Source organism: Equus caballus, chromosome 30 (assembly GCF_041296265.1).
Source record: "Equus caballus isolate H_3958 breed thoroughbred chromosome 30, TB-T2T, whole genome shotgun sequence".
NCBI lineage: Eukaryota > Metazoa > Chordata > Mammalia > Perissodactyla > Equidae > Equus > Equus caballus.
Window position 1 is genome coordinate 6123939 of NC_091713.1, and position 144179 is coordinate 6268117.

Sequence of the window (144179 nt, forward strand, 5' to 3'; positions counted from 1 at the left end):
ACAAGGTAGATTCTCCAGGATACATTACATGTTAGGCTACATAACAAGTCTAAATAAATTTAAAAAGATAGAAATAATATCAAGCATATTTTTCAACCACAGTAGTATAAAACCAGAAATCATCAACAAGAGGAAAATTAGAAAATTCACAAATATGTGAGGATTAAATGAAGTGCTACTGAACAGCTATTTGGTAAATGAAGAAATCAAAGGAGAAATAAAAAATATCTAGAGACAAGTGAAAACAAAACTACAGCATACCAAAATCTATTGGATGCAGTGATAGTGGTACTACAAGGAATGTTTATAGCAATGCAGGTCCATCTCAAGAAACAAGAAAAGTCTCAAATAAAAAATCTAACAGGACATACAAAGGAACTAGAAAAAGAAAGATAAATGGAGGCTAAAATCAGATGGAAGATAATAATAAAAATCAGAGTGGAAGTACAATGAATTAGAGACTGAAAAGACAATAGAAAGGATCTATGAAACTAAGAAAAATTTGAAAAGAAACAAAATTGACAAATCTTTAGCTAGATTCATTAAGAAAAACGAAAGCTCAATTAAAATAAATAATAAAACCTGAAACAAAATAGCAGAAATTAGAAGAGATAGCACAGAAATACAAAGGATTATAAGAGAATACCATGAAAACATGTATACCAACAACTTGGATAACCTAGAAAAAATGTGTAGATTCTTAGAATAATACCACGTCCCAAAACTGAATAAAGAAGAAATAGAGAATCTGAGTAGTCCAATCACTAGTAAAAAGACTTAAAGAGCAATCTCAAACCTCCCAAAAAATAAAAAGTCAAGGACAAAATGACTTCCCTAGTGAATTCTATAAAGTATTCAAAGATGATTTGAACCTATTTTCTCAAATTCTTCAAATTATTGAAGAGAAAGAGATACTTCCTAACTCATTTTATATGGCCAACATTATGCTTATACAAAAACCAGGCAGGACAGCACAATAAAAGAAAATTATAGGCCAATATAATTGATAAACATAAATACAAATATCCTCAACAAAATAGCAAACTGAATGCAACAGTACAGTAAAAGGATTATACACGATGATCAATATGTGGGATTTATTACAGGAAGGCACGAATGGTTCAGCATATGCAAAGCAATCAACGTGATACACCACATTAACAAAATAAAGGAAAAAACTCACATGGTCACCTCAATAGATGAAGAGAAAGCATTTTGCAAGATTCAGCATCCATTTATGATAAAAAATCTGAATACAATGGGTATAGAAGAAAAGTATCTCAACATAATAAAGGCCATATATGTCAAACCTACAGCTAAAATCATATTCAATGTTGAAAGACTGAAAGCTACTCTTTAAGAACAGGAACAACACAAGGATGCCCACTCTCACTACTCCTATTCAGCATAGTATTGGAAGAACTAGTCAGAGTAATTAGGCAAGAAAAAGAAAACAAAGATCCAAATTGGAAAAAAAGAAGTAAAACTGTCACTATTTGCAGATGACATGATTTTATGCAGAGAAAACCCTAAAGAATCCATCAAAAACTATTAGAAATACTTTTTTAATTTATTATTTATTATTAGAAACATTTTAATATTTTATGTATTACATATTATTAGAAATAATAACTGAATAAATTTACAGGGTATAAAAAATCCATGTACAAATATTGGTTTTATTTCTGAACACCAACAACAAAATGAAAAGAGAAATCAAAAGTGCAACCCTATTTACAAACTTAACAGAGAATAAAATACATAAGAATAAATGTAACCAAGGTGTTAAGATGTGTACACTGAAACTATAAGACACTGTTGAAATAAATCAAAGAAGACAAAAAGAAATGGAAAAATTTTCTCCATGTTCTGCAGATCTACAGATTCAGCAATCTATAGATTCAACAAAATCCCTTCTAAATCCCAAAGACATTTTTCAGAGAAATAATACATAGAAAAATCTATATGGAACAACAAAGAACCCCCAATGAGCAAAGCAATCATGAGACAAAAGAAGAAACCTGAAGGCATCACACTTCTTGGTTTCAAAGAATACAACCAAGCTATAGTAATCAAAACAACATGGTATTAGGACAAAAACATACATATAAACCAATGGAACATATTTGACAGCATAGTAATAAACCTACACACTTACGAACAGCTATTTTTTAACAAAAAAAGCCAAGAATATACAATGGAGAAAAGAATATCCCTTCAATAAATGATGGAAAAACTGGACAGCCACATGCAAAAGAATGAAAGTAAAACACTATCTTATAGCAAACACAAAAATTTACTCAAGATGGATTAAAAACTTTGATGCAAGACATGAAGCCATAAAATTCTTAGAAGAGGACATAAGCAATATACTCTTTGGCATTGATCTTAGCAATATCTTTTTGGAAATATCTCCTCAGGCAAAGGAATCAAATAACCAAAAATCACAAATGGGACTACATCAAATGGAAAAGCTTCTGCACAGCAAACGAAACCATCAACAAAATCAAAAGGCAACCTACAGATTGGGAGAAGATATTTACAAATCATATACCTGATAAAAGATTAATATTCAAAATATATAAAGAGCTCATACAACAACAAAAACTAAACAATCCAATTAAAAAAGGGACAGAGAATCTGAACAGACATTTTTACAAAAATATATACAAATGACCAACAGTCTTATGAAAAGAGGTTCAGCATCAGTAATTATTAGAAAAACGCAAATCAAATGCACAATGTGATATGACCTCATGCCCATCAGAATGGCTAATAACAAAAAGACAAAAAATAAGTGTTCGAGAGGATGTAGAGAAAAGGGAACGCTTGTACACTGCTGATGGGAATGTAAAGTGGTGCAGCCACTTTGGAATACAGTATAGCTATTCCTCAAAAAATTAAACATAGAGCTGCCATATGGTCCAGCTTTTCTACTGCTGGGTATTTATCCAAAAACTTGAAAACACTAATTCAAAATGATACAGACAGCCCTATGTTCATTGCAGCAATATTTACAATAGCCTAGACTTGGAAACAACATAGGTGCCCATGAATGAATAAAGAAGATGTGATGTATGCACAAATACAATGGAATACTACTCAACCATGAAAAAAGATGGAGTACTGCCATTGCCATTAAGTGAAATAAATCAGAGAGAGAAAGCCAGATACCATATGATTTCACTCATATGTGAAAGATAAAGAAAAAATAATGACAAAACATAGAGATATAAAGAAGAGATTGGTGGTTACCAGAGGGCAAAAGGGTAGGGGAAAGGCAAAAGGGGTGAAGCAGCACATTTGTTGGTCATAGATGGCAACTAGACTTTTGGTGGTGAAAACAATGTGGTCTCTACAGAAGACAAAATATAATGATTTACACTTCAAATTAAAAAGAAATACTTCCAAGATAGTCTATTGATCATCACTGATGCACGTGTCTAGATGGTTCTTATACTGTTCTAAAAAGCTTGGGACAGTGAACAATGCTGTGCTTTCTAGTCAGGCAGGAAAGAATAGGGAGGACATAGAGATGGAATTTCTCTCACTCAGACTTTCTGAAATGTTTACCTGTTTCTTGGATCACAATGATTATTTCATTTTTATTGTTAACTTTTACAAATCTTTATAAGGTACTTTTAACATGAACAAAAATTTATATGCCTCTTTCACCATGCTACAACAAATCCAAAAGAAACAAAAAAAGTTTTCTTAGCAAAATGTGGCCACTATTTCTTCTTATCTATTCGTTCACTTAACAATTATTGAATGACTTTCCTGTTCCTGATATGTTTTAGGTGCTGGGATTAAACTTCTGATCAAAATTTACAAGGTCCCCAAAGTTGTGAAGTTTACTTGTTAATGTGTGTGCTGGTGACAACGAATAACAAAGAATAAGGCTAGCATTTAGTGATAAATGTTGTAAATAAAATAAAATATAGTAATCTTACGGAAAGTAACCATGGAGTTGGGAAAGCACAAGATAGGATCATCTGGAAAGGCCTCTGATAAAATAACATTTCACTTGCACCTTAATGATTTAAAGAAAAACCTGCACAAATCACTCCAGGAGAAGGGATGCCAAGTTCAAAGTTCCTGAAATGACAGTGAGCTTGGCATGCTTAGAGATCATAAATACACCTGCGATTGTTACTAAAGTGAAGTTCTAGGGAGGAAATAATTGCAGCTGCCATCAGAGAGGAAAAAAAGTCCAGAGTAAGGGCAGTAATGTAAAGCCATGTTAAAGAGTAGAAACTTTAAGTGCAAGCATAAAAACGTTTGTTAGATAATCTGATTTACAATCTTTTTTTTTTTTGAGGAAGATAAGCCCTGAACTAACATCTGCTGCCAATCCTCCTCTTTTTGCCCAGGAAGGCTGGCCTTGAGCTAACATCATTGCCCATCTTCCTCTACTTTATATGTAGAATGCTTGCCAAAGCATGGAGTGCTAAGTGGTGCCATGTCTGCAATCGGGATCTCAACTGGCCAACCCCAGGCTGCCCAAGCAGAACATGCGAATTTAACTGCTGTGTCACTGGCCTGCCCCCTGATTTACAGTCTTACATGTCCACTTCATCTGCTGTTCAGAGAATGGATATTACGGGACAAATGTGGAAGCAAAAGAGGCTACTGTAGTAAATCAAGCTACAATACGTGATGGTTTGAACTAAAGAATTATCAGTGAAAGACAACATTTGTAAGTCAGGGGCATATTTTAGAGATCAAGCCAAGAGTATTTTCTAATGGAACTTGTCAGATGGGAAAAGATTAAAATTAAGAATAATTCTTAGGTTTGTAATTTGAGCAATTAGGTAGTTACTCAGTGTGGATTTAAACGTAGCACCGTTCATCAAGCTGCGCTGTGGCAGCATCCCACATAAAGTGGAGGAAGATTGGCACAGATTAGCTCAGGGCCAATCTTCCTCAATAAAAAAACTTTGACTAATATTTAGGAATCAGGCAGAGGAAAAGAGACCAGCAAAACATTTTAGAATGAGCAGTGTGTAAATTGTTTTCAAAGATGACGGTTAACAGTTTCTCCCCTACTATATATATATGCTGCTCCTTACATCCAGAAACAAGCCCTTCAATATGGTCTAGCCACGTGACTTGCTTTGGCCAACTGAGTCTGGCAGTTGTCACACTGTACCAATTCTGGACCCAGGTCATTGGAGGCCTTGAAGCTACTATTTTTGTTCTCTTGGCTCTAGGCTTCATGTAAAGAATTTCAGACCACAACGTTGAATGATGACAGATCACAGGGAGAGAGATAGGTCTCACCAAGACCCAGTCATTCCTGCCCCCAGCATTGTGAATGAGGTCATCTAGCCAGAGCCAAACAGCCAGCAAACACAGCCTTGCACGTGGCACTTACAGCCAGAACATGGAGCAGAGATGGGCCCTTCTGGCAAAGCCCTGTCAAAATTTCAGACTCATCAACAGCAACACCAATATTGTAGTTATTCTATAGCACTGGGTTTTGGGGTGGTTTGATTTGAAGTAATAAATAACAACAAGCAAGTGAAATAAAAGGAAAATCAAGAGCTTTTCCTTTTTTCAAACCAAGCTCTAGATGGAGTCATCAACTATTTGGAATGCTGCTAAGAAACATACAGGAGGGTGAAGTCAGCAACATGACAGAGTGAGCTGTTCCCTTCATCATTCCCCCTTTTGAACTACAACTAAATAGATATTCACTGACCAATGGAGGAAGCCCACAAAACACAACAGGATACCTGAGACGCACACAGTTGTACATCTGAGGGTGGATGGACTGGCCCCCAAGGAAGTGGCAGAGATGGGTGAGCACACCCTGCTCTCCCCTGGTAGTCCTGTGCGTGCACACAAACACTTTCCAACCTGGGGCAAGCACCCGACAGTGAGAACACACAACAGGGTGACCATAGGAGGAGCTGGTAGTAACCCTTAGCCTGTGCTTGTGTTCACTCTCCTGGTGGGGAGTGGGAGTCCACTATGCCCCTGTGCCACCAAGGAGCAGCCATAGCTCAGGCTCCAGTGATGAAGCCCCTCTCACCGAGCACAACCATCCAATGGACTGTAAACAGAGACAGCAGCAGATCTATGTGCTGGGGCAAATGCTTCCCAGGCATGCACATGAGGGCTCACAGTGCTGCTGAGCCCCCAAATAAAGACTGTGTCCTGGGCGTCTGGGGGGGAGAGGCAGTGGCAGCTTTGAGCCAACTGGTGATCACTTTCTGGTGGGGAAGGGAGCTCAGAGTGCCCCTGAAGCACCAAAGAGTGGCCCTAGCCCAGTAAGGAAGCCCTGCCTGCCAAGGACAGTCCACACAAGTGTCTGAATTCATCCCAGGTTGGTGTAATCACCTATAATAGGCCCACAGCTTTCAGCAGATGGGGTGGGGCCAGAAACACTGCTCCTGCTTCCCCCAAGCTGTAACAGGGGGAATCTGTGTCCTAAGAATACCACAAATCACCCGACAAAAGAGTAGATTATCAAACACCATGAGAAACGGCTGCAACAATTCAGACCAGAAGGAAAATGACAATTCTCCAGAAACCAACACTGAAGACACAGAAATATACAACCTAAATGACAGAAAATTTAAAATAACAGTCATAAGAAACTCAATGAATGACAAGAAAACAGGGAAAGGTAATTCAAGGAGCTCAGCAATAAAACTAATCTCTTCACCAAACAGATTGAAACTTTAAAAACAAATCAAGCATAAATTCTGGATATGGAAAACACAATTAATGAAATAAAAAATAATCTAGAATCATTAAGAAGCAGAACTGATATTATGGAGTAAATAGTCTTCTAGAGGAGAAAAAATGTAGAAATTCTACAGGTGGAGGAGGAGACAGAACTAAGATTTTTAAATATGAAGACATTCTTCAAGAAATATATAACTCAATTAGGAAAAGCAACATATGGATTATAGGTATTCAAGAGGGAGAAGAGAGGGAAAAAGCTGGAGGTGATTTCAGATTTAGAGATACATGAAGCTAATTGAATGCCCAACTTCATCAGTGCCAGCAGACCTTCTCCAAGTCATATAATAGTAAAAATGGCAAAAGTTAACAATAAAGAAAAAATATTAGGAGCAGTGAAGCAGAAGAAAATAACCTACCAATGAAACCCTATCAGGCTTTCAGGAATTCAGCAGATTTCTCAGGACAAACCCTACAGGCTAAAAGAGAATGGAATTATATATTCAAAATAATGAAAGCCAAAAACTTTCAGCCAAGAATACTCTATCCAGTAAAGTTTGCTTCAGATACAATGGAGAAATAAAAGTTTTCCCAGATAAGCAAGAGCTGATGGAGTTCATTGCCACTAGACCTCCTCTACAAGACATAATTAAAGATGCATTCATACCAGCAACAAAAATGCAAAGGTCCACAAAGCTCTGAGCAAGAGAAAAAGAGACAGACATGATCAGAAACCTGTAGTTGTCTACCAGGTAGGGGAGGGAAAGACTCAGTTACAACTTAAAAGAGAATATCTTTCATACAATCCTCACAATAACCACTAAACAAAAAATCAGAGCAGAGCCACAATTCACAAGAAGATAGAAAACTGATAAATCCATCTCAGAAAACCACCAAAGTGAAATGGCAGTCAGCATTACAAAGGAAAAGAAACAATGGAAACAGAGAACAACCAGAAAACAAGAATTAAAAGAGCAGCATTAAGTCCCCATATAACAATATTCACTTTAAATGTAAATGGATTAAATTCGCCTAACAAAACCCACAGAGTAGCTGGATGGATTAAAAAACAAGACTCAATCATATGTTGCTTCCAGGACATGCACCTCAGCTCCAAAGACAAACATAAACTTAGAGTGAAGGGATGGAAGACAATACTCCAAGCTAATGGCCAACAAAAGAAAGGTGTTGCCATACTTTTATCAGAAAAAGCACATTTCAAGTTAAAAAAGACAGTGAGAGACAAAGAGGGGCAGTATATAATGATAAAGCGACCTTCGACCAAGAAGACATAGCACTTATTAATATGTATGCACCTTAGCCAAGGGCATCAAAGTACATAAAGCAATTAAAAGGGAGAAATTAACAGCAGCACAAACATAGTAGGGTACCTCAACACCCCTCTTACTTCAATGGTAGGTCATCCAGACAAAAACTCAACAAGGAAATAGTAGAATTAAATGAAACCCTTGACAAGATGGACTTAGACAGAGAGCATTCCATCTAAAAACAGCAGAATATACATTCTTCTAAAGTGCCCATGGAACATTCTCCAAGACAGACCATGTGTTGGGTAACAAGACAAGCCTCAATAAATTTAAGAAGATTGAAATCATCCCAACATCTTTTCTCACCACAATGCTATGAAGCTAGAAATCAACAAGAATAAAACTGAGGAAGTTAGAAATATGTGTAGACTGAACAACATGCTATTGAAAAGCCATTGGAACATTGAAGAAATCAAAGGGGAAATTTAAAAATACCTGGAGAGAAATGAAAATGAAAATACAACATGCCAACTCTTATGAGAGGCAGCAAAAGTCGTCATAAGTGGGAAATTCATAGTAATACAAACCTGAATGAACCTGAACAAACAAGAAAAATCTCAAATAAATAATCTTAAAATGCACCTAACAGACCAAGAAAAAGAACAGACAAAGTCCAAAGTCAGCAGAGGGAGGGAAATAATAAAAATCAGAGCAGAAAAAAAAAGTGAAATACAGACTTAAAAAAACAGTAGAAAGGATTAATGAAACTAAGAGCTGATTCTTTGAGAAGATAAACAAAATGGACAAACACTTAGCCAGGCACACCAAGCAAAAAAGAGAGTAGGCTCTAATAAATACAATTAGAAATGAAAGAGGAGAAATTACAATAGCTACTGCAGAAGTAAAAAAGGATTATAAGAGAATACTATGAAAAACTACATGCCCACAAATTCAATAACCCAAAAGTAATGGATGAATTCCTAGACTCATACAACATCCCAAAACTGAATCAAGAAGAAATAGAGAATTTGAATCGACCAATCACAAGTACAGAGATTGAAACAGTCATCAGAATCCTCCCCCAAAACAAAAGCACAGGACCAGAAAGTTCTACCAAACATTAAAAGAAGATTTAGTACCTATCCTTCTCAAAAAATTCTGAAAAATTGAAGATGATAGAACACTTCAAAACACATTCCATGAGGGCAAAATTACCTGGATACCAAAACTAGACAAGGAAAACATGAATAAAGAAGACTACAGGCCAATATCACTGATGAACTTAGATGCAAAAATCCTCAACAAAATATTGGCAAATTGAATACAGCACTACATTCTAAGAATCATACACCATGATCAAGTGGGATTCATTCCAGGGACTCAGGGATCATTCCACATCCATAAATCAATCAATTTGACACACCACCTTAACGAAATGAGGAATAAGAATCACATGATCATCTCAATCGATGCAGAGAAAGCATCTGATGATCTAACATCCATTTATGATAAAACTCTCTATAAAATGAATATTGAAGGAAAGTACCTCAATAAAACAAAGGCCATATACGACAAACCCACAGCCAATCTCATACTTAATAATGAAAAACAGAAAGCCATCCCTTTGAGAACAGGAACAAGACAAGGGTGCCCACTCCCACCACTCCTATTGAACACAATACTGGAAGTATTGACCAGAGCGATTAGGCAAGAAAAAGAAATAAAAGGAATCCAAGTTGGAAAGGAAGAAGTGAAATTTTCATTATTTTCAGATGATATGATTCTATACATAGAAAACCCTAAAGAATCCACCAGAAAACTATTAGAAATAATCAGCAACTACAGCAAAATTGCAGGGTACAAAATCAATTTTAAAAAATCAGTTGCATTCCTATATACCAGCTGAAGTAGCAGAAAGAGAAATCAAGGTTACAATCCCATTTATAATTGCAACCAAAAGAATAAAATATCTAGGAATAAATTTAACCAAAGAAGTGAAAGAGCTGTATACTGAAAACTATTAGACGTTATTGAAAGAAACTAAAGAAGACATAAAGAAATGGAAAGATATTCCGTGCTCATGGATCGAAAGAATAAAAATAGTTAAAATGCCCATATTCCCTAAAGCAATCTACAGATTCAATGCAATCCAAATCAAAATCTCAATGGCATTATTCACAGAAGTAGAACAAAGAAACCAAAAACTTATATGGAACAACAGAAGACCCTGAATAGCCCAAGCAATAATGAGAAGAAAGAACAAAGCTGGAGGCATCACAATCCCTGACTTCAAAACATACTAGAAACCTATAGTAATCATAACAGCATGGGACTGGCGCAAAAACAAGCAGATCAATTGATCAGAATTGAAAGCCCAGACATAAAACCACACATCTATGTACAGCTAATCTCTGACAAAGAGCCAAGAACATACAATGGAGAAAGGAAAGTCTCTTCAATAAATGTTGGGAAAATTGGACAGCTACACGGAGAAGAATGAGAGTACACCATTATCTTGCACCATACACAAAAAATTAACTCTAAATGGATTAAAGATTTGAGTGTAAGACCTGAAACCATAAAAATCTTACAAGAAGATATAGGCAGTGCACTCTTTGACTTTGGTCTTAGCCACACTTTTTCGAATACCATGTCTACTCAGGTTAGGGAAACAAAACAAATAGTTAACAAACGGAACTACATCAGTCTAAAAACCTTCTGCAAAACAAAGGAAACCATGAACAAAATGGAACGACAACTCACCAACTGGGATAAAATATTTGCAAATCATTTATCAGACAAAGGGTTGATCTCCGAGGTACGTAAATAACTCATACAATTTGACAAAAAATAATCCCCGAACAACCCAATGAAAAAATGAGCAGATGATATGAACAGACATTTTTCCAAGGAAGATATACAGATGGCCAACAGATACATTAAAAGATGCTCGATGTCACTAATTATTAGGGGAAAGCTAATCACAACTATGATGAGATATATCCCCTTACACTCAGAATGGCTATAATTACCAAGACAAAACACAACAAATGTTGGAGAGGATGTGGAGAAAAGGAAACCCTCATACACTGCTGGTGGGAATGCAAACTGGTGCAGCCACTGTGCAAAACAGTATGGAGATTCCTCAAAAAACTAAAAATAGAACTACCATATCACCCAGCTATCCCACTACTGGGTATCTACCCAAACAGATTGAAATCAACAATCCAAAGTAACATATTTACCCCTAGGTTCTTTGTAGCACTATTCACGATGACCAAGACATGGATACAATCCAAGTGCCCATTGACTGATGATTGGATAAAGAAGATGTGGTGTATATATATACCATGGAATACTACTCAGACATAAAAAAAGACAAAATCATCCAATTTGCAACAAAATGGATAGACCTGAAGGGTATTATCCTAAGTGAAATAAGCCAGACTGAGAAAGACAAACACCATATGATTTCACTCATATGTGGAATATAAATAAACACATGGACAAAGAAAACAGTTCAGTGGTTACTCGGGGAGGGGGTGGGAGGTGGGCACAGGGGCTGAAGGGGAAAACGTGTGTGGTGACTGACAATAAATAATACACAACTGAAATTTCACAATATAAAATATCATGAACTCAATAAAAAGAGAAAACGAAATGCAGATTACAGCATTTCTACTTGATTGAGTGCAAGTCTAGAAAATGGGCGATACCACATTCAGGGAAGTTACATTTCAACCTCTTAATTGCTGGTACATCTGTGTTTGCCCAGGGGCAGAAAACTGGAATTCCAACTGGGGGAGCTAAATTTGCTGGGCTCACAACTGAGACCACCACTTTTGTTCCTAGAGCACTAAGGGGATTCACACGATCCAAAATCCCATGAGTTTCCTCAAATTGGTTGGGGGAAATTTAGCTGATTTTTACTTAGGTTAGGTCAGACCAGATTTCAAATTCTGTGTACTTTGGGAAGACAAAGGCAGAAACTGGAATCCCTAAAAGAATTGACTATCACCTACACATGTCATAGCTATCTCATTATGTAACCCTGAAGATAATGAAATCCTGAAATCCTCTCCATGGCTGCACCTATGTCTTCAGCCCCATTTCATACCTCATTGCCCCTTTCTGTTCAACCACACTGTACTATTTTCATTAAGTCCCTTTTATTTGCTATGGACTTGTACATATATTATTTACTCTACTTTAAATACTCTTCTGTACCTGGTAGATATCTTCTCAACTTTTAAACCTGAACTCAATCATTACTCCTTCAGAAAAACTTTCTAAGTAAATCTTCATATTTCTCTTAGCACTATATACCTCCCTTTTATTGCAAAGTTTGTATTAATTTGCCTGATAACTTGATTAGCATCTGCCTCTCTCCTTAAAATATTTCCAAGAGGGTAGGTGCTGTTCACCAATGAAAACCTATCACAGTGACGAATGCACACAATAAGTGTCAGTTGAACAAATATGGGCATGCTTACCATGATCCTACAAGGTAAATGCTAATGCATCCCAATTTTGAGATGAAGAACTGAGGTATACAATGAGGAGTTGATTGTCTAAGTTGCAGAGCTGGGACTCATCACCTGCAGAAACTGTGGAATTATATAATTCAGAAGAGAAAGGGGAATTGAATTATTCCATGTAAGGGAATGGATATGAACAATGGCATTCATGACCAGCTTCTTTATGGAAAAATGCACAGATTGGTGTCTTCGAATGTGATTTTCAGAATCATCATAGTGAGATCTACACTATTCAACTAAGAAAATTAAACGCCCTGCGGGAAAGTGTTCTGTAGACAATAGAACCTTTCCCCTTTCTAGTAGTCCTCTCCGTTCTCCAACTTCTGTCAACATGCTCCCTCTCATGACGTAGTCTGAACAGTATAAAGAATTCTAGACAGGAAATGCAGACATTTGGATGTCAAGATAGAAGTTAGAAAGAATGATGATAGGAGTACACCAGCAGAGAATACTGCTTCATAGAAATGAGGAATCCCACAAACAATGAGGTTAACGAATTTGGCTAAGGCCATTTAGGCAAAAGATGGCCACACCAGGAGCAGAAACCTTTGTCTTCCGGCTTCCAAGTTTGTGCTGTTAAGAACATTACTTTACTACATCTCTCTGTCTCTCAACGTCAAAGACCCCTCTCTTAAACCAGTTTTACATTTTCAGGTGTTTATTTTGCCTACTTTGAAAACTAAAATAAATAGATAAGCTATCAATTGTCTAAAGTTGTCAGTTTTAAATTTATTTGCTTAATAAATCAGTTCCTAGATTCCAACATTCTATGTCAAACATAATTTATAGATCGTTTGTGCCTTTATTGAATTCTTGCCTCTTTTTGCTTAATTTACTGTTTGTTGTTGCATGTTTTTATCTGCTGCATGATTTATCACATAATTCTGCTGTGATTTTCCCTCTTTGTGAGTTACTGCCCTTTTAACAGTCAGAGTAAAAGACATGATTCTTCCAGTTGAGTGCATTTCCAAACAAATAAATGTGTTTTATTTCATGATATTTAATTGAAAATAATACAGAGTACTCATTACTAATCCATGCACGCATCATCAGTGCCCAGTATAAGTAGACAAAAAATATAATGAAGGTGGAAGTGTGGCAGAGAAAGAGACTACAAAAATTAGTGAAGAATTCACAAGTACGCCAATAAAAAGACACACACTCACAGACAAAAACTTGCTTTAAAGGAATGACATTCCTCCTATCACATATGTAATGCTCTAAAGGTTGTATTTACTCATTATTTTATATGTAGAAATTTAAATCAAAAGTGTACTGTGCAATCTAATTTTAAATTTCATTAAAAGAAAAAAAGGAAACTCACAGGAGAGGGCATGTAAATGACCATGAGATTTGCCAGTGAAAAGGTGTTGGTGGGGCCAGCCTGCTGGTGTAGTGGTTAAGTCTGCATGCTCTGGTGTAGCCTCAGGTTTGCATGTTCAGATCCTGGGTGAAGAACTGCACACCTTTCATCAAGCCATGCTGTGGGGGCATCCCACATGCAAAAGAGAGGAAGATTGGAACACATGTTAGCTCAGTGAAAATCTTCCTCACCAAAAAGAAAAAGAACAAAGAAAGGAAAAGGTGTTAGTGACTTTGATGATAATTTCAGAGGATCAGTTAAGAATAAAATCCTAGCTGGAGTGTGGTGAAGAAAGAAGGAAGGTAAGAAAGCAGTATTCTATTGCTTATAGAATACTCTGTGGTATAAAAAGAAATGGATAAATGAGGAAATGTCTTATTAAGGGATGTTTTGATTCATGTTTAAAGATGGGATACATGAAAGTGTTTGTAAATTGAAGTAAATATTTCACTGGAGAGTGAGGATCTACTGATGCCAGAGGAAGGGTCTGGTATAAGGATTAAAGTCTTTCCATGGCAAACCTTGCTGTTGGGATGTGTCATACAAGATTTCAGTTTATCTGTGATGCTAGAGACCCTCTGGTCCTCCTTTCACCAACTTATCTTCTATTCCCAATGTCATTAAAGACTACAATCAACGCCCCTTAGAAGTCACTTAGCAAGTTCAACTCTTATGGCCAGGACATCTGGTGCCTTGTTTTTTACCTTTCTTTTACGATACCTGAAATTTCCCAGTTAGATACAAATATCTATGCAAATCTTAGTACATTTGCACCCTCACATTCTCATGATTATCTAAATCAGGTCTATCCCCAATTGTGAAAAATCTCTCCAGCAGCATCTATCTTTGTAAGGCATTTAGAACAACTGTTTATTTCAAGCTGGGAGATTTGCTTTCCCAAAGCACTGAAAAACTGACCCCTGGTTTGAACAGACAAATGTAACAATCCCTGAAAATGAATCCACTAATAGTCCCACTTTAATGAAAATGTTTTGTGCCCCAACAGGACTTATCTCAGTCTGTGGTGGTTATTATTCTCCTTGGGCCTGTGAATGCCTAGATGGCTGTTGCATAAGTGGACAATGCCTCCTGGGTTATCTAGCTGTTCCCATAACTGTTCATAAATAAGACACCTCATTGGTTGTTTCCCATGAATTTACATCAGAGTTAAAAAGGACCTACCAGGAGGCATTCATGCTTCAGGATTTTCTTCCTTTGGCTGAGCCCTACTTCCCTCGTTTGAAGTAAACGTCAATGAGACTATGGTAAGGAACCTCTTCTTAACTCTCAAAAATGTTGGAGATGGCTGTGCTGTGGCCAACACTACCTGCAGCATCTGGGCTAATACTTCTAGGGAAGTTGAAACTCAGTTAGATAGTATCACTGAACAGACTGCTTGGCTCAAAAAATTGACTTCTTCAACAGAGTCTTTGACTTATTTGATTTGGATTGCTTTGGACCCTGGGAACCATGGCTCCAAAGTTCACTCCAAACGTTGGGAATTATCCTATTTATAGTGATCATAGTATTCTCCCTGTTTTCTGTGTTGTCCCAAAGGCTTTAAATGCATACTTGCAGCTGCCATCCACCAAAGAAATGACATGCCCCCAAGACTCCATTCCTGTTTCACTCTGTGATTATGTTGATAACTTATTCTTGGAATTGGAAAGGACTTTGAGATGGAAAAGTGTATTGTCTATCCTCATGACAGAAGCAGCCTTTTTAGATACTATTTTTCAGGAGAATGATTAGAGATGTAAGTCATTTGGTTCCTTGGTGGCTCTTATAGTTTAATATTTCTGTAAGAGCAAAATCTAAAATTTAAAAGAAAATAAATGATGTTTTAAAGATGAAGAATGCTATTCTTTAGAAGCAGTGGCTGTGATAGAGGTTTCCATTTTCCTGCACTTTCAAATATTTTCCCAGTACTCACTCCAATTGAATGTCCAAGTGGATTTGGATATTTGTACTCTAGAAGATTTTTCCATGCAAAGCTTCCACTATATTTACAAAAAGTCCATATCCCTCACCATGACCTGGCTGTGAGGCTGCTCTGATCTACATGTTGTACCCCTCTCCCACTCACAGCTTCCTGCTGCTCTCATTCCTCAGTCATGTGATATCTTTGAGAGTTCTTTCCCTGAAGTTGAAATGGCCAGTCTCTTCATCATGTCAGGGTGGCCTCCCTGATGATTCCATGTGATAAATCTCCCTCACTTCATCAATGCCCACTATGACTATATAACATGTGCTTTAGGTGTTTAAGGCTCACACCAACATTTGATCTCCTCAAGGTCAGAGGGTGTATCTCTTTGTCCACTGCTTTACACATAGTAACAAGAACCATGAGTATCACACAAAAAATGCTCAATGCATACCTTGAATTAATAAAGTGTAAATGAATCTGAGTGAATTTCCATAACATCCTCCCAATTGTATGTGCTTGGTGGGAATCTTGGAGACTATTGTTTTTACTTTGGCATTGTCTCATCAGCATCTGTTGTTGCTGTTGCATAAAAGTGAATTGATTGTTTAATTTTTCCAGGATATAGTAAGAAATATATTTTTTACTAAATGAAGAATCATATTATTGGTGACTTTTAGAGATCAAATCAATGGTAGAAAGACCAAAATACTAAAGCCAAAACCCAAAAACTAATCCCAGAGATCATATTCAGAGCAGGAAAATATACATTTTTAATTTTAATTAAAGAAGGAAAACTGGCTCCAGTAAAGCAAATAAATGAACTGTATCATAGACTGAGGAATCTGGCTCCAAGATCATTCCTCATTTGAAGATAAAGGGAGACTCAAGGCAATGAACCTTGACCTTTGTGTAGAGAAATTATCTGGTTATTTTTTCCTTCAGATGTGTCATGCAACATGTTCACAATTTTCTTTAAATGGTATCACCTCTCAATATGCTCAGTTTAGTCCACAAATAGCACAATACAAATAAATGTCTCTAGTATTTGCATGCCATAGCACCCCATTCTTCTGTGGCAGGCACTACAATATGTTTTCTTTTTTCTACACCATTAAGCAATTAATTCAATTCTCCCCAGACACTGACGAGGTGTCCCACAATTTTAACTAAATTCTGACACTATCAACCTGGGGATAGCATCAGAATGCATAGGTTAAGAACTCAGTCCAAAAAGACTGCCCCCACTTTAGATGCCAAAAATAAGTCCAAGTACTAGTGCTTCTGATCTGTGGGCATAAAATGGAGGTTCCCATGAGCCCCTCCTCACTTGTGACTAATTTGCTAAAGTAACTCAAAAAACTCAGGAAACTGGTTTACTTACTAGATTACAGGTTTACTAAATAGAACATTAAAGGATATGGATGAACAGCCAGATGAAGGGATACAAAGGGTCAAGTCTTGAAAGGTCCTGAACAGAAGAGCTTGGGGCTCTGCATCTGGAAACAGTCTGTTTCACCAACCTAGAAGATCTCTGAACCCAGTCCTTTGGATTTGTATAGAGGCTTCATTGCATAGTCATGATTGATTAAATCACTCGTCATTGGTGATTGAACTCAATCTCGGGCCCCTCTCCTCATCCTGGAGGAAAGGGAGATGAGACTGAAAGTTCCCACCCTCTGATTACATGATTGGATCCCCTGACAACCATCCCCATACTTAGGTTACCTGGGTTCTTTCTAAAAGTCTCTTCATTTACATAACATAAGACGTCTTTATAGCTCTAATCACTCAGGAAATTCCAAGAGTTCTAGGAAACTGTGCCAGAAATAGGACATGATGAAGAATAAATATGTATTTCTTATTATAAATCATAAAACCACAGAAACACGGATCAAAAAGTAAGATTCTTATTCACACAGAACCAGGATAATGTGGAGACTAATCACCTCAGCTCTGATAAAAAAAAATTATCTCCCAAACAGTGATCTTCTCTTCCAGTTCTCTGACCAAAAGCAGAACTGTTCATCTACCAAAACTTCAAAGTGCTCACTCAAAGTAGAGCAAATATTAAAATGGTAGTATTGTAGTAAAGACTGAGTTATAATATAGGTGAATATTTACACTTGCTAAATGCTAGCTAGCATTATCATCCTAATTATTACTATATTCAATGACTTGCAATTTAAAAGTAGACTCAGAAATAGACATAAAAATGTGTCACTAAAATATGTCATCTTAAGCATTGTAGGAGTGGAGGTGTGGGGGAGAGCAATATTGGTTATAGACATGAAAAGATGGGAGGTGAATCGTAAGTTACGTGGTCATAAAATGGCATGACTCAGATTGGCCATCAAAGAAATGTGAAGCACAACTTTCCAAAACTGGGAAATGGCCTGAGCTAAGTTTCAGATGTCTAGGGGATTTGAGGGCTGCAGAGACAGGCTAGAGATCTAAGGGAACCATGACATTGCTTCTGGATTGGGTGGTAGAAACAGGTAAAGGTAGACATAATGTACATTTTAGAAGCACTTGTATATGACTTTAAGTTTGGAAAGTTTTGTGAATTCAATGGGGAAATATGGCTTGTGGAATGAAAATATCATATTTACATTTTAGAAAAAAAACCTTGGATGGGAATATAAAGGAAATATTTTTTTGAAACAGACTCTAGACACAAAAGCACTTAAAAAGGTATTAAAGATGCCAGAGAAAGATACTAGGAGTTTGAACTTGGGTAATAATTCGATAGTTGGGAGGACAGACTCTCTTAAGAGTACTTCATTCTTTTCTATAATCATTAAAACTCTTACATGACCTCCTTCATAGTCTGAAGTAACTTTAAGTGTATTAGTAAAACAGCAGTAGTAAAACTTTTGTTATACACTTCATTATGAAATATTAATGTAGGGGAGCAGAATTTGCTACCTCAAAATGTGTCTCTTCAGCTTGAGTAGTTTTAACAATAAAAGACTGAGGAAGAATCTTTGACCTTCCGCCTAACTGCCTAAAAGAATTTAAGGTAGAAGGTCTATTCCAAGGCAGAGCTATCAACATAGGTAACTATAGTATTATATGAACTAGATGTGGTGGACAGGGAGGAAACTAACAAGGTTCATTTCATCAAACACCTCTCCATTTCCCATCGTCTTTGCAAGGCATGCCAAACATTTGTCTACCAAACATTTGCTTTTCCATCTCCATGTAAATTTCCTTCCTCCCTTCGAAGTCCTAAACCATTACCAAAAACACCATCTTTTGTCTTCAGCTGAAGATGGTATTTAAATGGGGGCTTTGGCCATTCTGGTGAGTTACTGTTTTCCTGGTTTTCTTCCATGTTTACATGTTATTGAACTTGTTTGACTTTCTCCTCTTATTTTATATCAGGCCAATTTAATTCTTAGACCAGCCAAAAGGACCTAGAAAGTTAGAGAAATCTTCCTTCCTCCTATAAATTAGCATAGAATTTCAACCTGTGAAAAGTTGTATTTATATTTTACATGTAGCTAAAACCTGAAGTTTCTCTTTTTACTTCATATGTCACATGCTATAGCTAACTAGTTATTTGTCTCCATGTCTTTAAGTAAATAGTTTATTTAAATACAAATAACCGCTTTCACCTTGTTTAAATATATGCTTCTAAATGTAATTTAGAATAAGTTATTGATTATTCCCATATCCCTATGGAGGTCACTTAATCTCAATACTTTAACTCAAATCAGAAATACACTAAATTAAATAATCCCCCTCAAAACTGTTTTATAAAATGTTGTTAGGAGAAATTGGACTCCAGATAACAATTACATTCAAGATAAAGAAAACAGGTAAGCAAACTTATAAACATCAGACTTGCATGCTTGTTTTCTTACTTCATATTCCAGTATCTATATTTTATACATCACAAATACATTTTATATGCTGCATATATATAATTTTGAAAATATTTTATGGGATGCTTTAAGGCTGTGCTGTCCAACTCAGTTGCCATTGGCCCCATGTGGCAACTGGGCACTTGAAACATGTATAGTCAAAAGTTCAATGTCCTCTAAGTTTAATATACACACAAGAATATGAAGACTGACATTGAAAACAACATAAAAGAGTCCAGACCCATGGCTGGGAGGTTAAGTTCTTGTGCTCTACTTTGCCAGCCCAGGATTTTGCCAGTTTGTATCCTGGGCATGGACCTGGCACTGCTCCTCAGGCCATGCTGAGGTGGTGCCCCACATAGCACAACTAGAAGGACCTGCAACTATAATATACAACTATGTACTGGGAGGGCTTTGGAGAGAAGTAAGAACAAAGAAGAAGGAGAAGAAGAAGAAATGACTGGCAACAGATGTTAGCTCAGGTGCCAATCTTTAAAAAAGAAAACAAAAGATGGCATTAATAATTTTATGTTGATTACATATGGAAATGATAATGTCAATATGAGTTTAATTATCACTATATAAATAGTAATATATATATACAGTATATATGTAACATAATATATTGTAATAATGTCATTAATATCAATGTTAATATCAATTTTGATTATAATGTTTTGCATTAAATCAATAAATTCTTTAAATCAATTTCACTTTTTAAATGTGGCTACTAGAAAATTTTAAATTACACGTGGCTCACCTTGCACTTCTATTAGACAGTGCTGTTCTAGGGTGTTCTGATCAATATGTAAAGGGAAATAAAGGAGAGTGAGGTCAGCCATGATTATTCTTTTATAGAAAAGACTATCCCAAGCATGCTTGTTATGGCCCAAGGACATTCTCATTTTCAGGCTTTAGATAATGGGACCCAGCGTGGGGATGAGGATGGTGTGGGAGACTGCCAAAAGCTTATATTTTGCTGATAAGCAGAGAGTCCTGGGCCAAAGACAGGTATAGACAAAAGTTGTGTAGGAAAATGTCATTATAGTCAGATGTGTTGAACAGATGGTGAAGATCGTTTTTCTTCTTTTTTTTGAGTGCATATGTTAGACAGCAAAAGGGACCCAGCCATAGAAAGCAGTGATACAAAGTAAAGAAAAAGGAAAAAGAGGTTAGTGTTCACAAAAAACATGTCCACATAGACGCATGTGTCCATACAAGCAGAGGCAACCCAGCTGAGACATCACAGAAGAATTGATCAATGACCCTGAATTGGCAGTAAGGAATATGGATGGTGTACATTGGGTGTGCCAAAGAGTTGATAAATATCCAAACCAAGATTGTATGATCATCTTTACACATGTTCTTTTATTCATTCATATGGGATAACAGAGTGGTGGCAAATAGCCACATAAAAATCGTAGATCATAAAATCCAGTAGGAAGCATTCAGAACATGCCATGGTCAGGAAGAAAATGTTTTGCACCCAAAACCCAGGAAGGACATGCCTCTCTGCCAGAGACGTAGTTGAACACCATCTTGAGGATGGCGGTATAGATGTACATCAGGTCCATGAGGGAGAGCTGGCTGAGGAGAAAGTACATCACTGTGCAGATCTTGGGATCCAAGCATATGAGATTATCATTGCTGAGCTACCCATCAAGGTGAGAAAGAAGATGAGGATGAGAAAAAACAAGAGAAGCACTCCAGTTTGATTTGAGGGAAATAACCCCAGTAAAATGAAGTGATTTGAAGTTGGATTCCATTTCCACATGAGAACTCACTACTTTAACTTCCTTGAAAAAAAAAAAAAACAAACAAAGCACAGAACATGAAACATAGCAAGAGCATAAAAAGTAACTCTGATTTTGCTAACATTTGTTTAAAATAAATTGTTTTCCCTTCAATCTTGCAGCTTTTGTTCAATCAACTTCCCTATCTGAAATGAATGCTCCCTTTCCAATTTTCCTAGTAAGCATTTTAGCAAATAATCTTAAAGTATACAGTCTAGTGTCATAACCAGCAAAGGTAAACAAGATAACTAAATCATTCCTCTCTAGATAACTCCTGGCCAAGCACAAGGCTCACAATTGATCAACAAATCACAGAAATCCCTGCATTCCTGATCATCTGTCAATTTAGCACATCATATTGATAACAGTAACTGACAACAGCAACTGGCATAGGTGACTCAGAAAGTTTTTGCATGATTAAATTCTAAGTCCTTTATTACCCAGCCTTCTTCTACATCTTTAATTTCTGGCCTTTCCTGCCCACTGCCACTACTCCAGACAGACAAACTATGATTCTTCACCTCTCATGTACTTTATAACTTCTGTGCCTTTCCTAAAAATGTGCCCATCACCAAAAATCAAAGTATTTGAACTATACAAGTATATATTGCATGCCCTACAAGATCGACCTTAATTATAAAATATTATTTGAATATTCTGTCTCCTATAATGATGTTTGCATTTTCTGAATCCCTACAGAATGCACAGATTTTTATACATAATTTTCTTTTCTTCATTAGGTATATTACACATGACAAAAATCAAAGATTACATGATATACATTTTTGCATTCCATTTTCCACTGCTTCAAGCATTAAGTAGCATGATAATGAAAATGTACAAGAGTATGGCAATTGTTCTCAATCTCCATATATACTCTCTATCTCTATTGATATCTTTACATCTATATTTGCCTTTCTCTCATATACTTGTGAGATGCCATAAATTACATGAGATCTTACTCACATTGCATCATTTATTATAATTCTTCCCAAACCAAAATTCTGTTAATTTAGGCATTAATATCTCCATTTTTCCAGTAATAAAAGTAGTATTCATAGATGTGCAGAATAATATTATCAAATACAGTTAGCGATGCAATCAGATTTTGAGCCTGTGTGATTGCTTCAAATTTCTAGTTATTTCAATACTCTAAGTTTCCTAATTGTTTGGTAAACGCTTTGCTGTGTTTACCATGGCTTATTAAAATCAAGTAGTATAATTGTTACTCTTTTGAAAAAGATCAGGCTTAATTCCATATTTCAGAGTAGGTCAAAGTATATTGAGATTATGTGTTTATTTTTTCTCTCTGCATTTTGGTTTATTTACTACCAGTGGAAGCAGAATCAAGCAATTGCAAAGCTATTCCACTAGAAAAGCAGTTATGAGCAGGAAAAAGCTCTTGATTTATACTTCATGTATGTTTGTACTCACCTCTTTAGATTTAAGTGATTAAGTAGAGCTGCAAAATTAAAATCATATATTAATTATTTAGAAGAAAGGAATCAAGAAGTTTAAAGGTGAATAAATTTTTCTTTCTGGATAATTTTTCTAGCTTTGTATGCCTATAACTTTCCTTTGGGATTTTTTATGTGTGCAACTCAACTTTTTATAGCCCTTTCTCTTTTTGTTACCTCAATTTTGGCAATTTGTTCTTTCCTTCACTAAGTCTCCCAAACATGCCTAAACTGTGATTGTTGCACGTCTTATAATTTCAGTATATATTTGATTACTTCCTTCACTGTGTCTCCATGTGGGATTTCCTGTTTTATGTGTGCTCATCTGTCTGAAGGAGACATCTCATGGCACATTATGTCCAAGACATTGATTTGGGTTACATACTTGTGTTACTGATTTTTCAACTGTAAGGAACAACAATTAATGGTTTACTGCAATTATTCATAATTAGAAGTTAAAATCATTTATTACTTCATATAATATTTAAGCATGAATAAAAGTATGAAAAAGAAATTTCCATAGAGAAAATCAAACTCACTTTTAAAGCTGTTTAGTTGACAAATGCTAACAATGAAAAGTGCAAAGTCAAGGACATAACAGGTGCATAATTTGGTTGTGCATGGATGATAGATGGGATTGTACACAGTTTCTACTTTTTATAACTTTTCAGAAATAAAGCTGATGACCTAAACAGGTAAAGATAAAACATACAATCACCATCATTATAATTGCATCATTCTCTCAAATGATATTCACTTAGTTTCTATTGTATGTCAGTGAAGCTAGGTACTGAAAAGCTTTGGTGATTAAAACACACAAGAATCTACAATTATGTAGTTAAAGTTTAATGAGTGTACAAAGAATAGACAAGCAAACTCTAACTTCCAATCTGATGTTATATATAGTGATTGGTCCCCTAAATGAAAATAAAGTGGGGTAAAGCAAGAGACAGATAAGAGAACTCAAAAGAAGCCATTATGTGGAGGCAATATTCAAGCAGGTCTGGTTTAAGAATTTTCAACTTTGAGTAAATAGCAGGTAAAAAGTAAAATCTGCTTTCTCAGGGCAATAACCAGAAGACCAGGGATTTTGAAGGACAGGACATTAGGACATTTGTGTAGGAAATACCAGATCATGATAAGGACTTGGATTTATTTTGGGTGAGATGGGAAACCAGTTAAACAGGCATAGTTTTAGGTACCTTTCTAGAACTCACAGGAGACACTCTGGGTGAGCATAGAGTTGCAAGGAGGAGTATCTGTGGAGACCAGTTAGGAAAGAATCGAGACAGCCCTGGAAAAGAGACTACAGCAATGTTGCTAGGCAGGGGCATCAGAGTTATTCATGGAGGTGTAAACTCTGTACACATTTAGTGTAGTTGTTTCTTCCTGAGAATTAAGTTCAACAATAAATGCACATCCCTTGGCATAGACAATTAAGTTCAATTATAAATGCACATCCCTTGGCACAGACCATGGCTGTGAGTTCAGGATGCCTAGCAATCATTATGCTAAACTATTTTGACCTTTACCTGGGTGCTGATACAGGAACGTCACGAAATGGTTGCCTATCTGATCATCTGTTCATGTCCGGCTCTCTCATCTGACTTTTGACCTTGTCCCTTTATGATGAGGATTGTTCTGATTTCAAAACAGAAAGTTCTAGTGCCTGAGTGAATCAAGAGGGTTGGTCACCATTTGGGGCTAAGGTAGCACCTAATGAACCCTTCGTTATCTGTGCCTTTGCACGGTGACTATTGCATGGTGGTTCTCAACATTTTATCTGGCTCATGAAATGGACCAAAGTTTTGCCTTAGAACTACATTCATATGATAGTTCATAGTGATAAAAGGTGGCCAGTTTGGTGACTAGTTTAGTTTAAAGATCAGTCTTTAGCATATGTGACCAGGAAATAGGAGAGAAGTGACTCTTGGGGTACTTTCCTCAGCCCTTTGTTTAACCTAGATTTAAATTCAGGGAAGAAAGCAGCCAACTAGTCCCCCCAGTAGTTGTGTTTCCAATAGCAAATGCTGAACAAACATAGCTGGATCAAGCCTATGTATTCCATGTTTAGAAGAGAGAGAAGTTTGCATTTTGATGCTCTGCTGCATAAATTACACCAAAGAGTATCATAAAATTCTTTGATGATAGTTATAACTATTTTGTTTCCTAAACTGAAAACTGGCATCTTGTCAGGCAATGGAAACCAACAGTTAGTTTCAGGGTCCTGTAAATCTGGAAATTAAAGCTTTCAGTACATGAAACAAAGGAGCTAGATCTCAGGATCTATTTCCATTGATGCCCAACAGATTTCTTTTTTGTGTATGGGACCTTATTTAATACCCCAAAATTGCATGAAGCACCACCCTCTGGTTACTTTATGATTTGGAAAATATTGTTCCTGCAGCTACAAGTTGAGTTTATGATTAATGTCTCCCTCGATCATCTTAAGAAGCTTATTACTGACATTTATAGAGGTAAAAGGAAAATTGATAAACTTACAGGAGCTACTAAATGTAAATATGCCAATCTCAGAGTCTTAAATTTATTTTTCAAAAGTTACATGTTGAGTATACTTTTAAGAAGGCTTATAGACAATAAGCCCAAGATCAACCATCAAATTGTTTGTCTGAGCCTCGGCTAACTCATTCCCGACAACTTTGAAGAACAGCTGCAAAGATGGAATTAAGTGAGCTCTGTATGTTCAGCACACAGTAGGTCCCCAAGAAGTGTCAATATTCATTGTACATTCCATAACTGAACTATTGAGAGGCCTCGTGTGCAGAGAAATTTTGTCTTAATTAAGATCACACATATCATTCCATGGCTGCACATCACTGAATTCTAACTCGCTCATGTTACCTCTTTTTACATTTTAAGTTCACTATTGGCTTTCCCAGTTTGTTATGAAACTGCCTATTCTCTGTGCAACAGAAAATATTTCTCTAAGATAGGAAAACTCTATCTCCAAAATATCTTTCTAGGTTAAAGCTAGCTCAAATCAACTTAATTTAATAATATTACTATGAGTCAACTTGTCTCAAGTTCTTCCTAAGTTTGTATTTTGGGTTAGGAAGTAAATTTTTAATGACATCATTTTCTGCTAGCAGTCCATTGAATTATTTAAAATGTTTAAGTACCAAACTTTGCTGACATAGTCTCTTAGGCTATGCTACAAGATAATGTCTTGCATCGATAGGCTCTGCATCAAATCAAAACTCTCTTTCTGACATGAGAACATTTTCTTTACTTGCTAAAATTCATGAAGAGAAAATTCCTGAGGATACTGTAATATCCATTCCTCACTGTTCCTACTGCTCATCATTCTCTTTAACATAAAACCTACAGCCACATTTATGGTCCTGTTGTTCAGGACTTGTTGGAATTAGAAACCAACTTCACTCCCTAGTGAAATATTTCTCCATTTGCATGTGTATTGCTTAGTTAAAACATTTCCTTTCCTATTACTTTGTTCCAGGATAAGCAAACTGAGACATTTTATACCAAATTCCCTCAAGTTTTACTGTTGGAAGACAAAAGTATGACTTGCTGTATTCCATATACAGAACATTACATCATCAAGTCTTAGATATTGCTCTTTACCCTTAATCGATCCTCAATGTCCATGGGGGTCAAAATCTTGGGCAATTCACTCTGTTTTGCTTATTTGCCTATCCACTCAGTTCTGCACTTAAATATAACAAAGCAATCAACCCAATTAATACTGTTGCATTCTGCTGATGCTGAGAATTAAATCAAAAGAGGATGCACTTGATTATTCCAGAATATGATTTTAGAGCTATAAGTGATATCAGATCATGGTTATTGAAGTTTAGTCAGTTAGAGAACTATTGTTAATCCTCTTTAATAGAGGTGCAGAAAGTACTAAATAATAGCAGGACTAGTATCAGGGTGTTTCCTGCCTACTGTCTAGAGGGTTTTCAGGGAGAATTATTGGTGACTATGACTAAATTAAATTTTACTCTGCCAAAAAATTTCCCTCTATTTGTAGAGGGGTAAAAAAATTGATCCATAAAAAATGTAATGCAGTCAGCTCTTCTACTGAAGTAGCAGGTTGACTCTTAGTGCAATAAAATTTGCATTTAGACTCAGAGAGAAGAGTCTAGCTCCCCAGTGCTTTAGAAGTCAACTGGGGAAAATTACTTAGGAGTATAGCTCGTTGACAAGTCTTTGAATTCGTTCTAAGGGATATTCAAAGAATCAAATGGAATGAGATGTGCCAAATCTTTACATAGTGCCTGCCACAGAGCAAGGACTCCACAGATTTTAGGATTTCTTATTATCCCATTCAATCCACAGATTTGTAATCCAGATAAATGTACATTAAAGTAATTTTGAACTCTTGTGTTTGTTAAAAATGGGGCCACTTATCACAGTAAAATATTAAAAAGTATTATTTAACAAATGTTTCATATATATATTAAATTATATATATATATATATATATATCTGTGCTTCATATATCATATATGCAATACGAATATGATCAAATACAAAACTACACAAATTGATTCCACTACTTCTCATTTGGGGAGGGGATAAGTGATAAACACCTGCCAGTATTTCTATTGTTGTTGTTAGTTTTTAATTCACAACATCTGTATCTCCGACTCCAGCAGGGTGGTACCCCTTCTGCATTTACCTGGGAAAACTCCAACCTGCTTAAACCTCACACTCAGCCTACTATCAAGCATGCAAGATCCACTCACAGCAGTGAAAAATAGCTGAGGAAATCCAGAACCATGCTGACAGATGTCACTCCAAATTTATCAACACAGATATCAAGTTGGTCCCTCTCCAATGTCACAATATCTCCCTAGTCTCTGTGGACTTTCTCCAAACAAGTAATCAACAGCTCCTTCTCTCTACCAAACTCCAACAGACCTGTAAATTTCTTAGTCTCAGCTAGGAAAAATAAGTAAATATCTTAAGAAATCATGATCAATCAGAACTCAAATTCTCCCTCCACAAATGTATTAGTTTACTGCACCATGGACCCTTGTACACAGTCGTGTTTTCTGTAATGATGCATGATGACCCCGCTCTTGCACAAGTCCACCTCTATATTTATGTCTGAGGCTCATCCTCTCTCACCATCTCTTCTTTCCATTTAGTAGAGATTTCCAATACTGGATTATCTTCATCAGCATGTAAATATACCTTCTTTAGAGAAAAAAATATGGCTGCAATGGATTTGATCTTGCTCTTCAAACAAGTATAAAAATTGGATGCTCTGACCTGACATTGGGCATCTCTTTCTCTTTGTAGAAATGGAAGATGCTCATTTTTAAGGTGGAGTGGTGGTAGTATTACAGATAAGGGTTAGCAGAGCTGTGATCAATGAGAGAATTCAGAGTGAAATGGACTACTCTGTGATGGTATCTCTATGAAGCCCAGGGGTTTAGAAGGAGTTGAGAGATTCTTCATATTTCTTTAAGGAATAATCAATTTTTGGTTTGCCTGGGGTGAAGAAGTCTTTCTGAGAAGATTTTGTGAGTACAGGGAATCTTGGTGACAACAGATGTTATTTAAGGGAGTATAGTGGATGGTTGTAGAAGTCTAGGAGGGAAGGGTGAAGAAACTAAATGAAGCAGGGTACAGATTACTATGAGATCATTATTGTAAATATTGGATAGATGGCTACTCCAGGATTTGGGAAACACAACATTAAAAATGGTAACTGTTTGGGATAGGGACAGATGGTGCATATATCCATGTGCACTAAGTGCTCCCCTCAGGAGAGCATCACTTCCTGAAAGTCCCTAATAATGTGGAGGAAATGTTTCCTTTATCCAGGATATGCCAGCCCCTTTCTCCAGCCAACTTGGTGGTTACATCAGGGGCGCCTTTACACAGTGACTATGGTGGCTTGAGTGGAGTCAATATATGGGCTTAGTGAAATGAAGTTGGCCTCACCAAAGCTGATTTGGTTAATGCCCAATCTCCCAACAAAGTAAGCCAAAGATAAGCCACTGGTATGACAACATTCACTGAGGGAAGGAGCTAGCCACCTGGGGTGAAGCTGATTATATTGAACTCTTCCATCCTATAAGGGTCAGCAATTTTTTCTTCATCATATAGGCACATATTTTAGCTCCTGTATTTGGTAGCCAATGTATTTGCCTTTCTGGATAATAGCTCCCTCCAAGAACCTATACAATTCCATCTCTCATGGATATATATATATAGTACCTTACCCATGGAATCTTATAGTATATGATTTCTGGCCAGTAGGAAAGTTTCTGTGGAAAAGAAAGTGATCAACTGACTCATTCCCATAGAAGCTACTGATTTTTATCACATGCACCATCACCCAGAAATATCTGTCCTGAAACAAGAATAGAAATTTATGGTGAAAGCTCAGTCATATTTGTTTTATATATATGAGATATGGAATTGCCTAGAGTTTTTCTTTATTTGTTTTTAATTTTTTTTTTCATTGAAGAAGATAGAATTTAGTAATAAGGTTTCTGAGGTTTCTCAGAATCTCCAAGTTTTGTAGTCAACATTCCGTCATAATTGCATCTTAAGGCAATTGTGAGGACCTTGACGATACACCCACTTGATCCCAGGGAGGACCCCCTCAAAAATATCCATCTCAAACAAAGCATTGGAGAATAATAACCTGGGAAAAATCACAGAGGATGGAGTTCAGGTCCACAATGTACAATGGACAGGAAGACCCACAAGAGAAGAGATTCGGGGATATTTCATGGGCTAAGGAAGAAAGCCAACACACTAGCACCAGGGTGAAAATAAAAGTTTAAACTATCCCACCCAGTATGAATTGATAATATGAACAAGTGGCCACTTTGTATTTCTCATTCTACCCATTTCTTAGTGTGAATTTATACTGAAATTCTCTTGTTATATCTTTTTATATTTGAATATATATTTATATCATTTTATATTTGAATGTTGGGAGTTTAAATCTTTTCTTTCTTACTTTAGGAATTTTCCAACCTCAGGAGCTAAAACTAAAAGTCTTGAAGAGGACTGCACCTCATCCAGGCATCTGGATATTGAGATGAAGATAATAACTGGATTGGACTTGGTGTTTATTGTTATTGTGGGGAGGGGGTAGGTGTTTTCTTTGAATGGGAAGAAGGTTAGATAGAGGTGTTAGACAGGCAAAGCTGTGCTTCATCCCAAATGAGTTTGATCTCATCACTTTTTTCAAAGATTCTATTTAAACATTCATTTTATCATGAAAAGCTCTTTTAAAGCTTTACTTGTGTTTATGGAACAGAGTATGTCAGAGACCCTTAGTTTCCTAGCCAGTTTCTGTGCTATTTTTTGATACTAACAGTAATTCTGGGCTTTGCGGATGTCAATGCAACCAGGAAAAAACACTGCTTTCCAAGTCTCCTCAAAAATGTAAGTTCTCCATATTGTTGTCATGGGACGACTTTGTCCTTTTTATGGCTGAGTTGTATTCCATTGTATTATATATACCATATCTTCTTTATCCAATGATCAGTTGCTAGACACTTAGGTTGGTTCCATGACTTGGGTATTGTGAATAATGCTGCAATGAAAATAGGGATGCATGGGACATTTGGGATTGCTGATTTCAGGTTCTTAGGATAGATACCCAGTATTGGGATGGCTGTGTCATAAGGTATTTCTATTTTAAACTTTTTGAGAAATCTCCATACTGTTTTCCATAGTGGCTGCACCAGTTTGCATTCCAACCAACAGTGTATGAGGGTTCCTTTTTCTTCACAGCCTCTCCAACATTTGTCGCGCTTGGTTTTGGATATTTTTGTCATTCTAACAGGTGTAAGGTGATATCTTATTTAGTTTTGATTTGCATTTCCCTGAAGATTAGTGATGATGAGCATCTTTTCATGTGTCTATTGGCCATCCCTATATCTTCTTTGGAGAAATGTCTGTTCATGTCCCCTGCCCATTTTGTGATTGGGTTATTTGATTTTTTGTTGTTGAGCTGAGTTCTTTATGTATAATGGAGATTAACCCTTTGTCGGATAAATAACTTGTAAATAGTTTTTTTTTCCCAATTAGTGGGCTGTTTTTTTTGTTTCAATCCTGATTTCCCTTGCCTTGAAGAAGCTCTTTAGTCTGAGGAAGTCCCATTTGTTTATTCTTTCTATTGTTTCCCTCATCTGAGGAGTTATGGTGTCCGAAAAGATTCTTTTGAAGCTGATGTCAAAGAGTGTACTGCCTATATTCTCTTCTAGAAGACTTATTGTTTCAGGCCTAATCTTTAGGTCTTTGATCCATTTTGAGTTTATTTTAGTAAATGGTGAAAAATAATGGTCGATTTTCATTCTTTTACATGTGGCTGTCCAGTTTTCCCAGCACCATTTGTGGAAGAGACTTTCTTTTCTCCATTGTAAGCCCTCAGCTACTTCGTCAAAGATTAGCTGTCCATACATGTGTGGTTTTATTTCTGGGCTTTCAATTCTGTTACATTGATCTGTGCACCAGTTTTTGTACCAGTACCATGCTGTTTTGATTACTGCAGCTTTGTGGAATGGTTTAAAGTCTGGGATTGTGATGCCTCCAGCTGTGTTCTTCTTTCTCAGGATTGCTTTAGTAATTCGGGGTCTTTTGTTGCCCCATTTGAATTTTAGGATTCTTTGTTCAATTTCTGTAAAGGATGTCCTTGGGATTCTGATTGGGATAGTGTTGAATCTGTAGATTGCTTTAGGTAGTATGGACATTTTAAGTATGCTTATTCTTCCAATCCATGTGCATGGAATATCTTTCCATCTCTTTATGTCATCATCGTTTTCTTTCAAGAAAGTCTTGTAGTTTTCATTGTATCGATCTTTCACTTCCTTGGTTAAATTTATCCCAAGGTATTTTATTCTTTTTGTTGAGATCATGAATGGGATTGATTTCTTGAGACCTTTTTCTGTTAGTTCATTGTTAGCATATAGAAATGCTATTGATTTATGTATGTTGATTTTATACCATGCAACTTTGCTGTACCTGTTTATTGATTCGAATAGTTTTCCTATGTAGTCTTTGGGGTTTTCTATATATAAGATCATGTCATCTGCAAACAGCGAGAGTTTTACTTCTTCATTGCCTGTTTGGATTCCTTTTAATTCTTTTTCCTGCTGAACTGTTCTGGCCAACACCTCCAGTACTATGTTGTATAAGAGTGGTGAAAGTGGGCACCCTTGTCTTGTTCCTGTTCTGAGAGGGCTGCATTTCAGTTTTTCTCCATTGAGTATGATGTTGGCTGTGGGTTTGTCATATATGGCATTTATTATATTGAGGTACTTTCCTTCTATACCTATTTTTTGAGGGTTTTTATCATAAATGGATGTTGGATCTTGTTGAATGCTTTCTCTGCATCTATTGAGATGATCATTTGGTTTTTGTTTCTCATTTTGTTAACGTAGTGAATCACATTGTTTGACTTGTGGATGTTGAACCATCCCTGTGTCCCTGGTATAAATCCCACTTGATCATGGTGTATAATCTTTTTGATGTATTGCTGTATTCGCTTTGCCAAAATTTTGTTGAGGATTTTTGCATCTATGTTCATCAGTGATATTGGCCTGTAGTTTTCCTTCTTTGTGTTGTCCTTGTCAGGTTTGGGGATGAGGCTGATGTTGTCTTCATAGAATGCATTAGGGAGTGCTCCATCTTCCTCTATTTTCTGGAATAGTTTGAGAAGGATAGGTATTAAATTTTCTATGAACGTTTGGTAGAATTCTCCAGAGAAGCTCTCTGGTCCTGGAATCTTATCTATGGGGAGGTTTTTGATTACTGTTTCTATTTCTTTACTTGTGATTGGTCTCTTCAGATTGTCTATTTCTTCCTGATTCAGTTAGTGTAGGTTGTTTGATTCCAGGAATTTCTCCATTTCTTCTAGGTTGTTCAATTTGTTGGCATATAGTTTTTCATAGTATTCTCTTATGACCCTTTGTATTTCTTTGGTATCTGCTGTGATTTCTCCTCTCACATTTCTAATTTTATTTATTTGAGACTTCTCTCATTTTATCTTAGTGGATCTGGCTAAGGGTTTATCGATTTTGTTAATTTTTTTGAAGAACCAACTCTTTGTTTTATTGATCCTTTCTACTGTCTTTTTTGTTTCAATACCATTTATTTCAGCTCTAATTTTTATAATTCCACTCCATCTACTGACTTTTGGCTTTGTTTGTTCTTCTTTTTCTAATTCTGTTAATTATGCTTTGAGGTTGTTTATGCAAGATTTTTCTTGGTTATTGAGGTGAGCGTGTATTGCAATGAATTTCCCTCTTAAGACTGCCTTTGCTGCATCCCAGATAAGTTGGTATGATGTCTTTTCATTTTCATTTGTCACCAGATAATATTCGATTTCTTCTTTAATTTCCTAATAATCCATTGTTTGTTCAGTAGCATGTTGTTTAGTCTCCACATTTTTCCCCTTTCCCAGCTTTATTCTTATAGTTGATTTCTAGTTTCATAGCATTATTATCTGAAAAGAGGCTCAATATTATTTCAACCCTCTTGAACTTATTGATGCTTGCTTTGTTTCCCAAGATATGGTCTATCCTTGAGAATGTTCCATGCACACTTGAGAAGAACGTGTAACCTGTTGTTTTTGGATGAAGTGTTCTATATTTATCTATTAAGTCAATTTGGTCTAATTTTTCATTTAATTCTATAATTTCCTTGTTGATTTTCTGTCTGGATGATCTATCTATTGATGTTAATGGGGTGTTGAGGTCCGCTACTGTTATTGTATTGTTGTTGATGTCTCCCTTTAGTTTTTTTAATAGTTTCTTTACAAATTTTGGTGCTCCTGTGTTGGGTGTGTATACATTTATAAGGGTTATGTCATCTTTGTGGACTGTCACTTTTATCATTATATACTGCCCCTCTTTGTCTTTCTTTATCAGTTTTGCTTCGAAGTCTACTTTTGTCTGATATAAGTATGGCAACACCTGCTTTCTTTTGTTCATTATTAGCTTGGAGTATTGTCTTCCATCCCTTCAGTCTGTGTTTGTCTTTGGGGCTGAGGTGTGTTTCCTGGAGGCAGCATATTGTTGGATCTTGTTCTTTGATCCATCCTGCCAGTCTGTGTCTTTTCATTGGAGAGTTCAATCCATTTACATTTACAGTGATTATTGACATGTGGGGGCTTACTGCTGCCATTTTATCACTTGTTTTCTGGTTCTTTTGCATTTCCTTTGTTTCTCGTCCCATGATGTTTGGATCACTAATTCAAGTAGGTAAATTTCTGTATTGGATTTCTTCTTATTTGTAATTTCTGTCTTTATTCTTGTTATTTCTTTAGTGGTTAGCAGGTGGTTTGTTTAACACATCTAGTAGATGAGATAGTCCATTTTCTGATAGCCTCTTATTTTCTTAAATTAAAACGTTCCATCCCTTTTCTCCTCCCCTGCTAGGTTGTTATTGTCAGATATTTTTTCCTTTTCTTTTTTGTGTTGTGAGTTTGTGGTTAAAATGACTACGTTATATTTATTCTTGATGTTTGCGTTCCATTTATCTTTAATGATTTATTTAACTTTTGCTTACCTGTTCTGATGGAGAGCAGCTACTTTCTGTTATTGTCCTTCTGCTTATCTCTTTTGCTCTGGATTTTCTAACCCCTTTCCCATTTTTGATTTTTCAGGTATGAGGTTCTTCCTGAGCATTTCTTGAAGAGGAGGTTTTGTGGCAATGAACTCCCTTAACTTTTGGTTATCTTGGCAAGTTTTAATTTCTCTATCATATATGAAGGATATTTTTGCTGGGTAGAGTATTAGTGGCTGCAGGTTTTTGTCCTTCAGAGTTTGGAATATTTCATTCCATTCTCTTCTAGCCTCTAAGGTATCTCCTGGGAAATCTGATGATAGTCTTATGAGAGTTCCTCTGTAAGTTATTTTCTTCTGCCTGACTGCCCTTAATATTTTCTCTTTGTCATTGACTTTTGCTAGCTTCACTACTATATGCCTTGGGGTTGGTCTTCTTGCATTAATAGTTTGGAGATCTATTGGTTTCTGTCACATGAAGTCCCATCTCTCTTCCAAAGTTTGGAAAGTTCTCAGCCATTATTCATTTGAACAGGGCTTCTGTCCCCTTCTCCTTCTCTTCTCCCTCTGGGATACCTATACCCCTTATGGTGCATCTCCTAATTGAGTCAGATAATTCTTGGAGAGTTTCTTCATTTCTTTTTAGTCTTAGTTCTCTCTCCTCCTGTGTCTGCAGTATTTCTTTATTCCTATCCTCCAAATTACTAATTCTGTCCTCTATATTATTGACCCTACTGTTCAGAGAGTCCAGACTTTTCTTAATTTCCTCCATTGTGTTCTTCATCTCCAGTATTTCTAATGTGTTCTTCTTTATAGTATCAAGCTCTTTTGTGACATAGCTCCTGAACTCATTGAGTTGTCTATCTGAATTCTCTTTTAACTCATTGAGTTTTTTAATAATGGCTGTTTTGAAATCATCGTCATTTAGCTTATACATTTCATTGTCATTGGGATTGTTTTCTGGGTACTTATCATTTTCTTTCTGCTCTGGAGATTTAATATATTTTTTCATGCTGCTTGATAATGTGGATTTGTGCCTCCACATAGAGATAGAATTTAGTCGCTGTTTCCACTTGGTGTGGGGGGAGAGCAGCTGTTTAGACTGCACCAACCAGGAACACTGTCAGCTGTTACTGACTGGACCTGGGCCCCTCCTCATAGTCACAGTGGTCCTGTGGTGTCCCTCATCAGTTGTGGGGCAATCACAAGGGAGCCCCAGGCTGCTGGTGCCTAATGTTGCAGCCCACATAGACGTGCTCCCTCCTTGGGGTCTGCAGCAGTGTTATGGGCTTTCCCAGTTGCTGGGAGCAGGATCACCTATAATCACAGTGCTGTCACTGTCAGAGCCCACAAGATCACATTTGCCCACTATAGGTCCCAGCAGAGCTATAGGTATCTTCTGCAGTCTGTGGTTAGCTCACCTAGCTGTGCTACTTTTGCCCCAGGGCATTCCAGCCTTGTGATTGCTGGTTGTGACCTCTCCAATAGTGCTGTGCAGAGTCTTTCACTGAGGCTGCTGTGGGAACCTGGAGTTCCCCAATGGACCATGTAGCCATTCCACTGGAGCTCCACCCAGCCCCCCACCACTCCCATGGAATCTCGGGGATCCCCTTGCCTGGTCTGGGACACAGCCATAGTCTGTGGGCCTGGCGACAGCTGGCAGGCTGACACCTTGCAGGGAATTCTGCTCTTTGGGAGTTTCCTGGCATTCTGAATGCTGGGAAGGGCCTCTCTGCTAATGGCAAGCAGAGGCTTTCCCTGCCAGATGTGTGCAACCCTGAAGTTTCCCTGTGCACTGCGGAGCTGGGTGATGGAGCTACACCCAGTCCCCAGGCATGTCTATGGGAAGTCTTGGTGCCTCTTGCAATGTCCCATGCACAGCTGGAGACCATAGGTCCTGCAGTGACTGGCGCATTGCTGCCCTGCGGGGGAATCCGCTCCCTGGGAGTCTCCCTGTGTTGTGAATGCTGGGTGGGGCCTCTCTGCTAATGGCAAGCAAAGGTTTTCCCTGGCAGCGGGTGCTGGACCCTGGACTTTCCCCCTGGGCTTAGGTGTAATCATGGGGGCTTAGGTAGGGCCGTTGTCACCTGTTTCCACCGTCGCTCTGCCGGTGAGTACACACTCCCACCCTTGGGGTGTGGCGATGCTATTGGGGACTCTGCTGGAAGACAGCCTCTTGCAGGTATTAGACTGTCCAGTGGTTGGGGGTCATAGAGGTTTCACCTATTTCCACCTCCTCCTGGGGGAAAGTCCATCCACCTTCCGATGTATAGCAGCAAGGGTTTCTCAGGCATCTTGAGATGCTATGTGTATTTCCTTTGTTAACCAGTGAATGTCCAATTAGTTGTAGATTTGAAGAGGGAGAGAGAAAGCAGACCACTCACTCCACCATCTTGGGCCTGCCTCCCTGATAAATCAATTTTTTAACAAATATTTCTGATTAAATTTTAGTTTCCAATGAAATGTCTAGCAAAATTATAGTCTATTTCCACTTTATCATTTCCAAATGAATTATTTTAATAGTTTTAAAACAAGAAGCCATAAAACTTACCATCTTCAATTAGAAAATACAACTCCCAATGCAAAATGCAGGCATAACACCCAAAGATACCAGAAGCGACATTCTCTCAACCATCAATTTGTGGAAACCTGTTGAAAATGAGTATTTGTGCTCTTACTCCTTAAACACAATGTTTGGATAGAAATTTCCACTAAATGCCAGCGGGACAGTGAGCTCCAGCAGAGAAGAGACTTGGCCTCAGACAACACAGGTATGAATCTAGGGCCCACAAGTTAGCAAGGGGAAGATTTCAGAATAAGTACTTACAAATCTCATTGTGCCTCAGTTCCTACATCTGCAGAATGAGAATCATACCCATAAGAGTACTTATTCATATGGTTGGTATAATGTTGTAAATGTCTTAAAGTTTCTAATGACCTTAGAAGTTATATAGTAAATGTGAAATGTTAGCATAATTCCAAGGGATCCTCATTATTTGCAGAATTTTACTCAGTTACTTGATTTCCCTTTACCTTTGGGTAAATTCAAATTGGAGAGATGCTCAGAGATGTATTTATTTATTCTTTTCATTTAGTTTTGGAAGCATCTTTTTACATACTAAAGCTTCCTTTTTTACTACATTACAATAAGACACTTCAGGAAGGCTATACCAATATTCCTATGATAAAACTTATCAAAAGTCTACATAAATCTATAGTACTTTTGGACAAAGTTTTGCCATTAGTTATTTTTGTGAGTTTTATTAATTTATTTAACCTTCAAAATCTCAGTTCAGATTTTCTTATCTTGACAAAGAACTAATTGTTTACTTCAAATATATGTATGAATATCCTGGATTCTACATATTCAAATGTTTTACAGACTAATATTACAGTTTTTTTCCTGAAATTTCAATGGTAACATACTGAAACAATACTCACTCTTTACCCAGATTCACACAGATGCCCACAGAACCAAAGCATGATATCAGTATCATTCAAATCAGAATGTACGTATATACATGAGAAGTGCATAATGGATGTTGATATTGTTGATAATGAAGATAATAAAATAATGGAAACTAGAGTGGTTTAAATATCTATCAAATGACATACATATATTCACATATTGTGAAAATGCAAAGTAATTCTGCCCTTTCTTTACAATATAAGAGAAAAATTTTCAAAAAGCCAATGACTATGAATAATAAATGATATGAGTCCTCACATTCAGAAATTCCAATATATCTTATCACAAGAAGGTAAGGTAAAAATAATGTAAGCCAAGGCATATTTAATTGAAGCTGTGCTACATGAATACAAAGCTACACTCTTCAAACGACCAGAGACTAAAGACAGACATAATTTACATTAAAAAAGAGAATAAATTTCAAAAAACTTTAGATAAAATGAGTCATTAAAAATATTGAAAGGTTCCATAAACTCTCCTTAATAAAAGAAACAAGAAAATAATATCTGGTATCATCACTTCTATTCACATTTGCATTTCAGTTTAAATCTAACCCAAAAGCAAAAAAAGGAGAAAAATTGTACAAAGACTAGAAGTCAGTATACATTATTATTGAAGAACATAATAGTATAAATTGAAATCCTAAGCGAAATGAAAATAAATTTATGTAAAATAAGAACACATAAATCTCTTAGATAAATTTTCTAAGTCACTGACTGAACAAAAGTTTCAGAAAATTTACTTCAAAATGATAAAAAACAAGAACAAAGCACTATACTCTGGTTGAATTCATCATAAATTTTAGGAGACATTAGGGGAGAGAATCTCATAGTCACAGAGAATAGATTCAATTTTTAGAAGAAAGAAGCTCAAACCACAAAAGAAACTATTGAGAAATGCATTTTTATTAATAATTTTACCTTGTCAAAAAGCATTGCAAAGATTATGACAGGAAAGCCGTATTTACATTCCCACCACCAATGCACAAGACTTGGCTCCCTTTTCTCCACATCTTTGCCAGCATTTGTTATCTTTTATATTTTGATGCTAGCCATTCTAACCAATGTGAAGTGGTATCTCACTGTGATTTTGATTTTTATTTCAACGATGATTAGTAAACGTTGAGCACCTTTTCATATACCCATTGGCCATTTTTATCTCTTCGTTGGAACTCTGTCTATCCAAGTCCTTGATCAATGTTTTAATTGGTTTTTTTTTTTCTGCTATTGAATTGTCTGAGTTCCTTATATATTTGTATATCAATTCCTATCAGATATACGCAAACATTTTCACCCAACCTATAACCTATAGGTTGCTTATCCATTGTCTTGATTTCTTTCTTTGCTGTGAAGAAATTCTTTAGTTTGATGAAGTCATACTTGTCTATTTTGCTTTTATTGCCTAATCTTTTGGTGTGATATCCAAAAAGGCAAGTCAAGACCAATATCAAGGAGTCTTTCTCCTTATGTTTGCTTCTAGAAATCTACAGTTAAGGTCTAATATTTAAATCTTTACTCCATTTTTAGTTGATCCTTTGTATGGTGTAAGTTAAGAGTTAAATTTCATTCTTTTGCATCTGGATATCCAGTCTTCCCAACACCATATATTGAAGAAACTATCCTTTCCCCATTGTGTGTTCTTGGTGCCCTGTGGAAATTTAAGTTGACCATTTATGCTTGGATTTATTCCTGGCATCTCTACTTTGTTTTAATAGTCTATGTATCTGTTTTTATTCCAGCACCATCCTGCTTTTATTAGTATAACATTGTAATACAGTTTAAAACAGAAAATGTGACGCCTCCAACACTGTTCTTATTTCTCAATATTATTTTGGCTATTCAGGATCTTTTGTGCTTCCATATGAAGTTGAGAATTGGTATAGCCATTACAGAAAATAGTATGAAGCTTCCTCAAAAAATGAAAAATAGGATTACCAGATGGTCCTGCAATCTCTTTCTTCTGGGTACATAACCAAAGGAGAAAAATCAGCATCTCAAAGAGATAGCTGTATTGCAATGTCTATTGCAGCATTATTCCCAATAGCCAAGGTATGGAAACAAACTAAAGCCTGTTGACAAATGAAGAGATAAAGAAATTTTGAGACATATATATATATATATATATTCATCATTTAAATAGAAGGAGATCCTTCCATTTGCAACAACTGGAATAAACTTGGAGGACATTATGCTAAGTAAAGTTAACCAGACACAGAAAAGCAAAACTTAAATAATTCATGTAGATATGAAATTTTAAAAAGTTAAATACATAGAATAGTGGTTACTAGTGGTGGGAAGTTGGGGGAAATGGAGGAATGTTCGTCAAAGGGTGCAAAATTGCTGTTATGTAGGATGAATAAATCTAGATAGCTAATGCAAAGTATGATGATTATAGTCAATAATACTGTATTCAATACTGGAAACTTGCTAAAAGAGTATATTTCAGATGCTCTCAGCTCACAAAAAGTGGTAACTATAAAAAAATTTTAACTATGTGAGATGATATCTTAACTAGATAGAGTATCATAGTCACTTCACTATGTATATGTATATGTATACAAAAGCATAATTTACATCTGAAAAGTATATAATTTTTATTAAAAATTAAAAAACAAACTTAAAACAACAAATAACAGTCATAACCTAGGAGAAAATATGCAACATTTGTAATTAATAAATGATCAGCATATAAGGAATACTTACGAATAAATAGTCTCAAATCTCGGAAGAAAAATGGGTAAATGGCAAGGATAAATAGTTTAACATAAAAGAAAACATGAATTGCAATTGAGTGAGTGAAATGATATTTAACCTCATTAGAAATCCAGCAAACGAAAGTTATATGTAAAATATGATTTCCTCCATGGTCAAGAGATTAGTAAAACTGGAAGTTTGTAAATTTCAAGCTTTGGATAGGATATAAAACAATACATAATTTCATACACCTCACATAACTTGTTTACTTTTAGATGGATAAATGCTAAAATTAGAGATTCTCAATCCTGCAGATGAATCTGTGAGCACAGCTACTCACAGTGCTTTTTGTTGTCAGTTTGGAGCGTCTTATATGTGTGGTGTGTTTAGCAGCAAAGAACACTGACCATTAATGTTTCCCTCCCACTTTTATTCATTGAAGCAGCCATGGGTCCCTCAACCATTTTTGAGGACCCTCAAAGAAGTGTGCCCACACCAAAATGCAAGTTATTTCATGGGTCACTGGTCCCTTAATTACTTAATTGTTTCCCTGTCTGCGTTTTGACATCTGCTTATTTGCTGCTGGGTCCTCTTGTTTTGGACAGCTCATGTAGGTTGCCTATAGTCTGTCAACAGGTCTTAGAAGAGTATTTTTCATGTGCTTCATCTTTCCTTTCGTCTCATTCAGGCTGATTTCAGCCTTTAACACCAAGTCCTCACCATGCTTTCCCAGTTGGGTTCAGATAACGAACAGGTCAAAATGTCTTCATGTATTGCCCCCTCTGGAGTCCAGCAACTTTAACCAGGAAACCACATTCTTTGAACTTACTAATTCAATTTCCAGTGCTTTTCAGATGGTGCTTGTGGTCTATGCAGTGGTATCTCATGTTCCAAATACTTTTTCTGACACCTGAGGTGAAAGAGGGTCAGATGGTACCAGGGTCCCATATGAGGAATATGGGAAAGTGAGTTGTATGCTTTCAAGGTGTATATAATAGTTACTTACTCTCCTACCAGATTTGCTTTAAATATGATCCAATTTGAGACGTAATCATATGAATCTACTGCAAAAGTTTGATTTTCACAAAGTCAAATGCATAACGCTCACAAAAATATGAAGTAAATGAATGTCTATTCAAAGTTTGTTTAACTTATCCATGAGGGTCCAAAGAAGGTGTAAGAACTGGTGCAAAGAGCATTTGAGTTTAACAGGGATTTTTGTAGACTTCTGAGAAGGCCACACTGAGATAAACACTATTTTTTATTTTTGCTTTCTGCTTTTTGTTTTATAACATAAAAATAATTGGTCTTTGTTTGAGGTTCCTGGCACAGAACTCCTTAAAACCCTGGAATTTCCAGAGTGGAAGTGGGATAGGGCTGCTTTTGGTTCTGATGAGGAGACTCCTGGTGGGCCCCTAGATAGCTTTAGGATGGGACCTGGTTGCCAGAACACCAAGGCATGATTGGAAGTTTGGAACCTTTAGTTCCATCCCCTAACCTCTAGGGAAGAGAGAAAGACTGGAAATTTAGTTAATCACCAACAGCTATCAGCATGCCTATGTAACCAAAACCTCCATAAAACTCCTCAAAGACAGGGTTCAGAGAGCTTCTGAGCTCACAAACACATACCAGGAGGACAGTTCAACTCAACTCCACAGGGAGAGAAGCTCCTGCACTCAAGACGCTTCTGAAACTCACCCATGTACCACTTTATTTGATTGTCCATTTTTATCCTTTATAATAAGCTATAATCATTATAATAACATTGTTCTTCTTTTTGTAAGTCACTCTAGAAAATTATAGAACCCGAGGAAGGAGTCATGGGAACTCTTTGTAGCCAAGTTGCACAGAAGGGGTCCCTGAAAACCTGATACTTATGACTAGCAACTAAAGGAGGCAGTCTTGTGTGAGGGAGCCCTTAAGTCTGTGGAGTCTGCACAGACTCCAGGTAGTATCAGAATTTATTAAATTGTAGGATATCCAGCTGATGTCAGAATGTTGGAAAAGTGGTATTGGAAAAGGCACCATGCATTTGGTGTCAGGAGAAGAAATCTCCTCATTGCTTGAGCTTTTGTTTTTACCTAAGTAAAACTTGTTGATTTCTTACTTCATTACTGGACATAAATTATTTGCATCTGTATTGGACGCATTACAGATACATTGCATACATTGCATATACATTAATCTGCAATGTCACAGATTCTAGGCCCTGATTATTAGTAAATAGTAAGTCACACACAGTTGTTTTCACTCCGAGAACTAAATAATCTTTGAGCAGTCCTGTTAAGCAATGACCACGTATAACATTGACAGGACAGACTGCTCTGCCTTTGCTTATTTTCTTTTTTAGATAATATTTCATAACACTTGGGCCAGAATCAACATAAGCCCTGCTTTCAAGATACATTTTTTCCCATTGGAAACAATCGATGATGGTAACAATGAATATTGATACATGATTTACAAAGGGCCAGATGCTCTTCCAAGTAATTTACAAATATTTTATCTAATCCTTCTCATAATCCTACAGACTAAGCAATGTTACTATGCATATTTTACAGAAGAGGAACATGAAACTCACTCATAGTGCTAATCCAAGATCATGAAATGCATAAGGAATAGAAAAAGGATTTTAAAAAACACAAAATTGGAAATCAATGAGTTTAGAGGCTATCAAAGCACAGAAGACTAAGGATAGAGTCAAAACTCAACTTTAAGTGGCTTATTCAAGGTCATAGTTCTCAATGTGTAACTGACCCTCCCTTTGAGTGATTCAAATGTTCCCTAAAGTTTAAGAACCACAAATCTGAGGTGATTTAAATATAAATTCCTCTACTCTGCTATCTCAGGACACTTAAATATAGGTATGTTGCTTAAAAATGTTAACATTGTCTGCATTCTAGTAGAATGCAGAAGTTCATAGATCAAAGTGCTCTTTTAAAGACAAAATATATGCAAAATGCTGAGCATATTTGCTGGCATGTAGAAATGCTTAATAAATAAAATCTATTATTATCATCATCAAACAGAAAAAGGAATAATCTATATTTCAGGCAATTAAGGCACATGTGTTCAATACAAGGAGTGGAACTCCTGTGTTTTCCTTTGAAAAGTCCTTGCATTTGCTGTTATCCTTATAGTTCCACATCTCTTCACCTTCCCATTCAAGGTTATTTTCCCTTTAGCAAAACCTGGGTGTTTAATTAGTTCATTGCATCACTTACTCTTTAGAAACCGTTAAATCGGTATTCCCCTGACAAAAGTGACTTAACTTTGAAGGTGTCATTGCCCCAGGGGAGGTATTGTGTAGGTGTATGAAACTTTAATTGGTCATGTAGGACTTCCAAATAAGTATGGCATGAGGCCAGGAGGAGAAAGCAGTACCCTCAACACTGATGTAAGCAAACATTCGTAGTCAAGCTATTAAAAAGGTCCAGTACCATATCTATGTCTCATGGATTATGACTGTCTAATATAGAGGTAAGTCTAATTTGAGAATTATTTTTCCATTATATTATGAATTAATTTCAAATTATTCTTATTTATTAAGTGTTTGGTATTCTACATATGAATTTTGAGTTGCAGAGTAACCTTTGTAAAATTTCATCCACAAATGATACAAAATAAAAGTATCCCTCTTGTCTACATTTATTCTGAAGATATAAATTGTGGACTGGTCCACCCAGAACCAGCAGGATAATAAATGTTCTTGAATAAGCACTCAATTTATTCAAGTTACTGAGTTCATATTAGTGGAGTTTTTCAATGAACAGTGTGGCTGTTTCAAGAAATTAACCATCTTTTATCAATATCTTCTGGACCTAGAGGCACTTTCTTTGTTGAGGGCACAGTGGCAGAAGGAATAGAAAAGGAGATTGTCGAAGGAAAATCCAAGAGTTCATAACAATGATCTCTACTAGATCTTATAAGTCAGTGCAAATATGGAGAAGGAGAGTAATCAATGTCTCTAGCAGCTTCAGAAAGGGAGTGATGTGGGCATTAATAGACAGAATTCCTCAGATATTTTCTAAACAAAGGGCCTAGACTAAATCAGAAAAAATCTCAGGGCAAGATATTTTGTTACTTTAAAAATAATGAAGAAGGGGCTGGCCTGGTGGTGCAGGGGCTGCTTCTCAGCGGCCCATGGTTCACTGGTTTGTATCCCGGGTGTGGATGTGGCACGGCTTGGCAAAAAGCCATGCTGTGGTAGGCGTCCCACATATAAAGTAGAGGAAGATGGGCACGGATGTTAGTTCTGGGCAAGTCTTCCTCAGCAAAAAAAGAGGAGGATGGGCAGTAGTTAGCTCAGGGCAAATCTTCCTCCAAAAAAAAAAAGTGAAGAAAAGTTTCCTTTTCTTTCTCTGAAGGATGTGTACATGTATATCCGGAAAACTATCCATAACCTATTCCTGGAGTGGGAATAGCTGTCTCACCTCAGGAAAATATATATGTATATTTTAAAAAAATGTTTCATTCAATTTCAGTCCCATTATTTAATAGCCTAACATTAATTTGGTCCACAATTGGACTAAAGAAGAAATTCGTATAAGCATCTGTCCATATTCTCATAATTTGCTGAGTTAATGGACTTTTAATTAAAAGTGAAATGTTTCACTTAGCAAGTAAATGCATTTATATATCCATAATGCCAATACATTCTTTATTAAAAATGCCTTGTTTGATATTTAGTGAAAAAGATGAAGCAGCATAAGTTCTATATACACAAAATTAAGTAATACATTTAAATTGATCTTTCCATTAAATTACCTACTATATGTTGAAAAGCCTAATTTACTAAAATATCATACATCACAATTTTTTCACAACAGAGCAGGATATTATAGAGGTGCTTTTTTACTACATTTTCATTTTGAAGAGTCATGGTTCCAATTTCTTTGTTATTTATTCAGACACACATTCATGTGTGTGTATGTGTGTGAGTGTGCATGTGTGTATATCTCATCTATTTCACCTTCACATTTCCAGATCATTCAGTCAAATGATCAAACTGGCATTTTGTGCTATGACTTTCTAGCTATTGCTTACGTGGGGAAAAAAATAGCAACCAATGACATAGACTGACAAATTAAATTGAAATTAACAATTTTGTTTCAATGTGCAAAATTAAGGGAAATTATTTCAAAATTCATTCCTCCACAAAATATCCAATTTATCTGTTAAGAAGTTTTGTAACTTAAAACATATAAACAAAACAAGGTTAAGTAACTGTCTCCTCATGACATGTATAGAAAATGAAAGAAATAATTCTTAACCCAGGACTTCTGTATCCCAAGTCCGGAGATCTTTATCCATATACCCTAACATCAACAAGATTAGTCTGAGGGCAGTTAAAAGTTATAATGGAGGTAGAGACAGCTGCAGGCAAGGAACCAGGGTCTGTGGCAATAAGAGGAGAAAGATATTTTAAGCAGTATATGAAACAAGGGGCTGCATATACTAGATAGACAGTAGTGAAAATCACCAAGGCTCAGCAAGACCTCGATTAGGTAGGCTGTTTATTTGTCTAGTATCAGTGGTTAAACAAGTCATCTCAAAGATGCTGCTGTTACTGTTTGTTGTTATGTCCATTCAAATGTGAATGCTCAGATGGTGAAGGTAGCAATTTAATGAGCCATTAGCACTGACTTTCCACAGGTCCCTTAAAGAGACCGCCTGTGTGTGAGATGGCTGTGCAAGAGCTGGGCTCTGTCTGCTATCTGATTTTTATAGAATTAAAGTATTCACAAAATCAAACCCTTCAGGTTATAAAGCATCATCGCTATCTCTGTCTCTGCAGTATTCAATTACCAGACAACAGACTCAGAGATTATTATGTCTCTAAAGCATTGCATGAAATATTTTTGGGCTGTCCATATCATAAATAAAGAAGTCTGCAAATCCATCCATAAAAAAGTGGCAAATTTGTGCATTTTTCTGCTAATAAAAGAGAATTGGCTTCTTGTGTGTATGTGCTCTTCTGCTCTTTACGAATTTACAAGTTTTGCTCTTAGTATGCAGTTTTAAAAATGGCAAACACTGAAAAAATCTTACTTATGTTCAGTGTATAACAGCTCTCAACCTAGAAACGCTTCCTAATAAAGCCATGCCCATTTTTGTGGGCTCAGTCATTTTGCTTGTGTCTCCTAAGAAAATAGATCTGTTTTGTTAAATATTAAACAGCTATCCTCAGAAGATAAGCCAAATATCTAATTTAGGTATTTTTAAAAATTTTTTCTTTTAAGATATATTTATACTTTACCTGTGACTAATCATTATGTTCCATGGTAATAAGATTGTTTTAAAATTGTTTCCTTTTCTTTTTAATCACCTTACTCATCATCATAGCTATTGCTATTCCCTCCAAGCATTTATTGACATCAAAGATCCTCTCATGCTTTCCTTCCATACTCATCTTATCCTTGCAAGTCTCCATGGCAGTATATCGTGCGGTGAATTGATATGTATGGCATGACTCCAAGTCCTAATAAGCTGGGGAAAGAAATCTGCATTTTATTCCAAGTGTGGTAGGAATACACCGAAGATTTCAGAAAAGAGAGTGAACTACAATACCTACATTTTAAAAATCAGGCAAATAAAAATAGTTATTTAATGAGAGGTAGTAAGAATATTTTCATTTTATTGGGGACATTATCCTCCTTCAGTGGGGAAATTTTGTTTTACTGATACTCATCTGTTCCCTTCTGTGGTCCTTGCAGCCCATAGTGAAACAACTTTATTTTCTTGTTTATTAAAAATGTAACTAATTTGAGTGTGTTAAAATTTCCAAAATTTGCAAAAAAATCATCTACGACTCAAACAAATATAAATGACAAACTTTTAAATGTGTTTATTTTCTCAACTTAAATTTTGTTTCAGTACACATAATGAAAGCACAATAATAATTATTAAACAATATAAAATTGGCCAAAGTAACTATTTATAATTTTATAGCCCTTGACAATCTTTTTACTTCCGATCCATTTTGGTCTATTATCTCAATCAACCAATATGTCATTATGTGAAATATATAGACTAACCTTATTTAAAATATTAAAAGTTGAGTTAAAGAAAAGTGGGATGATAGGTCAAGAAGAGCCATATTAACTGAAGGGTAGGTCTTTGAATCAGAACCCTGGATTCCATATCCAGCACATGACCAGAAGTTATGAAGTTAGACTAACATTGTTAGATGATGAAAGTCTCTTCCTTCTCTATTTTTCCATTGAAAGAATCAAACCAGAAGAAATCATGGAGAACAGAAACGCAACATCAGACTTCATTCTTCTAGGACTCTTTAAACACACAAGACCCCACCTCTTTCTCTTCATGGTGGTGCTGACAATGGCCATTGCTTCTTTTATGGGCAATTCCCTCATGCTTCTCCTGATTTACTGGGACCTGCAGCTCCACACACCCATGTACTTCCTACTGAGCCAAATCTCCCTCATGGATGTTGATGCAGGGTCAGTGAGCCGAGGAGTTGAAGGAAAGATTTCTTGGACTCTCAAGATCTGGCAGTAGTGCTCTTTTTATTTAGAGAATAGTGTGGAATAGCATGGGGACAGGACCCATGGGCAGTCAGAGCTTCTGCTGCTGCATGGGGAGAGGACCCATGGGCAGTCAGAGCTGCTGCCTGGGGACAGGACCCATGGGCAGTCAGAGCTGATGCATGGTGACAGGGCCCATGGGCAGGAGGAGCTGCTGATGCTGCCATGAGTTGAGGGTTAGGGATAAATTTATAAGGCATGAGTATGTGACTTATTTTTACTGGAAAAAGAAAAGATGATGTAAAAAGTCATTAAATGATTTCAGTGCAGATAGGGTATGGTTATTGTGTGGTCATATATCTTTTAGATACGAATCTGGCCATAGAGATAGGCATGTAGGTGAGGATGAACCAGGCTTCTCTCCCTGGGGCAGCCCTAATTCATACCATAAAAAAATCCACCCGGTCCTATAGTTTGGCATGTAGGCCAGGTCACCTTGGGCTTCTCTAGCTGGGACAGCCTTAATCCACATCAGATGTGATGCTGGTTGCCACCATTGTGCCCAAAATGGCTGCTGACTACTTGACTGACAAGAAGTCCATCTCCCTTGCTGGCTGTGGTTTGCAGATCTTTGTTTCAATCATACTGGATGGTGGTGAGAGTTTCCTTTTAGCAACAATGTCTTATGACCTCCATGTGGCTGTTTGCCATCCACTGCAATACCCTGTCTTCATTAGCCAGGAATTATGAGTGAGAATGATTTTGGGGTCTTGGCTCCTGGGGGCAGCTGATGGGCTCATGCAGGCTGCTGCTACCCTGAGCTTCCCATTTTGCAGTGCACGTGACAGCGATCATTTCTTCGGTGAGGCCCCCATGCTGGTGTGTTTGGCTTGTGCTGACACATCTGTCTTTGAGTATATCATGTACATCTGATGTGTGTTAATGCGCCTGGTCCCCTTATCTCTCATCCTGACCTCCTATAGTCTCATCCTCGTAGCTGTTCTCTAGATGTGTTCTAGAGAAGCCCACAAGAAGGCTTTTGCCATATGCTCCTCACATTTGGCTGTGGTGGGACTCTTCTATGGAGCTGCCATTTTCACCTACATGAGACCCAAATCCTACAGGTCAGCTAACCACGGTAAGGTCGTGTCAGCATTCTACACTATCTTCACCCCTGTGCTTAACCCCTTCATCTACAGTCTGAGGAACAGTGAGGTCAAGGGAGCCTTGAAAAGGTGCTGGGAAAGGTGCAAATTTAAAATGTCAGCAAACTTAGTCTCACTATTGAAGATTATACAATGCTAAATGAGTTTAATTTCCTGAAGTCATTAACATTTAAACATATTGTAATTCTCTCTCCTTCAGTAATGCATGAAGGGAAAGTTAAATTCATTGATCAGTATAATAGGAAGTTGTCAATAATTACCTGAGACTACCATACTGAGAGATACTAATTCTTGAGCAGTTACTATTTGCTATGCTCCACACTGAGCCATTTTTGTACGTTATTTTGTATCCTATTGACAACTGTATGATATATATATCATATATCATATATATGATATATATATATGAAACTTAAGTTGTTTCCTGGTGTTTGCTATTTTGAATAATCCTGCAATGGACGTGCAGATATCTCTTTGAGATTCTGATTTCATTTTATTCGGACATATACCCATAAGTTGAGTTCTTAGATCATATGGTAGTTCTATTTTTAATTATTTGAGAAATCACCATAGAGTTTTCCATAGCGGCTTTACTAATCTACATTACCAAAAACAGTGCACAAGGCTCTCTTTTCTTCACACCCTCAGCAACACTTGTAATCTCTTGTCTTTTTGATGATTGTCATTCTAACAGATGTGAGGTGGTACAACCATTGTGGTTTTGATACGAATTTCCATGGTGATTAGTAACACTAAACATCTTCTCATGCATTTTTTTTGTCCTTTGTATGTCTTTTTTGGAAAATATCTATCCAGGTCCTTGTCCATTTTTTCAATCAGGTTATTTGTATTTTTGCTATTAAATTATAGGAGTTTCATATGCATTTTGGATATTAACCTCTCATCAGATATTTAGAAATTTTTTTTAGTATATTGCCTTTTCATTTTGTTGATTATTTTATTGTGAAGAAGGTTTTTAGTTTGATGTCATCCTACTTGTTGATTTTTGCTCTTTTTGCTTGTGCTTTTTGTTTCCTGTCCAAAAATATCAGTGTCAAAACCAATGTCAATGCCTTCTAAGACCCTGTTTTCTGAGGATTTTGTGGTTTCAGGTGTTACATTAAAGTCTTTCATCCATTTCCAGCTAATTTTTGTGAGTGGTGTAGGATAGATGTCAAATTTTTTTTAATTTTGTGTGAATATCCAGGATTTCAAATGCTGTTTATTGAAGAGAAAATCCTTTTCTCATTAGGCATTCTTGGCTCGCTTGTCAAATATTAGTAAACCATACATGCCTGGGTCTATATCTGGGCTCTCAACTCTGTTCCATTGTTGTATACATTTATTTTTATGACAGAACCATCTAGTTTTGATTAGCATAGCTTTGTAATACAGTTTGAAATCAGAAAGTGATTTCTGATGCTTCCAGTTGTTATTTTTTCTCGACTGCTTTGAATATTCAGCAACTTTTGTGATCCCATACAAATTTGGGGATATTTTTTCTATTTCTGTGAAAAATGCTATTGGAATTTTTATAGAGTCTGCATTGAATATATAGATGTCTTTGGATGGTACTGATGTTTTAACAATGTTAACTCACTGAACAATGAATATGGGATGTCTTTCTTTTTTTTGCGTCTTCTTTCAAAATTGTTCATATACTTTATAGTATATAGACTTTCCCCCTCCTTACTTAAATTTATTCATAAATATATTCTTGATGGTATTATAAATAGGATTGGTTTTTTATATCTTTTTCATATATTTTAGTGTTAATGTCTAGAAATAAAATTGATTTTCTTGTGTTGATTGATTTTGCATCCAATAGCTTTACTAATTTAATTTACTGTAAGAATTTTTTGGTTGAGTCTTTAGGATTTTCCCAAAGAAAATTATGCTATCTCCAAACAGAAAAAAAGTTTACTTTAACTTTCTGATTTCGTTGTATTTCTTTCTTTTTCTTAACTAATTGATCTCACTAAGACTTCCAGTACTATGTTGAATTGGAGAGATGAAGATGTGCATCTTTTAGTGGTTCAAGATTTTAGATGAAAAGATCTCAAACTTTCACTATTGGATATGATGTTAATCATGGACTTTATATGTATGACCTTTATTATATTTAGGTGTATTATTTCTTTACACTATTAGTTGAGAACTTTTATTATAAAAGAAGGTTAGTACTTTTCAAATAATTTTTCTGTATCTACTGAGAGGAGAATAAAATTTTTACCTTTTATTTTACAAATGCAGTGTATGACATTTATTGATTTGCATACGTTGAACCATTTGTGTATCCCAGAGACAAGTGCCACATGATAGTAATGTACAATCCTTTAAGGGTGCTACTAAATTCAGCTTGCTGGTATTTTGCTGAGAACTTTTGCATCTATATTTATCAAAGTTATTGGATTGTATCTTTAAATATTTTAGTGTCTTTATCTGGCTTTGGTGTCAGAGTAGTGCATGCTTAGTAAAATAAATTTGGGAGTGTTCTGTCCTTGAAATTTTTGGAAAATTTTAAGAAGGATTGGTGTTAATTCTTCTTTAATTGTTAGGTAGAACTCACCAGATATACAATCGGATTGGCCTTTTCTTTTTTGTGATGTTTGATCACAGCTTCTAGCTCCTTACTCATTATCGGTCTGTTTAGATCTATGTCTTTATCATTCTGTCTTGTAGGTGTACATTTCTAGGAATTTATCCGTTTCTTCTATGTTATCCAATTTGTTGGCATATAATTGTTTATATTAGTTTCTTACGATCTTTGTGTTTCACTGGCATCATTTGTAATGTTCTCTCTTCTAATTATTTTTATTTAGGTCCTATAGGTTTTTTTCTGGTGTTGTTAATTCAGCTAAAGTTTTGTCACTTCTAATAATTTTAAAAAACTCCTACTTTTATTCATATTTTCAATTGTTTCCCTATTTTCTATTTCATAAATTTCTGCTCTAGTTTTTGATATTTCCTTCCTTTGGCTAACTTTGGGCTAAGATTGTTCTTCTTTTTCTAGTTCCTCGAGTTGTAATGTTATGTTGTTTGTTTGATATCTTTTCTTATGTTTTTGTTTATAGCTTTAAACTTGCCTCTTGGTATTGCTTTTGCTGCAATCCATAAATTTTGTTAAGCTGTGTTTGCATTTTTTCCAAGATATTTTTTATGATTTTCATTCCTTCTTTGATTTTTTAGATGTCTAAGAATGAGTTGTTTACTTTCCATATATTTGTAAATTTCTTACTTTCCCGCTTTTATTGATTTGTAACTTCATACTATTGTGGTTGGAAAAGATGCTTAATATAATTTCTGTCTTCTTGATTTTGATGAGATATGTTTTTTGGTCTATTGTTTGATTTATTCTGGAGAATGTTTTGAGTGTACTTGTGAAAAATGTATGTTCTGCTGCAATTGGATGAAATGTTCTGTATAAGCCTTTTAGATCAATTGTCTGAAGTGTTGTTCAAATCTTTTATTTCCTTATTGATTTTCTATCAGGATGGTCTATCCATTGATGAGGGTGGGATATTAAAATCTTGTAATATTATTATATTGCTGATTATTTCTCCATTTTGTTTTGTTTGTTTTGTTAGTGTTTGCTTTGTATGTTTATATATTTATGTATTTAAATTCTCAAATTGGAGGAATAAATATTTATAATTGTTATATCTTCTTGATGAATTCACCTCCTTATTGTTGTATAATGACCTTATTTATCTTTTTGGTAATCTTTAGCTTAACATCTAATTGGTCTGAAATATGTATAGCTACACTTCTTCTACTTTGCTTACCATTCACTTGGAATACCTATTTGCATCCATACCCTTTCAATCTTTGTGCACCCTTAAAGCTAAAGTGAGTCTCTTGTACACAGCATATCATTTAATTTTGTTTTATTTATACATTCAGGCATTTTATTTATCTATTTATTTTTGAGGAAGATTAGACCTGAGCTAACCTCTGCCAACAATCCTCCTCTTTTTGCTGAGGAAGATTCGCCATGAGCTAACATCTGTGTCCATCTTCCTCTACTTTGTATATGGGATGCCTGACATAGCATGGTTTGACAAGTGGTACGTAGGTCTGCCCCTGGGATCTGAACCAGCAAACCCCAGGCTGCTGAAGTGGAGTGCATGAACTTAACAGCTATGGCACCAAGTGGGCCCTGAATTCTTTTTTTTTTAATTGGAGAATTTAATTTATTTATGATTAAAGTAACTATTGATAGGTAAGGACTTACTATTGCCATTTTGTTAGTTGTTTTCTGACTATTTTGGATTTCTTTTGTTTCTCTCTTGCTGTCTTCCTTCAAGATTTGATAAAATTTTGTAGTATAATTCTTTGATTACTTAACCTTAATCTTTTGTGCTTCTACTAAAGATTTTTGCTTGTGTTTGCTATAAGCTTACATAAAATATCTAATAACATCCTATTTTAAGCTAATAACAACTCAACACTGATAGTATATAGCAACATCATATTTTTTCTTATCCCGCTTTCAAATTTCAGATTATTAATGTCATAATTATATTTTTTAATATTGTGCATTAACTAAGAATTTATTGCAGTTTTAGTTATTTTGAGTACATTTGCTTTTTAACTGTTAAATCAGAGTTGAAAAGGATTTATAAACCACCATTACAATATTACAGAATGTGAATTTGACTATATAATTAACTTTACTGGTGAGTTTTACACATTCATTTGGTTTTCTGTTGATTAGAGGCTTTTAATTTTATTTTGAAGAACTCTCTTGATCATTTCTTCTAAGGCAGGTCAGTTGATGACGAACTCCCTCAGCTTTAGTTCTTTTGGAAGTGTCTTTACATGTCCTTCATTTCTGAAGGATAGCTTTGACAGGTATTATCCTTTGTTGACATTTTTTCTTTCAACATTTTGAGTATATCATCACAGTTTTTCCTGAGCTACAAGATTTCTGCTAAGAAAATTCTGATAGTGTTATGGAGGATCCATAAGACTCCATTGACTTTGAAGTCATTCTTTGTTGCTGCTTTCAAAATACTCTGCCTTTGAGTGTTGATAATTTAATTATAAAATATCTTGGTATAGCCCATATTTGATTAAACGTATTTGATGACCTGTAATCTTCATGAACCTGAATGTCCGTTTCTCTCCCCAAGTTTGGAAATTTTACATTCATTATTGCTTTCAATAGATTTCATATCCCTTTCTCTCTCCCTCTTCTCCTTCTGAAATTCCCATAATGTGTATATTGTTTTGCTGGAAAAGTTCATATAAGTTCTATAGGCTTTCTTTTCTCTGTTTCATTCCTTTTTCTCTCTTTGCTTCCATGATTGTGCAATTTTAAATGACTTCTTCTGAGTTCACTATTTTCTTTTTCCTTCTTGTTCAAGTATGTTATTGAAGCTCTTTATTGAATTTTCCAGCTCAGTCATTGTATTCTTCAGCTTTAGAATTTATTTTTTGATGGTTTACATTTCTTTGTTGAAGTTCTCATTTTATTAATGCATTGTTTTTCTAATTTTGTTTAGTTGTCTATCTGTGAGCTCTTGTATATCACTGAACTCCATTAAAGGATTAATCTGATTCTTCATCAGACAATTCATAGATCTCAGTTTCTTTAGGATCACTTATTGAAGATATAATGGTTTCCTTTGTGAGTGTCATGTTTACCAGATTCTTTCTGATACTTCTATTCTTGAATTGGTACCTACATATTTGAGTAAGTGTTCTCTTCCATACTTTACAGATTTAGTTTGGCAGAAGATTTTATCATTAAGCTCATTTTGGAGTCATAGATAGTGTTTCTGGTAGCATGTTCAGGTTTGTGGTATGTGCTGCTGAGGACCCTCATTTGGCAAAGCCTCTGCCTGTACTCTGAGATCAGGGGAGGGACTGCTGGCTAGGCTCCATGTTCAAGCAGGGCTACTGACTGTGCTTCCTGTTGAGATAGGTCTGTAGACTGTGCTCCAAAGTCAGATGGGGCCACAAGCTAGACTCTCAATCACCTCTGGTCAGTTGGAGTAGTAGCCTGTGTTTTAAAGCAAGGTGCTACTTCTGGTTGGACTCTGTGATTAGGCATGACTGCAAGCTGGGGACCCAACACAAGCAGAACTGACTGAGATCCTGGCCACTACCTGCAGAAATGTAGTCTGTTAATATCTGTATGCTTGTTGCGGTAAGCCATCTACTCTCTATCAAATTGCTTGTGGTCCAACCCTGCTGATTCTCCGGTGATCTCCATGAAGGAAGACACAAGTGGGCTTTCTAAAAAGTGTTCCAGAACTCTGTAAAAGCTGGATGTCCACTTGTGGCTCTCGCCTTCCCAGTGGAGAAACTGTAGGCCTAGGGTAACTCTCAGGTGCTGTGCTGGCCTGGGAGGAGGAGAAAATTAGTACAAGTGAAAGTCCTCTTCCGACCAATTTCGTGTGGTCATTCTCTGTCTCTATGGTTCAAGGATTTTCTTTAACCTCACCCCCAGGGTCTGGGACATTCACAAAGATATTTTTCTGTGGATAGTTGGCAGATGGTCTTTTGGTGATGGGGAATGAATTCAGGAACCACTTATTCAACAATTTTGTTGATGGCCTCCGGGAGAAATTTTAGAATCTGCTTGTATTTTCACATTCAAAATTGCTGAGATTTTTAAATTAAGATTACAGTAGATCTTTACATAAGTTTAGGGAAAAATAACAGCTTAACAGTTTCTGAATTTTTTGCTTCTCTTATTACAATTTTGTGTTGAAATATTTTTGTTTGAATCACATACAGTTGCAAAAATAGTACAAAGATTTCCTGTGTATCCTTCACTCAGCTTTTCCCAATGATTAGACAGTGCATTATCAAAACCAGGAAAGGGGTCAGCCTCATGACTAAGTGGCTAAGTTCACACGCTCTGCTTCAGGAGTCCAGCGTTTCACCAGTTTGGGTCCTGGGCACAGATTTAGCACTTCTCATCAAACCATGCTGAGGTGTTGTCACACATAGCAGATATAGAAGGACCTACAACTAGAATATACAACTGTGTATGGGAGGGCATTGGGGAAATGAACAAAAGGAGAAAAAAATGAAAGATTGGCAAGAGATGTTAGCTAAGTGATAATCTTTAAAACAAAACAGTAAAATGATTTTGGTAGAATACTATTGACACAGGTGCAGACCTCATTCAAATATGGTCAGTTTTTATATACATGTGTGTGAGTGTAAGTATAGACTTTTATGAAATTTTCCTACATGTAGATTTATGTAAACATCATTACAATTTTGATACATAACGTTTCATTTTCACCAAGAAATACTGGAATTTTGAAAAGGAATAAATTGAATCTGTAAATTGGCTTGGGTAGTATGATCATTTTAATAATAATAATTCTGACAATTTTTCTTAATTTCTTTTTAGATACTTCATTATTAGTGTGTAGAAACACAAAAGGTTTTATGCATATTTATTTTGTATCATGCAACTTTATTGAATTAATTTATTAGTTTTTTATGAAGTCAGGGTATATACATATATATATATACATACATATATATATAACATATATATATGTTACATCATCTACTAATTGTGACAGTTTTATGTTACATCATCTACTAATTGTGACAGTTTTGCTTCTTTTGTATTTTGGATAATTTTATTTCTTTTTTATTGCCTAATTGCTCTGGCTTGGACTTCCACCACTACATTGAATAAAGGTGGTGAAAGTAGGCATCCTTGCCTTGTTCTTCATCTTTCAGGAAAAGCCTTTTGTTTCCCATGGGTGAGTATGATGTTAACTGTGAGCTTGTCACATAAGGCTTTTATTATGCTAAGATAAGTTTCCTCTATACTCACTTTGTTTAGAGTTTTTATCACAATTGGATGTTGAATTTTCTCAAATGCTTTTTCTTCATCTATTGAGAAAACCATATTATTTGTATCCCTTATTTTGTCAATATGGTATATCACATTGACTGATTGGCAGGTGTTGAAACATGTTTCAATTTTTTTGAATAAATCCCGCTTGATTTTTGTGTATTATCCTTTTAAGCTATTGTTGAATTTGGTTTCCTAGCATTTTGTTGAGGATTTTTGCAACTATGTGTATCAGAGATAATGGCCTGTATTTGTCTTTTCTTGTGGCATCTTTATGTCATTTTTCTATCAGAATAATGCTGGCTATGTAAAATGAGTTTGCAACAGTTTACGCCTCTTCTATTTTTTGGAGGAGTTTGAAAAGTATCGGTATTCTTCTTTCAATGTTTGCTGGAACTCACCAATGAAGCCATCTTGTTCTGGACATTTCTTTTTTGCAAGGATTTTGATTACTGATTCAATCTCCTTACTAGTAACTGATCTGTTCATATTTTCTATTTCTTCATGATTCAATCTTGGTAGGTTGTATGTTTCTAGGAATTTATCCATTTTTTCCTAGATTGTCCAATTTGTTGACATATAATTGTTCATAGTAATTTCTTATGATCCTTTGTATTTCTGTGGTATCATTTGTCACACCTCTTCTTTCATTCGTGATTTTATTTGTTTGAGTCATCTCTTTTTGGATACATCTAAGTAAAGATTTGTCAATTTTCTTTATGTTTTCATAGAAACATCTTTTAGTTTCATTAGTTCTCACTCTTGTCATTTTAATCTCTGTTTCATTAATTTCTGCAATAAACTTTATTTTCTTCCTTCTACTAACTTTGTGTTTCATTTGTCCTTTTTTTCTAGTTACTTGACGTATAAAATTAGCTTATTAGTTTGAGGCTTTTCTTGTTTCTTAAGGCAGGTGTTTATTCTTGTGAATTTCCCTCTTAGAACTGCTTTTGCTGCATCTCATATGTTTTGGTATGTTATGTTTCCATTTTCATTCGTCTCAAGGTATTTTTTGATTTCTTTTTTGAGTTTTTAATTTGACTCATTTGTTGAGTAGTGTGTTCTTTAATCTATACATTTGTATTTTTTTCAGTTTTCTTTGTGTAATTGATTTCTGATTACATACAATTGTAGTAAAAAAAGATGCTTGATGTGATTGCAATCCTCTTACATTTATTAAAACTTGCTTTGTTGTCTAACATATGATCTACCCTTGAGAATGTTCTGTGTGTGCTTGAGAAAAACGCGTGCTCCATTGCTTTTGGATGAAACATTCCATGTATAGCAAAAATTAATATTCTCATTTCTAACCACAGCACAAGACTTTGAGGAAAATGCAAGTTTCATCATCATTTTATTAACAGAAACTTTAGATATTTGCTATTTAAGATATATATATATCATTTTTTATGTTTTCAAGCATATTGGGGCAAAGACTACTATTTTTCAATTCCATATCCATTCTCCACATTTAATTATCTAAAAGAATCTCTATGTATGTAGAATAGAAATGTACAAAACTTGAAAAAAAATCCTTATTCTTTTTTTCAAGTAAATAAAGATCAGTTTAGTCTCTTGAGCAGTTTTAAAAAGTCACAACATAGCTGGTATTTATCTTTTGTCCCTCCTTACCTTTTCTTTGTTCTTATGCAAAATAAAGGGATGACAACTTTGACTACAGCAGCCATGTTGAATCATAAGAGAAAAAACAATAAAATTGGAGACATAATTCAGTCCTGGCATCTCTGAGCCAGTAAATCTTTGGTAGCAAAAGAGTAATTTTAGAATTGTATTAGATGGAACCAGAGCTAGCCACAAACTGGATAGACCTTGTTTTTCCTTAGCATTGCTCTATAGCTCGTGGTTATCAAATTTTAAGGAAACTGTTATAAAATGTATTTATTGATATATACCTTGCTTTTATTGCTTGCTTTGGTGCTATGACTATACCAAAATTAAGTGGCAAACCATTGAATAATCAGGTCTACTTCTTAGGAGAGACTTCATCAATCTTTCAAAGAGTCACTTTGTAAATTTGAACCTGATCATGAGGAAATCTTTTTTTGCTATTTCTCTGATATTTGATAAACATTTTTATATTTTTCCCTTTCCTCCAAATCTCCCAGAATATTGACACACTTGATAACATTGATAAATGACCAAGGTTAATCATCACAGACAAAATATTTTCTGGTATTGTCCTAAATTATGAGAGTCAACTGTTTGTTCAAGTAAAGATATATATTCAGAGAGGAGATACTACAGTCAAATATTATTTGTCCAATAAAACGGGTACAGTGGCTATTTTATATCAAAGCTGATGATAAAAATATCTGTGTAAATTCCCTAAGTATGACTTGCATATGTGAAATATCAAACAGTTGTAGAAATGTTTTCTGTTGTAAAAATGAAAAGTGTCTTGAGAAAAAGTATGACAAACTCTTAGTACCAACTGTAACTTATTCTTATTCATAGGGTGAGAGGTATACCCAGATGTGAAAGTTGTGTGTGTGTGGTAGGGACTTTACTCAGCTCCTGGTGCAAAAGACTTGAAATAGTAGTCACTTAAGCTTTACAAAGTTTTGTTTATCTCTCAGTTAAGAGAAATTCAGTGAACATCCCTGTGACACAATGTTTGATGCACATTATCAATTTCGTAGTCAATTTCTCCTTCTCTGCTTTTCTAACTCTAGCATATACCTTTCATCCTACACTTGTTTTAGGTCACCAAATGGCCACTACAACTTCTGCCATTTCTTTCCACATTCCAGATCAGTGCAGACCAGAATAGGGGCAGACAAAAGTACCCTACTCAATGTTTCCCCTTCTAAGGAGTTATGCTTCAAGCCACCATCATTTTTCCATAGCAGCACCTCTTGCATGACATTTTCTCAGAACTGGGAGACAGGATAGATAAGTTTTTATACACAATCCAAACAATTTATAGACGGAGGTGGATAAAGTACACCTTCAAATTAATTTTACTGAAACTACCATTTATAAGGTCACTGATATCATAAATATTAAGTAAATGATCAGTCTGAATCTGTCCCTTACAACTGCTTTCATTGAGATTTGACACTCTTTGGTTCCTTTTTTCTTGAAACAATTTATTTTTCCTTAGTGTTGCTTACTGTCGGTGTCGCAATCCAATGTACACATCAGGATAGATGCGGAGAGGGCTGATGGCCACTCTGAGTTTATTATAACCAGCGTTTCAATATATACATAGCTTACATCTGTTAAACATACACAGGTGTTCTGGATGAAGCAATTAGCGAATGCCAAGAATTCTTAGTGATTTCTCAAGGAGCCCTCCCTTGGCCTCTGTTTTGATATTATCATGTTGCTGTGCTCCTATATTTTTATCTCAGAGCAGGCAAGGCCTCTTAGGCAACGGTCCCTCTTGCTCCCGATATCGATATCGTTTCTCCATCTGTGCCCCCAGGGGGTCTTACCCGTCATTGGCTAACTGGCCTTCTCACCTCCGCGTCACAGTTTGTTGGCAAGCTTTTTCCAGTGATTATTAACCCTTCCTGTGTCAGGGGAGGCTACCCTTACCTCACTCTCTCCTACATCATTGAATCTCCCTTTGCAATCTTCTTAATGAATAGTCTTCATATACTTGTTGCAACATACTAGGTCAGTCCACAACTCTCTTCTTTATCAACACTCACTTTGTGATCTCCTCTAGCCCCATGAGTTCAGCTACCATCTATAACTGATGACTTTCAGGTTATATGACCTTGATTCTCCCCATCTTCATTCTCATACTTAACTACTTTCTTAGTAATTTCAATTGAATGTCTCTTATTATTCTCAATCTGATCATTTTTCTCCTTTTGATTTTTCTCCAACAGTATATTATGAGAATATTTATACAGAAGTGCTGAGGAAATAGTAGGATAATCACCAAAACACCCTCCTTGTAAGCTTTAAGTTTAATATTTACCAAATTTTATTTATCTTTTCTACACATTGAAACATTTAACATTATTTTGTAATAATCACATTTTATTTCTAAAGATCTCAAAACCTATCTTCTAAGACCATGTACAATAATCTATTTAATCACAATAATATTATGGAATCTATGGAAATTAATAAAATAACTACATTAATATCTAATCACCAGGAAATATTCAAATTTCTCTTACATTTTCTAAAAGTGTGTTTTGCGGCTATCATTTTTTGCAACAAAATCCAATCAAGGTTTGTGTATTGCATTTGGATGCTATGACATTTTAGTTTCTATTAATTTACAGACTATTTCATCGCCACTTTATTCAAACTGAACTCTAGATTCAACAACAGAAACTGTCACAAGGATTCTTTACCTGACCAAACCTTTTTCAGGCGCTTGAACCTTCTCCTAGGCTTATCTGTGTAATTTCCTGTGAAATCAGTTTTAGCCAGAACCCTACTAAGTCAGTTTAATCAGATCTCTGACCTTAAGTATCTGGTCAGATTCCTCATCCTTCACCCTCCCCCGGTGATGTTGACTACCTTGGGCTGACTTCATTGACATAGAACGGGCCATATGATTTTAGAACTATATTTTACTTTTAAGGAGTACTAATATAATTCATTATATTAATGTGTAAATTCCTGATTATAAATTTTATTAACCCTGAATTAAATTATTTAGGTTTTGTGGTGATCTTTGCATTAGGCATTAGCTTCGTGGTGCTCCCTTTCCTTTATCATTGTTATAAGACCTATTTGAAAGTTCCCTTTCTCCCACTGCAATTATAAAGCAATGCAGGACTAAAAGAGCAACATCCATTTGAATAATAACAAGAGCTATAAAACAACACCAAGAAGTCACTGTCAAAAATTGAGCACAGAGTCAGCCCTCATATTTAAAACAATTTCAGAATACACAATCTTAATAGATAATACTGTAATATAATATTGCACTTGGAGTAAAAAACTATTTGCATGTCAAGAAATAAAACACTGGGGCCCAGCCCCATGGCTGAGTGATTAACGTTCTGTGTGCTCCACTTCAGTGGCCTGGAGTTTGCAGGTTCAGATCCCAACTGCAGACCTTCTCCACTCATCAGCCATACTGTGGAGCCATCCAAAATACAAAGTAGATGAAGATTGGCACAGATGTCAACTCAGGGCTAATCTTCCTGAAGCAAAAAAAAAAAAAAAAAGGAGGATTGGCAACAGATGTTAGCTCAGGGCAAATCTTTCTCACAAAAATAAAGAAATTCAACATTGTTTTCAAATAGGTCCTAATAAAAGGAAAATAAATAATTTTATTCGTATAATGTAGAACAGATGCGATTTACCTATGGAAAACTCCACCTATAAAAAATAAATAACTCAAGAGTTTGAACCCATAATAGTAAAATAAAAACAATTCTTAAATATATTTGTTATAGGGTTTTAATACTTGTTCACTGAGAAAAATGGATTGTTTAATCAGAACTTAATGTTTATGTTTTATTTAATTTGATAAATATTGTATGTTCATCCCTTCAAATTGTTCCTGAGTCACCTCTTTGGTAATTTTCCAGAAAGTGTTCTATTTTTTATGCCAGATATTTAAATACAAGTAAATATTTAACTGGTTGCTATATAACTGTCTCTTCAATATTCTGCAGACCAAATCGGGTAAAACAAGATCAGTAACATTTCTTAACTCTTCTTATCAATGCATATTTCTCTCTGAGTACACGTATATCAAATTTAAATATGTGAAAGGGCAATGGAAGTATGATTGGTAACAGAAAGATATTTTTTAAGCCTACAATCCTGCCATATATTTACTATATAACTTGCATGTTCTAAATAGAGGTTTTTCTTGAGTTATAATAGATGAATAAAGCAAGTAAGCTCTTGTATTATTTTCATATAAAAAATTTACACAGTAGATCTCATCAAGATGGCAGTGTGAACAGACGTTGAACTCATCTCCTCCCATGAACACAACCAGGTTACAACTACTTTTGGAAAAATTACCCCAGATTGAAAACTGAAAACTGGATAAAAAGAATGCCCATAACAGGGGACAGTCCTGACAAAGGCAGAAGTGGCAGAAATTCCTTCTGGAGAGGGAAAAAGCCACTTTTGCAAGCAGTGGAGCTTCTCAGCTGGCCAGGCGAGGGCCACCCTAAGTTACACAGCCCTCCCTGGAGGAGTGAGGACCAGAGTGGGGGCTGATACTGCTAAAAGCATCCTTCAGACTCAGCCCAACAGAGACGGGGGTCTTACTGTCTGGCTTTGTTGGCCATTAGCTGTAGCAAGGATACCTTCAGAAAAGCTATCAGCTGAAAGACAAAAAGACTCAGGTCTTAAAGGGCCCGCACACAAACACTCATTGCAGCAACCTAAAATCACCAGCGAGAAGGCTGACAGTGCTTTGGTGAAATGAGACTTACCTGGTGGGCTCTGGGGGAAACTTGGTGAGAGGAGGGACCTCTCCAGAGACTGAGACATTGGTGGGGACCATTGTTCTGAGCTGGTCCAGGCATGCTGACATGGACCCCAGTGGGCGCCATTGAGGTTCATCCCTTGTCCTGGTAGCCCAGGGGTCTGCCATACCCACTAGAGCACAAGTTTAATCCAGTGCAGCCAAAGCAGGCAACCTGCCCTAGGGACCAGCCCCACCTAATGAGTGAGTTGTGCATGGGCCCTTTAAGACCTGAGTCTTTTCATCTACTTTTCAGCCTGCATTGACTGGGTGCCTTGATCCTTTACAGGCAGGAAAGGGTGTCTGCCACTCTGGGGCAGAGCCTGTGTGAGGACCAGGTGAACTGTGCGGGGCACAGGTGGAGAGGTGGGGGCCTCTGCAGTGCAGCATCAGGGTTTGCTCCCGGGGCTTGAGAAGTGTGCATGGACCAGGACTGTGTGGATGGTGTATGTGGTCCTGAGGGGTTGAGGTTTATCAGCAGCAGAAGACCTGTGCTTCACAAATAACCATAAAAAGGATCAGACCCACCTTCCAAAGCCTGACAAAATTGAGTTCCCCCATGCCAAGGGCTAGCCCCACTCAGCTGCACTCCTAAGAGAACTGACAACAGCATTGTTGGCCTGAGGTCTATCACAACTGTAAGCCCCTGAGCCTAGCAACCAGATACACTGGGTACCAACCCAATTAAGAGGAAAACTGCAATAAGAATGTGCTGATAGACTTTGTAGCCAACAGTTCTGAGGCTCCCTAAAGCAGATTTACAAACAGCTTGCCAGGGAAGGAAAAATTCAACTCCCTGGGTACCTGCAGTGGGAGCAACCCTGCCACAGCAGAAAGACACAACTAGCCCACTAAAGGGTCACTCCTTGTTCTTATGGACTGGTGAGGAAAGTGAAGCACACTGCTGGGCATCATAAGGCACCTCATAAATAAGGCCACTCATGCAAGATTAGGAGACATAGCTGACTCATGTAATACATAGAAATAAGCACAGATAAAGAGGCATAATCAGGACACAAAGGAATACTTTCCAAGTAAGGGAACAGTACAAAACCCCAGAAAAAAGGACTAAGTGAAACAGAAACAACTAACCTACTAGACAAAGAGTTCAAATAAAATATCAGGAGGATGTTCACAGATATGGGGAGAAGACTGGATGAACACAGTGAGCTCATCAGCAAAGAACTGGAAGATATTTTAAAAAATCAGAAATGAATGCAATACTGGAAATGAGAAATTCACTAGAGGGACTCAATAGCAGAGTAGAGGAAGCAGAAGAATGGATCAGCAAGTTAAGTGAAAGACTAGAAGAAATCACCCAAGCAGAACATAAAAGAGAAAGAATTAGACAGAATGAGAACAATCTAATGGAACTCTGGGACAATATCAAGTGTGCTAACATTCAGATTATAAGTGTTCCAGAAGGAGAAGAGAGAGACAAAGGGGCAGAAAATTTTTCTGTAGAAATAATAGATGAAAATTTTCCTAACCTGAGGAAGGAAAGAGACATCCAAGTTCAGAAAGTACAGAGAGCTCCAAAAAAGATAAGCTCAAAGAGGCCCACACCAAGACATATTATAATTTAAATACCCAAAACTAAAGACAAAGAGAGAATCCTAAAAGAAGCAAGAGAAAGGCCACAAGTGACATATGATAGGAAGCCCATCAGTCTATCAGCAGACTTCTCAGCCAAAACCCTACAGGCAGGAAGAAGAGATTGGCACGATGTATTTAAAGCATTAAAAGGAAAAATCCTATAGCCAAGAATACTCTACCCATCAAGGTTGTCATTCAGAATGGAAGGAGAGATACAGAGCTTCCCAAACAAGCAAAAATTAAAGGAGTTTATCATCAAGAAGACAGTTCTGCAAGAAATGCTGAATGGGCTTTTTATGTGGGAAAGCAAAGACTACAAATAGAGATTTAAAAAATTATCAAAAAAATAAAACAACAGCAACAACAAACCAGGAAACAAAATCACTTTTAAGGTAAAAATATAGTAAAGGTAGCAGAACAACTACCTGTGAAGATAATATGAAGGTTAAAAGACAAATGTACTAAAATCACCTACTTCAATCATAAGAGGGTAATGGATAGACACACACTAAACAAGAGACTATATATGATTCAAAAAACATATAATGTTGTAGGACAGCAGTGAAAAATTAGAGCTTTTAGAAAGAGGTCAAGTTAAAGATTCCATCAAATCAATATAGACTGTTATATGCATAAATATTAAATAGGATCCTCATAGTAATCACAAATCAGAAAAATATAACAAGCAAGCAAAAAAGTAAGACAAAAGAGATCAAACAAATTACTAAAGATAGCCATCAAACCACAAGGGAAGAGAGCAAGGGAAAAGGAAAGAAACAGAGAAGAACTACTAAAACATCCTGAAAAGTGACAAAATGGCAAAAAAAATACATATTTAGCAATAGCTACTTTAAATGTCAATGGACTAAATGCTCCAATCAGATGCAATAGGGTTGCCAATTGGATAAAAATAACAAGACCCATGTACATGCTGCATATAAGAGACACACTTCAGACCTAAAGACACTCACAAACTGAAAGTGAAAGCATGGAAAACGATATTCTGTGCAAATGGCAAAGAAAAGAAAGTAGGAGTAGCAATACATGTATCAGACAAAATAGACTTTAAAACGAAAATTCTAACAAGAGTCAAAGCTGGGCACTACATAATGATAAAGGGAACAATCCAACAAGAAAATATAACACTTGTAAATATCTATGCACCCAACATAGGAGCACCTAAATAGATAAAGCAATTATTAACAAACGTAAAAGGAGAAATTGATAGTAACACAATAATGGTAGGGGTCTTTTACTCTCCACTAACCCCAGTGATCATCCAAACAGAAGATCAATAAGGAAACACTGGCCTTAAAGGACACATTAGACCAGATGGACTTAGCAGGTATACACAGAACATTCCATCCCAAATCGACAGAATACACATTCTTTTCAAATGCCCATGTAACATTCTCCAGGATTGATCACTTATTAGGCCACAAAACAAGTCTCAATAAATTTAAGAAGATCGAAATAATGCCATGCATCTTTTATGACCAAAAAGGTATGACACTGGTAACCAACTACAGAAAGAAAACCAGAAAAGCCACAAAAATGTGGAGATGAAACAAAATGCTACTGAACAATGATTGAGTCAATGAAGAAATCAAAGAAGAAATCAAAAAATTCCTGGAGACAAATTAAAATGAAAACACGACATGCTGAAATCTGTGAGATACAGCAAAAGCAGTTCTAAGAGGGAAGATTATAGAAATTCAGGCCTAGCCCAACAAGCAAGAAAAATCCCAAATAGAGAATCTAAAAGTGCATCTAAAGATACTGGAGAAAGAACAATAAACAAAGTCCAAAATCAGCAGAAGGAAGAAAATAATAAAACTCAGAGCAGAAATATACGAAATAGAGACTAAAAAACCAATGGAAAAAATTAATGAAACCAAGAGCTAGTTCTTTGAAGAGATAAACAAAATTGACAAACCATTAGCTACACTCACCAAGAAAAAATGAAAGAAGGCTCAAATAAATAAAATCAGGAATAAAAGAGGAGAGATTACAATGGATATCTCAGAAATACAAAGGAAAATAAGAGAATACTATGAAAAGCTATACTCCAACAAATTGGATAATCTAGAAGAAATGGATGAATTCTTAGAATTATACAACCTTTCAAAAGTGGACTAAGAAGAAGTAGAAAATTTGAATAGACTGATCACCAGTAAGGAGATCAAAACAGCAATCAAAAACCTCCCCCCAAATAAAAGTCCAGGACCAGATGGCTTTCCTGGTGAATTCTACCAAACATTCAAAGAAGACTTAATACCTATCCTTCTCAAATATTTCCAAGAATTTGAAGAGGAGGGGAGGCATCCTAACTGATTCTTTGAAGCCAACATTATCCTGATACCAAAACCAGACAAGGACAACACAAAAAAAGAAAATTACAGGCCATTATCACTGAGGACCATCAATGTGAAAATCCTCAACAAAATACTAGCAAATTGAATACAACAATAGATTTAAAAGATCATAATTCATGATCAAGTGGGTTTCATTCCAGGAATGCAGGGATGTTTCAACATGCACAAACCTATCAACGTGATACAACACATTAACAAAATGAAGAATAAAAATTACATGATCCTCTCAATAGATGCAGAGAAAGCATTTGACAAGATACAGCATCCATTTACTATAAAAACTCTAAAGAAAATGTCTATAGAAGGAAAATACCTCCACATAATAAAGGCCAGATATGACAAACCCACAGCAAATATCATTGTCAATGGAGAAAAACCGAAAGATATCCCTCTATGAACAGGAACCAGACAAGGATGCCCACTGTCACCACTCCTATTTAACATAGTATTGGAAGTCCTAGCCACAGCAATCAGGCAAGAAAAAGAAATAAAAGTGATCCGCATTGGAAAAGAAGAAGGGAAACTGTCACTCTTTTCAGACGACGTGATTTTATATCTACAAAACCCTAAAGATTCCACTAAGAAACTTTTAGAAACAATAAATGAATTCAGTCAAGTCGTGGGATGAAAAATCAATGTACAAAAATCCGTTGCGTTTCTAAACACTAACAAAGAATCAGCTGAAAGAGAAATTATGCATACAATCCCATTTACAATTACAACAAAAAGAATAAAATACCTAGGAATAAACTTGACCAAAGAGGTGAACGATCTGTACACCAAAAACTATAAACCATTGTTGAAAGAAATCGAAGAAGACACAAAGAAATGGAAAGATATTCCATGCTTTTGGATTGAAAGAATTAACCTCGTTAAAATGTCCATACTTCCTAAAGCAATCTATAGATTCAACCCAATCCCTATCAACGTTCCAACAACACTTTTCACAGAAATAGAACAAAGGATCCTAAACTTTATATGGAACAACCAAAAGGCCCCGAACAGCCAAAGGATTCCTGAGAAAAAAGAACAAAGCTGGAGATATCACACTCCCTGATTTCAAAATATAGTACAAAGCCATAGTAACCAAAACAGCATTTTACTGGCAAAAAAAACAGACACACAGATCAATGGAACAGAATTAAGAGCCAAGTAGTGAACCCTTACATTTATGGACAGCTAACATTCGACAAGGGAGACAAGAGCATACCATGGAAAAAAGACTGTCTCTTCAATAAATGGTGTTGGGAAAACTGGACAGCCACATGCAAAAGAATGAAAGTAGACCATTCTCTTACACCATGCACAAAATTCAACTCAAAATGGGTTAAAGACTTGAATGTAAGACGGCAAACCATGAAACTTCTAGAAGAAATCACAGGCGGTACACTCTTTGACATCAGTCTGAGCAGCATATTTTCAAGTCCCATGTCTGAACAGGCAAGTAAAACAAAAGGAAAAATGAACAAATGGGACTACATCAAACTAAAAAGCTTCTGCACAGCAAAGGAAATTATCAACAAAATGAAACGACAACCTAACAATTTCGAGAAGATATTTGCAAACCATATATCAGATAAGGGCTTAATATCCAAAATCTACAAATAACTCATACAGCTCAACAACAAAAAACACACAACAATCCAATTAAAAAGTGGGCAAAAGATCTGAACAAAGATTTGTCCAAAGAAGGTATACGTATGGCCAAGAAGCATATGAAAAGATGCTCAACATCATTAACAATCAGGGAAATGCAAATCAAAACTACAATGTGGTATCAACTCACTCTGGTCAGAATGGCTATAATTAACAAGACAGGAAACAACAAATGCTGGAGAGGATGTGGAGAGAAGGGAATACTTTTTCACTGCTGTTGGGAGTGGAAACTGGTGCAGCCACTATGGAAAGCAGTATGGAGTATCCTCAGAAAATTAAGAATAGATCCACCATATGATCCAGCTATCCCACTGCTGGGTATTTATTCAAAGAACTTGAAAACACAAAGGCACAAAGATAATTGCACCCCTATGTTCATTGCAGTATTATACACCATAGCCAAGACTTGGAAGCAAACTAGGTGCCCATCAAGAACAAATGGATAAAGAAGATGTAGTATTTATACATGATGGACTACTACTCAGCCATAAGAAATTATGAAATCTGGCCACATGTGACAACATAAATGGACCTTAAGGGTATTATGCTGAGTGAAATAAGTCAGAGGGAGAAAGTCAAATACCATATGATCTCACTCATAAGTAGAAGACAAAAACAAAGGCAAACGAACACATAGCATTGGAGATTGGATTGGTGGTTACCATAGGAGAAGTGGGGAGGGGGGAGGGCAAAAGGGGTGATTAGGCCCACATGTGAAGGGATGGACTATAGTTAGTTTTTGGTGGTGAACATGATGTAATCTGCACAGAATTTGAAATATATCATGATGTACATCTGAAAATAAATAAATTAATTAATTAAAAAATTTATACAGTAAAATTCCTCAAATATTAAGTACACTTTTCACTAATTTTTAAAAATGAATATACTCGGATAACCAACAATCTAATAAAATGTATAATATATGTGCCACTCCAGAAAGGTCTCTTTTGCACCATTACAAATAATTCAGCTACTCTCAAACATAAAATATATTGTTCTTATTTTAATCATCATAAATGAGTTTGCTTGATCTTGAAATATGCCATTGTGTATGTTTGTGTGTGTGTGTGTATATATATATGTGCATTACATATACTTATGAAATACACAAATGCGGTTTGTAGATTTTTATGTTTCTCTCTTTTTTCTAAATATAATTTTTGGAGACATATGCAGGTTGTCGCATGTATTTATGGATTATAGTTTTTGTTACAGAATACTATTCCATTTTATGTCTATTTCACAATTTTTATCTCTTGTTAAAGCATATTTAAGTAGTTTACAGTTTTGACCAATATAAATAAAATATCTACACACATTACTATACGTCTGTTTTGAAAAATGTTCTTATTTTACATTATTAAATTCCTGGCAATGTAAATCCTAGCTAATACAGCAGGTGCCACCACTAAGCAGCTTTCCAGCATGATAGTTGCATATTTCACATCTCTATGAACAATGTGTGAGGTTCCTCTTGTTCCAAATTCTCACTAGTATATGATATTCCAAATATTTAAAATTTTAACCCTTCTAGAAATATATAGCTCTCTATCATTTTTTTACTTTTCACTTCCCTAAAGAATGATGAAGTTCACCATGTTCTTAGGTGATCATTCATATATCTTCTTTCATGCTGATTATCTTTAAGTCTTTTGACAATTTTTTGCTTGTATTTATATTACTGAGTTGTACAATATATTAATACATTCTGTTCCAAGGTATTTCATCAAAAATATGTTTTATAGATATTTCCTCCTGCTCTGTGGCTAGGCTGTTTGTTTCCTCAATGGTGCACCTTGCTCAGAAGGGGGTTTAATTTTGAAAAAATTCAATTTATCATTTTTTATGTTATTATCAGTGTCTATTTATGTGTGTGCTCTGTAAGAAATTAATGTTTCAGTATGCAAAACAATCATTTATATCAGAACATTATGCCTTTACTGTTTATATCGATTGCTAGATCAATTGAGAGAATTGTAAGGTTGAAATATATCACCTTTCAATCAACAAACATGCTATGCATATAAGTATGATTTTTAAAAAATATTTCTAAACAATATTTTGTAGCTTTGAGTAAAAACACCTTGATAGCTTTTCTTATATATTCGTACCTCAGAGATATTACATGATTGATTCCAGACCACTGCAAAATGAGCAAATATCACAATGAGGTAAATCACATGAATTTTGCTGCTCCCCAGTGCATATAAAAGTTATTTTTATATCGCAATGTAGACTAAGTGTGTAATAACATTATGTCTAAAAATCTACAAATATAATTATAAATACTTTATATCTAAAAACTTTTAACCATTATCTAGGCATTCAGCAAGTTTTCATCTCTTTTCTGGCAAATGGTCTTGCTTTGATGTTGATTCCTGCTGACCTATCAAGGCAGTGGTTGCTAAAGTTTGGGTTGGATGTGGCAATTTCTTAAAATAAAACAATAATAAAGTCTGATGCATTGATTGACTCTTCCTTTCATAAGTTATTTCTCTGCAGAATGTTATGTACTTTGATAGCTTTTTACCCACAGTAGGACTTCTTTTGAAATTGGAATTCATCCTCTCAATCCCTGCTGCTGTTTTATCAACTAAGTTTATGTAATATTCTAAATCCTATGTTGTCATTTCAGCAATTTTCACAACACCTCTTCATCAGGAATAGATTTCATCTGCAGAAGCAACTTCCTTTGCTCATCCACAAGAAACAACTCCTCATGTGTTAAAGTTTCATCATGAGATTGCAGCAATTCAGTCACATTTACCCACTCTAATTCTAATTATACTTCTCTTGCTATTTCCACCACATCTGCAGTTATTTCCTCCACTGAAGTCTTGAACCTATCTGAGTCATCTATGAGGGTTAAAATTAACTTCTTCCAAACTCTTGTTAATGTTGATATTTTTACCACCTCCAATGAATCACAAATGTTCTTAATGACATCTAGACTAGTGAATCCTTTCCAGAAGCTTTTCAATTTACTTTCTCCAGATCCATCAGAGGAATCAATATACATGGCATCTTTAACATTAAAAAAAGTACTTCTTAAATAATAACCTTGGAAGTCAAAATTACTCCTTGATCCATGGGCTACATAATGGCTGTTGTATTAGCAGGCATGAAAACAACATTAATCTCATTGCACATCTCCATAAGAGCTCTTGGGTGACCAGGTGCACTGAGAATTAGAGGTAATATTTTGAAATAAATCTTTATTTCTGAGAAGTAGTTCTCAATAGTGGGCTTAAAATGTTCAGTAACCATGTTGTAAACCAATGTGAGGTATCCGCGCTTAGTTGTTCCATTTATAGAGCACAGTAAACGTAGACTTAGCATAATTATTAAGGGACCTTGTATTTTTGGAATGGTAAATGAACATTGGCTTCAACTTACAATCACCAGCTTCATTAATCCCTAACAATAGAGTTAGCCTGAACTTTGAAGCTTTGAAGCCAGGCATTTACTTCTCCTCTCCAGTTGTGAAAGTTCCATATTGCATCTTCCTCCAATATAAGACTGTTTTATCTACATGGAAAATCTACTAGATATAGCCCCCTTCATTAATTCTCGGAGCTGGATCTCTAGATAACTTGCTGCAGCTTCTACATCAGCACTTCCCCCTTACACTGCTTTTATGTTATGGAGATGTCTTTTCACTTAAAGCTCATTAACTAACCTGGGCTAGCTTCCAAATTTTCAGGTGCAGCCCCTCATCTCTCTCAGTCTTCATAGAATTGAGGAGAGTTGCAGCTTTGCACTGGATTCAGCTTGGATTAAGAAAATGGTGTGGCTGCTTTGATCTTCCATCCAGACCACTGAAACTTTCTCCACACAAGTAATAATCTTCTTTCACTTGCCTAGCATCTGTGTGCCTACTGGAGTAGCACCTTCAATTTTTTCAAGAGCTTTTTCTTTGTATTCACAACTTGGTTAACTGGTGCAAGGATCCTAGCTTTAGGCCCATCTCAGCTTTTGAAATGCCTTATTCACTAAACTTAATCATTTCTAGCTTTCGACTTAAAGTGAGAGATGTGTGACTTTTCTGTTAACTTGAACACTCAGAAGGCATTTTAGGGTTATTAATTGTTCTAATTTTAATACTTTTGTGTCTCAGGAAATATGGAGGCCTAAGTGGGAGAGATGAGGAAATGATTGGCAGTGAAGCAGTCAGAACAATCATGACACTTATGAATTAAGTTCACCATCTAATATGGATATGGTTCATGAGACAAGAAAAAAATTTCAATAGTAACACCAAAGATCACTGATCACAGATCACCATGACAAGTATAATAATAATAGAAAAATGTTTGACATATTGTGGAAATTATCAAAATGTGACACAGAGACACAAATTTTGCAAATAACATTGGAAAAATGGTTCCAAGAAACTTACTTGAAGCTAGGTTGCCACAAACCTTTAATTTGTAAAAAAAAAAAAAAATGCAACATCTGAAAAATGCAATAAAGAAAAGTAGAATAAAGCAAAGTATGCCTGTATTTATTTTCACTTTTTAAATATTTTTATATCATCAAAAATTTTATTCAAAATATTTAATTCATTTTATATAGAAATTTAATGTATTTTAATACTGACTCTGTATTAGATCACTTTGCTATATTCATTTATTTATTTCAGTTTTTTAAAGAAAATTAACTTGCACACTTAACAAAAGAACACATGTAAAGAAAGAAATCACAATGGAAATTTTCAAATAAAAATTAATAATAATAAAAAATAATAATAAAAAGCAATAACATGTAACTAGTCAAAATGTGCTATAACAACAATAAGAAATCAAGATTCATAAGATTTAAAGTGGTGAACCTAATCAAATATTTAAGGAAAAAATATACAATGAAATATATCTCAGCCATAAAAAATGACAGAATCATACCATGTGCCACAACATGGATGGACCTTGAGGATATTGTGCTAAACTGAAATGTCAGACAAAGATAAATGCCATATGATTTCACTCATATGTGGAAGATAAACAAATAGTTAAGGAGAACAGATTGGTGGTTACCAGAGAGGAAGGAAGTTGGGGGAGTGCAAAAGGGATAAAGTGGGACATATATATGGTGACAGATAAAAGGGCACATACATATGGAAATGGCTTTGGGTGGTGAATACCAAAAATGCCCAGGATACACTTGAAAATCACCTGTTATAAATTGAAACAAGATAATAGCACCTTGAAAATCACAATCAACAGATATTTACACTCAGATGATACAGACGTTAGATTTATTTGATGTGCACTTTTAAACAGCTATTATAAAGTTAATTCAATGAGCAATTGAAAACACAGCTGAAATAAAATATATAAGGTAGCAACAAATAAATAAAAATTCTCAGTAAAAGAAAACAACTAGAACATAGAAAGTAGAATCAAAAGGAAATTATAGACCTCAAAAATACAACACCAAAATTAAGAAAAAAAGCCTTTTGGAAGCGTTAATTAGTAAAACGGAAAAGGTAAAGGAAAGAATCAGTGAATATGAAGGTAGAATAATAGAGATTCCTCTACCTGAAAAAGAATAAAATAAACTTAAAACACATGAATACAGACCCTAGGACCTATAGAACTATAATTAAATAACTAGTATTCATGTTATCATATCCCTCCCAAAAAGAGTAGAAATACGGAGGCTGAAAATGTAAAAAAGTAATCAAAGAAATAATGGCTGAGAATTTCTCAAATTTGACAAAAAACATAAAACTAAAGATTTAATAACCTGAAAAATCACCAAACAGGAAAACCTCAGAGAAATCCAGATTACAACATATCATTATCAAACTTTGAAAAGTGAAGACAAAGAAAAAAATTAAAATAAGCAAAAAATGACTACATAAAGAGAGAAAAAAATTCTCAGTGAGTTTCTTATCAGAAACCATGAAAACCAAAAGGAAGTGACACAACACTCTTCAAGGGTCAAAATTTAAAAAGCTATACATGTAGAATTTTACATCCAAGGAACGTATTCTTAAGTAGTAAAGGGAGAAACAGACATATTTGAATTAGGGGAAAATGTAGCAACAGCCAACCTACCTAAACAAATAACTATATGAAGTCTTAAAACAGAAAGGAAATGACAACAGGAGGAAGGTTAAAGTATCAAGGAGAAAGAAAAAAGCAAAATACACGACATTTTCCTTCTCCTCAGTTCTGTAAATTATATTTAACAGTTCAAAAGAAATTATAACATTATCTGATGCTGTGCTCTATGTATTAAAGCATGTGATTAAGACAATTATGCATAAACCAGAATGGGTAAAGAGACTAAAACGAAGATAAGGTTCTACATTTTGCTCAAACTTAGAAATGTCAACAGCAGTAGAATATGATAATTTATGTTTATATTATATAATGCCTAAAGAAACCACTAAAACAAATTATAAGGCAAGACACACTGAAAGAACTGATAATCAAAATGGAATTAAAAATAATTTCAATTAACCCATAGGAAACCAGGGAAAAAAACAGGCAAGAAACACCAAACAAAAATGAAAGACATGCCTTACCTTATCCATAACTACATTAAAGATAATAGTTTAAACACACCAATTAAATCACAAAGTCTGGCAGAATGGATTAAAAAAAGGCATTTAACTATATATTTCTACAATAACCTCAATTCAAACATGATGAAATACAGAGATTGAAAGTATAATTATGGAAAATTATATGCAATGAAATATTAATCAAAAGAAACTGAGTGGGTATATCAATAGCAAAGTAGACTTTAGAGCAAAAAAATTTACTAGGGAGATAGAAGAAAGTTACATACTATTAAAAGGGTTAATTCACCAGGAAAACATCCTAGTCTTGCATGTGTGTGCACTAAACAACAGAGCTGCAAAATATGTGAGGCAAAACCTGCTGAAAATGAATGGAGAAATAATTATAGCTGTGACATCAAAAATCATCTCTCAACAATGGATAAGACAACTACACAAAAAATCACCAAAGGTGTAGAAAAACTCAACAAAAGCCTCATTACTGGTAGAATTGTATCCTTCTCCTCCCTGACTCCCCCCAAAAAAGATGTTGAATTCCTAACCTCCAGTTTTTTGAAAGTGAACTTATTGGGAATTAAGATCATTGTGGATGATCAAATTTAGTTAGGGTCATTATGGTGTGTCCTAAAACCAATATGACTGTGTCTTAATAAAAAGGGAAAATTTGAACACAAAGCTACACAGAGGGAAGATCCCATATGGAGATGAAGACAGAAATCAAGGTAAGGCATGTATATGTCAACGAAAGACAAAGATTGCCAGCAAAGCACCAGAAGTTAAGAAAGAAACAGGAAACTGATTCTCTTTCAAAGACTTCAGGAGAAATCAATGCTGCCCAGCATCTTGATCTCAGAATTCCAGCCTCTAGAATTGTGACACAATGCATGTTGAGTAAGCCACCCAGTATGTGGAACTTACCTTTAACAGCCTTAGTAACTAACACAAGTTCTAAAGACATTTTCAAAAAGAAACAATTGACATTTATAGATTACTTCACCCAAAACTGGTAGAATATGCTTTCAAGTGTGCAATGAATGTTAACTATAATATAGTATATCTTGGGCTATTTAAAATAATCCTGAGAATTTTTTTAAAGTAAATTTATGCAGAATGTGTTCTTCAACCACAATGGAATCAAACTAGAAATTAATGTTAAAAATAACATAAAAATGTATAAACACTGGGATAATAAATGCCAACATATTATATATAATTATTGAGTCAAAGATAAAGTCATAATAGGAATGAATAATACAATCAAATTGAATGTAAGTGAAAATACATGTCAAAATGCGTAAGACACAGTTAAAAGAATGCTGAAAAAATTTATAACACTAAAGGTATATATCAGAGAAAAGTGTATCAAATGAACAAACTAGAAAACTATGAAAAGAAAATCAAAATAAATTTAAACAAATCAGAAGGAAATGATAAAAGTCAAAGCAGAAATCAATGAAACTGAAAACAAAATAAAGACAAAAATCAATGAAACAAAAAAGCTGATATTTTGAAAAGATAAATAAAATGAATAAGCCTCTATAAAGATTGCCAAAAAGTAAAACAATACAAATATCAGAAATGAAACAGAGATATCACTGCATACCAATCAGGCATCAAAAGGATGATAAAGGCATACCACAATAAACTGAAAATTTATATTAGACAACTTAGATAAAAGTGAAGCATTCTTCAAAAACTTCAAACTACACAACCTTTCTTATATAAACAATACAAATAGCTCTGTAACAATTAGAAAACTGAAACCATAACTAAGTCCCCTTTTCCCCCAAACACTTCAGGCCTAAAAGATTTAGCTGAAAGTGTCAAGAAAATGTTTAAAGATAATTAACAATTCTACATAAACTCTACCAGCAAAAAAAAAAGGATAATACTGGCCAATTCATTTTGTCTGACCAATATTACCCCAATACATAAAACAGACAGCAAAGAAAAAAAAAGAAATGGGGCGGGTCCGGTGACATGGTGGTTAAATTCACATGTTCTACTTCAGCGGCCCGGGGTTGATGGGTTTGGGTCCTGGGCTTGTTCTCAATATATTAGCAAATAGAATTATATGTCATGACCATCATGTAAAAGTGCTGAAATGCTTCATATTTCTAAGTCAAACAATGTTATTCAGCATTTCAAAGGCTAAAATAAAAAATTACGTGCTCATTTCAATTGAGGCATAAAAAATCCTTTTACAAAATTTAACATAAAAAAAGTTGGAGTTTGTTCTCATAAATCTTATTCAACACAGTTCTGGAGTTTTTGCCAGTACAAAACAGCAAAAATATATACTTCTATATGGGAAAAGATGATATAACACTTTCTATTTGCAAATAGCATAATGGTCTCTATAAAAAAAAAATCCTAAGCTTCTACGAAAACACTGCTAGCAATCAGTGAATTCAGGGAGGTCATGTAGCTCAACATATAAAAATCAATTGTAGATTTATATAGTAGAAATGAACACATGATACCTAAAATAAAAATTTGAGTGCCATTTTTATTTGCTAAAAAATGTATGTAAACTCTAACAAACTTGTATAGGATGTGTATGCTGAAAACTACAAAATACTCATGAAAGAATTCAAAGAACACCTAATTAAATGGAGATACAAATATGTGCATAGGGTGTAAAACTCAATTTAGGTAAAATATCAATTCTCCTCAAAATGTTATGCAAGTAATGAAATTCCTATCAAAATCATAGCGACTTCTTCTAGATATAAGCAAGATTATTTTAAAATTTATTTACATAAAAAGCAAAGAAATTAGAATAGCTGAAATAATTTTATAAAAGAAAAAGTGGATGGAATCACTGTATCTGATATCAAGGCCTACTATGTAGATACAGTAATTCAACATCATGGTTTGGTGGAGGGATCAACGCATAGGTAAATAGAAGAGAATAGAGAACCTATAAATATATCTCATATGAACAGCAACCTGATTTTTGGCAAAAATACAGTAGAGGAGTCTTCTTCAATCAAATGAAACTCACTACTTGGATATTAGTGAGAAAAAATGAAATTAGACTTACATACCTACCTTAATAGAAAAATTAACACAAAATACATTATAGATTTAGATGTGAAACAAAATTATGAAAGATCCAGAGGAAAACATATAGTGAGGGGTTCTTAGATATAATACCTACCACATGATTCATAAAAGAAAATAAGGAATTAATTGACTTTAACACAAATATCCATAACAAAATTTCTTGTTATTGTCAAATCCTGGAAACGAACTAAATATCCATCACCAAGTGTACAAAGTGAGGTGTACCTATAAAATAAAATAATGCTCTGCCATTAAAAAAACATGTATTGAGAGACTCAATAAAATGTATCAGTGAAAGAGTACAAAAAATAAAGACACGGATACTTTAAGGGGAAAAGCAATTGGTTATGAATGGAATTTATAGTTATGTAAATTGAAAAATCTATGTGATTTTAATTAAATTTCAAGATTAAAGGTTAATATTCAGGTTATATATATAAAACTTAAGAAATTTTCTCTACATAATAGCAGCATAAATTGGAAAATTAAATTTTAATTATTCTATTTATAATTGGATGACAAAATTTAAAACATTTAGGAGTAATTCTTTCTTCTTGATGAGGAAGATTCACCCTGTGAGAATTTCCTCTTTTTGTTTTCCTTGAGGAAGATTAGTTTTGAGCTAACGTCCATGCCAATGCTCCTCCATTTTGTATGTGGGACACTACCACAGCATGGCAGGTGAGTGAAGCAGGTCCGTGCATGGGATCTGGACCCATGAACCCAGGCCGCTGAAGCACAGCATCTGGACCTTTAACCACTTGGCCACAGGGCTAAGCCCCAAGGAGTAACTTTTTAAAAGTTGTATTTGATCACTATACTGAAATTTGCAAAAAAAATGCTGACAGAAATGTAAGAATTTTAAGCCAATAAATAAGATTTTAATTTAACCAGAGTTAATTTATATATTAATACAATTACAATCTTAATCTCAGTATGTTACTTTTAATAGAAATTTATGAAGTTACTTCTACATTTATTTCATATATATATAACAACTTCAATATGGAAATTATTTTTTTCGACAAATGATGAAGGAACAACAGGATATCTCCATGAAAATTTGGACCTATATCTAAGAATATACACAAAACTTAATTTGGAAAGGATTATAAAGCTAAATCCAAGAGTTAAACTATAAATCTCACCTGGAATAAGAATATATTGCATAAAAAGGAAACAGAAAACAAAATGATAAAACAAAAAGTTGATGCATTTAACTTTATTGGTATTTTTAAAAATGATAACCATCCAAAATAATGATGAAAATATAGGCCATAACCTGGAAGAAAAATTTTTCAATGCAAATATCTGAAAAAGTACATTTTTTGAAAAGAAAGAAATAAACTAATAAACTTTAACAGAAAGACAAATTGTTATATAAAAAATGAGTGAATGTCTTAAAAAATCACATGAAAATTAAATGAAGATATATGGATGATGAGAAACAATGAAAAACATATTTAACACCATTAGTGATAAAGGAACTATAAATTGAAAGTAAGTGGATATGCCACTCCACATCAACTACAAAATCTAATATTAAAACACAATAAAAATTTCAAAATGAAAGCCAGAATTCTCATGTTTTTTTTTTAGGTAGGTAAAATATTTAAGCACTTTGAAAAATATTTTTGCAATCTTGTATAAAGTTAAATATACTCCTCTTCTTTGAAGGAGCAATACTAGTCCTAGATATCCAAGAGAAAGAAAATAAAAACATGTCCACAAACTAATTACAATAAATTCTCATTACAATAAAAAACAAATGAAAATGCCCATCAACATGAAAATGGATTAACCAATGAATTTATATTCATATGATATGACATTGCTCATAAATTGAGAGAAACAATTTTGGATTTACACAACAAAATTTCCTTGTTCCCCTTCCCTGTCAATTTCCTCCCTATATGTGACCATCAATTCTTAGTATTTCTATCTACCAATAATTGATTTTCTGGAGAAATAATAAAGAAGAAGTGAAACATCAAATACAAGAAGATCAGTTTGAAAGCTATTGTAATAGGTCAAAGAGGAAATGAAGATCCCAACTAGGCACTCCTTATAGTATCTAAAAAAGGAGACTGGATGGAGTACATATCATCAAGTGTTAACTAATGACTGAATAGGTTTGACAGAAAAGGTAGGTTCCTCCAAGATGTCTGTATAAAAGGCCACACAAGAATCCTGATATTATCTAATATTTCCTGTTAGAACAAAATGTTCTTTTGAGTTGAATATTTAAGAAACATTTGCCCTATATTTTTCTTAATTTATAAAGAAAAGATGTGTTTCATGTGGCTATGGGAGGTGAAAGCAAAAAGCTTATTTCTAGTCAAGAGATATACTCTATGTGATATATATATATATCACATACATGTGATGAATATATTTAGTTATATATTTAAATATATATTTATATGTAAATATTCTTATATACATTTATATATAAAAATATATATATAGCATATACACGTTATATAAATATCTATAGATACACATGTATATATTATAGACAACCATGTAAAAGATCTTTGGAACAGAATTTTGAATTTTTGAGAAAACTCCAGAGGCCAATGTGGCAAGAGAGGAGCATGCAGAAAAAGGAGTGTCTCCAGATGTAGATGGAAAGGAAGCTGGGATCCCAGCCATTTGCAGTGTGCTGGCTATGGTAACAAGTTTGGATTTTTCCCCAAATAATAGAGAGGTAGTGGATGCTAGATAGCAAGAAAGTATGAAATCTACATTATAAGGAGAGTTGACCAACAATTTTATTTTTCTCCCATAAGACTAGGATTTTAACAAACTGCATTTTAGTAAGTCAGTCTGTGAAATGTTTTTACTAGCTTTGTTTCTACTTATCATTTATAAGGCAGAGATATATGTTCCTTTGTTCCTAGATTTTACAGTAGAAACAAAATCTTTATCTATGTGTGTTATTTTCCTATGATTTCATAAAATATGGTCAAAATTGTTCTGTGAATTCAGTGTTGTTATTAAGAATGAACATTTCTTTTCCAGAGTGTCATATAATTGGAATCAGAGAGAATCTTGGAATCTTTCACTTAGTGATATAGATTTAAGTTATCTCCAGACTTTTTCATAGCTAGGTAACTCATTTCTTTTTATCAGTGAGTATTTTTTTAAGATTGGCACATTACCTCACATCAGATGTCAATCATTTTTTTCTTCTTTTTTCTTCTCCCCAAAGCCCCTCAGTGCAGAGCTGTTATTCTAGTTGTGAGTGCCTCTGGTTGTGCTATGTGGGACGCTGTGTCAGCATAGCCTGATGAGTGGTGCCCAGTCCACGCCCAGGAACTGAACTAGCAAAAGCCTGGGCCACTAAAGCAGAGTACATGAACTTAACCTCTCGGCCATGGGGCCAAGTAATAGTCCATTGTATCAATTTGGCACAGTTTATTTATCCATTCATTTCTTGAAAGACCTCTTGGCTTCTTCCAAATTTTGGAAAATATTTTTAAAAATGCTATAAACCTTTATGTGCACGTTTTTGGGTATGCATGAGTCTTCAATTCTGTGTAAATACTAAGAAATGTGACTGACAGGTTATATGGTAAGAGTATGTTTAGTTTTGTTAGAACATGACAATTTGTCTTCCAAAGTGGCTGTATTATTTTGAATTTGAAGTATCAATGAATACGAGTTCCTGTTACTCCAAGTTCTTGTCAGGATTTGTTGAATTTTGATTTCTAGCCATTCTAACAGGTGTTTAGTGATGCCACGCTGTTATTTTAATTTGCAATTCTCTAATAACATACAATGTTGAATATCTTTTCTTATGCTTACTTGCCAACTGCCTGTCTTCTTTGGTAAGGTATTTGTTCAGATAATCTACCCATTTTTAACTGTGTTTTATTGTTTTCCTATTGTTGAGTTTGAAAAGTTCTTCATATATTTTGTATAGCAGTCATATATCAGATATGTCCTTTGCAAAAATGTTCTCCCATTCTGTGATTTATATCTCTATTATCTTGGCATTATCATTTGCAGAGCAGAAGATTTTAATTTTAATGAAGTTCAAATAATCCAATATTTTTGGATTGAGTTTTTGTAGTTGTATCTAAAAAGCGATCACCAAATCAAGATTATATTAGAGATCACTGAGGTTATAGCCTATGTTGTCTTCTAAACTTTTTAAAAATCATTTTCTTGAGGTCGTATTGGCTTATAACATTGTGTAAATTTCAGTTGTACATTATTATAGTTCAATTTCTGGATAGAATGCATCATGTTCACAACCTAGAGTCCAGTTTTTATTTATCATAATACGTTAGTGCTCATTTAACACTTTTGCACCTCACCTAACCATTTCCTCTCTGTTAACTATGATTCTATTTTACTTATCTATGTTTTCATTTATCTTCCATATATGAATGAAATTATATAGTATTTGTCTTTCTGTATCTGACTTATTTCATTTAGCATAATACCCTCAAGGTCCATCGATGTTGTTGCAAATGGTATAGTTTGGTCTTTTACATGGCTGAGTAGTATTCTATTGTGTGTGTGTATATATATACATATATGTACATATAGTCTATATATATACATACTACATCTTCTTTATCTATTCACCCATTAATGGGTACTTGGGTTGCTTCCATCTCTTCACTATTGTGAATAATGCTGCAGTAAACATAAGGGGTGCATATATCTTTTTGAATTACTCATTTCATTTTCTTTGGATAAATACACAGTATTGGGATTGCTGGATCAAATGACATTTCTATGTTTAATTTTTTGAGAAATCTCCATACTGTTTTCCATAGTCATTGCACCAGTTTACATACCCTCCAGCAGTGTATGAGGGTTCTCTTTTCTCCACATCCTGTCCAACACTGGTTCTGTCTTGTTAAATATAGCCACTATATCAGGTGTGAGATGATATATCACTGTATGCTTTATTTGCACTTCCTTAACTGTGATGTTTACTATCTTTTCATACTCCTGTTAGCCACCTGTATATCTCCTATTAAAAATATACGTTCATACCCTCTGCGGATCTTTTATAAGCTTGTTCATTTATTTTCTGTTGAGTTGTTTGAGTTCTTTATAAATTTTGAAAACTAACTTCTTGTTGGATATGTGATTTGAAAATATTTTCTACCATTTGGTGGGTTGTCTTTTCATGTCCTTGATGGGTTTTTTGCCATACAGAAGCTTTTTTTCTGATATAGTGTCATTTATTTATTGTTTCTTTTGTATCCCTTCCTGAGTAGAATGGTGTTTCAAAAGATACTGCTAAGACTGATGTCAAAGAATGTAGTAACTATATCTTCTTCTAAGTGTTTTAGGTCTTACATTCAAGACTTTAGTCCATTTTGAGTTACTTTTTGTGTATGATGTGAAATAATTTTCTACTTTCATTCTTTTGCATGTTCTTGTCCAGTTTTCCTAACATTATTTATTAAAGAGATTTTCCTTTATCCACTGTATGTACTTGGATCCATTGCCCAAAATTAGTTGTCCATAGAGGTGTGGTTTTACTTCTAGTGTCTCAATTATGTTCCATTGAAAAATGTGCCTGTTTCTCTGCCAGTATAATGCTAGTTTGATTACTATAGCATTGTAGTATATTTTGAATTAAGGGAGTACGACACCTCCAACATTGTTCTTTACAAGAAATGTTGAAAGGAGCCCTACTATCTGAAAGAAAAAGGCAAATGGCAGTATTAATACCTCATATGTCAATAATCACTCTAAAAGTAAATGGACTGAATTCACCAATCGAAAGACACCAAGTGCCTGGATGGATTAAAAAACAAGACTCAACAATATGCTGCCTCCAGGATACAGCTCTAAAGACAAACATAGAATCTGAGTAAAGGGATGGAACCTGATGGTCCAGGCAAATGACAAGCAAAGGAAAGCAGGGGTAGCCATATTTGTATCAGACAAAGCACACTTTAAGACAAAAAACATAAGAGACAAAGATGGGCATTGTATAATGATAAAAGAGACATTCCACAAAGAATACATAACACTTAGCAATATATATGCACCTATCACAGAAGCAACAATGTATATAAAGCAAATATAAACAGATTTAAAGTGAGAAATTTACAGCAACACAATAATACTGGGAGACCTTAAAACCCCAATTATGTCAATGGAAAGATCATGCAGACAGAAATCATGCAAGGAAGCAGTAGCCTTAAATAAAACACTAGACCAGATGGACTGATTAGATATATAGAGAGCATTCCATCCCAAAAGAGCAGAACACAAATTCTTCTGAAGTGCACATAAAACATTCTCAAAGATGACCATTTCTTGGGAAACAAAGTAAGAATCAATAAATTAAAAAAAAGATTGAAATCATACCAAGCATCTTTTCTGACCATAATCATATGAAACTAGAAACCAATTACCAGGGAAAAGCTGGAATATCACAAATATGTGGAGACTAAATATCATACTACTTAACAGCTATTGGATCAATGAAGAAATCAAAGGAGAGATCAAAAATACCTGGAAAAAAATGAAAATGAAATCACAACATACCAAAATTTTTGGCATGTAACAAAAGTGATACTAAAAGGGAGATTTTTAGCAATACAGGTGTACCTCAAGAAATAAGCAAAATCTCATATAAACACTCTTAAACTACCTAAAAGAACTATAAAAAGAACAAAAACAAAAGTCAGTAAAAGTACAGAAATAATAAACAATGAGAGAAGAAATAAACAAAATAGATATGAAAAAATGCAATAGAAAAGATCAATGAATCCAAGAGCTGGTTTTCTAAAGGATAAACAAAATTGACAACGCTTAGCCAGACTTACTAAGGAAAAAGAATACTCAAATAAATAAAATCAGAAGTAAAAGAGGAAAACTTACAACAGACACCACAAAAATACAAAGGAGTATAAAAGAATACTACAAAAAGCTATATGCCAAAAATCTAAAAGAACTGGATAAATTCCTAGAATCATACAACCTTGCAAAACTGAATCAGGAAGAAATAGAAAATCTGAATAGACCAATGACAAGTATAGAGTTTGAAATAATAATCAAAAACCTCCCCAAAATAAAAGTCCAGGACCAGACAGCTTCTCTGGTGAATTCTACCAAATATTCAAAGATTTAATCACTATCATTCTCAAACTCTTATGAAAAATTGAAGAATACAAGATGCTTCCTAACTGTCCTTCTAAATGTTTGACAGTTTTACTTTTTACATTTAGAAGTATAACGCATTTTGAATTATTTTTTGTAAAAGGTATAAGGTCTGTGTTTACATGCTGTATTTTTGAATGGATACCTAGTAGTGCAATAGCAGGATCATATAGTACTTCTAATCTTTTGAGGATCCTCCATAATTGTGGGTTCACATAATGGAGGGTTTCCATTCCCACTAGCAGTGTATGAGTGTTTCCCTTTCTCTACATCCTCTCCAACACTTATCTCTTCTTGTCTTGTTAATTATAACCATTCTTATGGGCATGAGATGACATCTTATTGTAGTTTTGATTTGCATTTACCTGATGATTAGCCATGTTGAACAACTTTTCATGTTCCTGTTGCCATCTGTAAATCTCTTTTGTCCAAAGAACATGACAACACAAATGCATAAAGATATATGCACCCCTATATTCATTGCAGCTTTATTCACAAAGTCAAGTCATGGAAACCACCTAAGTGCCCATCAAGGGATGAATGGATAGGAAAGATGTGGTATATTTACAGAATGGAGTACTATGCAGCTATAAAAAGATGAAATATTTCCACTTGTGATACCATGAATGGACCTTGAAGGTATTATGCTAAGTGAAATAAGTCAAACAGAGAAAATCAAGTACTATATGATATCACTCATAAGTGAAAGACATAAACAACAACAGCAAATAAACACATAGCTACAGAGATTAGATTGACGTTTTCCAGAGGGGAAGAGGAGAGGGAGATGGGGAAAAGGGATGATTAGGCACAAATGTATGATGTTGGATGGTAATTAGCCTTTGGGTGGTGAACATGATGTAGTCTACACAGAAATAAAAATATAATGATGTACACCTGAAATTTACATAATATTATAAACCAATGTTACCTCAATAAAAAAGAAACTGTGCTTTTTGTTTTATTATTAGTGACATTATCAGTATTTTTATTTATACTTAACAATAAACTGTATAAAACTATGTATAAACTAGTAAACTACATGAAATTCTGGAAATATAAAACTATTGGGACAAAAAAGATCAGTGGTTTCTTAAGAACTTGGGCAAAGAAATGGAGGGATGAAAAGGTTAAGCATGGGAGATTTGTGGGCAATGAAACTATTCTGTATGATACAGTGATGATGGACACATACAATTACACATTTGTCAAATCCCATAGAATGTGTAACGCAGTGAACCTTAATCTAAAACATTGACTTTAGTTAATGAATGTACTAAACTAATCCAAGATGTAAAAAATAGAGCAAAGTATGTGTGGGAGCAGAGGGACTATGTAGTAACTCTTTGTACTTTCCAATTAAGTTTTCTGTAAACCTAAAACTGCCCTAAAAAATAGTCTACTAGTTTTTTAAAAAGTGAGGGAAAGATTCATAGAAAAGTTAAAATATATGAAGCTTCATATGCGAATTAGATGAGATTATTATCAAGCTTTTAGCTCACTGCATGGCACTTAATGTATATCAAGATTTAAGACATATAGTGAGAGTCATCATGATGAATATAATAATGATGAGGAGGAGGGAAAAATGTATATCCCTACACGGATGTTGTAAGTGTCAATTTACAAAGAACTTACGCAAACTCAGAAGAATAAATAAACAATTCCGTTGGGATTGGGGACTGAAGACAACCGTATAGAAAGATTCCTCAAAAAGACATCATTTGAGCCATGTTTGAAGGAAAATTAAATCTGACTAGACAGAGCAGAAGATGAACGATTTTCTCAGAGAAGAAGCGGCATTTGTACAGCAATGGATATATTGTGTAAAACTGGCGAATTTGGGAAACTGACTAATAAACACGTCTATAGCACTGGATGAGTGGCAAATAGAGGAGATGAGTGCACAAGCCGGAAGTCCTTTAAATATGACCTACAAAATTATTCCTTAATTTAGATCCTAAAAGCTTAAAGAAGGAGTATTGGATTTTCTTTATAACAATTAACGATTTACGTATTCAGGTTAATGCCATTGCAAATATTTCTAGACTGTTTATCAGTATGTTGTGAGTTCATGAAGATGCATGACTTTAGATGTAATTTTGGATTAAGAAATTTAGGATTAATAGTGGTTAGAGACAAATTATTCTAGAGTTATTTAGCTATTTAAGCACTTCAGGAAATTTGTGTTGTGTACTTTAACACAGAATAAAAATAGAAAAAATATTTTTACTGCCTCCTCCATCAAAAAAATTAGAGTGAGAATGAATAATCTAAAGTTTATGTTATTATTGTTGCTATGAATATTAACTTTTAAAGTAATCACTGTAGATGTATATAACCATCAAAAAATGCCCAAACATAAAGCAATTTAACAAATAAATAACTTCCAAGATTTACATAACAAAAGCACTCTCCAGATATTTATAAATTTTCAGAAACATTGAATAGAATTTTTTGTATTACCTCGGATATTTTATTATGTTTCCTAGATCAACAAGTAATAAAAATCTTTTAATTAGAATTTTGTACAGACTGCAATAATCTCCTGATTACAAAAAGTGAAATTAATATAAGAAATCTCTTTATAAATATGAAATCTGTTATAATTTTTATTATGCTGTTTAAAAAGTATTTGCTGTACCTTATACTTTGTTATTAAAATGTAGTTGCTATTTGCTTATTTATTTTGTTGATTGTTTCTTTATTTTTCTATCTTTGTCAAAGTAAAATGCCATCTGCCTCTAAGAAAGAGAATAACTATTTTCTTGTTTGAAAAATGTCAACTTTCAAAAGTATAGATATTATACAGAATCCATTAGTCAATTGTACTTTAAATAGAACACATGAATGATGTTCATTATTTCCACCATATTTAATATACTGGATATATTGTTCAATGATTTCAGGATAGTAATTGAAGTAATTTTAAGTATTAGAAGAATGGAGAATAAAAAGTCTACTTAATTATGATTGTGATAATTACATACGTATAAAAAACAATTGACACCACATGAAAAATGTTCAATTTAAGAACGGAGTTCAGTGAGATTATTAGATCCATTTATTTAAATTAACCAACCAAAAGAAAATGATCAAAATGAGATTATATGAAGAGTTAAAAAACAGAAACAAAGTATATGTAAAGCTAAACATTTTTAAATAAAATGAGAAACATTAGTAAAATTATAAAATATGAAGATACTGCTTACTAATGGTATAGATGTCAATTCTTACTCAAATTAGTGCATAAAATTAATGAAACATTAAAATATATGTTCAGAATCTTTGATGATTTCTTAAATTTAGTGTAAAATTTGTAGTTAAGTGAAGAATAGCTAATTAATGAAGAGTACAGAGTAAAGAAATTCCATTTAAGATTTTCTAAAATATACTAGTAAACAAAAAAGGAAGATGCTTATAGGTGCGATAATTCAAATGGACTAATGCAACACAGTAGAGAACTTAGAGACTGATTAATATATATAGACATCTAAAATGTAATATGTAAGCTAGAAAATTAATGGTTAAACTCTATTGTTTACTAGTTGATGTAAATACAAGGGGTAGCATGAGGGAGATATTCAGGATGATGTAATAGTTCCATAGTTTGATTGACATAGTGATTATAGATACTCAGAAATGTGATGAAATCATATAGAACCATAGAACATTAATGTTAACCATGGTAATTTTCTGGTTTTTATATTGTGCTATATTTATGTAAGATGAAAGAACTTTCCACTTTTTTTTCCCAAGGAAGAATAGCCCCGAACTAACTACTTTCAGTCCTCCTCTTTTTGCTGAGGAAGCCTGGCCCTGAGCTAACATCCATGCCCATCTTCCTTTACTTTATAGGTGGGATGCCTACCACAGCATGGTGCGCCAAGTGGTGCCATGTCCGCACCCAGGATCCAAACCGGTTAACCCTGTACCACTGAGAAGTGGAACATGCGAATGTAGCTGCTGCACCACCAGGCCGGCCACTAGAAGTTTCCACTTCTAGCATGATAGTGTGAGGAACTCCACAGGCCTGCTCCTCATTGAACGTAAACTTGAAATAATAACAATTAGAATGAAAGGCAACAAAATGGAAAATTAAATTAATAGAGAAATAAACAAAATCGAAGCTGTGTATTTGAAATGATCAACAAAATTTACTAACTTTTCACTAGATTGACCACAAAATAATAATGAGAGAGGGGTCCAAGACTCATATTGCTAGAGTCACAATTGAACATCAGGACATTACTACTCACCTTACAGACATAAAAATTATTACACAGGCAGACTTTAAAAAATTAAATGCCAATGAGTTATATCACTTAGAATAGAGAAATTACTAGAAAGACAAACTATCACAACAGACTGACTAAAATAAACACAATCTGAATAGACAAATGAAAATTAAAGTGACTGAATTAGTAACCAAAATCTATACACAAACAAAAGCCAAGACTCAGATGGCTTCACTGGAGAATACAATCAGCTGTCTAAAGAAGAAATAAAATGAATTTTTCACTAAATCTTCCAAGAAATAGAGGAGAAGTTAACACTTCTTTTCTCATTCTACAATGTCAATATTTCAGTGATACCAAAATTCAGACCGGGAGCCAGGCCCATGACTGAGTGATTAAGTTAGTGCATTCCAACCATGTCCAAGTCGTGCCCTTTTGAGAAGACAGTTCTGTGCCCAGATGGCAGCCTCGTTGACTGTGATCTGGACTACAGACCTAGAAATTGTCAGACCCTTCTGGACTCAGTTACAGCCCTCTTTGGCCATGGTCCTGCCACCAGCACCATCCACCCAGGGACCTAGGAGGGGTCATGCCTGCCTGAGCCTTGGGTAAAAAGCCCAATGACTTCAATCCTTGACGTGAACCTTGTAGCAGCTCAGAACCCAATTCCAACCCCTCTTAGCCATGATCTGAGAACTCCTATGCCTGCCCAGGGACTCACTTGTAGACAAAACTGTCCATATAGCTGGAAATAGGCCCACAGACCTCTATCAAACTATAAATGCTGAAAGAACCCTGCAACTCAGCCCCAACCCATCTCAACCATGGTCCAAGGGCAGTCCTGCACGCCCAGAATTCTGAAGAGACATGTCTACCTATGACCCTGGAGGCATACCTGCAGATATTCGTCCTGGCTTTGGACCCTGAAGTTGCTTTTTGAGCCAGCCCCATCCTTGTTCAACTTTGATATGGGACCAGTCCCACTTGCCTATGGAATTGCCCAATGGCCCAGTGGAAGACCTCCTAAGGATATGACAAAACATTGGTGCACGTCAGTAAAAGGCTTGTTTCCCTTGCCTTAGCAGACATGGTATTCATAAAGATACTGCTAAAGCTGATGTCAAAATGTGTACTGCCTATGTTTTCTTCCAGAAATTTTATGACATCAGGTCTTACATCTAAGTCTTTAATCCATTTTGAGTTAATTTTTGTGTGTGCTGTCAGAAATGGTCTACTTTCCCTCTTTTGCATGTAGCTGTCCAGTTTTCGAAATGCCATTTTTTGAAGAGAATATCCTTTCCCTATTGTATGTTTTTGGATATTTTGTTGAAGACTAAACTGTCTATAGATGTGTGGTTTTATTTCTGGGCTTTCAATTTTATTCCACTGATCTGTGTAACTCTTTTACTGCCAGTACCATGCTGTTTTGATTACTATAGCTTTGTAACATGTTTTTAATATGGCAAATGTGATGTTGCCAGCTTTGTGCTTTATTCTTAGGATTGTTATGACAATTCAGCATCTTTTTTTGTTCCATATAAACTTCATAAATTTTTTTTTCTACCTGCATGAAGATATCATGGGGATTCCAATTGCGATTGCACTGAATCTGTAGATTGCTTTAGCTAATATGAACATTTTGACTATGTTTATTGTTCTAATTCATGAAGATGGGATATATTTCCATTTCTTTATGTTTTCTTCAATTTCGTTCAATAACATCTTATCATTTTCAGTGTATAAGTCTTTAACTCCTTGTTTAAATGTATGTCTAGATATTTTGATCGTTTTGTTGAAATTATAAATGGGATTATATCCCTGATTTCTCTTTTTGCTACTTCTTTATTAGTGTGTAGAAGTGCAACTAACTTTTGTGTGTTGATTTTGTATGCTGCAACTCTAATCTAGTAATTAATTATTCTAACAATTTTTGGTAGTTTCTTTACAGTATTCTGTATGTAGAATCATGCCATCCACAAATGTCGACAGTTATACTTCTTCCTTTCCTATATAGATCCCTTATATTTATTTTTCCTGCCTAATTGTTCTGGCTAAAACTTCCAGAACTATATTGAATAAGAGATGAGAGAGTGTCCTTGTCTTGTTCCTGTTCTCAGAGGAATGGTTTTCAGTATTTTACCATTGAATAGGATGTCAGCTGTGGGTTTTTCATATATGGCCGCTATTATGTTAAGGTACCTTCCTTCTATATACATTTTATTGAGTGTTTTTATCCTAAATGGATTGTGGATCCTGTAAAATAACTTCTACGCACTTATTGAGATACTTATGTGAAGTTTATTCTTCATTTTGTTAACGTGCTGTATCACATTGTTCGATTTGCAGATGGTGAAGCACCCCTGCATCACTGGAAGAAATCCCACTTGATGATGGTGTATGATCCTTTCAATATATTGTGGTATTTGGCTTGCTAATATTTTGTTAAGGATTTTTCCATCTGTGTTCATCAGCAGTACTGGCCTGTGATTTTCATTTTTTGGTGTGTTGTCTTTCTCTGGTTTAGTATCAGGGTAATGTTGGCCTCATAAAATGAGTTAGGAAACATCCCATCTTCCTAAAGTTTTAGGAATAGCTTGAGAAGGATAGGTAATAAATAATCTTTGAATGTTTCATAGAATTCATCAGAGAAGACGACTGGTCCTGCATTTTTTGTTTTTGAGAGGTATTTCAATCTCTTTGTGGTTGGTCTATTCAGATTCTCTATCCTTGATTCAGTTTAGAAAGACTGTTTGATTCTAAGAATTTATCCATTTCTTCACGGTTATCTCATTAGTTATTGCATGCCTTTTCTTAGTATTCTCTGAGAATCCTTTGCATTTTTATGGTGTGTGTTGTAATTTCTTCTCTCTCATGTATGATTTTATTTATTTAAGAATTCTCATGTTTTTTCTTCGTGAGTCTAGCTAAAGATTTATCAATTTTGTTTATATTCTCAAAGAACAAGCTCTTAGTTTTATTGATTGTTTCTATTTTTTTAGTCTTTATTTTTTTGGCTCTGATTTTTATTATTTCCTTCCTTCTACCAATGTTGAGCTTTGTTTGTTCTTCTTTTTCTACTTCTGTTGGGTATACTTTAAGATGACTTATTTGAGATTTTGCTTATTTGTTGAGGTAGGCCTACACTGCTATAAATTTCCCTCTTAGTTTCATTTTTGCTGCATTCCACAAGAGTTGGGATGTGGCGTTTTCATTTACATTTGTGTCCAGGTATTTTTTTTATTAATATTATAATAGATTACAACCTTGTGAGATTTCAGTTGTACATTATTGTCATGTTATGGGTACACCACTTCCCTCTTTGTGCCCTCCCCCCACCCCCCCCTTTTCCTGGTAACCACTGATCAGTTCTCCTTGACAATATGTTAACTTCCACCTATGAGTGGAGTCGTATAGAGTTCATCTTCCTCTGTCTGGCTTATTTCGCTTAACATAATACCCTCGAAGTCCATCCATGTTGCTGCGAATGGGCCAATTTTGTCCTTTTTTATGGCTGAGTAGTATTCCATTGTGTATATATACCATATCTTCTTTATCCAATCATCAGTTTCTGGGCATTTAGGTTGGTTCCATGTCTTGGCTATTGTAAATAATTCTGCGATGAACATAGGGGTGCAAGGGACTCTTGGGATTTCTGATTTCAGGTTCTTAGGATAGATACCCAGTAATGGAATGGGTAGGTCATAGGGTATTACTATTTTTAACTTTTTGAGAAATCTCCATACTGTTTTCCATAGTGGCTGTACCAGTTTGCATTCCCACCAACAGTGTATGAGGGTTCCTTTTTCTCCACAACCTCTCCAACATTTGCTGCTTTTGGTTTGGGATGTTATTGCCAATCTAACGGGTGTAAGGTGATATCTTAGTGTAGATTTGTTTTGCATTTCCATGAAGATTAGCGATGATGAACATCTTTTCATGTGTCTATTGGCCATACTTATATCTTCTTTTGAGAAATGTCTGTTCGTGTCCTCTGCCCATTTTTTGATCGGGTTGTTTGTTTGTTTGTTATTAAGCTGTGTGAGTTCTTTGTATATTATGGAAATTAACCCTTTGTCGGATAAGTGGCTTGTAAATATTTTTTCCCAATTAGTGGGCTGTTTTTTCATTTCCCTCCTGTTTTCCCTTGGCTTGAAGAAGCTCTTTAGTCTGATGAAGTCCCATTTGTTTATTCTTTGTATTGTTTCCCTCGACTGAGGAGTTATAGTGTCCGAAAAGATTCTTTTGAAACTGAGGTCAAAGAGTGTACTGCCTATATTCTCTTCTGGAAGACTTATTGTTTCAGGCCTAATCTTTAGGTCTTTGATCCATTTTGAGTTTATTTTGGTGTGTGGTGAAAAATAATGGTCAACTTTCAATCTTTTGCATGTGGCTGTCCAGTTTTCCCAGCACCTTTTGTGGAAGAGATTTTCTTTTCTCCAATGTAGGCCCTCTGCTCCTTTGTCGAAGATTAGCTGTCTGTAGATGTGTGGTTTTATCTCTGATCTTTCAATTCTGTTCCATTGATCTGTGCACCTGTTTTTGTACCAGTACCATGCTGTTTTGATCACTGTAGCTTTGTAGTATGTTTTGAAATCGGGGATTGTGATTCCGCCGGCTTTGTTTTTCTTGCTCAGGATTGCTTTAGCAATTCACGGTCTTTTGTTGCCCCATATGAATTTTAGGATTCTTTGTTCAATTTATGTAAAGAATGTCCTTGGGATTCTGATTGGGACAGCATTGAATCTGTAGATTGCTTTAGGTAATATGGACATTTTAACTATGTTTATTCTTCAAAACCATGTGAACGGAATGTCTTTCCATCTCTTTATGTCGTTGTCAATTTCTTTCAAGAAAGTCTTCTAGTTTTCATTGTATAAATCCTTCACTTCCTTGGTTAAATTTATCCCCAGGTATTTTATTCTTTTCATTGCAATTGTGAATGAGATTGAGTTCTTGAGTTCTTTTTCTGTTAGTTCATTGTTAGTGTATAGAAATGCTACTGATTTATGTATGTTGATTTTATACCCTGCTACTTCGCTGTAGTTGTTGATTGTTTCTAATAGTTTTCCTATGGATTCTTTGAGGTTTTCTATATATAAGATCATGTCGTCTGCAAACAGCAAGAGATTTACTTCTTCATTACCTATTTGGTTTCCTTTTATTTCTTTTTCCTGCCGAATTGCTCTGGCCAACACCTCCAGTACTATGTTGAATAGGAGTGGTGAAAGTGGGCACCATTGTCTTGTTCCTGTCCTCAGAAGGATTTCTTTCATTTTTTGTCCATTGAGTATGATGTTGGCTGTGGGTTTATCATATATGGCCTTTTTTATGTTGAGGTACTTTCCTTCTATACCTATTTTATTGAGGTTTTTTATCATAAATGGATGTTGGATCTTGTCGAATGCTTTCTCTGCATCTATTGAGATGATCATGTGGTTTTTGTTTCTCATTTTGTTAATGTAGTGTATCACGTTGATTCATTTGCGGATGTTGAACCATCCCTGTGCCCCTGGAATAAATCCCACTTGATCATGGTATATAATCTTTTGGATGTATTGCTGTATTTGGTTTGCCAAAATTTTGTTGAGGATTTTTGCATCTATGTTCATCAGTGATATCGGCCTGTAGTTCTTCTTTGTGTGGTCTTGTAAGGTTTGGGGATCAGAGTGATGTTGGCTTCATAGAATGTGTTAGGGAGTACTCCATCTTCTTCAATTTTCTCGAATAGTTTGAGAAGGATAGGTATTAAATCTTCTTTGAATGTTTGGTAGAATTCTCCAGAGAAGCCGTCTAGTCCTGGACTCTTATTTTGGGGGAGGTTTTTGATTACCGTTTCTATTTCCTTACTTGTGATTGGCCTATTCAGATTCTCCATTTCTCCTGATTCAGTTTGGGGAGGTTGTAGCAGTCTAGGAATTTCTCCATTTCTTCTAGGTTGTTCAATTTGTTGGCATATAGTTTTTCATAGTATTCTCTTATGATCTCTTGTATTTCATTGGTATCTGCTGTGATTTCTCCTGTCTCATTCCTAATTTTATTTATTTGAGATTTCTCTCTTCTTTTCTTGGTGAGCCTGGCTAAGGGTTTGTGGATTTTGTTAATTTTTTTGAATAACCAACTCTTTGTTTCATTGATCCTTTCTACTGTTATTTTTGTTTCAATATCGTTTATTTCTGGTCTTATTTTTATTATTTCCCTCCTTCTACTGACTCTTGGCTTTGTTTGTTCTTTTTCTAGTTCTGTTAGGTGTCGTTTGAGGTTCCTTATGTGAGCTTTTTCTTGTTTAGTGAGGTGAGCCTCTATTGCAATGAATTTCCCTCTTAGGACTGCTTTTGCTGCATCCCAAATGATTTGGTATGTCGTGTTCTCATTTTCATTTGTCTCCAGATAATATTTGATTTCTTCTTTTCTTTCTTCAATAATCCATTGTTTTTCAGAAGTGTGTTGTTTAGTCTTCATATTTTTGCACCTTTCTCTGCTTTTTTCTTGTAGTTGATTTCTAGTTTCATAGCATTATGATCAGAAAAGATGCTTGATATTATTTCAACTCTCTTGTATTTATTGATGCTTGCTTTGTTTCCCAAAATATGGTCAATCCTTGAGAATGTTCCCTGTGCACTTGAGACGAATGTGTAACTTGCTGTTTTTGGATAAGTGCTCTATATATATCTCTTAAGTCCATCTGGTCTAATTTTTCATTTAATTCTATTATTTCCTTGTTGATTTTCTGTCTGGATGTTCTGTCCATTGGTGTTAATGGTGTGTTGAGGTCCCCTGCTATTATTGTATTGTTGTTGATGTTTTCTTTTAGTTCTGTTAAGAGTTGCTTTACAAGTTTTGGTGCTCCTGTGTTGGGTGCGTACATGTTTATAAGTGTTATATTTTCTTGATGGAGAGTCCCTTTTATCATTATATACTGTCCCTCTTTGTCTTTCTTTACCTGTTTTGCTTTGAAGTCTACTTTGTCTGATATTAGTATAGCGACACCTGCTTTCTTGTGTTCATTATTAGCTTGGAGTATTGTTCTCCATCCCTTCACTCTGAGTGTTTGTCTTTGGGGCTGAGGTGTGTTTCCTGGAGGCAGCATATTATTGGGTCTTGTTCTTTGATCCATCCTGCCACTCTGTGTCTTTTGATTGGGGAGTTCGATCCATTTACATTTGGAGTGATTATTGAGATGTGGGGGCCTACCACTGCCATTTTATGTCTTGTTTTCTGGTTTTCTTCAATTTCCTTTCTTTCTCATCCCATGGTTTAATCTGTTCTGATGAAGAGCTGCTACTCTCTGTTGTTGTCTTTCTACTTATCTCCTCTGCTCTTGGTTTTGTAGCCCCTTTCCTTTTTCTGATTTTTCAGGAATGAGGGTTTTCCTAAGGATTTCCTGAAAAGGAGGTTTTGTGGCAATGAACTCCCTTAATTTTTGTTTATCTGGGAAAGTTTTTATTTCTCCATCGTATTTGAAGGATATTTTCGCTGAGTAGAGAATTCTCGGCTGTAAGTTTTTGTCCTTCAGATTTTTGAATACATCATTCCACTCTCTTCTAGCCTGTAAAGTTTCTGCTGAGAAATCTGCTGATAGCCTGATGGGGGTTCCTTTGTAGGTTAATTTCTTCTGCCTGGCTGCCCTTAGTACTTTCTCCTTGTCATTGACTTTTGCTAGCTTCACTACCATATGCCGTGGGGTTGGTCTTCTTGCATTGATAAAGTTTGGAGATCTATTGGCTTCTGTCACATGAAGTTCCATCTCTCTCACCAGATTTGGGAAATTCTCAGCCATTATTTCTTTGAATAGGCTTTCTGCCCCTTTCTCCTTCTCTTCTCCCTCTGGTATACCTATAATCCTTACGTTGCATCTCCTAATTGTGTCTGATAATTCTCAGAGAGTTTCTTCATTTCTTTTTAGTCTTAATTCTCTCTCCTCCTCTTCCTGCAGCATTTCTATATTTCCATCTTCCAAATTGCTAATTCTTTCCTCCATATTATCGGTCCTACTGTTCAGTGCATCTAGATTTTTCTTAATCTCCTCTATTGTGTTCTTCATTTCCAGTATTTCTGTTTGGTTCTTCTTTATAGTATCAAACTCTTTTGTGACAAAGCTACTGAACTCGTTGACTTGTCTATCTGAATTCTCTTTTAACTCATTATTTTAATGATGACTGTTTTGAAGTCATCGTCATTTAGGTTATATATTTCATTTTCTTTGGGATTGTTTTCTGTGTATTTGTTATTTTCCTTCTGTTCTGGAGATTTAATGTATTTTTTCATATTGCTTGATGTTGTAGATTTGGGCCTCTGCATAGAGATAGAGTTTAGTTACTCCTTCCATGTGTTTCTGCTTGTGTGGTGGGGGAGCAGCTGTTTATACTGCACCAACCAGGAACCCTATCAGCTGTTGTTAACTGGGACTTGGCCCCTCCTCATAGTCACAGTGGTCCTGTGGGCTCCCTCTTCTGCTGTGGGGGCCATCAAGGGTGGGCTTCAGGCTGCTGGTGCCTACTGTTGCAGCCCACCTAGACGTGCTCCCTCCTTGGTGTCTGCAATGGTGTTATGGGCTTTTCCAGCGGCCCGGGTAGCATCACTTATATTTGCTGCTCCATCACTGTCGGCACCCACAAAATCTCACTTGTCCACTATGGGTCACAGCAGAGCTATTGGCATCTTCTACAGTCTGTGGTTAGCTCACCTAGGTATGCTACTTTTGTCCCGGGGTCTTCCAGCCTTGTGGCTGCCGGATGGGTGCTCTCTACTAGTGCTGTGCAGAGGCTTTCACTGAGGCTGCTCTGAGACTGTAGGGTTTCCCCCTAGGCTAAGGAGCCGCATCGCTGGAAATCCACTCTGCCCCAGTCCTGTCCCCCAGGATCTCAGGGATAGCCATCTGGGGGATAGCCAGAGACCTTGATTTCAGTGGTAGCTGGCCGGCTGATGCCCTGCCTGATATTCTCCTCTCCAGGACACTCCCAGTGTTGTGGATGCTGGATAGGGCCTCTCTGCTAATGGCAGACAGAGAGTTTTGTCTGCTGCCCGTGCTGAACACTGGAGCTTCCCTCCTGGGCTGTGTAGCCAGCCGCTGTAGCTCCACCCAGCCCCAGTCCTCTCTGAGGAGATCTCCAGCAGTCCTGAGCCCCACCGGGCAGGCAGCGGCAGCCGGTAGGCCATGGCGCTGCTTGGGACTCTCTCCGGTACCTTCCCGGCATTGTGAATGCTGGGAAGTTCCCCTCCACTAATGGAAGACAGAGACTTTTGTCTGCTGCCTGGGCAGAACTCTGGAGCTTCCCCCCCAGGCTGCAGAGCCAGCCGCTGGAGCTCCACCCAGCCTCAGTCCTCTCCGAGATCTCCAGCAATCCTGTGCCCTTCTGGGCAGGCAGTGGCAGCTGGGGGGCTGCTGTGCCCTCTGGGATTCTCTCCTGGACGCTCCGGGTGCCGTGGACACCAGGCGGGGCCTCCCCACCAATGGCAGGGTGAGGCTCTCCCCACGGACTCAGGTGTGTAATTCTGGAACTTCCCTCTGGGTTTAGGAGTAATTGCAGGGAGCTTAGGTAGGGCTCTGGTCACCTGTTTCCACCGTCGCTCCTCTGGTGTGCGCTCCCTCCTGCCCTAGGTGTGTGTTGATGTTCTAGGGGCATCTGTTGGAAGAAAGACGCTTGCAGGTACTAGGCTGTTTGGTCAGGGTCAGAGAGTTTTCACCTATCTCTACCTCCTCCCAGAGGGAAGTCCGTCCGCCTTCCAATGTATAGCCACGTGGGTCTCTCAGACGTTCTGGGATGCTATATGGATATCCTTTGTTAAGTGATGAATGTCCAAATAATTGTAGACTTGAAGGGGGAGAGACAAAGAGGACTACTCACAGTGCCATCCTGTCTCCAGGTATTTTTTGATTTCTCCTCTGATTTTTTATTTTACCCAATAGTTGTTCAGTGGTCTGTTGTTTAATCTCCACATATTTATGCCTTTCTCAGAGTTTTTCTTGTGGTTGATTTCTAGTTTCATAGTGTTGTGGTCAAAAACATGCTTTATATGCTTTCAGTCTTAGATTTATTGAGTCTTGTTTTGTTGACTTGTTGGTCTATCTCTATCTCTGAGGTTGTTCTACATGCATGTGAGAAAAATGTGTATTCTGCTGTTTTTCGATAGAATGTTCTACGTATGTCTACTAAGTCCATCAGGTCTAGTGTTTCATTACAGGTCTCTGTTGACTTTTTGTCTGGACATTTGATCGATTGATATACATAGGGTGTTATGGCACCCTACTATTATTATAATGCTACCAATTCTCCCTGTAGGTCTGGTAATAGTTGCTCTATATCCTTTGGTGCTCCTGTGTTAGGGGCATATAAATTCATAAGTGTTATGCCCTCTTGGTTGAATGTTCCTCTTATTATTATATACTGGCTCTCTTTGTCTCTCATCATATTTTTTATCTTGAAGTCTGCATGTTTGATAGAAGTATGGCCCTGCCTACTTTCTTTTGTTTGCCATTTGCTTGGACTATCATCTTCCATTTCTTCACTCTGAGACTATGTTTATCTTTAGAGCTGAGATTTGTTTCTGAGAGGCAGCAAATTATTGGGACTTGTTTTTTAATCCACCCACTTACTGTGTCTCTTTTCATGGGATAAGTCAATCTATTTATATTTTAAGTAATTGCTGATTTAAGAGGGCACATTATCTCTTGTTTTCTGGTTGTTCTATATTTCTGTTGTTTCCTTTCCTTTGTTTTTATGACTGCCTTTCAATTTGGTGGTTTTCTGTGGTGATTTTCTCATTATTTATGATTTTTGTCTCTGCTCTGATTCTCCGTTTAGTTGTTGCCTTGAAGTTTGTATAAAAGATCTCAGATTAGATAGTCCATTTTCTGATAGCCTCTTATCTCCATTAGCCTAAGCATCTTCTATTACTTTCCTTTTCCCCTTATAAGTTATTGCTGTCAAAAATAATTTTTTGTGTTATGAGTTTATGACTAAATTGAAATGTTTATAGCTATATTGATGCTTTCCTTCTCTATATGTTTATGTTATAATTAAGTGTTTGATAACTTGTTCTGATGGACTGTTGCAATTTTCTGATTTTGTGTATATATCTCCTTGCTCAAAATTTTGTAAACCTTTACCTTTCATTTCAGGTATGAGTACTTCCTTCATCATTTCTGGTAAGGGAGGTCTAGTAGCAGTGGATTCCCTCAGCTTTTGTTTATCTGAGAAAGTTTTTGTTCCTCCATCATATGTGAAGGCTAGGTTTGCTGGATAGATTATTCTTGGCTGAAAGGTTTTGCTTTTCAGTATTTTGAATATATCATTCCATTCTCTCCCATCCTGAAACTTTTCTGCTGAGAAAAGTGCTAAAATCATGATAGAGGCTCCTTTGTAAGTTATTTTCATCTCTCTTGATGCCCTTCAGTTTTTTCTTTGTTGTTGGCTTTTTCTAGTTTTAATGTCATATGCCTTGGAAAAAGGCTTTTTGCATTGATGTAATTAGGACTTCTATTGGCCTTATGTACTTGTCAGCCCAGTTTCTTCCACATCTTTGGGAATTTCTCAGTTAGTATCTTTCTGAACATGCTCTCTGCTACTTTCCCCCTCCCTTCTCCCTCTGGAATACCTGCAATCCTTATATTGTATTTTGTAATTGAATCAGATATTTCTCAAATAATTTATTCATGTTGTTAAAATCTTAGTTCTCTCTCCTCCCCCACGGGAAGCAATTTTATATTTCTCTCCTCTTATTCACTAATTCTGTCCTGCATAACTTCAGATCTATTTTTTATGATTTCTAAATTACTTTTTATCTAATTAATTGTGTTCTTCATATTCATAATTTCTTTCATTTTTTGTCATTGTTGTTTTACAGCTTCACTCTTTTTTGGTGAAGTATTCTGTCCTACCATTAATTTTAATCCTGAGCCCATTGAACTGCCATTCTGAGTTATCTTTTAACTCATTGTGTTTCTCTGTGACAACTATTTTGGTTTCTCTGTCATTTAGATTGTAAAGTTCTATGACCTCAAGATAGGTTTGTGGAGACTTGGTATTTTCCTTCTCTGAATTGTTACCATAGGCCTTCATGATGCTTGATGAATTGATCCTTTGCTGGTACATTTGTCATAATATCAGGTCAGAGATTCCACATGCCACCACTGGGGAGGACAGGAGATGTGATTTCTAATCCTTCCCCATCTGCTGGTAGTTGTGCAAGTATGGCCACTCTGCACTTGCGTGGACTGGCTGCAACCACTTAGCTGGTTGCACTCAGTGGGTGGTGCCTCTGCACTTGTCAGGAAGATTGCTGTCCTGTGGGTGGGGCCACTTGACTTCCAGGCAGTTCAGCTGAGCTGCTGCACAAGATGGGATGGGTGCCTATGTGGGGCCAAGCCTTGCCACTCAGTGGAGAGTGATCCCATGGGCAGGGTAGCTGCTGAAAGGTCAGCACTGCTGAAGGATGGGCTACCATTCTGAAAGCATTTGCATGTGAGCCAGTTTGCCCTCACCTCCTCTCACAGGTTTTCTGGATTCTGTGAGGACCTGTAACCTGCATTACTCCCATTTTGGAGGGGGAAAGTTCTGCTCCCATAGTTTCACTGCTTCCTGGGGATCCAGTCCACTAACCCTGAGATTTATGGCTAATGGATACTCAGCCAACTTTTTGTGCTATGTAAGGAATCCTATGTTGGTTAACAAATGTCTGTTTAGCTGTAAATTAGAAGGGAAAGAAAAAGGGAAAAATTCACTCCACCAAGATGCTGATGTCACTCCAAAACTTTGAAGTTTCACTGTGTTAAACTAACTGATGGAAAATTCATTGAATGTCCAGGTCATCTCTAAATAAGATAAAATATTAGACACTAATTACTAAATATAGGTTTATTTACATTTGGCTTCTTATTACAGACAAAATAAAAGATGTTTGGATCTATTAGTAACCACGTCTTGTATTTTAATAAAAGATTGTACTATAAAGTTGCATATTTCTAGAAATTACAAAAGTACTTATAAATTTGCCAATCCACAGAATGCTGACATAAAATACAGTTTATAACTGCTTATTTCTTAGTTTTCATTAAAAGGTGAGGTCTGCCATGGCTAAGAATTCAAATTATTATATGTGATTAAAACTACTAAAGTTAACAAAGAAAATATATTACTATTCAAGAAAAGTGACATGTGGGCCTGGCCCCGTGGCCAAGCGGTTAAGATCATACACTCTGCTGTAGGCGGCCCAGTGTTTCCTTGGTTTGAATCCTGGGCACGGACATGGCACTGCTCATCAAACCATGCTGAGGCAGTGTCCCACATGGCACAACTAGAAGGACCCACAACAAAGAATATACAACTATGTACAGGGGGTCTTTGTGGAGAAAAAGGAAAAAAAATGAAAGCTTATAAAAATAAAGAAAAGTGACATGTATGATTTCAGTAAAGAAGTTATAAAGAATTAATATATTTTTGTTTGTTTTGTTGAGAAAGAGAAACTTCTTCTTATAAAAGGAAGGAAGACATGGGACAAATTCTGAGTGTAAAAAGAAGGTTATAGAAGATTATAGGAAAAACACTTGGTGGAAAGAATTTGGTCAGATTGGCTGAGTTAAAAAGAATTTATTTAAGTAAATGCTCAAAAGTAGAGTGGACCAAAATTAGAATTTGTTTTTCTTTCTCATAAAAAGGTAATTTTCTTAAACTTTAAGCCTTCTTTTGATAAAGATATTATACATTTTTTCTTTGAGTAGTTTAATAGAAGAGTAGGGATTTTATGTTTTATCAAAATAAATTTCCTGTGCTGTTTTTGTCAGGTCTTTAATCACAGCTGCTTAGACTTTTCTTACAGTGATTTAACTTTCTCTGTTAACCTGAAAGTATTTCAATGTCACTTAGGTTAAATGGATAACTAAGAATTGTTTCATGGGGAGCTATTATATTGTGTGGACAAATGTTATTAACATGTGTTTAAAAAATTATATAACATTCCTAAAATTCTGATATATCCTAGTGGTCAGTCATAATTCTCGTTACTATCTTAAAATACTATTTCACAAAATAACCAAATTTCTTTGTCAATTGCCATTTTGAAGTCTTTTGTCATTTACACACAGTTTTGTCTTACCTTGTTTTTTTCAAATATGTTTCATCTTCAGAGAGAATGATGGAAAGGACTCTAAAAATTCCTCTAGAATGCGGGATTCTGACAAATTTTTAGATCATCAAACTGAACTGTGTAAGAAGTTAGAGAACTCTAATGGAAAAACTGATGACTACATGAACCTGCTAATAGAAGATCAAGATAAAGATTTGATTACATTGGTCTAAATGAGCTGATGAGTCTGATTATAATTTTTATGACTTTTCATTTGAAATATTGCTGACTTTTTAATGTTTCACTTCTTCAGATTATAGAAAACTTTTTTTGTCTTTTCTCTTAAGCTAACTTATGACTTATAACAATTTGGTAAATTATACCTTTGTAAGCAGAATTAAAACATTTATCTTTTTGCCTGTACCTGATCACTACAAAATCTGAGAAGTGCTAGCTGTGGGTATTCTTATTTTCATGGCAATAGAGTTATTTGTATAAGTTCGATAAGAATCTGTTCTCCTTATAACAGCACACAATTGGAAACATTGGTAATATTACCAAGCTTTGAGAAGAATATTATATATGAGAGAAACATGCATAGATTCAGATGCTACTGAACAACTATTGGTTCAATGAAGAAATCAAAGAAGAAATTAAAAAGTAGCTTGAGACAAAGGAAAATGAAAATAGAACATGCAGGAATTTATGAGATAGAGCAGAAGTGGTTCTAAGAGGAGATTTTATAGCACTACATGCCTACCTCAACAAACAAAAAAAATCCCCCCCAAAAATCTAAAGTTGTGCCTAAGGAACTGGGAAATAAGGGAGACACATGCCCAAATCAGTAGAAGGAAGGAAATAATAAAACTCAGAGAAGAACTAAATGAAATAGAAACTTAAAAAGCAATAGAAAAAATCAATGAAACTAAGTGGTGTTTCTTAGAAAACAATAAACAAAATTGGTGAACCTTTAGCTAGACTCACCAAGAAAAAAGAGAGTTGCCTCAAATAAAATCAGAAGTGACAGTGGAGAAAATACAATGGGCACCTCAGAAATACAAAATATTATACAAGAATACTATGAAAAGCTGTACACCAAAAAATTGGATATCTAGAAGAAATGGACAAATTCTTAGAATTATACAACCTTTGAAAGCTGAATCAAGAATAAATAGAGAATTTGAATATACCAATCACCAATAAGAAGGTCAAAACTGTAATCAAAAATCTCCCCCAAAATAAAAATCTAGGAACAGATGGCTTCCCCAGTAAATTCTACCAAACATTCAAAGAAGACTCAATACCTACCCTTCTCAAACCCTTCCAAAGAATCAAAGAAGAGAGGAAGCTCCCTCACTCATTCTATGAGGCCAACATTACCCTGAAATCAAAACCAGACAAAGGCAACACACAAAAAATAAAAGCACAGGCCAATATCACTGATGAATATTGATGCAGAAATCCTGAAGAAAATACGATCAAATCAAATACAACACTACATTAGAAAGATCTTACACCATGATCAAATGGTATCTACTCCAGGGATGCAAGGATGTTTCAACATCTGCAAATCAATGTGATACACCACACTAACAAAATGAAGAATAAAAATCACATGATCTTCTCAATAGATGCAGATAAAGCATTTGGTAAGTTACAGAGCCCATTTAAGATAAAAACTCTGAATAAACTGGATATAGGAGGAAAGCCCTCAATATAATAACGGCTATATATAACAAACCCACAGGTAATATTCTCAATGGAGAAAAACTGAAAGCTATCTCTCTAAGAACATTAACCAGACAAGGATGCCCACTTTCACTACTCTTATGTAATATAGTACGGAAAGTCCCAGCTAGAGTAATCAGTCAAGAAATACAAATACAGAAGTGACACTGTCACTATTTGCAGGTGACATGATTTTATATAGATAAAACCCTAAAAAATCCAGCAAAAACCTTTTAGAAATAATATATGAACACAGTAAACTTGCAGAATAAAAAATCAACATACAAAAATTGGTTCTGTTTCTACACACTAACAACAAAGTAGCAGAAAGAGAAATTAAGAATACAATCACGTTTACAACTGCAACAAAAAGAATAAAATACTAGGAAGAAATGTAACCAAAGAGGTGAAAGGCAGGCACACTGAAATGTATAAAATATTGTTGAAAGAAATTTAACAAGATATAAAGAAATGGAAAGATATCCCATGCACTTGGATCAGAACAATTAACCTCATTAAAATGTCCATACTTCCTAAAGTAATCTATAGATTCAATGCAATCCCTATCAAAGTTTCAATGACACTTTTCACAGAAATAGAACAAAGAAATCTAAAATGTGTATAGAACAACAAAAGACCCCGAACAGCCAAAGGCATCCTGAGAAAAATACCAAAGCTGGTCGTATCACACTCCCTGATTTCAAAATATGTTACAAAGCCGTAGTAACCAAACAGCATGGTATTGGCACACAGACACGCAGATCAATGGAACAGAATCAGGGTCCACAAATGAACTCACACATCTATTGGGCACTAATTTTCAACAAGGCAGCCAAGAACATACAATGGAGAAAGAAAAGTCTCTTCAATAAATTGTTCTAGGAGAACTTGACAGGCACATGCAAAAGAATGAAAGTAGACCATTATCTTACACCATACACAAAAATTAACACAAAATGAATCAAAGATTTGAATGTAAGACTTGAAACCATGAAACTTCTGGAAGAAACACAGGCAGTACACTCTTCAGCATCACTCTTAGCAGCATATTTTCAAGTACCATTTCTGACTGGGCAAGGGAAACAATAGAAAAAATAAATGAAAAAATGGGACTACATCAAACTAAAAGCTTCTGCACAATAAAAGAAATCATTACAAAAATGAAAAGAAAACCTAATAATTGGGAGAAGATATTTTCAAACTGTATATCTGATAGGTAGTTAATATCAAAAATATATAAATAACTGCTACATCCCAACAACAGAAAAGCCTAAAAATCCCATTGAAAAATGGGAAAATATCTAAACAGACATTTATCCAGAGAAGATATACAGATGGGCAACAGATACATGAAAAGATGCTCATCATCACTAATTATCAGGGAAATGCAAATCAAAACTACAATGACATACCACTTCATACCTGTCAGAATGGCTTGAATTAACATGACAAGAAACAAGTGTTGGACAGGATGTGGAGAGAAGGGAACCCTCATATACTACTGATGGGAGTGCAAACTGGTGCAGCCACTATGGAAAACAGTATGGAGATTCCTCAAAAAATGAAGAATAGAACTACCATACAATCTAGCATTTTCACCACTGAGCATTTATCCAAAGAACATGTAAACACAAATCTATAAAGATAAATGCAGCCTTATGTTCATCTCAGCATTATTCACAATAGTCAAGACTTGGAAACAACCTAGGTCCCCCTCAAGGGAAGAAAGGATAAAGAAAATGTGGAATATATACACAATGGAATACTACTCAGCCATAAAAAGGAAGAAATCTGTCCATTTGTGACAACCTGGATGGACCTTGAGTGTATTATGCTAAGTGAAGTAAGTCAGAAGGAGAAAGTGCAAAACCATATGATGTCACTCATAAATAGAATGAAAAACAAGATACAAACACATGGAGAGAGAGATTGGATTGGTAATTACTAGAGGTGAAAAGGGGAAGGAGGGGGGTGAAAGAATTGATTAGGCACATGTGAATGGTGATGGATTGTAATTAGTTTTTGGGCTGTGAACATGATATAATGTACACAGAAATCTATATTCTGTATACATAATACAAATCAGTATTATAATCTACATCCGGAATTTGTATAATTTTATAAACTAATGTTTCCACAATAATAAATAAATAAATAGATAGATAAGTAAATAAATAAATGCAATTGAGTTGCCTAAGTCATAAATGGTCCACATAGTTTGATAGACTTGATTTCATATTTTTACATTTATTTAATTCATGGTGTTAAAGTTTAGAAAACATGAAAGGGTAAATGTATAAAGTTACCCAAAATGTTAACAACCAGTGAGAAACCATTTTTTTGGAGGCAAGTTTCCTCCATGGCAACCTGAAAGATGTACCCATTTTACCTCATGGCCATAAAGAAAATTAAAATAATCCAACAGAATAGCATACTAAAATGCTTAGTATATATTTACAGAATAAATGCATTTATTTATCATTAAATGGCTGTTCATATATCATCAAGGTGATTTGTTTACAGATATGTAACAACCCTCATTTCCTTCAGTTTTCTAAAAAGCCTTTCAGGAAAGACTTTCAACTTTGTGGATAAATTCCTGCCAAATTTTAATCCTTAACATATAATTCCTACGGAAAACTGGTTGTTATGCTCAACCCTGGAGTTTGGACACTGCACTTATTTCAAAATAAAATGAAAACAGGTAATCAATGTAGGCAACAGAAAAGACCTTGTTGCATAAAATGAGTTAGATTCCAGCTCCCATTGGACTAAACTGCTAATTACGACTCGATAGAACATAATAATATTGATAGTAACATAGACGTCTTTAAATTGATTGGTTTCTTTGAGGTTTTTCATTATATGCACAAGGTTAAAGAATCATATATTAGGCATCTCAACAAAGCATAGATTTACTAAGAAAAATACTCAAATTTACCAACATGAACAAAATTGAGGCTTGTGGATTAGTTTCTTCTTTGTTCCAATAACAGTACAATCCCTCCCGAACAAGGAAGGTTAAATACCTGGAAATTATTACTTTAATAGTCCAAGGCCAATTCACTGTCCCACATGCAGTCCTCAAAGAGAACACCGGTCTGCAGCTCTGGTCCCCTCGGTAAACAGGGCACCGATTACCTCACTGTCCCACATAACCCTGAAGAAATTGCTACAAATATCTCACATGTATGTTCAATATCCACTGCAGGGAACACTGCATGTTAAGTGGCCTGTAATGAAAAAGGTTAGTGAATTTTAACTTAAAAACACTGATAATATTATTAGTTAGCTGTTTAAAACTAAAGTATTTGAAAACAACATTAAAAATGGAAAGGAACTTCTCTTATTACCTTCTACATGGAAAGAGCTTAGAAGTGATCACGCTTATGCTTACCAGAGGAACAGTGTGGAACACAATAAAAACTATTGACTTTGCTTTCAAACGTCAGAGGATTGAGGTCTCAGGTCACACTCTAAGCCTGTGTCTGAAGAGAAAGTCAGATCAAGAATATCAGATCTGAGACCTGTTCACCAGGAGCAGAAATTCCTGGAGCCATAATTGGGAGGAACACTTAAAAATAATTTGGCCAATTAGTGAGGATGAATTGTTACCAGCTTTGAAGTGGAAACCTTCCGGAGACCACAGTCTTCGCGTGGCAGGAGTGTGGGTGGTGGACAGCCACACTTCACAGGGACATGGGACTGGGATTCACACCAGGTTTGCATGATAAAGAGATGAATGTTCCCTCCTGGCTGTGCAGGGGAAGGATGACCACTGAGAACAAACTCAGAGCCTTCTCCACAACAAGGCCACTGCTGCAGAGGACAGCACTTACCGGAGCTTTGACTGAGCTCAGGGAAGGGTTTTCCCAGCTCCAGCTACCCTGGTCTTCCTCTCTCACCTGAGGAAGAGGAGAGCTGTGAAACATATGTGAAGGCCACATCTCAAGGACACAGGCCCTGTAAAAGACTGAAATATACTCACAAGATTGTGGGAGGCAATTCCACATACATGCTTTGCCACAACATCAACAGGCTTTAGTATAATAACAGTGGGTTACAGCTGAAACACTTACACGATGTGGACTATATCTAAGGAGAGTTCTTGTGGAATACCAAAGACTTGGGAAGACAAAAACCTGGGTACCAGGGCAATGTGAAGTGCTTGGCTATGTAAGCTACAGGAAACTTTAGACAGAGTTCAAATTCTAAATGCATTACCATAAAACCTCACAATGAAGCCCTTTAAACTCATGTCCTACTATCCAATATATCATGTCTGGCTTTCAAAAAAGTTAGAAAACATGCCAAAAGGAAAGAAAATGCATATTCTGAAGAGAAAAAGCAAGCATTAAAAGTAGATTCAGATATGAAAAGATTTTGGAATTATCGCATAAGGAATGTAGAACATCTGTGATTAATATTTCCAGTAGAGAAACCATATGAAATGCAAGAACATGTGATTAATGTAAGCAAAGAGATAGAAATGGCAAGAAAGAATCAACATGAAATACAAAATCTGAAAATATAGCTTCAAATTAAAAATATTGTAATAGAGAGGCCGGCCCCATGGCCAAGTGCTTAAGTTTGCGAGCTTCACTTTGGTGGCCTGGGGCTTCACTGGTTTGGATCCCAAGCGTGGACATGACACCACTCATCAAGCCATGGTGAGGCAGCATCCCACCTAGCACAGCCAGGAGGACCTACAACTAGGATATACAACTATGTACTAGAGGGCTTTGTGGAGAAAGATAAAAAGAAGTTTGGCAACAGATGTTAGCTCAGGTGCCAATCTTCAAGACAAAATATAATAGAAATAAAGAGAGCCTTTCAGGGGGCACATCAGAAGACATAACATGGTTGAGAAAAAAATAAATGAGGTTTAAGATATGTCAAAATTTTTTCCCAAAATATAAAGAAAAAGTGGGGGTTGGCCCCATGGCCGAGTGGTTAAGTTCGCACACTCTGCTGCAGGCGGCCCAGTGTTTTCTTGGTTTGGGTCCTGGGCACTGACATGGCACTGCAAACCACGCTGAGGTGGCATCCCACATACCACAGCTGGAAGGACCCACAATGAAAGAATATACAACCATGTACTGGGGGGCTTTGGGGAGAAAAAGGAAAAATTTTTAAAAAAGAGTCATTAAAGCAAAAATGAACAAAATTTTAAAAACACAAGAAAAAAACAAGAACTGTGGGATGGTGACAAAAGATAAAGCATATGCATAATTGCAATACCTGGAGAAAAATGAGAGATTGCAGTAGAAGAAATCCTTGAAAACAAGTGGCCGATATCTTTCAAGATTAATAAGAAACTCTATACCACAGACCCAGGAAGCTCAGAGAGCAGAAAGAAGTATAATTAACCAAAAAGCCATCTATGCATATCATATCCAAATGATATAGAACCAAATACAAAGAAAAATTTTGAAACAAGTCAGATGAAAAAATAACTTATCATTAGAAGAACAGGGATCAAAATTATAGCAGACTTATTTGTCTGAAACGATGCAAGTCAGAAAAGAGGGAAGTGAAATAAAGTGACAAAATTAAAAAAGAAAAACTAGATTTCTACACCAAGTTCTTTATCTCTCAAAACTAGGGAAAGAATTAAAACTTTCTTAGACAAACAGAAAAGGTAAGAAAGAGGAATTGGGAATAATGTGTTACAGGTAATCTGTACTGCAAATGAAATAAACTGTTATTTGAAGGTTTATATATATACTTGTGAACTATATAGTTTGCTATTAAGTCAACTTAGATTCTTTACAAATCTAAGAAAGCATTATAAAAAAATTTTTAAAGTATGATTCCTTTCTCGAGAGAGGAGATAAAATGTGAACTCATACACCCAACACTGGGGCACATAAATATAGATAAAGCAGATGTTAACAGATCTTAAGGAATACACACACACTGATATAATAATTGTAAGGGAATTCAAGCTCCACTTTGAACAATAGAGAGATCATCCAGGAAAAAATTAAAAATCAGTAAGATAAACATTGGACTTCAACTACACATTTTACAAGGTGGATCTAATGGATATTTACAGATCATTCCACCAGAAATCAGCAGAATACATAATCCTCACAAGTACACATGCAAAATTCTTCAGAGTAGATCATATATTAGGCCACAAAAGAATTCTTGACATATCAAAAAAAGGTTGAAATCAGATCAAGAATCTTTTCCTACAAAAACTGTGTAACATTAGAAATGAATTGCAAGAAGAAACCTTGAAATCCACAAATATGCGGAAAATAACATATTTCTGAACAAGAAATGAATCAAAAAGGAAATAATAGAGAAATTTTAAAAATTTTCATGCAGATAAAAATGGAAACATAAAATACAATAACTTATAAGATGTAGCCAAAAATAACAAGAGGGAATTTTATAGCAATAAATGCGTACATTAAGAAAAAAGAAAGATTCAAAATACAATGTAAATTTAAACCTTAAAGAACTTGAAAGAAAAAAGAAAGGGAAAGTGCAAAGTTAGAAGCAGAAAGAAAAACATAAAGATTGAGAGGAAATAAATTAAAAAGAAGCTAGATAGACAATAGAGAGGATCAATGAAACTATGAACTTTTTTTTGAAAAAGTAAACTAAATTGACAAACCTTTAGCTAGACAAAATCAGAGAGTAAGAGAGAAGATGTAAATAATAAAATCAGAAAAAAGGGGAGATATTAGAACTGATACAACAGAAGTACAAAGAATCATAAAAGAATACTGTGGCATTTATATGTCAAAAAATCGGATAGCTTGGACAAAATAGATAAATTCCTAGAAATATGCAATCTACAAAAACTGAATCACGAAAAAGCAGAAAATCTGAGCAAACCAATACTTATGGAGATTTAATCAGTAATCAAAAACCTTCCAAAACGTAAAATCCCATGACCAGATGGTTTCACTGGTGAATTCTACCAAACATTTAAATGTTAACAAGAATGGTTCTCAAAAACTTTCACAATTGTGAAGAGGAGGGAACACTCCCAAAATCATGTTACCAGGCCAGCATTACCTTGACACCAAATTCAGATAAGGACACTACAGGAGAATAAAATTACAGACCACTATCCCTGATGAATAATTGATGTAAACATTTTCAACAAAATATTGGCAAACTAAATTCAACGGCACATTAAATGGATCCTACATTATGATCAAGTGGGATTTATAGGTGAGAATCAAGGATTGCTCAACATATGCAAATCAATACATGTGATACTTCATATTCATAGAGTGAAAGATAAAAATCATATAATCATCTCAAAAGATGGAAGTAAAGCATTTAAAAATATACCACATCCTCGCATAATAAAAACTCTCAATAATGTTGGTATAGAAGAAAAGCACCTCAACATAATAAAGGCCATATTCAACAAATTCACAGATAACTTTGTACTCCATTGTGAAGACTTCAAAGCTTTCCCTCTAAAATCAGGAACAAAACAAGTAAGCCCACTCTCTCTGCTCTTATTCAACATAGCACTGAGGTGCTAACCGGAGCATCTAGGCTAGACAAAAAAATTAAAGGTGTTCAGTTTGGAAAGGAAGAAGTAAAGTTGTTGTAATTTTCAGATGTTATGGTGTTTTGTAGAAAACCCTAAAGACTCAACAAAAAAATCATAGGAAATAATCAACAAATTCAGTAAAATCGCAGGGTATAAAATCAGTATACAGAAATCAATTGTGTATCTGTACACAAACAATGAAACATCTGAAAAATAGAGGAAACAATTTGATTCACAATAGCATCAAAACATAAAATATTTCTAAATAAATTTAAAAAGGAGATATTGTCCCTACACTGAAAACAATATTTTGTGAAAGAAATTGAGAAAGTAATATCACACGGAAAAATATCCCCTGTATGTGGATTAGAAGAATGAATATTGTTAAAGTCCATACTACCCAAAGACCCTCTAGATTCAATGCAATTTCTATCAAAATTCTGTTGTTAATTTTACTGAAATATAAAAACAAACAAAATTTGTATGGAACAACAAAAATTACCCTGAATAGCTAAAGCAATTCCAAGAGAAAAAGAACAAAACTGGAGGCATCACACTTTATGTTTTCAAACAATTCTCCAACATCCAGTATAGTACTAGAATAAAAATATACACGTACACCAATGGAGCAGATTGGAGAGTGCAAAACTAAACACCAGCACATGCAATCAACTAACATTTGACAAGGGAGCCAAGAATATGCAATTGGGAAAGGATAGTATTTCTAAATAAAGGTGTTGGGAGAACTGGATAACCACATACATAAGAATAAAATTGGATCCTTATCTTATACCCTTTATAAAAATTAACTCAAAATGGATTAAAGAGTTAAAATAAAACCTGATACCATAAAAATACTGGATGAAAACCTATGGAAGATATTCCTTTATATTGGTGCTGTCAATGAATTTTTTTGTATGTGACACCAAAATCATAAGCAATAAAGGACAAATAAATGAGAGAGTACAGCAAACTAAAAAGCTTCTGCACAGCAAAAGAAATAATCAAAATTAAAAGAACACCAATAGAAATGAATAAAATATTTTGCAAATCAATATCAAAACATACAAAGAACTCATAAAATTCAATAGTAAAAAAGTTCCATTAAAAATGGACAGAGTAACTGAGGAGTCATTTTTCTAAAGAAGATATGCAAATTGCCAAAGTTATCTAAGAAGGTTCTGACATCACTGATCCTTAGGGAAAATCAAATCAAGAACACAATGAGATATCACCCCACACTTGTTAGAATGGCTGTCATCAAAAAGACAAGAGAGAAGTATTGGTGAAGATATGGAGAAAAGAAAATTTTGCGAACTGCCAATGGAAATGTAAATTGGTACAGACACTATGTAAAAATATATGGAACTTCCTCAAAAATTAAAACTAGAACTACCATGTGATCAAGAAATCCGACCTTTGGGTAAATATCTAAAGGAAATGAAAACAAGATCTCAAAGGGACATCTGCACACCCATCTTCATTACAGTATTATTCCCAATTGCAAGAAATGGCTGCAATCTAAGTGTATTTGTAACAGATCAACTGATGAGAAAAATGTGATATATAAATATAGATTAACTTTGAGTATGATGCAAAGTAAAATAAGTGAGACAAGTAATGTATGATATCACTTATATGTAGTATATAAAAAAGCCAAATGCATGGAAACTGAGGGTAGAGTGGTGGTTACCATTGGTTGAAAGGTGCGGAAATAGGGAGATGTTCATGAAATTATTCAAATTTACATTGAAAAGATAAATAATCTCTGTGTATCTAATGTATAGCACAGTGATTGTAGTTAATAATAATGTATTATATATTGAAAACAAAAAGTGTAAAATAAGGATAAGAAAATAAATAAATAATAGAGGAGAATCAATAACATTGAATATGTAAAAGAAATTGAAAATAATCCACAAAATCAAAACTAGTTTTTGGAAAAGATCTATAAAAAATATAAATCTTTAGCTTGCTAACCAAGAAGGAAAAAGTTGAGAAGTCACACATTACCAGTAGGAAAAATTAAAAGGGACCACTACTTCAGACTCCATGGAGATTAAAAGGGTAATAAAGGCACACTACGAAGTGCTTTGAGGCCTACAAATTGAATAAGAGAAGAAATGGACAAAATCCTGACAGTCTTCATAAAACTCACACAGGAAAAGAAAAGATTATCTCTAAAGACATGAATAAATCTTAAATGCATATTGTGCAGTGAAATAATGCAATCTGAGAAGGTTACATCTTGTATCATTCGATTTTATGACATCCTTGAAAAGAGAAATCCATAGAGAACTTGGAAAGATCAGAGATTGCCCCGGGGGAGGTGGGAGGAGGAAGGGGTTGATTATGTGAAGAATAAGAAAATGTTTAAGGTGGTAAATCTTCTCTCATTGAAATGGTGGCTAAAAGACACTATGCACTTATCAAAAACCCACAGAACTTTAAAGATCAGAGTGAACCTTAGTGCATGCGAATTTTAAATGTTATTTAAGATGTCAGTATATACAAGAAGAAATGTAACCTGTGACAAGAGAATCTAATTGAATGACAAATTTATGAAATAACTTTCCTGAATGCCATGGAGGGTAAGGTGCTGAGCCAAGTAACTGGAAATGAGTGGAATACGTAAGGTTAAAGGCAAAAGGAACTGCACATATATACTCTACTCTAGTGATAAAGTTGTGACCTACAGTTACAGGTTAACAATACTGGTCCTGCTCCACATCAATACTGGAAGTGAACATTAGAGTGAAGGGATGGCAGATGTTGGAGCTATGTTTCCTCATGCTACTCTGGAATTTTACAGATAAGCAAGGGGAATAGGCTAGAATGATCCATATGGTAACAAATTAGAGCTGGATAGTAATCTAATCCTTACAAACTCTTTTTTAGCAGAATATATGTACACATTGTTACGTATGAAAGCATTTGTAGATGAGTTTACAAACACCTGTTAGCATGAAAATATTTATTTACTTCCCTCTGTCAGTTGAGAAGCCATGACACCCCACAGTGTCAACAAGCATACCCAATGACTGGATCTTGGTTTCTACCACCATGGTTTAATGAAAGAAACCAGAGATCCTAGAAGAAATAGCTGATTCTATGATTGGGTCTTGAAATATTCAGGTAAACTTGGAGGACCTTGTAATTTCAGAAATTAAGAAATTGTTCAAAAAATATCATTTGGTGACATGTCAAAGGGACACAGTGGTCAACTAAAAAGATTTCCCAATCGTCAAGGTTAGAACAAAAAAAATAGAATTGGAACATAATCCAAAGTATAAAATAAATAGCTGTGAGTTCTACCATATATCTCTACATATGATTTAATAAGAAAATAAATGGGAGGGGGAAGGAAAAAATTCTCATGCTGAAGAATCACAAATAATATTTGTATACTTCACACTCAATCAGGAGAAGTATAAATCCTCATTCCTTAAACTTGGCCTGTAAGTAGTGATTACATCCCAAACAACACAGTATGGAAAAAGAGGGGAAAAAAAGTGGAACTTTACAGTGGGGAAATCTGACAAGATGCTGCTTCATCTTATGCTCAAGGTCAACATCAACAGTGGTAAATCGTGTTGATACCCTTGAAACTATGTGGAGAGAACGACACTTTCCATATGGTCTTCCTCCCCAAAAAGCAGTCTAATAATGAGAAAAAACATCAGACAAATTGTAATAAAAGAGCACATCACAAAATATCTTACAAAGACTCAACGACATCAAAACCATAAAAACCAGAGAAATTTGAGCAATAGTCATAGCCAAAGGAGACTAAGGAGACACTACAACCAAAAATAATGAAGGACCATAAATGGGATCCTGGAGCAGCTAAAGGACATCTGTTAACAACTAAGGAAATCAGAATAAAGGATGGAGTTTTGCTAATAAGAATATATTAACATTGGTTTATCAATTGTAGCAAACCTACCAACAAATTTAAGATAGTAATAATAAAGAAAATTGGGTGAAGTGTATGCGGAAATTCTTTGTACTCTTTTCTCAATTTTTCTCTGAATTTAAAGTGGTTCTATGAAATGAAGATTATTTAAAAGAAAAATAATTTTTTCTTGAGTTGAACTTTCTCCATTTGCTAAAATGATAATGTAGATTATTTAGTTTCATGAAGTGATGCAAAGATTAACATTCTAATATAATTGATTTACTATCTAGTTTTGGTCTATGTTAATATAGATTAATTTTCAAGGAAAATTTATGCTATGTGTTCAATTAAGTTTTAAATCTCAAATAGTTGTGGTCACATTACTTGGATATTTGAAAAGCATGCTTATTGTTATTTTTCTCTTTGGTCTTCATCATTACGGACACAATTGTTCATTCTACTTTTCCCTGTAAGAATGGTATATTCATTACCAATTGGAGGAAATATACAATAACCTTTATGAATGAACTCCTTGAAAAGAAAATAAAAAATAAGTGAGCGAATTATTTTGTAGTAAGCTCCTAAACTCTTAGGGAAATTTTTAAAAAATATATACATAAACAATACCAAAACTACACGGTTACATTCCATTTTTAAAAATTTTGCTTTTTGCTTTTCACAGATATCATTATCAAACAACTGTAGCAGCCCTGAAGATTAGCTGATTGAAATATATTTCCTCTATCTAATGTACAGCATAACGACTATAGTTAAAATTACTCTGTTATATATTTGAAAGTTGCACCATAACAACAATGACAAAATGTTAATTATGTGAGGTCAAGTATATGTTAACTAACTTTATTGTGGTAAGCATTTGGAAATATATGCATGTATTAAATTATACGCCTTAAACTTACCCAGTATTATAATGTCAATTATATCTCAATAAAATTGGTAAAAAAAAAAAAGAAACAGAACTAAACCTGAATAAACAATAACCAGGTACTATAGTTGAGATATAAAATTAACCATCACAGGGATGTACAACAGGTAAGATGTAATCTCTGCTGCTTAGTGGCCATGCTGTTTTGGCAGACCACATACAAAATAGAGGACGATTGGCACAATCTTCCTCACCAAAAATAAAATCCAAGTAAATTGATACTTAAGTATACAACTGTAGTAGAAGCAATGAAAATGTCCATAAATGGAATGAATTAATAAGTAAAAATTAGTATATGCATACAAAGGAATATTAGCAAAATGGAAGGAAAATTCTGAGACGTGTTACAGCATGGACGAACATTGAGGAAATGTTGAAATTATGTCAAGTGAAATAGGTTGTGTGAAATAAGTTGGTCCATTCATCTGAGTTTCTTAGAGTACTCAAATGACAGAGACAGAAGGAAGAATGGTGGTTTCCAGGGGCTGAGGGAAGGAAGAGTGAGGAGTTATTGTTTAATGAGTACAGAGCTTCAGATTGAAAGGACAGAAAGAGTTGTGGTCATTAATATTGCTGATGATTGCACAATAATGTGAAAATATTTAATACCACTGTACTGACAGTACACTGAAAATGTATAGAGTGGCTGCAAAAATTAATTTAAGAAATTTGTCCAACATCTTACAGTTACTAAATTACCTATTGATTTTAGACAGGTTTAAAGTTCTATGAAACTTGAACAATGAGCGATGGAAATAATGGAAAGCAAGAAGAGCTCAAGCCAAAGAAATGAATTAGAAGGATTTTGAGGTCCTTCAGGAAAGTGATACTGAGGGCCATCATTAGAGGTTTCATACAGTTTCTAGGGGTGTGGACAGCATGTTAGAGATGTGAGGGAGGGCAGACCACAACGTTTTGGCAAATGTCAAATACTTTTGACAAAGAGGGAGTGTACTTCTACAATGTTTAACTTTAAAACAACCAAGTAAAACATTCAAGTAGAGTTCAGGTCAGTTTTAATGGTAGGATTGGGCATTCCTCTTTCCCACAATGCACATAAGAAGGATACACATAGCCATCCTTTCCCTTCCTAAAGAACAGAATGTTACCAAATGGACTGTGGATGTTGGGGAAATAGATAAAAATTAATGAGGAAAATGATGTTTACTTTAGACCCTGAGTTCTAAGATCACAACCTTAGGGCCTGAAGCTTTGGTAAAGCCAGATAACCTTGGGAATGTTTCCTAATCTCTGTGAGAACCAGACAGGCCTTTGATGATTAAAGAAAATAGTTACTGTAAGATGCTAATAAAGGCAAGACACTTAAAATCTCTCCTGATATGTAAAAATGCTTCATAAGGCTTAGCTGTCATAGAAAACAAGTAAATTATTGGAATGACTTTTGCTACATTCTTTTACATATGCAGTTTTTTTGGTGATCATTTAATTGACTCATAAATCTATCAAAAATGAAAAGAAGAGAATCTCTAAGATATGTAATTCTATCTTTTTTATCTGCCTCTCTGTAATATGCAGTCTGTAGAATAATTAGCTTCATCCATTAAATGCAAATACCCAGGAGAGCTGACGTGGCAGCAAGTGAGGTCCACTAAGTGGCGTTCCCTGGAGTTTCCATCTAGTGTCAGAGGAATGTCATAAACAAAATCTTTGACAGATGGTGCATTATCAGGTCCTGAAGAGTGGAAATAAAATATGCTATGTAAAGAGGGAATGATGGAAAAGGAGTCAGAGAAGGAAGTTTCTTTTGCTCAATAAAAGTTTAATCTCACTTTGTTTAGTCAATGTTGATAGAGACTATCTCTTCTCTCCTTGACACCAGGACTCTTTCATTGCACCCTGAAGAATACCTGACCTGTCTCAGTGTCCGCACCTGCCTCTACACAAGAGATTACTGTCTGTTACCTTCACTTCCTTCTCTGGATTTCCCCTGGAGACATGGTTCCCCATGTCTTCTTATCAAAGAGTGGGTCATTTCTCTCTGAGAAGCCATAATCTGCACAACTTCAAAGTGGTAACTGCCCTCCATATTTCTCCTTGCTCCTCCAAAACCATTTGTGCCCCTTCTCTCTGTAAGTTTTCAGATAATTTGCTCTGACTACCTGGACTGAGGCATCACTCCATACCTCTCAGTCACTCTGGAGAAATTGACGACAGTTTCTCCCCCTATCACAGAGAAATTTCCTGCTTCTGCCCATTCTAGATCAGTTTCTTTGAACAATTTTGGTGAGTTATTTCTCATTAACGACTCCACATTTTCGTGATGAATAAGACATTACCCTGTGGCTCACAGCTTCCTTCTCTAGACTACCTGGAGTTTGTTCCCTATCCAGTTCTTGCAGGGAAGAATGCAGGACCACACATCTTCATTTGCAGATGTTAACTAGCAGGTTGAAAGATTAAGAAGGGGGTGTCTCCAGTTCCACTCCTCTTCTGTTTTCTTTGTTCAAGGTTTTGTCAGTTGGCCACATTCCACTGGCTTCAAAGAGAACTGAGAAGTGTATGAAAGCATATAAGTGGTGCTGAACCCATAAAAGTCTGTTCACTTGAAAGAGGAGGATAGAAGGGATGCTTTAGAGCTGCCTCAGCCACACAAGGTATGTACCTCCATAGAGGGAATACCAAAGAGAAGCACTGACATAGATAGAACAGGTATCAGATGGTGATTTGTGGATGGTAAAAAGCAGAGATAAAGAGAGTTAGGAAGGTTTTCTGATTTCTGGCTTGGGTAATTGTACATGGTGGTACCATTCACTATTTGGGGGGACTTACTTGAGTAGTTCAGTGTTGGGAATGATGAATTTGATGTCACTCTGAGGCACAAATTACAGGATTATCTTAAATTGAAGTGGTAGCAACACAGGCTAGACGTAAGACCACTGTGCAACAATTTTTTGGATATGATGTAGTGCCCTTAAAAGTCAGAAGGGAAAAACACGGTTAATGAAAAGATCAAAAGGCTAGCATAAAATGCAGTTGTGTGCAGCTCAGCCAATTGCTTTCAGAATAACAAGCATTGCTTTGCTCTCTCACCCATCTGTGTGTGTATATTGGTAATGTGCCCAATCACATATTCTTATTCAACATGCTGAGCTGTTTACTCCACCAAAGAGCCTTATGCACCTATTTTATTTTACCAAAAAGCGAGTACAATTATATTTCTGATTCACCACATTAAATGCACTTCACTCAGTTGTATTCTGTTATATCCTGGATCTTTCTTGTGCTTTCTCTTTCTCTGTGTCTCTTTCTGTCTCACATTATCTCTTTCTATCTCTCTGTCTCTCTAGTATAGAATAGTTTAAACACATACTTAAAACTTGAAAAAAATAGTGGAATAGTAATAACAGATATACTAATAGAGTAAAAATAGAAACAATAATAATAATCAGAAAACAATAATAATCACTGTTTCTGAGTACTTCCAATGTGCTAGGCTCTGTTCTATGTGTCTGTGCATGTGTGTGTGTGCATGTACATGTATGCATGTGGGTTTATGTGCATGTGTCTTTAATGTGTCTTATGTAATATTCAAAAAATATCTCTGAAGCAGGTCCTGTTATCTTTCTTACTTGATAGAAATTCATTTCGGATAGTTTCATGTCTGATTAGTGCTTTGTATACAGATAGGACAAAAAATGAAATGTATTCAGAATACTGTATTTGCATTGTTTTCTTGCTTATGTCTTTTCAACTCATTAGGAAACTTTTAATGTATATTGCTACTTTTTAAATATAATTGTGTTCATAGCACACTCATTTCTGGATTAGTTAATATCTATCCCACACATCAATTATACTCATATTCCTTATCAACACATTTATATAAGTCATGATATTATTTCCTGTATATTTAGGAAAATTCAGTTAACCTCTGCCTCTCCCATGAAATTCCATTGCATTTGAGTCAATTATCAATTAAAAACAATTAATTCGAATCAACTGCTAACCTACCCAGTAAGTCTGATATTCAAAATTTTTATGACAGAACTTATATTATATCAAATAGATAACTTATATTTCAGATGTTTTATAAAACTTTAAAAAATAAAAATGGTGTTGTCATTTGTGTAAAATATAAGTACACATCAGATTTAATGTTCTCTGGGATTTTCATACAAATACTTTTCAAAGTAAATATTTTTCATTAAGAATTGATTTGATGTTTTTCTCTTTTATTTGTCACAGTCAAAACTTAATATAAAGACATAACATAGGAGCATATCAGTAATTGTTTAATCTATTAATGTGTACCCTTACCAATATTAGTAAATGGTTCACCTCTAGTTAAATCTAAATTCCAAAAAATTCTGAATTCATTATTTGTGTAAAGAGATATCTGGGACAGATGCAAAATAATATATTTCAATCTAGTTAAGTCAGAATTAATGCATGAGTGCATTGCAATCATTGACTAATTGATACATTAGGACTATTTTTTTTTAGGGAAGAAAAGATTGGAATATGACTACAGCTAGAAAGCAATTTCAAGCAGGGGTGAAATCAATGGACCATTTGAATAATAACCAGATAAAAAGAGTGTGGTTCACTAATTGGAATAAACCTATGAAGTCCTAACAAGTTTAATAAACAAAACTAAAAAATTTGGCTACTTGTGCAAACTAGCTGGATTCCTGGTGAAATTAATTTAGGGTCTCACATAGCCTATCCATAAATGAAATCTTTTTTGATATGGGTGTACATCTTAGCACACATACTTTATTCAGAAGTGGTTATTGCTTGAATGGGGTGGGATATGCCTAGAAAACATAGTTATGGACTATTATTTTGTTTACATTAAATTTTCTTAATATGAAATGGCCTACATGATTTATTACAATGTTACTCTGTTTCATTCTCTTAACCACAGTCTAAGTTGCCATAAAATAAAGTGGCAACTTTAGGCTCAAAAAAGTTCATGTAGAAAATAATTAGTGAACAAAGGTTAATTTTTGCACTGAAATGACTGACTGAAATCATTGATTTCTTCTTTCAAGTGGTAAACACTTTGCATATATATACTTTTCTTCCTTTTTTTCTGAGGAAGCTTGGCCCTGAGCTAACATCCATGCCCACCTTCCTCTACTTTATATGTGGGACACCTGACATAGTATGGCTTGATAAGCGTGCATAGGTCCACACCTGGGATCCAAAGTAGCAAACCTTGGGCTGCTGAAGCAGAGTGCATGAACTTAACTGCTATGCCACTGGGCGGGCCCAATACTTTGCATATATATAAAGACACAAAATCTTAAATTACACAGTAAAAGTTTCTTTGAAAGAATCTTACATCCAAAAAACTCTTGGCTTTTATTCATACTGAAGGATAGATCATAGAAACCAAATTTGCAGAAATAATTATAAAGCAAATATTGAAGTAAACACTACCCATGTAAAAATGATATTGTTAGCATATATGATTCCTCAGAAAGAATTAATAAAATATAGTTTAATTTCCATAAGTTAATAAAACTGACAAAAATTCTTATGACTATTGATTTTGAATGAATTAAATATTCCTTTTTTTAGATTTAAAATATAAGAGATGTTTCAAGTTATCAATATAAAGTTAAATTGATTTACAGTGCTTCATTATTATTATTTTTTGAATAGACTTAGAAACAATACATTCCATTTTCTTTAAGTTTTATCCAAATAAATATTGCATGAGAAAATGAAGTTCCATGGCCCATTTATTTATTCCTGCATTTCACAAATATTATTGCCAGCCACTGTTCCAGGCATTTGTTTTTTTGCAGTGAACAAAATAAAGATCCGCCATCATCAAGATTAAATTCTGGTGAGTGAGATGACAATAAAGAAAAAATATAGTTCATAACTTTATTATTAAATATGCTGAAAGGTTAAAAGTGCTTTGCAAAAGGAAAAATGAGCACAGTAAGGAGGGCCATGAAACTGGTGTTTTTCATGGGAGCGTCGTGATTAAAACAGTGTATTCAGGGGTAGAGCTCTTGGAGAAGGTGACATTTGGGAAAAGACTGGACTTGAGAAAAGAATATGGAATCAAGAGTTTGTGACTCTACATAGAGCTGGTGCCCACTCAATATTATGATTATTATCACCTGATTCAAACAAATAAATGCACATATTCTTGAACATGCACACTTAAAGCTGGTTGAGAGTCCTTAGACTTTCATGGCAAATTATGCATCACTAGCTCTCTTTTATTACGCAGATATATGGAAACGAGCTTGAGGCTTCCTATACTTTTTATTCCTTTGCTCTTATTTATTTATATTTTTATTTTTTTAGATAATGGGAAAATTTATTATGGGACTTGAGAATCAGACTTACAGCAGCGACTTCATTTTGATGGGACTATTCTTTTCTTCCAAAACAAATCTGCTTTTCTTTTCCTTTATATTGATTATGTTTATTATGACTGTAGCACAAAATACAGTCATGATTCTCCTTATCCACAGAGACCCACCGCTTCATACTCCAATGTATTTCCTGCTCAGCCATCTCTCTTATATGGATATCTTGCATATTTCCAATATTGTTCCCAAAATGGTCACTAACTTTATGTTATGCAGCAGAACTATTTCTTTTGCTGGTTGTGGCTTCCAGATATTTCTATCCATCACCCTCTTGGGTGGTGAGTGCCTTCTCCTGACAGCAATGTCCTATGATTGCTATGTAGCCATCTGTCACCCACTGCGCTATCCCATTCTTATGAATGACTATGTCAGCAGTCTCATGGCTACAGGGTCCTGGCTTGTTGGGACTGTCAACTCCATAGTTCACACAGCTTACACACTCCAGCTTCCTTTCTGTGGCTCAAGAGCTATTGATCACTTTTTCTGTGAAGTCCCTGCAATGTTGAAATTGTCCTGTGTGGACACAACACACTGTGAACGAGGAGTTTATGTAAGTGGCATCATTTTTCTGCTCATCCCTTTTTCCCTAATCTTTGCTTCTTATGTCCAAGTTCTCCTTACTGTCCTCCAAAAGAAATCATCTGAAGCACAGAAAAAGCTGTTTTCCACCTGCTTTTTCCACATGATTGTGGTCATAATGTACTATGGTCCATTTATTTTCACATATATGGGACCTAAGTCATACCACACTCCAGGCCAGGATAAATTCCTGGCCATATTCTATACCATCGTCACTCCCACACTCAACCCAATTATCTACAGCTTTAGGAATAAAGATGTTTTGGGGGCAATGAAAAATATGCTTAAGGGGCTGGCCTGGTGGCTGAGTGGTTAAGTTCAGGTGATCTGCTGCAGGTGGCCCAGTGTTTCGTCAGCTGGAATCCTGGGCACGGGCATGGCACTACTCATCAAACCACACTGAAGCAGTGTCCCACATGCCACAACTAGAACGACCCACAATGGAGAATATACAACGATGTACTGGGGGGCTTTGGGGAGAAAATGGAAAAAAATTTTAAAAAATCCTCAAAAAATATGCTTAAAAATAACTTTATGCATAAAATAGAAACAAATGCTTGATCTGTGTGTTTTATGTATTTCTATATTCAATACCTAGAAGAAATCCATCATTAGTTTCTCCTGAGAAGAAAATTAAAGTCTCCATCTCTCTAAGTATGGAAAGAAGTGGATATCTCCAAACTTTTGATAAAGTTTTCACATGCGATTGCTTTGTAAATACATACCTCAGAGGATGTGCTCTTCCCTCTGAGATCCTAGTTACAATCACCCAAGATTCTTATACAAGGTAAATGATGACAAATGTCTTCTGGCTTATTCCCACCAAAATTTGAAAAATTTGTAAGAATTGTTTTTATTTTTAATACAGCTAGACAGAGGTTATACAACAAATGTATTTCCATAAAATTATCTCTAATTTTGTGAAATGTAGTAAAATTATACTTAAACATGACCAAGAGCTGGGCAGGTATCTAGGATGTCAATGTAAGTGGCTATAATAATATGAATATAATTATTTTATAATGGAGAGAATACTGTATTCATCAGGATATCTACCATGAAGAATACTGAATGCAGAACAAAAATGTCACTTGTCATGTTGTGTAGGTAAGTAGTGGTGTAAAGTCAGAGAGGAGGGGTCGCCCATGGGAGTCAACATAAGAAACAAGGTTTTAATTAACTTTTGACTTTGTTGCATTCTTCTTTGCATTGTTTCCTTTTATATTTTAGTAAAATGGAAATATGAGATCAGAGATAAATTTTTCTTTAATAAAATGAATTTTGTACCTTAGTAACCATCTTTCTATATATTTAGCCCACTGTAGTTACTACTTTTTCCTTTAAATAAAGATTGAATATGTAAAATGTTGAGTTGAGAGTTTCTATCCTATTAGCTTGCCTAGGATATTTTCATAACTCTTAAATTGAGTCATCTCCAAGGTCTACACTTAGTTTTTTCATTATACATAGTGTTGCTTCCTAATGTCTGCTTACTCCACACCCTTTTCCTCTTCTCTCTAGTGACCCATGACAAGATTAGATGCCCTTCCCCTTGAACAGAATGTAACCATGAGTATGTCTGTAACTATATCATGATGATATCATTCTCTAACTTTCTCATGGTGAATTTCTTGAGAAAGGGACTATGTATACATCCTTGTATTTCATATCTTGTAATATTTCCATCAGCAATTAAATGTGAGGCCTACCATCAATATGATTTAATTTTCCATTTAAAATTTGGTGTTTGGATTCCAAAAAGAGTATCCCATCCAAAACTGACATTCAATCATTTCATCAATGATGAAGTTTTCTTTCTGAGGATGCAGTTATAAGATGGGTTACAGGAAATTTAAAAAATATATTCAAAACTAAAGAATAGCACATACTATCTTTGCAGAAAATGAAAGTAAAACATATTTACTAATTTGATAGGAGTGTACTGATACATTTTATATACCAGTAAGTGCAAGATAGAATAAGAACTTTTATCTTCTCCATGAACTCTAACTTATATCACCTTCACTCACCATTTTTAAGAACTCTAACAAGGGGTGGACATGAATTCATAAAAATTGTGACAAAGGTTATTCCTGACCTTAGGACATTCCACAAGACCAACTTGCAACTATCCACAGAGAAGACAATATTGTGAGGACTCCAGAGCATGAAGGTGGAGATGAAGAACCACCCTGAACCACAGAGACAAAAAAAGATGACATTAGAAGAGTAGGACGAAAGTCTACACTCCAACCATTTTGTCCCTTCCCCCAGGCTGGTATGGCATCACACTGAGAGGACCCTTCTGGGCATATGATTTCCTCAGTAGTAAAAAGAAACCCAAAGTAGACATGTATTCTCCCCCACTATCATGGGTCTCTTATCAGCAGGCCCTTTCCACCCTATCTCATGAAGATCATGGAGGCAATCAGCAGGGGTTGACCACTGGATATCAGCTTGTGATGGAGAAGGGAAGTGATACCTCAAGTAGCACTTGGATCTTGTCAAACTGAATTCCTACTCACAGTGATGCATAAATATAAATCCTAACCAGTGGCTATGCACATTTGCAGAGAGAGATGGTAGCTCTGCCTGATGAAGCAAGTTGATTGGCATTTCTGCTTTATTTGGGTCTGCAAAGGTGAGTCTTTTGGGTCTTGAAGCCTGTTCTTCCACCCCATTGATTTATGGAAACTAATTCCAGCTCCAATTACTGCTGAGTGTATATTCCTGGCCCTACATGACAAAGAAGCCTGGTTGTAGCACTTGGAAAGCTGTGTAGCCCAGCAGCACTGGAAAAGCAGAGAGCCCAACCTATTGTACTTCCTGAATAAAGAGCCAGAATTGTGGCCCTGTCTATCCAGGGAATTTGGTGTGCAGCTCTGGCTGATTTAAGACCACAAACAAGAATTTGGAGCCTGTTCTGCCACTTAGCCCAGGACTGGAAGTTAATTCACAGCCCTATTTTATGTAGGGTACAGTCCTCAGCCCGGCTCCAACCAAGAAACCTGGCAGAGCACCCAGTAAGCTGCATGGCACAGTAACACTTGAGCAGAGAACCTGGCTATTGGTTATGGTCATCTGCAGAGCCAGTCTTGGGACCTTGTCTGGCCAGGGTGCTTGGTGCACTGTTATGCCTGATTCAGAACTTCAAACAGTGAGCTTTGCTTGATTTGGAGCCTGTTTACTACATCTCACCCAAGCAAGGTAGCTAATTTAGAGTCTTTCTTACTGCTGATTGTATACCCAGCCCAGCCCCAAAATGAAGCCTGACCAGAGAATCCAGGGAACTATGGTGCTCTTCCTAAAGCCACTTTCAGAAAGGGAATCTAGCCAGTGGACCTGTCAAGTTGCTTCCAGCCAGCAGTGTCCTCTCAACTCAAATCCTAGGCAGTAGCCTCACCTCAAAATATACCCTGACAGCAAGCTCCACTGGACAAAAAGTGCTACCAGATGACCCATGAAGAACCTCAAAAGCTGAGCTGACTTTAAAGGACTATTTCTGCCAAAACAAACATGTAAGTGTAAAAGTGGAGACTGCTGCTCAAATGCATAGATACCATTGTAAGGGGCCAAAGATCACAAAATAACTGCAAACATGAAATCATAAAAGGAAACTAATAAAGCTCCAATAACTGACCCTGAAAAAATACACATTTATAAACTGTCTGACAAAGAATTCAGAATAATGTTCTTAAAGAAGTTTGTTGAAGACAAGGACACACAGCCAACCAAACAATATTGAGAAAATAATATAGTGAAAAAAATGAGAAGTCCAAAAAAGGCAGAGAAATCATAAAAAAAGCAGAAATTATAGAACTGAAGAATACAATGACTGAACTGAAGAATTCAATAGAGAGCTTCAATATCTGACTCAACCATGCAGAAGAAAAAAATCAATGACCTAGAAGACAGGGCTTTTAAAATTTTCCAGTCAGAAGAGCAAAAAGAAAAAGAAAGAAAAGTAGTGAAAAAAGCCCACTGAATGTACGGGATACTACAGAGAGAAACAATATCCACATCGTGGGAAACCCAGTAGGAGAAGAGAAAGTGAAAGGGATAGAACATATGTTTAAAGCAACAAGGGCTGACAACTTCCCAAACCTGGGGAGAGAAACGTACATCCAGATTCATAAGGCACAATGGCCCTAAATAAGTTGAACCCAAAAAGGGCTACACAGACACATTATAGGTCAATTGTCAAATTCAAAGAAAAAGAGAATATTTCTGGAAGCAGCAAGGAAAAGTGTCATGTCTTATATAATGTAACCCCCATAAGATTATTGGCGGATTTCTCATCAGAAACTTTTCAGGGCAGGAGAGAATGCGATGATATATTCAAAATGTTGAAAGAAAAAAACTTAATCAATAATACTATACTCTGCATAACTATCCTGCAGAAATGAAGATGAGAAAAAGATTTTCCTCACAAACAAATGCTCAGGGAATTTATTGTTGCTAGGGTTGCCAAAGAAGAAATTCTATAGGACGATCTTCTAGTAGAAATAAAAGTATTCCAATTAACATTGGAAAAGCATATGAAAATAGGTATTAAACTCCCTATTAAATATAAATATATGGTTGAAGTCAGATTTTCTAATATTTAAGTGGTGGCACATTATACACTAACAACTCTGCTTCAAAGTTAAAAAAACCTATTAAAACATAACAATGATTACAATAATATGTTATTGGATGCACAACATGCAAATATATGCACATTTTAATATCAATAATCTAAAATGTGAGGGGGAAATTAAAGTGTCAAGTTTTTGAATGCTATCAATTTTGAGTTATCAGCTTAAAAGAGAGTGCTATAAATATGTTTCATGTAAGCCTCATAGAACCACGAAGGAAAACACTTGCAGTGGTCATACAAAAGATTGTGACAATGAGTCAAAGCATACTACTACAAAAATCACAAAAAAAGTACTGTAAGATAACAAGCAAGAAACAACAGATCTAATAGCCAAACAACAAGATGGAAATACTATGCCCTGGCCTATTAATAATTACAGTAAACATAAATGGATTAAACTCTTCAATCAAAATAAATTAATTGGTTGAACAACCGAGAAAAACAAGATCCATTGGGTGATGGCTTCAAGAGACTCACTTTCACTTTAAAGATGCATGTAGACTGAGAGTGAAGGAAAATAAAATAGATATGTTCTGCAACTGATATCCAAAAAAAGTCAGTAGGAGTGCTTATATCACCCAAAATAGACTTTAAATCTAAAAATGGTGGAAAAAAAAATAAAGCAGATATATAAGGTTATTATACAATAATAAAAAGAGAAATCCTTCAAGAAAATATAACAAACATAAATATTTATGCACTCAACATTGGAACTCCTAAATATATAAAGCAAATACAGAAAAAAAAAAGGGAGAAGTAATCAGTGAGACGATGATAGTTGGTGATGTTTATACCCCACTATCAACAGTAGCTAGATTATCTAGACAGAGTATCATTAATAAACAGGAGATTTGAGTAACACTATAGATCAAATGGACCTAACAATCATATACAGAACATTCTATCTAACAGAAACAGAAAACAAATTCTTCAGAAGTACCCATGGAACATCTTTTAGGATAAGTCATATATGATGCCACAAACAAGTCCAAACAAAATTAAGAAGATATAATTTATATCAAGTATCTTTATAGAGCACTTTGGTATGAAACAAGAAATCAATGCAGGAGGAGAGCTGGAAAATTCACAAATATATGGAAATTAAACAATACACTGCTGAACAACCAATGGATCAAATAAGAAATTAACAGGGAAATAAAAAGTGTAGCGAGACAAATAAAAATGGAAACACAACATATCAACTTATGAAATAAATCCTAAGCAATTTTAAGAGGGGAGTCAGACGTATAAACACACTCATCAAGAAAATACAAAGACCTCAAATAACCTAACTTAAATAACCTAAATTTTTGTCTAAATGAACTAAACAAAGAAGAAAAAACTGAGCCCAATATTAGCAGAAGCAAAGAAACAATAAATATTTGAACAGAAATAAATATAATAGAGAAAAGTAAAAGAAAAGATTAAGAAAACTGAGTTGATTCTTTGAAAAGACAAACAAAGTTGATAATCCTCTAGCTAGAATAACCAAGAAAAAGAGAGGACTGAAATCAACAAAGTAACTAATGAAAGGGTAGACATTACAATTAATACCACAAAAATACAAAGTGTCTTAAGATATTACTACGGAAAACTATATGTCAATGAAGTGGACAACCTGCTGGAAATGGACACATTCCTAGAAACATACAACCTACTAGGGCTTTTAATTGTTCAGTGATTTTTCATGGTTGCGTCAATCCTCTTACTTGTTATTGAGCTGTTCAGATTTTTTATTTTGTTTGTTTCTTCCTAATTTAGTCTTGATTGTTTCCATTGATTTGAGTCCTGAAGTATGGGCTCTTCATTTGCCTGGACTTTCTGGTCAGGTTTGCTTGTCAAGCATGACTAGGTACTATACTCAGCAGTAGGAAGCACTATGAACTGGGTTTATGGCCTGGGCAGGGTGGGTGGCAGAATGTGCTCCACAGATGGCATGGCTCTGTTGGGGGCATCTTAATCTGGCAAAACTGCGGCCTAAGTTCCCTGTCCAGACAGGGCCACCAGTTTTGCTCTAAGGATAAGCAGACTGGCTGGCTCAGTTCTCTGCTCATGTGCCACTGTAATCAAGGCTGTAGGATGGGCTACATAGCTCCCTGGATGTTCTGCTTTGGTTTCCTGGTCAGGCAGGCTGAATACTGTATCAATCAGTGAGTTCGGCTGGCAATTATCTTATTTGCCAGTGTGGGATCATAGAACATGCCTGAAGGCTGGCAAGACTTGTTATTTTGGACCAAATCAGGCAGAAATTCACATCAAGTTCAATGGCCAGACAGGACCACTGGCTGCCTCTGCAAATGGGAAGAGCCACTTTTAGGGTCTCTGCTCAAGTGCTGCTGGGCTAGAAAGCTTCCCAGTAGCTCTGATAAGTCGTCCAGATAGGGAAGGGCGGGAGGTTACCCTCAACAATAGGCATGGGTATGAATTAGTTTTTCTACTTTTGCAAGGGAAAAAAAGAGGCACCAAAACTGGCATGGCTCTGGGTCTCAAAACAGGAAATACTGTGCAAAGAATTCATTGAGTAGAGAGGGCCAAAAATCTGGCTCTTATTCTGGGAAGAACTGATGACCACACTCTTCATTTGAGTGCAGCTGGGCTATGCAGCTTCTCAGGTGCTCTGGTCAGATTTCTTGGTTGGTAGGGCTAGGGCGATACACTCACAAGTAGGTGTGACAATGAAGTAGGTTTCCTGCCTGGAAGTGGATGCAGAACAGTCTCCAATGTCATCAAGGCTCATTGATCAGTGTCTCCTCTCAGGCAGAACTGCATGCTGAGTTCCCTGGCCAAATGGGGCCTCTATCCTTGCTCTGCCATCTTACAAATCCACTGGCCAGCCTCTCCACACAAGTGCTGCTGAGAATGCAGGTTTACAGGTGATAAAGTCAGGCTTTCTGTTTAGCAGGCCTAGATGTGTTACTCAGCAGTAGGTAGGGCTATAGGTTACTTTTCTTGCCAATATGCAGTGGCAGAACAGCTTCCAAGGCTGGGAAGGCTCATTGTTTGTTTTTTAAAATCAAGGACAACTGCCCACAATTTTCCTGGTCACAGGGATATACTGTCTTGTCTTTGCAGATGGCCAAAGCCACTGGTTGAGATTTCCACTTGGGTGCCACAGTGAATAGAAACTCAGTCAACCACAATTTGAATGCTGGTTGCTGTAAGCCCTTCTACCTTTCTTCCTCACAGTCTAATCTCCAGCATTCAAGCCCCACATATTATGTTCAGATCTCTGTGTGGGAATACTCAGGTGAGCATACAAGAAAGTGACCCACAATTATGTCAGAGCTGGATGTCCACCTTGGGCACTATTTCTCCCACCAAGAAAAGTTAATCCACAAAGAAATCAATGTGACACACCACATTAACAAAATGAAGAATAAAAATCACATAATCATCTCAATAGATGCAGAGAAAGCATTTGACAAGATACAGCATTCATTTATGATTTAAAAAACTTCAAATAAAATGAGTATAGAAGAAAAATACCTCAACATAATAAAGGCTATATGTGACAAAACAACAGCAAATATCATTCTCAATGGAGAAAAACTGAAAGATATCCCTCCAATAACAGGAACCAGACAAGGATGCCCATTGTCACCACTCTTATTTAACATAGTATTGGAAGTCTTAGCCAGAGCAATCAGGCAAGAAAAAGAAATAAAATGGATCCAAATTGGAAAAGAAGTGAAAGTGTCACTATTTGCAGATGACATGATTTTATATATAGAAAACCCTAAATAATCCACTTAAAAACATTTAGAAATAATAAATGAATACAGTCAAGTTGCAGGATACAAAATCAATGTAGCAAAATCAGTTTCATGTGTAGACACTAACGAGGAAGTAGCTGAAAGAGAAGTTAAGAATACAACCCCATTTAATAAAGGAATAAAATATTTAGGAATAAACTTAGCCAAAGATGTGAAAGATCTGTACACTGAAAACTATCAAACTGTTGAAATAAATTGAAGAAGACACAAAGAAATGGAAAGATATTATGTGCTCTTTGATTAGAAGAATTGGCATAGTTAAAATGCCCGTACTTCCTAAAGCAATCTATAGATTCAATGAAATCCCTATGAAAGTTCCAACAGCATTTTTCACAGAAATAGAACAAGGAATCCTAGAATATATATGGGACCTCAAAAGACCCTGAATAGCGAAAGGCACCCTGAGAAAAAAGAAAAAAAGCTGGAGGTATCACACTCCTTGATTTCAAAATGTGCTACAAACTTATAGTAACCAAGACAGCATGCTACTGGTACAAAAACAGACACACAGATCAATAGAACAGAACCAAGAGCCCAGAAATAAACCACACATATATGGACAGCTAATTTTTGACAAGGAAGCCAAGATCATACAATGGAGAAAATAGGGTCTCTTCAGTAAATGGTGTTGGGAAAACTGGACATCGACGTGCAAAAGAATGAAAGTAGGTCATTATCTTATAACATGCAAAAAATCAACTCAAAATGGATTAAAGACTCTACTGAAATGTCTGTAACCATGAAACTTCTAGAAGTAAACATAGGCAGTACGCTTTCAACATTCGTCTTAGCAGCAGTTTTTCAAATACTATGTGTGACTGGGCAAGGGAAACAATAGAAAAATAAACAAATTGGACTACATGAAACTAAAAACCTTCTGCAGACCAAAGGAAACCATCAACAAAAGAAAAGACAACTTAGCCATTTGGAGAACATATTTTTAAACCATATATCAGATAAGGGGTTGATACCTAAAATATACAAAGAACTCATTCATCTCAAAAACAAAAAACCAACAATCATATTAAAAAATGGGTAAAAGATCTGAACAGAGATTTCTTCAAAGAAGACATACGGGTAGCCAACAGGCATATGAAAAGATGCTCAACATCATTAGCTATCAGGGAAATGCAAATCAAAACTACAATGTGGTATCACCTTGAATGGTCAGAATGGCTATAAATAACAAGACAGGAAACAACAAATGTTGGAGAGGATGTGGGGAGAAGGGAACCATTTTTTACTGCTGGTGGGAGTGCAAACTGGTGCAGCCACTATAGAAAGCAGTTTGGAGTATCCTCAGAAAATTAAGGATAGATCTACCATATGACCCAGCTATTCCACTGCTGGGTATTTATCCAAAGAACTTGAAAACACAAAGGCATAAAGATACTTGCACCCCTATGTTCATTGCGGCATGATACACAATAGCCAAGACTTGGAAGCAACCTAGGTGCCCATCAAGGGACAAATGCATAAAGAAGATGTGGCATTTATATACAACGGACTACTACTCAGCCATAAGAAATGACGAAATCCAGCCACTTGTGACAACATGGATGTACCTTGAGGGTATTATGCCGAGTGAAATAAGTCAGAAGGAGAAAGTCAAATACCATATGATCTCACTCATAAGTAGAAGATAAAAATGACACACACAAAAAACACATAGCATTGGAGATTGGACTGGAGGTTACCATTGTGGAAGGAGGGATGTGGGAGGGCAAAAGGGGTGATTAGGGTCACATGTGAGGGGATGCACTGTAATTAGTGTTCAGGTGGTGAACATGATGTAATGTATCCAGAATTTGAAATATGATGTACATCAGAAAAAAATAAAAATAAAAAAAAGGACAAAGAAAAGTTTAAGCTGAGGGAGCCCTCTTGGTGTGGCTTTGTGCTATCCTGGGGGAGGGGAGATTCGGTCAGAAAGGAGCAACTTCTCTTATCCTTCTATTGTGTGGTCTACAGGTATGCTTCTACCTCACCCCCACATTCTAGAATGCTCACAATGGTGTCTTGTCTATGAATAATTGATAGATGGTCTTGAAGAGAGGAAGTAAGTCAAGAATGACCTCTGTCACCATCTTGATGTCTCTCCTCCAGGACAGTAGCTATATGGAATTTACATGTATGAGTGGAAGTGCTGATTCACAGGATATGAAATGCTTGTGGGTATAAAATAATTCCAAGTGATTTTCATAATTATAGTAACAATTTACATGCACAAAAATATACAACGTCCTGATGACCAACACCTTCTCAAAATTCAAGTGAATATTTCTAAATTAAAATTTAATGTTTACATTGTATTCCTTATGTGTCTGGACGATTTAGGTTTTACATAAAATGTCATTGACACAAATTTGCAAATTGAAATTATACTCAGAATCAATCAGGGAAATAAAATAAATTCATAATATATTGAATGAATAGTACATCAAATACAATTTTAAAATCTTAAAGGATTTAAATACTATCTCACGCTGATATCTCCCAGATCTATAACTGTTGGCCATGCCACTACCTGAAGCATGTAACCCTTTTGTCCATTTGTTAGCTTCAATTTTTAGTTTCCATCTATTTATTTTTAATTTTGGCCTAATAATTCTATATATTCTTGATCTCTTATTAAAGTAATTAAAAATTTCATAATGTTCTCCAGTATTTTACCTGTTTTCATCTTGGTTTTTAACAGAATTTTTAATATGCATTCAACAAATACAATGTCTAGATGTAAATATTCAATACAGTTACTATGGAACCAGTTATTTTAAAAATATACATTTTTGGCAAAAAGGAAGATTTATGTACAGTAAGTTTACAAATCATAAGATAAATCATCACAAATTGAATGCATCTGTATGAAAGTAATAATTACCAGCACTTGAGAATGCACCTTAGACCTCTCCCGTTCTCTACTCATTCCTTCTTCCCAGTAGGAACCACTATTCTTAGTTTAAACAAGATGATTATATGTGTATTTTTTTTGAAATTGGATACATGGGCTCCTATCATATGTACTTATTTGTATCTGTTTTTTCACTTTGTGTTATGTTTGTGAGATTTTCTATGGAGTTATTTTTAGCAGAAATTCATTCACTTTAGTTTTGATATGATATTTTCATTTATGAAAACATATGACTTATTTAAGCATACTAATGCAATTGTTATAGATTAGTATTAATTTTTGGCTATCGTGATAGTGTGAACATACTATTTTCCTTCAGTGCACATATGAATGCATTTCTAATTAGTATGTATCTAAGACTGGAGTTGCAAGTACATAGTCGGTGTATGTAGTGCAAAAAAGGTAATCCAAGACTATTTAAGACATGGAGGTAAAAAAAGTTAAAATAAAATAAAAAATAATAATTATGTAAATTAATACAAAATGTAAAACAAATAACTACATCAAAGTGATCAAATTCTAAACAAAAGGAAGACACTGTCAGAAAAATTACAAGCCATTGAAAAGAAATGAATTGTTGTAACTAACGGAGGAGTGTACTTTGTCCATCAATTCGACTAAAAAGAGGAAAAAATGTAAATTCTCCTCCAATTAGTACATTAATTTATTATAACCTCCCAATATAGTTCTATCACTTTGTGTTTCTGTGTATGGATGAGCATGTGTGCATTTGAGTGTACAAATTTATTAGCTGACTATAGAATACATCAAGTAATGCAAAAACCAAGACTAGATTGAAGAAAATTTTCTTCCAATTTCAATGAACTAAAAATATTTATTCTATTGGACATAAAATATTATAAAACTACAATAATTAATGTATTTGTATATTAGCATTAGGGTAAACTAAAGGAATACAATAGGAAATCCATAAATAGACCACATATGTATTGATAATTAATTTATGACAAAGTTGCTCCTGTAAGGCAATGAGGAAGTGTTACTGTTTTTAACAAAATCTAGGGGAACAATTATATAGCAATATATAAAAACAGACTTTTATTTCACATCATATCTAAATTTTAAAAAGAAACCAGATAGTCATAGATCTAAATATTTAAGGAACAACAGTAAAGCACCATGAAGACAACAGGCAAACATCTTCATGATCTGAGAGTTGTAAAACTATTCTTAATTACAACAGAGCAAACTAAATACAAAGACCGATAAACTGGATTACAGTAAAATAAAGGGGCTATGTTGATCAATGATTTGTTTAAAATATGCAAAGCCATCAAAATGTAAAAAGCCACACCCAATCTTTAAAAAAGCCTCACATCTAGAATATGGAAAAACTCAATTTATCAACAGGAAATGTCTAAATCTCAATAAAAAAATGAACAATAACCTCGAAAATGCCTTTACAATACAGCCAATATTGATGCATAAAGGACCTCAACAGCATTAATTATCAATGGAATTCCAATTATATCCACCATCAGTTACTGCTTCAAACTCAGCAGAGCTAATGTTAAAAAGATGAAAACTCTTTTTAAAAATTGTAAATATATAAAGAAAATAAACTCATTTACCTAAACATAAATGTTTGCATAAACATTTTAGAGTAGCCCTTTAGTGTTATCTTGAAAAGTGAACAGTGTATACCCTATAACTTAACAGTTTCATTCATGAGTATAGATTTTAAAAATTCCTGTAAATATTCACCAAAATACATGGAGAAGTATGTCTCAATAACATGATCTGTATCATTTCCAAAGTGGAAATTACTCTACTAGCAGTGGAATGGATAAATGAATAATTCTATATTAATTCCATAGAATATTCTGTGTAAAATAAAAATTTTAAAACTGGTTGCTAGACAAAAAACATATAGATGAATCTCACAAATATGATTTTTGAAAAATAAACCAAATACAAAATAATATATGCTACATGATTCCACTTATGTCTATTCTAATCCATAGTAGGGCAGACTAGACTATAATTTTAGAAGTCAGCAGAGGGAGTTAAGTCACCAAGAGGGCAGAGCAGGAGACTCTTGCTTCTGTACCCCACAAAGATCAACAGCCAGACAGCTACCCACGACCAAGAGCAGCTCTGGAGAGCTCTGCCACCCACTTAAGAAACTTCAGCAACACTGTTGAACAAAAAACTTGAGAAAAACCACACAAAAAGAGAGGGACGGTAGTCTCATTTTGCCTTCATTTTTCCATCACCAAAGCCAGGATTGCTCAGTGCCCATAGGCACTCCCTGGTAGAAACAGTTCCCCACACAGGGAAAGGGAGAGTAGGGTGAGAAATCTTCTCCAGCCTTTGGGCCACTGCAAAGAAGCTCCACTTCTGTTTTGCCCTGCCCAGAAACAGGCAAGGCTGAGACATATAGAAATGGCTAGGAGCAAGGAGGAAGGGCAAAAGCTGCCAGTAGCCACCACCCAGTGAGAGTGACCGCTGTTTCCAGTGACCTCTACAGAAAAACCCAAGTTTCACCACTGAAGGAACCAACTGCCAGCCTAGCTGCCATAGGCCCTCTGAAGGTTATGCCATCTTCACCCCACATGTATTTACATTCATTGAGATCAGTTTTCTCAGTCCCTCCCAGCTCCCTCCTCCACCTCCTTACCCCTGCTGGAACCCAGGAACCTCACCTGCAGCCAGCCCAGGCCTCTGTGACTGTGTAACTTCAATATACTACCATAGACCCATATGGCTGAGCACTGCTGCCTAACAGAAGTACGGGGTAGCCCCAACAGCTGTGCATTTGCACACTATCTGTCTGAAAGCTGTCATACGTCTCTACTGCCATTAGCATGCCTGGGATGAGAATGTGCAGCCACTAGATATCATGCCAACAGTCTGGGCTCGTGCAGCTGCTTGTGGGCCCTGATCCGGCCTAATGGTCTATCACTGGCCTGAACCACTGTGCTCACCTTTGGCTAGCCCTATAAAGTATGTTCCTGCACACTCACAGCCTAACCCACTCCACCGACCTCCACTGAGGTGTGCCTGTGGCAAGACCCAACAACAACAATACTGATAGCCAGGACACCAACAGCTACCAGCATGCCTGCACTTGTTCCCTGTCATTAATGACTGCATGGTCAACAGTATGATATGTGGGTTTGCAAATGGCCCCTGCCACCACATAGGCACCTGAAGCTGTTCCCCATAGCAGAGCGTGTGCACACCACTGCCTTTGGCCGCTACCATTGATTACACTAATCCCTAGCCCCTAGACTTGCAGGTACTGCTGAGGACCCATATATCCCTTAAACCCACTGCAGAGACCCTACAACAGTCACTAAGAACCGCAAAATCATTTACGCCATGGATCATGGTGGCCTGAGTACACAAGTCGCCATGCCTCACAGAACAGGTGTTGCCATATGCTCATGCACTTGGCAGCCTTAGTTTTTGGACTTGGGGTCACAGCATGCTTCAGCATGCCCTCACCTGAAAGGTGAGTCTTCCCTAACCAGGATCAGTCCACAAAGCCTGGAAAGGTGACAGCTTCCTCAAATACTTGGACACCTATGCAAGCAACGCTATGTGGATCAGGAAGAATCAGTGAAACATGACAACACCAAAGGATTACAACAAAACTCCAGTAACTGGACTCAAATAAATGGAAATCCAGAAAGCATCAAAAAAACAAAAGAATTAAAAATAACTTGAGTACCAAGTAGTTTCACACAAGTTTTGGGATTATTTTTTCTACTGTGAAAAATGCCACTGGAATTTTGACAGGGATTGCATTGAACATAGATGGCTTTGGGTAATATGGACATTTGAACAATATTCATTTCTACAATTCATGAACATGGGATATCCTTCCATTTCTGTCTTCTATTTCTTCTATGTTATTATTGTCATTTTCAGTCTACAGAACTTTCACTTCCTTGGTTAAATATATTAATATGCTTAAGTTTTTTTCATAATGGGATAGTTTTCTTTATTTATGTTTCAGATATTTTGTTTAGTGCATAAAAACATAAATGATTTGCCTGTGTTGATTTTCTATCCTGCAACTTTACTGAAAGCGTTGATTAGTTCCAACATTTATTTGATAGAGTGTTTAGGATTTGCTAGATATAAGATCATATCATTTACAAGGAAAGACAACTGTACATCTTCCTTTCCAATGTGGATGCCTTTATATCTTAGTCTTGAATATTGCTCTTGCTATGACTTTCAGTACTTTGTTGAATAAGACTGGTGATAGTGGACACCCTTCACTTGTTCCTGATCTTAGAGAAAAACTTTAATTATTTTTGCCGTTGAGTGTAATGTTAGCTATGGGTCCATTGTATATGGCCTTTATTATCTTGAGGTATGCTGCTTTTATGTCCAAATGATTGATGGTTTTTGTCACAAGAGGATGTGGCATATTGTTAAATGCTTTACTACTATCTGTTGAGATAATTAAATATTTTTCCTTTAATTCTATTAATTTAATGTGTCATGTTTATTAATTTTACTATGTTCAACCATTCTTGCATCTCAGGGATAAATCCCAGTTGATCACCATATCTGATCCTTTGAATGTATTGTTGAATTCAGTTTGCTAATACTTTCTTGAGACATTTTACATCTATATTCATCAAAGATATTGGTCTATGGTTGTCTTTTCTTGTGTCCTCATCTGGATTTGCTAAGAAGGTGAACCTGGCCTTTTAAAATGAGTTTCAGAGTGTCTCCTCCCCTTCAAGTTTTTGGAACAGTTTGAGAAGGATTGATGTTAATTCTTTAAATGTTTGGTAGAATTCACCAATGAAGTCATCTATCCTGAACTTTTCTGCATTGGAAGATTATTGTTTACTGATTCAGCCACCTTGCTAGTTATTGATTTTTTCAAATTTCCTATTTCTTCCTAATTCATTCTTAGCAGGTTTTCTGTTTCTAGGAATTCATACATTTCCTTAAGGTTATCTGATCTTTTGGCATAATTATCCACAGAATTCTCTTATGACCCTAAGTATTTTTGTATTTTTAGTTGTAATGACTACTCTTAAATTTCTGAGTTTATTTATGTGAGACTTTTTCTTACTCTAGCTAAAAGCTTATAAACGTTATTTATCTTCCAGAAAAACCAGCTTTGGTGCCATTGACTTTTTTTCCTTTATTGCTTGGTCTATATTTTATTTATTTATGCTATGATCTGTGTTATTTTCTTTATTCTGCTAACATTAGCCCGATTTTTCCAGTTCCTTGAGGTGGAAAGTTAGGTTTTTTATTTGAGGTCTTTCTATGTTCTTAATATATCCATTTATCACCATACTTTCCTCTCAGAGTTGCTTTGGCAGTTAACTCATAGATTTGGGGGCATTGTGTTTAAACTTTTATTTCTTTCAAGATATTTTTATTTCCCTTGATTTCCTTTTCCCTTGATATTTCAGGAGTGTGTTGTTTTGTTTCCAGATGCTTATAAATTTTCCAGCATTTCTCTGCTTGTTGGTTTCTATTTCCATACACTGTGGTTGCAAAAGATACTTGATATGATTTTATTATTACTAAATTTTCTGAAATATGTTTTGTGCTCTATTATATCATCTATACTGGAGAGTGTTTCCTGTGCACTTGAGAAGAATGTGCATTCTACTTCTGTTGGATATAATGTTCGATAAGTGTGTATGAGGTCCACTTGATCTAATGTATTTTTCACAAAGTTTCCTGTCTATTTTCTGTCTGTATGTTCTATACTCTGCTGAAAGTAAGAGTAATGAAGTCTCCTACTACTATTGCATTGTGTATTTTCCCCTTTAGATATGTTTCTATCTGTTTAATATATTGAGGCAATCCAATGCTGGATGCATATGTATTTACAATTGTTGTATCTTGTTGATGAATTTATTTCTTTTTTTATTATATAATCATCTGTGTTTCTTGTTACCACTTTGGCTTAATGACTACTTTCTCTAATATAAATATAGATGCCACCACTTCTTTTCATTTCCACTTGTATAGAATTTATTTTTTCACTTTGAGCTTATGTGTCCTTAAACCTCAAGTGAGCCTCTTTTAGGTATCATATAGTTAGGTCTTGTTTTTTAATTCATCCGGGTACTCGGTGTCCTTTGATTGGTAATTTAAATCCATACATTTAGAGTAATTATTGATATGTCAGTATTTCCTAATGTCTATATTCATTGGTTTCTTGTTGTATTGTATCTCCATTGTTTCTTCTTCCATCTTTGTGACTACCTTTGTAAATTGATGATTTTCCATGGTGGTGTGCTGTCTTTTCATCTTATTTATCTTTTGTGAATCCACTCTAGGTTTTTGCACTGTGGTCACCATGAGGCTCATATAAAACACCTCATAGATAAAACAATTCATACTAAACTGAAAGTAACTTACTTTCAACTGCATACAAATGCTCCAATCTTTGACTCTTTCATTTTACATATTTGATTTCACAATTTACCTCTTTTTATATTGTGTATTTTTAACAAATTATAGTTATTGTAGTCATGTTAATACTTTTTCTTTGACTTTTATACTATAGTTAAGTGGTTAACACAGCATAACTTTACCGAGTTAAAGTTTTCTAAATCTTGCTGTATATTTACCTTGATCGTTGTGTTTTAATGTCAATGATTAGTGTTTTTTAATGTCAACTTGAACACTTGCTTCAACGTTTCTTTCAAGGCAGCTCTACTGTGATGAACCCCCTCATCTGTTGTTTATCTGGGAAAGTCTTCATTTCCCCTTCATATATGAAGTATAACTTTGCTGGAGAGCATATTCTTGTCTGGAAATTCTTTTTTCAACCCTTTGGATGTGTCATTCCACTCTCTCCCGGCCTGGAGTGAATATGCTGAGAAATCTGCTAATAGCCTAATGAGGGTTCCTTTGTAGGTTAAAATATTTTTTCTCTGGCTGCTTTAGGTATTCTCTCTTCATCTTTGATTTTTAACAGTTTTAGTATAGTTTGTCTCAGAGAAGATAATTTGGAATAAGATATTGGAGTGAACTGTTACTTTCATGATCATGGATGTACAAGCTCCTCTCCAGGTTTGGGAAGTCCTCATCTACTATTATTTTTAAATAAATTTCCTGCTCACTACTCCCTCTCTTCTTCTGAAACCTTATTCCAATATTTCCACATTTGATGAATTTCAATATGTCATGCAGGCTGTCTTCACTTTTTTTGGTTGTTTTTTTGTTCTCCTCTGTTTGGGTTATTTCTAATTTCCTACCCTCAAGCCTACTTATTCTATCTTCTATTTCATCCACTCTATTGCAGATGCTCTTAATTTCAATTTTATTTCATTGTGCAGCTCCAGAATTTCTGCTTGATTCATTTTTATAATTTATAGTCCTTCTTCAATTTCTCATATAGTTTCTCTTATTGAACATTTCTAGTATTCAATTTCTCTTATTGTTTTCCGGATTTCACTGAATGGTCTTTCTTTGCTTTCTTGTAGTTTACTGAGTTTTTCCAAAAAGTTATTTTGAATTCTTTATCAGTGAGATCACAAAATTTCTTTCCTTTGCACTAGGTTATTTAAGGATTATTGTTATCTTTTGTTGATGCTGTGCTTTGACTGTTAATGTTCCTTGTAATTTTATGTTGGTGATTTCACATACAAAGTAGCAGACATCTCCTCAAATCATTATTAAGTGTCTG

The 144179-nt window shown here is 35.3% G+C and overlaps 1 protein-coding gene and 1 pseudogene across 1 annotated transcript; both read left to right on the forward strand.

The window, feature by feature from the left end:
• Window positions 1-47741: 47741 nt before the first annotated feature.
• Window positions 47742-104403, forward strand: LOC138921518 (olfactory receptor 2T8-like; annotated as a pseudogene).
• A 20176-nt stretch (window positions 104404-124579) lies between these two features.
• LOC138921485 (olfactory receptor 2AJ1-like) lies at window positions 124580-125769 on the forward strand. The gene is made up of 2 exons (XM_070255630.1): window positions 124580-125482; window positions 125719-125769. The coding sequence occupies exons 1-2, from the start codon at window positions 124580-124582 to the stop codon at window positions 125767-125769; spliced, it is 954 nt and encodes a 317-aa protein (XP_070111731.1).
• The last annotated feature ends 18410 nt before the right edge of the window (window positions 125770-144179 follow it).

What these genes read in the sequence shown, in the direction of transcription:
- LOC138921485 (XM_070255630.1), top strand. Translation starts at nt 124,580, where the DNA reads ATGGGACTTGAGAATCAGACTTACAGCAGCGACTTCATTTTGATGGGA. An exon ending in AAGATGTTTTGGGGGCAATG is followed by an intron (nt 125,483 to 125,718) that starts AAAAATATGCTT and finishes AAAAAATCCTCA; the next exon opens with AAAAATATGCTTAAAAATAA.